Consider the following 117,091-nt stretch of genomic DNA (forward strand, 5'->3'; position numbering starts at 1 on the left):
ATAATAATGATAATGATAATAATAATGTGACTTAAAAGTATTAATTCATTACTGTTTCCTTTTCCTATTTACGAAAGTATAATTTTGTATTATTTAGTTTGTTAGTTTTCACTGCCACGATTATATATGTGTATGTAGTTCAATAAAAAAACTTTCACTATCTGCTTTTCTTTTCTGCCCATTATCCTTATTATTCATTTTATTTAGGATTATTCATGTTGGTAGTTATGCTGCTTAGAGGAGGGGAGGGAGGGAATAGCTGCTGCACGCAGGCTCTGTGCCAGGTTGTACTCAGCCCTGACCTCCCCCGAAACTTGATGCTGACCCTAGGAGATGGGCTTTTGTAGTCCATTTTACAGGTGAGGCCACCAAGGCTCAGCAACAAGGAAAATGAACCCAGGCTTACACAGTTAATAAGTGGTAGAAGGAGGATTCAAACCGAAGGTCAGCTGGACTCCAAAGTGCATGTTTGAAATGCCAGTGAACACTGGGATGCTGCAAGGAGCAAGGCACGGGGGCATGGGCCGTAGCGGTCAGGGAGAGCTTCTCGGAGGAGGGGGTGCTGGGATAGATGCCCACAGGGGAGGGCAGTGAAGCAGAAGGATATGTGAGGCGTCGGGGAAAGGTGAGTTTCCAGCCTGAGCTCTGTCACTCCCTGGCTGTATGGCCTTGGACAAGTCCCATCTCTGCTGAGGCCATGGTGTTGTCTCTCTCTAGAGTTTTCTTTCTTTCTTTCTTTCTTTTTTTAAAGATTTTATTTATTTATTTGAGAGAGCAAGAGAGCACAGAGGGAGAGTGAGAGGAAGAAGCAGACTCCCCGCTGACAGAGAGCCCTCCGCGGGGCTCGATCCCAGGACCCTGAGATCATGACCTGAGCTGAAGGCAGATGCTTAACCGACTGAGCCACCCAGGTGCCCCTCTCTCTGGAATTTTCAAAGGCCTAGGGTTCCACATATCGGGATGAAGACAGTGGTCTGGGCAGTGAGCTTGGCTGGTGAGTGAGTCTGACTTTCTCAGCTCCATGTCTAAGAACTGGACCTCAAGGTCCCCTGGCCCACCCCAGCTACACCCTTGGAGGTCCATGTGGCATGATGGTTAAGAACATAGGCCTGGGTACTGGACAGGCCTGGCTTTGAGTCCCAGATCCACCATCTCCTTTCCCAATGAGTGACCTGGGACAAGTCCCTTCTTGTCTCTGATCTCAGGGTCCTAAACCACAAAGTAGGATCATCCTATTGACCTCCAAGGGTAGTTGTGAGAATTAAAACAGCAATAACTGATATGTATTGGCTATCCTTATATGCCAATGCTGTCCTAAGAGTATTATACTGATTTGTTCATTAAAGCTTCCCAACACCTCCGTGAAGCTATTCTTTTCATTTGCAGATGGGGTAACACAGAAACAGAGTGCTGATGTTACGTGCCCAAGGTCCTAACTCTGTTCTGCTTAGCTTGGCGCCTGTCCTGCAGGAAATGGTAACTCCTCCCGATCTAATTCTGACACACTGCCCCACGCGGGTATCTTACCATTTCTGGAATGAGGATGTGCCCCAATTGATGTCCAAGAAACATGCCAGTCAGCGGGCAGAGGGTGATTAGGTGTCCTCACTGTCTACTATCCGGTTTCTCAGGTGGCTGCAGTCGAGCCTGATGGAATTTTACCAGACCGGATCCCTAATTATCACTTAGAAAGACTTCTAAAATGACGCCACATGGAAACATAAGGCTAAGTGTACAGAAGGCCATTGCCAGCCAGGCAATGCAATTAGAAGTACAAATTGCCAAATTCATCCAAAGAAAGTTTAGACTCTGAATGTGAAGAACTTTGATCAAATTCCCAAAGGAGACAATTTTATATATAAAAACATACTATTGTCAGTCTTTTAAAGGCATACCTGATCTGCTTCTTTTTTTCATCAAAAAAGCTGTTATTTAACTGGATATAATATTTTCCTTTAAAAAATTATTTTACTATCGATGGTGTCGTAGAAACAAGTAAATCAGTCACTATTCTTCCTGTTGTAAGCAACAGAAAACCCACTTCAAACCGGCTATAAGTGACAAAGGTGTGTATTGGCTCCTGGACCTGAAAAGCCGAGGGTGGTTGGCTTCAGGCACAGCTCCACTGGAGGGATTGAGCTACATCAGCAGGCGGATCTCCCCGCCCCCAAGCTCTGCCTTCTCTGTCACAGCTCCATTCCCAACGGAGGCAGGATGGCTGCCAGTAAGTCCAGCCGCCAACCCTCCCGCGTTTTATGCTTCCAGATTTCTCAGCATTTGAGACAGATCCTGAACCTGACTGCTGTGGACTGGAGTTGGGTCACATGACTACCCTGGTCAGCTCAGGGAATGGAATGCAGGCATTTCCCTGTCTGGTCACCTTCCTCCCCATGGAGTCAAGGATGGAGTCAGTTCCATTCACTGCACCTGGCTGAGGTGGAGGAGGGAGGTTCCACCCAAGGAAACTAAGGGGAACCCCAAGTAGCAGCCATACTTGGAAGACTAATTGCTGGTGATTGGAAGTTTCAGAGAGGTGACTCCTACTGGATCATCCACCTGACAGGTCAGGGGATCCCAGAGAGAAAAAGCACCACTGCTGGACCACCTGTCAGAGTGAGAAGAGTCCTTGGAGGTCCCTGGTGTGGCAGGAATGGGAAGCTAGAGGCCCATAGAGGGGGAATGACTGGTTCAACCTATAGGTGGGAATGAAACCAGAACACGAATCTCCTGTATCTTGGTTCTCCATCCAGTGCTCCCAACTGGCCTGTGAGGGCCAAAGTGGGCTCTGGAAGGGGGCCTCCAGCTGCTTCATTACTCTTGAATGAGAAGCCCCTCCACTTCTCCTGGGACTTTCTCCCAGCAGCCTTGGTGGAGTGTCTTTGACAAGTCTCCTGACACCTGCTCTCTGGTCCCCACTGCACTGGGGTCTCCCCGTCTGCCTCAGAGGGAAGGGAGACGGGTGAGAAGTGCCCTAGATTCCCACAGGCATTCCCAGTCGTGGATGGCATCCATCTAAGGCCTTGATCTTACATAAAATGCAGTAAGCGCAGCCCCAGGTTGGTCCCTCTACCAGCTCCAGCTGCCCCATCCTTTCTGGAGATTCCGGAGCCACCACCATCCAGCCAGGCTGGGCCTGTCCGGTTTTTCCATGGCCCTGGGCTCCAAATCTTCACTGGATCCGATTCTAAGAAACGTGCAGTGTCTTCACATCTTGTGTTCAAAGCAGGAAACCTGTAGAGCCTGAACCTACCAGCCAGGCTGTCTGCGAACTTCTCTGTGGGAGGGGCTTGGGGGCTGCAATCTGATTGGATGCAGGAGGGGGCCTGTCTTTAAGCTCCGTGTGCATAAGCACGTTTTATCTAGAGAGTGCGATTTGGCTAGGAGAAGGGCCTCTGATCGAGATTAGGAGGGGTTTAAGCACCCATCGGCCCACCGGATTGTCATCATCAATTTAAATTAGAGGAAGCCGACTTAACTCAATGACCGGGCTCCAGGGTCGGGATCCAGGCCCCTGAGCTGGTGGGGAAGACCGGGTGGGGCGGGGCGCACGGACATGATCTTCCCAGCATGGCAGGACTTTACACGGGGATAACCGTGGGCTGTATTTATGACGTAGAAAGCTGTCAAGGATATAAGTGAAAAGGAAAAAAATATGAGAAAGTATATACAGCGTGCGTGTGTGTGTGCCTGTGTGTGTATGCGCGGGTGTGTGTGTGTGTGTGTGTGTGTGCAACAATGGTGGTTAAGAGCTCAGGATCTGGAGCCAGATTGCCTAGGATCAAATCTCGCTTTCACTTCTTCCTTACCTTGGGCATTTTACTTAAGCTCTCTGCCTCCATTGCTTCATCTGTAAAAAGGGCTAAATAATAGGGTGAGGTGAGGATCCTAGGAGATAAGCCACGGAAGGCGGTGAGGCAGGTCCCGGCAGACAGTAAGGGCCCCAACGGTGGCAGCCGTTAATCTCGTTGGTCCCCGGCGCAGGGGCCTCGTTCGCACGGTGTTGGTGGCGGGGCGGGCCGCACCCTGCCTCCGGAACCCGGGTCCCCGCTGCTGCCGGCTGCCCATTGTTGCGCCTTCCTGCTCTGGCCCGCCTGGGAATCCGCCGGGGCAGCTCCGGCCCAGGCGGGGAGGGCATCCGGGCCGCGGGCGCCCTCCCCCACCGTTCTGGGCGCCCCGCCACGCCCCTCCCGCCGCGAGGGCCCGCCCCGGGACGTGAGCACTGGACTGCGAGTCCCGGGACCTCAGTCCTACTCGGCCCAGTGTCCTCTCTGGCCACACGGAAGCCAGCGGAGAAGCCCACCCCCCTATGGGCCGCATAAGGGTTAAGTGAGATCACGTGCGCACCAGGCCGAGCTCCGCACCTTGAGCCCGTCTGTCCTCAGGTCCTGTCTTGCTCAGGTGGGCTTTCAGAATGCTGCTCGCCGCCGGGGGCCCAAGGGGTCCCATGCATCCCCTGGTGTCTGGGCCTGGTTGGATTTCTCAGATCGTGCCGCCTCCGCTACCCCGCGCAATGTTTCCCCAGCACAAGGCAAAAAGTGGGTGAAAGGGCTGGGCAGCTTTCCCAGGCTGGCAGCCGCCAGAGCCAGGATCTAGAGTGCTTGCATCCCGGCTCTGCTGCTGAACTGCTGTGTGACCTTGAGCAAGGCCTTCCTCCTCTGAGCCCCCAGCCTCCCTCCTCCAGTGGCAGGGAAGGCAGCTGTGGTCCCTCGCTCTGGCTGCCCCCTGGCTGGCTGGCTGGGGTACCATGAAAGGTGTTTGATCCCCTGGGCTCAGTTTATCTTATCTGCAAAACTGTTCCGCGGGCATAGATTCAGCAGATAACGCCTGGTCTTGGGAGGCTTCTTTCTTGTCTTTCTGCCACCTCTGCCCTATTTCTCTGCTCCGAAGGGGAAGTATGCCACCGGGGCTGGCTACTTGAGTCTTCCAAGGAGGAATTCAGCCTCAGCATTGTCCCTCCACACTGGGCAGGACCAGGACCCGCTTTTGATACTGGTTCTCCCCACCTCCACCCCGGGAAAGAGAGAGACCTTTGCAGCCGTAGGTTGGCTTTGAGTGGCCCTGGTGCAGGAGGGAGCCTCCTGCCAACAGAGGGAGTTTACTCAAGATTTAAGGAGTGGAAAGGAATTGGATCTTACAAAACCTAGCCCTATTCTTAGAATCCCGCGCTCTGCCCTCCAGGCATGTGGCGGGATGACACTTTTCTGTCGCTTTGAGATTGGGCGGGGTCATGTGACCAGCCATGGCCAAGGAAGTGTGCGAAGTGACATCCGTCACCTCAGGTGGGAGCACTATTACCGGGTGGAGACCCTCTCCCTCCTCCGTGAAGTGGCTGCCGCTCCACGGCCCTGGGCCCTGGAGGGAGAAGGGGTAGAGAGCCCTCCAGCCCTGTAGGGATGGGCCACCTGCCTGAGAAATGACTTTGTGTCAGTAGCCGCCAGGATTGGGCGTTGTTTGTTACCGCAGCGTGACCCAGCCACCCTTTGACTAGCACACACCTCCAGAAAGCAAAACCGGGCTGGAGGTGAGCGACGGCATGCACGACGTCTGTCTCTGAAGACCTGTTTCGTGTTCTTTCATGAGATGGTCAGTCTGGGGCAGCCACAGAGGAGCGTGGATTTAAGTCATCTCTACACCCAGGGTGAACCTCGAAGTCACCACCCTGAGATCAAGAGTCGCATGGTCTACTGACTGAGCCGGCCAGGCGCCCAGAGGGGAGTTTCTTATACTCAAGGCTCCTAGAGACCCTTTCCTCATGGAAAAGCACTGGGGTAGTCGGGAGGCAGAAGATGGGGGGGTGCTTGGGCCATGCCTTTATTGGGGTTTCCATGGGAAAGTCAAGACAGGGTAAGGTGGGCAGTTTGGGATTGCCTAGTTTGAATGATTTCAGTGGGCTCTGGGCTCTACGGGTGGTCTCTAGTTGCCTGATAGCTGGCCGTGGGTTGATTAAGGAGAGGAATATTGCTTCCTGGGCCTCATGGGCCTGATAGAGGAGGTCTGGCCCTGGATCTAGAATACCAAATGCCCAAACCAACAGTCTGTGGTGCCTCGGGACCAGCACGGCCCTGGACGACGCTGGGTTGGCCCTTTGTTGGATCTTAGCACGTTTGACCTGAGCGGCTGAGACTGCTTGTTGCCCACCCAATATCTACGTTCCCTTGGTTCCTTCATAACAGAACCCCAATATTACCTGGCAGCCCAGTCAACAGACTGCATTTCCCGGATCCCCATGCAGCTGTGTGGCTATGCAATTAAGTCTTTGCCACCTGACTAAGTAGGTGGGCTTCCTGTAGGAGGCCAACGCAGCTGGAGATATGGTGTGTGTTCTGCTCCCTCCTTCCTGCTGCCTGGACGGTAGCTGGCATATCTGCAGGGCCGACAGCCATCTTGGGTGGTACAGGGAGTACACAGTGAGTGTGAAAACTCTGAGCAGTGGGAGGATGTCGCATATAATGAATGCCTCATAAAGTATCCTGTAATAAATGGACTCTCCATCAAGGATGTGCCATGGGTCTCATGTGGTTTTGTGCCTGGCCAGAGAAGCCCCGCAGTATCAGCTAAGTCACAGGGACCCTGAAAGAGGGTGTCTCTGGGTAGGTTGAGGGGACTGGAGACATTTTCTCCAGCCACAAAGGAGAGCAACTAGGCACATGGGGAAGTGGGGCTCTGAACATACATTCTAGGGCTTTCTTCACCTTCATTCTGCCCCAGTCCCGTGGAACCCACGTACCCCCACCCTACAGCCTTCGCTGGGGCTACCTCTCTGCCAGGCAAATGTAATTAGAGGGAGGGGTTTTCCCACCTGGCTTTCCATTCAGCCTTCGAAAGGGTGGCCAGGATGTGGGGCAGAGAGGGAGAGAAGCCCAGTGGGGAGAGACCCCCGACTGCACTGTGAGCCAGACAGGCACCCCAACCACACTAGGGTTTCCCATCTATAAAATGGGGCAATAACACCAGCCCTACTCCCCTCTCAGGGTGCCGAGGGCTTATCCTCCTCTGAGCGAGGAGGCCTGCAGGAGGCAGGGGACAGACAAGCTTGCAATCTGGCTTTGTGGGCTTGTCTCAGTCACCGGAAGCACAAAGCAATGACAGAGGTCCTGGCGATCAGGAGGCCTGGCTCACGTGTCTGATGGACTTGGGCTCAATGGTGCAGCCCCCGCACTCAAAGGAGCCTGAGCTTTTTCATTTGTAAACTGTAGATAGGGATTGAAGCTGAAGGATGTGAACCACTTAATGCTGAGCTCTCAAGAACCGCTGGGTCTTCCCCGTCCCTGGTCTGCGTGGGCCTCTGCCATTTTCATTGGCTGCCCTGTGTTCAAACCCCTTTCCCATGTCAGGTGAACCTCTCCACCTAATGGGATGCTTCCAGTAGAGGAGCCCCAATGTACCAGCATGCTTTGCAGTGAGGCTCTCCCAGTCACAAACCCCTCACAGACCTTTGAAGGAATCCATGACCCAAGGAGGCGGGGGCACCCAGCCCCATTCTGGTGGTGCCTACCTCCAGTTTTGGGAGTCATCAGGGACAGAGAGGTCTGCAGGGACTGACCAAGTGTCAGCAGGACAGGTTGCCATGTCAGTTTCCCACGCAGAAGCTGAAGCCAAGAGAACTCCCAGCTGGGTTCTCTGACTCATAGAGCCCATCGGCTCCCCAGGGGTGTTCAGTAAGTTCCTCTCCTGCTTGCGTAACCCACAGTCAGTTTCTGTTGACTGCAACCACAAACCCCAGCTGACTCCCCTCCCCAGGCCCAAATGCTGACCCTCCCTTTCAGGCTATTCTCTGAACCACTAACCTCCCTTTCGGGCTATTCTCTGAACCGCTACCCCAAGTTGCTTGTGTGTTTAGTTGCTTTTTCTGTGCCCTTGGACAAAAAGCAGGGCTTGAGTGACCAGCTTTTGCTAGGAAATTACAAAATTAGACCCAGGCCCAGACGCAGGGTGGTACATTTACGAGAGTACACATTTGCAAGGGGAAAGCAAGGAGTTCTGGGTTCAAATCCCTGTCCTATGACTTACCGCATGTGTGACCTTGGGCCCACAGCATACCTCTGGGCCTCAGTTTCCTTTTCTATTACAACACTGCAGCAGTTGTTTTTTGATATGTTTTGGGGTTTCAGGGAGATCAGGGATGGGAAGCCCCATGATGTGTGCCCCATACCTAGCACATTGTTGGCATTGGATTGAGAAGAAACTGGGTCAAGAAGAAGGACCAAAGCAGTAATGCTCATGTAGTTTATGTCAGAATCGCCTGAGACGTACATCAAATGCAGATCCCCGGGCCCCTCTCCTAAAGTTGGATGTACCAAGGCTGAAGGGTCCCTGGGATCTGTATTTTTTAATATTTTATTTTATTTTTTAAGATTTTTTTTATTTATTTGACAGAGAGACAGCGAGAGAGGGAACACAAGTAGTGGGAGAGGGAGAAGCAGGCTTCCCACGGAGCAGGGAGCCCGATGCGGGGCTCGCCTGAGCCAAAGGCAGACGCTTAATGACTGAGCCACCCAAGTGCCCCTATATTTTATTTTTTAAAGTAATCTTTATACCCAACGTGGGGCTCAAACTCACGACGCCAAGATTAAGAGCTGCCCCCTCCACTGACTGAGCCAGCCAGGTGACCCTCTGATTTGTATTTTTAACACGCATGCCCACTAGAGGTCTGTGCTGTAGATGGCTGGGACCACCACTCTCGGAAAAATATAGGATCCAATGGGGAGCAGAATGGAGGTGGTGAGGGCCCAGATGGCTGGGCCGACACAGTAGTGGGGTGTGGGGTCCCTGACATTAGCTTCACTCTCACTAGAAGCTTCTACAGTAACCATGTCGGGGATAGTCCAACCTGGATTTATGTTCCAGAAAGGATGCAGCTAATTTATGTATGTTTGATCTTTGACCACATTTACAACAATAATGGATACATTTTTTCTCACTTGGATAAGGCAATAATCCAGTAACGTGGATATTGTAAGTCCAAATTTAGTTAGCACTTCCCATGAATCAGGCATTATGCAAGTACTTTTGTCTGTGCTAATAAATACAAAGTGAAATTATTTTCCCAGCTCTCAGGTGGGAAACTGAAGCCCAGAGAGATAAAGTCACTTTGCACGAGGCCACACGGCCCAAGTAGGGATTTGAGGGCAGGCAGGCTGGGATTCCACAGCCCATACAAGAAGCGGTGCCCCTTCAAGATATCACCATGGGGTATTGTGAGGGAGTTAGTGGCTGGGGCCTCAGGCAGGTGCTGAGCTCCCAGGAATGGGGCTGAAGTGTTGAGTGGGACCGAGTGGGGGTGTGAGGAGTGTGGGACGTCAGCCGCCCAGATCTCTGACTCACTAGGGCCACTGGCTACTACCTGGAAGATCTCTGACTCAGCTGCTCGGGGATGGCAATGACTCTGAGCCCAGGCAGCTTTGTTCAGTTCACGGCCAAGGCCTGGCCTTATCACTCAGGCTGTGTGGCCTTGGGCAAGGTGCTTCGCTCTCTAAACCTGGGGCCCGCTGGGAAGAATGTGAGATCGGATTATGCCCTGCGCCCAGCATGCAGAGAGAGCTCGGCGAACAGCCCAGCGGTCCTCATACAGTGAGTGGTAGGGGTGCAGCCGTGGCCACCTCACCTGGCTTGCACTGCACCCCCGGGGTCCATGCCGAGTATGAGCACACAGCTGGTGCTTCTTTCTGCCTGGCAACCATTCCCCCCTTCTTCCAGAAAGAGTGCTTGTGTTTTCGCTTGAACCAGATGACTTGTGTTTCTGTAACTTGCAGCCAGACGGACTCCATGAGGAAGTCAGAACCCGGCATTTGCTGCATGTGAGCTGTGTCCTGGGCTCTGTCCATGCTTCCTTCATCTTACCCTCAGGACAAGCCTGCAAAGCGGGTACCACGACTCCCACCTGTGGGTGGGGAAACGGAAGCTCAGAGAGGTGTACAACTCGTGCTATGTCACAGACCTAGGCCCCGGATCCGATGCCCCAGAGCAGCCCATCTTTTATTTATTTATTTTTTTAAAAGATTTTATTTATTTGACAGAGAGCACACACAAGCAGGGGGAGTGGAAGAGGGAGAAGCAGGCTTCCCAATGCAGGGCCCAATCCCAGGACCCTGGGATCATGACCTGAGCCAAAGGCAGACACCTAACCGACTGAGCCACCCAGGCGCCCTGAGCAGCCCATCTTTTAAATAAGACTGAGCCACTACGTTTGTAAATGACCCACTTTACTAGGAGGGGCATTCATTCATTAAGCAAGCACGGCATCCTACTGTGGGCCAGACATGGTGCTAGGCCCTAGGGATAAAGACCCTGCAGCCGAGCCCCTGCCCTCAGGGAGTGTCCATTCCAGATGGCACAGAGGTGTCCCCCCACGGGCCAAATCCAGGTGGCAGTAGCTGTCGGCGACATTATCATGAGAGGATCCTGAGCCATCTGTGGGTTCACCAGGAAGTGTGGTAGTGGCTGACTACTCAGGGCCACTGGGGCGCTCCTAGGGAGTTTGAGTGTGCACTGCCTGGTGGACACCTGTGTCTTAAGACTTCTGAAGATTCATATGAACGTAGAACACAGCGGAATATAACCTGGTCCGAGCTCAAGCTCCAATTTTTATTTTGAAAACAGCTGCTGTCCATCTAAAAACTAGGCCTTGTCCTCTTGGAGCTTCAGGTCTAACCAGGAGCCTGACCTACACAGGACAGTCCGATCCGGAAGTCAGAGGCGGGGGAAGCCAGACGGATGGGGATGACCAGGGGGCCTTCCTGGAAGAGGAGCTCAGGGGTCTGGCAGGGGCAAGGGAGGCATTCCAGAAGTAGCGGGCAGGCATGGGGATGGAAGGGTGACCCAGGTGTGAGGTGGGGATAGAGCCTCTGCCTGAAAAGGCAGTAATGGGGGTGGCCCCTTGTCGGGCCTGGAAGCTTAGTCGTGAGCCTTCCGTAGGGAGCCACTGAGGACTGTGAGCAGGGGCATGCCCACGAAGACCCTCCTGGGTGGCCGGGATGCAGGGGGGAAAGTGAGAGAGGGGAGGTGCCGGAACACCATGGAACGGAAGGAAGCCCCTGCATGTAGATGGGGGCTCGGGGCCCGGACCTTGAGCCCCAGCTCTGTGCTGACATGCCGTGTGACCACAGCCAGGTCCCTTACCCTCCTGAGCCTGTCTGCTCCTCCACCTCCTCTCAAAGGCCCTTTCAGACCAAGTGAACTGAGGTGTGTGTGACTGTGTGTGTAGCGGAGGGGGGGGGGGGGGTGTCACGTGGTTCCATTAGCATCACTATTTTCTACTTTTCTCTGGCCTTGAAGACCTGGCCTAGGATGGGTCTGTCACCCATGGCTTACCTCCTGCTTCAGGCCCGTATGGCTCAGCCCTCCGGTGTATCTATACCTCAGCTTCCAGTGGCATTTGTCTCATGGCCTTGGAGCTGCTTTCCAGCTGTGACTTGAGCACTTAGCAGGGAGGATATGGACCACTGAGATGAGGCGTTGAAAGCACAATTGGTGGCCACTGCCTTCCTCGCTGTTGGTCCTGTGAGGTTTCCTGGGTAGGACTCCTGGGGAGGCTGGTGGTGTCTCCTCCGTGGGGCTGCAGTCAGGATGGGATGCCCAAGGCTGGTGCAGCTCTGCCCGGGCTTGTCACGGGGACCGTGACAGCGACCTGCCTGGCCCGTGAGCAGTCCTGATACTCACCCCGCCCTGGGTGGGTGCCCTGCGTCACTCCTCCTGGGACTGCCTGGCACACAGGTCCCCAGTCCCACCTCAGGCACCAAGTGTGACAGGCACCTCTGCCCAACCAAACCCACGGGACCTAAACGAAATCCCCCTCACCTTTTCTGTTTACTTTTGATTATTTTGGGGGAGAGGTAATACATTCAAAATTTAAGAGGTACCAAAAACTGTACTTTAACCAAATCCCCTCCGGCCCAGAACCACAGCCCCTTATTCCTCTTCCTGGAGACAACCAACCTGAACTTTTTTAAAACAAACTTAATTTGCTCCCCCCTTAGAACAACTGTAAGCACTCAAAGCAAAAACTAACTTCAAACCGAACCCAACCCAGCCCCCACCACCGTGGAACACACATCCAGACTTTCAGCATTTTATTTATTTTTTTGAGGGGGGGAGGGGCAGAGGGAGAGAGAATCTTGAGGTTGCACGCCCACTGCGGAGCCCAACACGGGGCTCAATCTCATGACCCTGAGATGACAACCTGAGCCAAAATCAAGTAGGACACTTAGCTGACGGAGCCACCCAGGCGCCCCCAGACTTCCAGTGCTTTAGTAGATGTCCTCAGACTTTGCAACACATATCCACTTTCCAAAAAATGAAAGCCAAACAGAAGATCAGAATCACAATATTGATTTTTCAATCTTTTTTTGTTTTAAAGATTTTATTTCTTTATTTGACAGAGAGAGACAGCACAAGAGAGGGAACACAAGCAGGGGGAGTGGGAGAGGGAGAAGCAGGCTCCCCGCTGAGCAGGGAGCCCGATGCAGGACTTGATCCCAGGACCCTGGGATCATGACCTGAGCCAAAGGCAGACTCTTAATGACTGAGCCACCCAGGCGCCCTGATTTTTCAGTATCTTGCCAACGTCTTGGGAAGTTGTCCTCGTGATTTTTCCTTCAACGACATTAATAGCTTTGTGATCTTCCACAAATATGGATTTGTTTAGCCAGACCCCAGAGATGGGCACTGGGGATTTCTAAGTTCCCTATTATGGGCTCTGGGACTTCAATGTCTATTTGTTTACCGTAATAAATTACTAGAAGGGAAATGCTAGGTCACAAGTTATGGCCATTTTTTAAGGCCCTGGATGCCCCTCAAACTGTCCTCAAGTTCAGCAGGACTGGATGTCCAATCCAAATCCTCAAGGTCAAGAAATCTTGGTTCCCACCCCTCTCACCAGCGGCTGCAAGCCCCTAACCCCACCTCCACATCTTGACTAAGGCCTGAGGCCTCCTCTGGGCCCAGTGACTTGCTTTGTTTATACACTCACAGGGCACTTACCTAGGTCCATCCGGGTGAGTCAGCTGACTGGGGAGCGGGCACCACCCTTCCCAGAGCAGGAACCTGGCTGGGACAAGGGCCACCCACTTCCAGACTCTCTCGGCAGTGACTGGTGGAGGACGCTCGGCAGCACCCAGCTGGCAGGTAAGAGCTGGGGCCCACATTACCCGAAATCAGGTTAGTGAGGCTGGGTCTTATGCCGTCTGGCCGGTCCTGACCCTTCTGGGGCCTCCCAGGCAGTTTTCTTTCAAGGTGCCTCCCTCTAGGGGCACAGTGTGAACAGGGGTCTCCTTCTCTGACCCCTGCCCTGGGTCAGGTTTGAGGGCTGAGCGATCTTTATCCAGACATCATGGGGGCCGCAGGCTCCTTGTTACCTCCTGTGGCAGCGCTCAAGAGATGCGGCCCACACCCTGCTCCTTGAAGGGGACCTTTGGAAGGCCATGCAGAGTGGATTTCCACAGGGAATGGAGAGTATATGCCTCAGTTTCTGTTACGTCTCTGCCCGCAGCGGTTTCCACCCACTACCCTAAGTACACGAGAAAAAAAATCTGCTGGGGAATGTGGCCGGTGGCTTGACCTCTCTCAGAACCGGTTGCCTCGTGTGGACACTGGAAACATCCCACACAGTCGGGAGCGCTGACTGAGCCAATGGAACTAAGGGGGACAGTCTGTGCCCCTGCACACTGCAGAAAATGGAGCTTCAGGCGAAGCTGCTCTGCGGGGGAAGATGCTGGACTGGCTAGTTACGTAGGGGGCGCCGAACTAACGAAAACAATTGTTTTTGTTTTTAAAGAGTTTTTCTTTGTTTTACATTTCCGATTTCCAAACTAATAACAATTCTCATACCACCATCACCATCACTGCTCCCCGGGGCTCCCTGTGTCCACCCTTGCCCCTCTGGTCTGTTCTCCCAGTGTTAGCCAAAGGGGAGGGGCTGTTAAAATGTAAGCTGGACCATGTCACTCTGCTGCTCAACGTTCTCCAGTAGCTCCCATCTCGGCAGAGTAAATGCCGAATGCTGGCCATGGCCCCCTGGAGACCTGGCCCCCACACATCCTATCCCACCTCCTCACCACTACTCCCCCTCTGAACAAGACTCCAGTCTCATCAGCCAGATGGTCTCTAAACAAGAGGCAGCCCCACCTCAGGGCCGCCGCAGTGGCCATGCCCTCAGCCCTGATGCTCTTCTCTACCCCTCTAGGCTTTTACACAAGCCACTCGTCACTCCTGACCCGCAGTGAGGCCCTTCTGGACCTCTCAACACTCTACCCTCCTTCCTGCTTTATCTTTCTCCCGATGACTTCCTACCACCTAACACAGCAAACACACTTCTCTAACCAGCTAGAAAGAAACCCTCACGGACAGACTTTCCTCTTGCTCACTGCCTCAGTACCTAGAACAGCACAGGGGCTTAGGCGCTCAGTAAATGTCCTGAATGAACAGCTAACGATGACTGCAGGCTCTTTAAGTGGTAGGTACTGTGCTAAGTGAGCTCCATATATATCTTCTCTCTTTTTAAGGATCTTTAAATCTTCATGATAACTCTGGGATGCAAGTACTGTTACCCATATCACAAAGGAAGAGATGACACTCAAAAGGGACTTGTCCATGCTTGCTTTCACAAATTAGAGGCAGCAGTCTGAACCCAGTCCTGCCTGCCTACCAAGTTTTGCTCCTACTTTGCCCCTCTAGGGGCCTGCATTCGGGAGCATCTGCATTCCCCACAGAAGCTCCCAGCTTTTCTCCAGCAGGCAGTACAGCCCTGAAGAGAAGGGGGTATATGCTGGTGGCCTAGCAACAGCCTCTTCCTTTCTAACTCACCACATCACATCCCTGGGCTAATCTGGCCTTCCAGGAGCTATTCCTCTGACACTCTAACCCACGCTTCCCTCCCGCACACACTGTCTTCTGAAGGATGGATGAGTTGTCCACAGGAACAAGTAGGAGTCCCACAGTTTCAGCTCTTTGGAACAAGGTGTTCCAAAGGAGTGTTCTCATTCCAAAACCCACAGATGGGAGCTGATGACCCCTTTCAGCCCTGCTGATCTCCAAGGACCTGACTGCTGGATTGCTGTGGGTGGTGTTACTGCTTTTATCAAAAAATACAGAGAAGTTCAGAGATGGAAATTCTGTAAAGTGCAGGGGAAAGGAAAATTCCTTTGAGAGAGATGGGTTATTTTCCTTTCACAGGAGCCAATTAATTGCAGGAAGCCAGCACTGAGCTGAGGGAACTCTTTCATTGTCAGATTGTAGGAAGCAGCCTTTTAATCTACCTCATTAGGGCAGTGGGGGTTTTTCCCCCTTTCTAGGCCCAGAGTTTCTCTTCAAAGGACTTTTTTTGGGGCTTTCTCTTCCTTCTGTGTCTTGCTTTCCCATTCCTTTAAGAAAGAGTAACTGGATTCCTGCCCTGTGCCAGACACTGGCCTCAGCACTGGGGAGGGAAACAGGCAAACAAAAACACAGAGGAAATTCAATCCTAGGGAATGCAGAAGACCTGGCTCACAAAAAGTGTATAATAAACATGAGTGGAATGAAGGATGAATAGGTGAATATGAGGTTCTGGGGTCTAGAGAAGGGAGGTCAGCCTAATTCTGTGAGTGTGTGTGAGTGTGGGGATTTGGGGGAAAGCTCAGAATTGGGGGAACAGGAGTTCACCAGATGAATGAGAGGGAGGGAGAAGGCGTGAATGTCATTCAAGACAGAGGGACAGGCACCTGAAAAGGCAGGGAGGCATGAACTAGGAGTGTTGAGTTCTAGTGTCAGCAGGCAGTCTGGAATGAATGAAATGTAGGGTGAGTGTGGAAAAGTGAGGTGTTGACTGCAGATGGTGCCAGGAATCGGGTCAGGGAGATCTGAATGCCAAGCTGAAGTTTAGAGATTTATCCTGAGGGCAAGAGCTGGGCAGGGCTTCAAGAGCAGAAGCTGAGGTTAACTCCTAGATTTCTGGCTCAGACCAGGGGGTGGGCTTGGTAGGGCAGCTGTAGAGGGGCAGCAATGCTAGGAAAAAAGGAGTTCAGTATGAATAACCTGGGAGGTGTTAAAGATCCGGAAGACAGCTGGACTCTTGGGTCCGGGCCTCCCTATCCCTGTAGTAGCACATTCCACACCCACTCTCCTGAACCCTCCTTCCTCCCTTCCTCCCTTCCTCCCTCCCTCCCTCCCTTCCTCCCTTCCTTCCAGAAGGCTTTCCTGGTCACCCTAGCCTTTTGTCCTGCACTCCGTAAGCCTAACTGCCTGAATCCCCCATAAAGAGCAGTGGGTCCAATTCTGTTTTGGGAAGTGATCTGCCTGGCCAGGCACAAAACCCCTACTCTGGGTAGCGGGGCTCAATCACTCAGCTACTCTCGGGTGGGATCCCCGGGTGAACCCGCGTAGAGTGGGGGCGGGGCACTTGCAGCTAAGCACCTGGTCAGAAGTCGGGGCCAGACAAAAAGAAAACAAACAAACAAACAAACAAAAACAAAACCTAGTGGGAGGGTCAGTGATGTCACAATGGGTAGGAACTGAAAGCGCTCCGGAAAGCTTACCGGGCGAAGGGGCTTCTATTCCAGCAACAGGCATTGGGGAGCGCAGGCGTGTCTATACCCTCCTTCCCTCCCACGGCTGCCTTAGAAACAGAATCTTATCAGCCAGCAGGGAGCGGATCACCCGTACCCTCCCTCCTCTGGAAGCCGTAAATGGTCCTCTAGGGTCGGGGGCGTGGGGGGATACTCGCCGCTTTAAAGCTCGATTTGTTCCGCGCGGCCTCCAGTCCAGTAAAGAGGGGACAAGGGGCCCGATCGAGCCTTCCTATCCCTTACTCTGCTGCTTTACCTGACTTCTTTTTGTGGGTGACAGCGCCAGCCAGGGGCACCTGGAGAAAGCGAGAGGCCTGGTGGAGTCTAGCAATCCAGCCAGCTACCAACCCGCCCGACGAGAAGGTCGCCATGTTTCACCCTGCTGCCGCGGAGCAACCTGGGAACCATCCGTAGCGGCGCGCAGGCCTGGGTGGGTGGGACGCATGCGTTTTAGACGCCGCAGCGCGCCCTAGCGGCCTGGCGGGGACTCTGCGCAGGTGCTGTAGCCCGGAGCGACCGGGAGACGTCACTTCCGGCCGAGTTCCGAGCGAAGGGTGTGTCGGAGTGGGAGTAGTTTGGCGATTTTTGAGCGGTGCGACAGGAAGGGAAACTGAGTCCTGGGGTGAAGAACAGGCTCTACGACCCGTGGGGCATTCCGCGGTCCCCGCATTCATGGACTTTGTGCCTGGTTGCGCAAAGCGAGAAAACAGACTGAGGGAGGGGGCGGGTTCGTCCCGAACGTTGGTGTCGGGTGGGTGAACCAACATGATGCCCTGTCGTTATTATACAGGCAAAACACGGGCAAGGAAAGTAATTTATAGTAGAAGAATATGCCTTTCACTTTGCAAAAGCTGAAAGAGGATTACACCAGATCGTGTTTGTACCTAACTCAAACCGAGTAAGTTTGGATTTAAGAGAAGACGGTATTCAACTGAATTTTGCCACAGTTTGTATTTGACGTTTCCAATCAAAGGCTAAGTATTTGTGTACAGGTGTGGAATTAGTACGACAGCCACAGTGCAGGCACAGATGGGCGTGTTCTGGTGACTCACCTGTGGTGAGAAGGATTGACACTGATTTTCCAAAATGGTGAACAAAACAAAGTATAACCTCCCTTGATTAACCTGATATATGCGTGTTTGGATAACATATTGCATATTAAAACCAGGAAGTACTGTATTTGTATATGAAACAGGTTACAAGCAGACTTTATGCCCACGTGAAGGTTTGGGAGGACAGTTTGTTGTGGTGAACGTTCTGCGTGTTCCAAGAAGTACAGATATCTGTTCGCTGCTTCCTAAATGTTAGTAATGTCCCCTCAGTCTTATGACACCCAGAAATGTCCGCAGAAATTTCCAGTCTGTTCTTGGAAAACTACTGTTTATTCAAATAACAATTTTTGCCACCGTGCACGTTTGCCGTTGCTGTGGTGGGGAGGTGTAGTGTGTGGTCAACGGGATACGGCCCCTGCCTGCCCTTGTGAGGCGGGGTCCGGTGTGAGAAAATACCCAGATGTCAATCATGTAATATGATAAATAGCTTGACAGTAGAGAGCACAAGTCAGGGTTAGGAACACAAGAAGACCCAACCAACTAGCAGGGGGTCCTACAGCCTGAAAAAGGCAACCCAAGAAATAGATTTTGAGCTAAACCTTCAAAGAGCACCACGCAGGGAAGGGTGGTGTGCCAAGCAGATGGCCCAGGATGACTAAAATAGGTCCAGGGTCCCTCGTGCACGGTACATACTCATGCTGAGTGGATAGACAGGTGATTGAATGAGGCACAGCCTATTTGCTGGCTGGGAGCCATTCTCCGCTAGACCATACATGTTAAAAGGCAGGGGAATACCTGTTTCCTCATTCCGCCCAGAGCCCGAAACTGAGTTGGGACTCACCGAAGGTGGAGGTGGTGAAGGTCCCAGATACAGAGGAAGTGTTGTGTGGTCCTGGCCTGGGAGTGATTTCTAGGAAGTGGATCTCTGGTTCTGCTCTCCCAGGGGGCAGCCACTAAAAATATAACTGCTGTGCTGCTTCAGTGTTAGAAAAAGCAGGGCAGGGGTGGCCTCTCATTTTCACATAAGCTCTTCATGCATGATCCTGGTAACAGGGCTTGTTCTTGGTGAATGGTACCTGCTGAGGACTGTCCCAAGAGAAAAATCTCCCAGAGTGTGTGCACAGTGGGGGAGGCCACAGGCAAAGGGGTTTATTACCCCAGCTGGTCTAAAGGAGGTCAGAACCAGTCTTCCTCTCCTCCATGGGACAATCTCTGTCCTCTTTGGATGATCATTTCTGCCGCAAAGACCAGACTAGGGCAAGGATCTGGAGCTGCCTGCCTCCAGGGCCAAGCAGGGGATGTAAATCGCTGGCCAGGTACTTTGGGAACCAAGAAAGCACAGGCGGCCTCATCTAAGAGGCTGGCTGCAACTCAGCCTGGACTGGGTGTTGCTGTGCATGACTCCTGGTCTTGCATTGCCAAATATTTTGACTTTTTTAAATACAAATTAGAAGAGAAGAATTTTTTTTATTCCCAGACTTTAAAATCTTGACACTAATTCAAATTTGAAAAAATAAGAAACAAGACTGAGAGGTGAATGAAATACATTCGGGACCTCTGGTGCTCGTTTCCATCCTAGGAAGGTGGGAGGCTATCACAGCAGGGGTACACAATAAAGGGGTGCCTGGAGTGGTCACAGGGAACTGAGTGGGCTGCGCCAGGGGTGATGGGACTTCAGCCCTGCCCAGGTCCAGATCCTCTGGGCATCTCCCCTGAGTGACCCACAGGTGCTAAGGTCATCCTCATCCATCATTGCTCCTTCTCCTTCCTCTGCACCTGCTGCCTTCACATCCCTCCCCCACCACATACACACCATTCCTTCTAACTTGCCATCAAATCCCTTCTCTCTCACATCCCACCCGTAACCCCCAAGCTGTGTGCAGACCGCCATCATCTTCCAGCCCCTCCGCAGGTGCCACAAAATCCTCCAATGGTTCTTGCCTCCTCTTGTGTTCTCCAGATGGCAGGCAGTAGGCCCTTCTGCATGAGCCTGGGATGTCTTCCCCCTGCTTAGAGCCCCCTAGTGGCTCCCCACTGCTCTCAGTATCTAGCCCACATTCCCTAAAGTGGGCCACACAGACCTCTGATTCCTCCAGAGATTGGAACTGGTGGCTCGCAGGCCAGATGCAAACAGGTTTAATTTGACCTTGCAGAGTACTTCATACATTCAAACTAGTGGCCTAAATGCAAAACCTAAGACACATTTTTTTAAATTTTTTATTGTTATGTTAATCACCATATATTACATCATTTTTTTTGATGTAGTGTTCCATGATTCATTGTTTATTCATAACACCCAGTGCTCCATGCAGAATGTGCCCTCTTTAATACCCATCACCAGGCTAACCCATCCCCCTACCCTCCTCCCCTCCAGAACCCTTTTCAGAGTCCATCATCTCTCATGGTTCGTCTCCCCCTCTGACTTACTTCCCTTCATTCTTCCTCTTCTGCTATCTTCTACTTTTTCTTTTTTCTGAAAATATGTTGCATTATTTGTTTCAGAAGTACAGATGTGTGATTCAATTGTCTTGCACAATTCACAGCGCTCACCATAGCACATACCCTCCCCACTGTTTATCACCCAGCCACCCCATCCCTCCCACCCCCAACCACTCCAGTAACACTCAGTTTGTTCCTGAGATTAAGAATTCCTCATATCAGTGAGATAATATGACACATGTCTTTCTCTGATTGACTTATTTCACTCAGCATAACACCCTCCAGTTCCATCCAAGTCCTTGCAAATGGCAAGATCTCATTCCTTTTGATGGCTGCATAATATTCCATTGTGTATATATACCACATCTTCTTTATCCATTCATCTGTCGATGGGCATCTTGGCTCTTTCCACAGTTTGGCTGTTGTGGACATTGCTGCTATAAACATTGGGGTGCACGTACCCCTTCGGGTCCCTCCATTTGTATCTTTGGGGTAAATACCCAGTAGTGCAATTGCTGGATCGAATGGGAGCTCTAATTGCAACTGTTTGAGGAACCTCCGTACTGTTTTCCAGAGTGGTTGCACCAGCTTGCATTCCCACCAACAGTGTAGGAGGGTTCCCCTTTCTCCACATCCCCGCCAACATCTGTCATTCCCTGACTTGTTAATTTTAGCCATTCTGACGGGTGTGAGGTGGTATCTCATTGAGGTTTGGGTTTGGATTTCCCTGATGCCGAGCGATGTTGAGCACTTTTTCATGTGTCTGTTGGCCATTTGGATGTCTTCTTTGGAGAAATGTCTGTTCATGTCTTCTGCCCATTTCTTGATTGGATTATTTGTTCTTTGGGTGTTGAGTTTGATAAGTTCTTTTTTTTTTTTTTTAAGATTTTATTTATTTATTTGACAGAGAGAGACAGCGAGAGCAGGAACACAAGCAGGGGGAGTGGGAGAGGGAGAAGCAGGCTTCCCGCTGAGCAGGGAGCCCGACGTGGGGCTCGATCCTAGGACCCTGGGATCATGACCTGAGCCGAAGGCAGACGCTTAACGACTGAGCCACCCAGGCGCCCGAGTTTGATAAGTTCTTTATAGATTTTGGATACTAGCCCTTTATCTGATATGTCATTTGCAAATATTTTCTCCCATTCTGTCAGTTGTCTTTTGGTTTTGTGGACTGTTTCTTTTGCTGTGCAAAAGCTTTTTATCTTGATGAAATCCCAATAGTTCATTTTTGCCCTGGCTTCCCGTGCCTTTGGCGATGTTTCTAGGAAGAAGTTGCTGCGGCTGAGGTCGAAGAGGTCGCTACCTGTGCTCTCCTTTAGGATTTTGATGGACTCCTGTCTCACGTTTAGGTCTTTCAACCATTTGGAGTCTATTTTTGTGTGTGGTGTAAGGAAATGGTCCAGTTTCATTCTTCTGCAGGTGGCTGTCCAATTTTCCCAACACCATTTGTTGAAGAGACTGTCTTTTTTCCATTGGACATTCTTTCCTGCTTTGTCAAAGATGAGTTGACCATAGAGTTGAGGGTCCATTTCTGGGCTCTCGATTCTGTTCCATGGATCTATGTGTCTGTTTTTGTGCCAGGACCATACTGTCTTGATGATGACAGCTTTGTCATAGAGCTGGAAGTCCAGAATTGTGATGCCGCCAGCTTTGCTTTTCTTTCTCAATATTCCTCTGGCTATTCGGGGTCTCTTCTGGTTCCATACAAATTTTAGGATTATTTGTTCCATTTCTTTGAAAAAGGTGGATGGTATTTTGATGGGGATTGCATTGAATGTGTAGATTGCTCTAGGTAGCATTGACATCTTCACAATGTTGGTTCTCCCAATCCATGAGCATGGAACGTTTTTCCATTTCTTTGTGTCTTCTTCAATTTCTTTCATGAGTATTTTATAGTTTTCTGAGTACAGATCCTTTGCCTCTTTGGTTAAATTTATTCCTAGGTATCTTATGGTTTTGGGTGCAATTGTGAATGGGATCGACTCCTTGATTTGTCTCTCTTCTGTCTTGTTGTTGGTGTATAGGAATGCCACTGATTTCTGTGCATTGATTTTATAGCCTGCTACTTGACTGGATTCCTGTATGAGTTCTAGCAGTTTTGGGGTGGAGTCTTTTGGGTTTTCCACATACAGTATCATATCATCTGCAAAGAGTGAGAGTTTGACTTCCTCTTTGCCGATTTGGATGCCTTTGATTTCTTTTTGTTGTCTGATTGCTGTGGCTAGGACTTCTAATACTATGTTGAATAGCAGTGGTGAGAGTGGACATCCCTGCCGCATTCCTGACCTTAGGGGAAAAGCTCTCAGCTTTTCCCCATTGAGAATGATATTTGCTGTAGGTTTTTCGTAGATGGCTTTTATGATATTGAGGTATGTACCCTCTATCCCTATACTCTGAAGGGTTTTGATCAAGAAAGGATGTGTACTTTGTCAAATGCTTTTTCTGCATCTATTGAGAGGATCATATGATTCTTGTTCTTTCTTTTGTTAATGTATTGTATCACATTGATTGATTTGCGGATGTCGAACCAGCCTTGCAGCCCAGGGATAAATCCCACTTGGTCGTGGTGAATAATCCTTTTAATGTACTGTTGGATCCTATTGGCTAGTATTTTGGTGAGAATTTTTGCATCCATGTTCATCAAGGATATTGGTCTGTAATTCTCCTTTTTGATGGGATCTTTGTCTGGTTTTGGGATCAAGGTAATGCTGGCCTCATAAAATGAGTTCGGAAGTTTTCCTTCCATTTCTATTTTTTGGAACAGTTTCAGGAGAATAGGTATTAATTCTTCTTTAAATGTCTGATAGAATTCCCCTGGGAAGCCATCTGGCCCTGGGCTTTTGTTTCTTGGGAGATTTTTGATGACTGCTTCAATTGCCTTAGTGGTTATAGGTCTGTTCAGGTTTTCTATTTCTTCCTGGTTCAATTTTGGTAGTTGATACATCTCTAGGAATGCACCCATTTCTTCCAGGTTATCTAATTTGCTGGCAGAGAGTTGCTCATAATATGTTCTTAGAATTGTTTGTATTTCTTTGGTGTTGGTTGTGATCTCTCCTCTTTCATTCATGATTTTGTTGATTTGGGTCATTTCTCTTTTCTTTTTGATCAGTCTGGCCAGGGGTTTATCAATCTTGTTAATTCTTTCAAAGAACCAGCTCCTAGTTTCATTGATCTGTTCTACTGTTAAACCTAAGACACATTTAATAAGATCAGAACTTTACAAGGAGAAGAGTGGAAGCCTAGGCTAAGATCAAGGCTGGAAATGGGTGGTATACAGTAGGAGCTCAAATACCCAGAGGTGAACAGGGGTGTGAGGGGTTGGGGAGAGATTCTAAATGCCCTGCTGCCTTTCTGTTGTAATTAAAACCCCACCTACTTAACACTGGACGGAATTCTGTGTAGTTGGGGGATGATGCTGTACACACCCCTAACAATACCTTCCTGATTTCTTTCTCATCCTGAGAGTCCTGAGTGGCACACATGAACGGGAGGTAGACATCCATGCTTCCTCTCACCCCTCACCCCTCCTCACCCTCTGTGCCTGTAGGGTGTTCCAAGGAGCAGCTATGTCCACCCTATACCCATCCCTGGAGGACCTGAAGATGGACCAAGCCATTCAGGTAAGCCGCTAGGCATGTGTTAGCCTAGGCCACCTCGAAGGGCCTTTGTGATTGCCCCCGGGTAAGTAAGGGAGGCTTGTCTTGGAAGGTGATGGGTGTTGGATCCCTGGGCATGCAGGTCACTACTGCAGGACCTGCTAGTGGACAGGTGTCCAGAGGTTAAGGCAGTGGAGTTACAGCAGGAATGGAAAAGCCCAAACAGCAGACAGGCCTCTCTTGTGCCTCCTAGCACTTCTATCCCAGTTCAGGTAGACTCCACTGTAGACAGGCTTCCAGAGTAAACCCCATGGGCATGGCCTTTGGCCTGCTCATCCGCAGAAGCCCCCTTTTCCTTCCATTCATCTGTGGTTCCAGTGGGTTTTGAGAATTTGGGACTTCTCGACTGAGAATTTCACTGGGAGGTGGGCCTCAATGTTCTGGCTGCCTCAGGTAGTAAGCAGGTCATGACGTTTGGCGGGTTGCAGGCTACGGGGAGAACCTTCCCCAGAAACATGGACATGTGCAGAGGACACATTTACACACCTCCAAGGTTCATGGATACCCCACCTTAGGCCCGCCAGCATAACTAATGCCCTGATCCCCAGGGAGCCCCAGGCTCCAAGGGTTCTGGGGGTCCTGGCGGTCCTGGCCACAGCTGACCAGTGCTCCTCACCTCTCCCAGGCCCAGGCCAGAGCTGCACCCAGAATGCCTGCCCTGCCAGTCTCCCAGTCTTCAGGTGAGTGAGCCAGTCAGGGTGGGGTGCTCCTGACTGACAGTGACCTCTTGTGGCCACTTCCAGCACAGCCTCTTTCCTGCCCCTGTGCTGTGGGCTTCCTGAACATTTTATCCCCACCAGAGCTCTTTGACGGGGACCCCGAGGAAACTGTGGCTTAGTGAGAGCATTAACTCCCTGATTTGGGGCTACCTTCTGTGGCTGAGTGAGGAGACCAAGGTGTTTGTGGTGGCCCCTTGAGTTGTTGGTGGCAGTCTTGATTCAGGTCCTGTGGCAGCTAACTTGACCTCAGGCCCACTCTTTCCCTGCAGTTTCCTGGGAGCTGCCCTGGGGTCAGATGCCTGCCTCCTACAGCCCCTGCAGCTCCTGCAGCCCCTGTGTCCCAGGCTGCTCCTGGGGAGACCCCTGCCCCTCAGCCCTTCTGAGGAGAGAACCCACATCACCAGCGAGTGTTCCCTTGCATTCTCGGGGATAAACAACATCCCCAGGCCCTGTTTCTTAATACAAATGAGTGACCACGGGAGCCAGGCAGGTGTGGCCAAGTTCACGCCCCTGAGTAACACATTTCCTCTTCCTTCCGTTCCCTTCCCGTCAGTTTTGTACCCAAGCCTGGCAGAATTGGAAAATTATATGGGTCTTTCCCTCTCCAGCCAAGAAGTCCAGCAGAACCTGCTTCAGATTCCGGAAGGTGCTAGTGTAGGTATTTGTCTCTTGCCTACTGTGGGCACAGAATGTGCCAACTCTCCCTCCTTCTTGGTCTTGCCATTCGAACAGACTGGAATCTCCTCTTCCTTGGCAGGCCTGGGCTCTGTTTCTTCATGGTACTTTTCATTCTGAGCCATTGTTAAAAGTGCTGTGGGGTTTCCTGCAGACCTGGACACTGGAGGACCATTGCCTGCCCTTGGACCCCTGGCTTCAGGCTGCTGGATGAGAAGGGAAGGCATTAAACCCAGCCTGAGCCTGGAGGCTTCTTTTTTTTTTTTTTTTGACTATTTTATTTTTTTATTATGTTATGTTAATCACCATACATTACATCATTAGTTTTTGATGTAGTGTTCCATGATTCATTGTTTGCGTATAACACCCGGTGCTCCATGCAGAGCATGCCCTCTTTAATACCCACCACCAGGCTAACCCGTCCCCCCACCCCCCTCCCCTCTAGAACCCTCAGTTTGTTTCTCAGAGTCCATCGTCTCTCATGGTTCCTCTCCCCCTACGACTTACTCCCCTTCATTCTTCCCCTCCTGCTATCTTCTTCTTTTTCTTTTTTTTTTTTAACATATAATGTATTATGTGTTTCAGAGGTACAGGTCTGTGATTCAACAGTCTTGCACAATTCACAGCGCTCACCATAGCACATACCCTCCCCAGTGTCTATCACCCAGCCACCCCATCCCTCCCACCCCCCACCACTCCAGCAACCCTCAGTTTGTTTCCTGAGATTAAGAATTCCTCATATCAGTGAGGTCATATGATACTTGTCTTTCTCTGATTGACTTATTTTGCTCAGCATAACACCCTCCAGTTCCATCCACGTCGTTGCAAATGGCAAGATTTTATTCCTTTTGATGGCTGCATAATATTCCGTTGTGTGTGTGTGTGTGTGTGTGTGTGTGTGTGTGTGTGTGTGTGTATGACATCTTCTTTATCCATTCATCTGCTGATGGACATTTGAGCCTGGAGGCCTCTAATGAAGGAGCTGCCTGTGCCTTGAGAGCTTTGCATGGATGGCAGAGCCGAGACAGGGAGCAGCTTGTCACCCAGCTCTGGTCCCCAGATGAAGCGGCAATGCTTGCTTGATTCCTGTTTTCCATGGTTTTGGGGTGCAAGGGAAATCATGACACAGAAATGTTCCATCCTCAAAATATTTTCATTTAGAGACCAGTCCCCACTCAAACCCCCCGCCAGTGGGCTCCAGCATCCCTGTGGGCCGTTGGTCGGGGGCTTGTCTGCCATCCTGTCCCCACGTGGGTGAAAATTGGTGGCAGGGCCCAGCTGCAGGTCTTGCTGAGGCTGCAGGGTCTTGTGAAGTGAGGGGGGTGAGGATGAGAACTGCCTTAGCCACTGGCAAATGAGGGTCTCACAGGAGAAAGTTGGCCAGGATGGGGATGCGTGGGGCCCTGGGGTGCTGTTCCACATTGCCCCCCGCCATAGTCATGCTGTGAAATACAAACAAGAAGCCAAGAAAGGCATGTGGTATGTACCTCACTTGTAAGCCCTTGACTGAATTCCTCTTTGTTCCAATAGTGAGGACATGAGTGCATTTCACCTCAACATTGATAAAAATATGACAGATGAATTCATTTTTATAATTAAAAATTTTTATGTTTAGCTTTTTATTTTTAAATGATCATAGATTGCTGGGAAGTCCCAAAGATAGTACAGAGAAGGGTACAGAAGATTGTACCCTCCACCCAGTTTTCCCAGTTGTTCTATGGGCGGTGGCTGCATAACTGTAGGGTAAGGAAAGCAAGCATTTTGCCTTGGTCCGGTGAGCGTCTGTAGTTCCGTGTCACTTTGTCACCTGTATAGATAGACCCATGTAGGTACCAGTGTAACCAAGGCACGGACGAGTTCATCACCACAGAGGTCTCCCTCAGGCTGGCCCTTCGCCATCATGCCCACCCTCTCCCCCTGACCTTCCCTAACCCCCTGGCCACCACTAGTCTGTTTTCTGCCTCGATAATTTTGTTTCAGAATGTTATCTACGTGTTTTCAGATTGGCTTTTTCCACTCAGCATAATGCCCTTGAAATTTTTCCAGGTTGTTCACTCTATTAATAGCTCGTCCCATTTTATTTATTTATTTGTTTGTTTGTTTTTATTTCATTTTATTTTAATTCCACTATAGTTAACCTACAGTGTTGTATCAGTTCAGTACAATATAGTGATTCAGCAGTTCTATACATCACCTGGTGCTCGTCGCAACAAGTGTATGCTTAATCCCCACCCCATTACCCCCACCTCCCCCCCCCCAGTTCATGCCGTTGTGTTGCTGTGCAGTATTCCACGGTACGGATGTACCGAGGTTTGTTCAACCCACTGAGGGTCGTTTTCGTTGTTTCCCGTTTGGGGCTATTACAGACTAAGTTATTATGGATATTTGTGCACAGTTTTTTGTACAGACATAAGTTTTCATTTCTCTGGGATAAATGTCCAGGAGTGCAGTTGCTAGGTTGTATGATAAATGCATGTTTAAATTTTTAAAAGATACTGCCAAACTATTTTAACAGTGGCTCTACCATTTTATTTTCCTGCCGGCAACACGTGCCGCTCCAGTTTCTTCCCATCTTCACCAGCTTCTCACTGATGTTAGCCGTCATGATAAGTGTGTAGTCATGTCTCTTCACAGTCTCAGTTTGCATTTCCCCACTGGCTAGTGATGTTCAGTGTCTTGTCATGTGTTATTTACCAGCTGTAAATTCTTTTCAGTAAAATGCTCTTCATATGTTTTGTTCATTTTCTCAATGGATAGTTTGTTTTTTTAAGTCAAGTTTTGAGAGTTCTTTATGCTAGAGTCCTTTGTCAGGTCTTTTGTAAAAATTTTCTCCCAAGTGTAGCTTCTTTTTTCAACTTATTAAAAGGATCTCTGGCAGAGCAAAAGTTTTTAATTTTGATGAGGTTCCAATTTATGGATCTTTTTTCTTTTTCTTTTTTTTCTATTTTTTGTGGATCAGGCTTGGCTGGCCTGTCTGAAGACATTTACACCAAGCCCGAAATCCTGAAGGTTTTCTCCCTTATTTTTATCTAAAACCTATGTTTTACATTTTTAAAAAAGATTGTATTTATTTATTTGAGAGAGAGAGCATGCGCAGGCAGGGGGAGGAGCCTAGGGAGAGGGAGATAATTTCCAGCTGTGAGCGCGGAGCCCATTGTGGGGCTCGATCCCAGGACCCTAAGATCATGACATGAGCTGAAACCAAGAGTCAGATACTTAACTGACTGAGCCACCTAGGCGCCCCATGTTTTACATTTAAATTATGATGAAATTTGAGTTAATTTTTGTATAAGGTGTGAAACTTAGGTCAAAGTTCATATTTTTGTCTATGGTTGTTCAACTGCTCCTTTCGCCTTTGTTGAAAAGACTATTTCTCGTCCATTGAACTGCTCTGGCACCTCTGTTAAAAAGCAGTTGGCCCTACTTATGTGAGGCTATTTTTCAAGTCTTTGTCCTGTTTCATTGATCCATGTGTCTGTCTCTCCACTGTTACCAAACTGTAGCTAAATAATAAGTCTTGACATTTGGTGGAGTGATTCCTCCTGCTTTATTCTTTTTGTCAAAATAGGTTTAGCTACCCTACTTCCTTTGTCTTTTCATATAGAGTTTAGTTTAACCTTGCCTATATCTACAAAACATCTTGTAAAGATTTTGATAGAAATTGCATTAAATCTTTATATCAATTTGGGGACAATTGACAGCTTTACTATGTTCTTCTAATCCATGAATAGAAAATACCTTTCCATTTTTTTAAAAAAAGATTTTATTTATTTATTTGACAAAGAGAGACACAGCGAGAGAGGGAACACAAGTAGGGGGAGTGGGAGAGGAAGAAGCAGGCTTCCCGCTGAGCAGGGAGCCCAATGCGGGGCTAGATCCCAGGACCCTGGGATCATGACCTGAGCCGAAGGCAGACGTGTAACGACTGAGCCACCCAGGCGCCCCTCTTTCCATTTATTTAGATCTCCTTTGATACCTTTTTATCAGTCATTTTTTGTTTTTGTTTTCAGTATATAATTCCTGCATATGTTTTGTTAGCTCTACTCCTATTTCTTATTTTTGAGTGATGATAGTTGGTAGTGTACTTTTAATTTCAGTTTCCAGGTGCATGTTGTTCATGTATAAAAAGTACAGTTGATTTTTGTGTGTTGATCCTGTATCCTGTGACCTTGCTGAACTCCCTTATAGTTTTAGGAGTTTATTTGTAGATTCCCGGGAATTTCCTAGTAGATCATCATATCATTGGCAAATATTTCTTTTCCAGTCTGTATGCCTCTTCTTTTCTCTTCTCCCCTCCCCTCCCCTCCCCTCCCCTCTCTCCTCTCCTCTTTTCTTGCCTTATTGCTCTGGCTAGTTATTCCAGTACCATATTTAATAGTAGTGGTGAGAGTGACATCCTAACTTGTTCTGGGCTTTAGGGGGAAAGCATTCATTTTTATACTTTTTGCTTACATTCTTTTCAAGACAAAAATTAAATCAAGTCCTTTTCCCCCCTAATTGCTCCCTATTTGCTGCAAAATTTTATTTTTAGTTGGATTTCAAAGGGTCTTCTCCCGATACCAATGTGCCTTGCAAAATGAGGGTCCCTTTTCTGTATACCCATACTCTCTCTTGTCTCTCCTCATACTCTTAGCTGTTTTTCAGGGACGTAGACTTTGATGCCCCCCCAGTGGCTTCAGGGAGCCATGTCCCCTAGCAGCCCCTGCAGAGAAGAGTGTGGTCTGTGGATGGGATAGGGCCCAGGGACCACTGCATCCTTCTTTCTTCATCCTTACGAGGCCCCAGGGGCCAGCTGACCCCACCCTGGTGTCTGCAGATGGTGGGCTCTGGCTCCTCGCCAGGCCAGCTGGTGGCACCACTGTCTGGGAACAGCCTTGGCACACGGCGTGCGGAGATCAAGCCTGGGGTGCGTGAGATCCACCTGTGCAAGGATGAGCATGGCAAGACTGGGCTGCAGCTAAAGGCCATTGACCAGGTAGGGCTGGGGGCTGGGCAGGAGAGTAGGGGGCATTTCCCACACACATCTCCCACCAGCCTGGGAGGGGGCAGTGCAGGCCCTGTCCACAGTAAGGAAGGTGCAGAGCAGGCAGGTGAGCCAAGGCCTACCCCATCTCAAGCCCAGGCTCTTCCTCTCAATCTCCCTCCCCCAGGTCCTCAGGGCTGGTGCTGGGTTCCAGCAATAGGGACCATCCACTTACCCTTCCCGGGCTCCAACTACTCAGAGCCTCCCTTCCCTCCTCCCCTCCATCAGAGGGATCTGGCTTCCAGGCAGCTGTCTGTAGACAGTGGAAGCCAGGGGCGCCAATGCCATTGTAAGAAGCCAGGCAGTCTGGAGGCTGGGGTGCAGCCTCCAGCCAGGGTTGAAAGCCTGACTCAGCTGCCCCCGGCTATGTGGCCTGGAGTGTTTCCTCCCCAGGAAAATGGGGTAACCGCTGTCCTGCCCACACAGAGCTATAGCTCCTAGATGATCAGGAGCACAGCCACAGGAGGGACCTGGGCTCAGAGTGGGCTGTGGAGCTGATGGCAGGGCCCTTCCTTCTCCAGGGGCTCTTCGTGCAGCTGGTGAAGGCCAACAGCCCTGCGTCTCTCGTGGGGCTGCGCTTCGGGGATCAGATCCTGCAGATTGACGGGCGTGACTGTGCCGGGTGGAGCACAGACAGAGCCCACCGGGTGCTGAAGAGAGCATCGGTGGAGAAGATCGTCATGGTCGCTCGGGACAGGTGGGTAGCCAGGCCCCCAGAGCCTCCCTGTCTGGCCCCAGCCACGTCCCAGGCCCAGCTCACTGTCTTTCCCCGCCAGGCCCTTCCAGCGGACCGTCACCATGCACAAGGACAGCATGGGCCACATTGGCTTTGTCATCAAGAAGGGGAAGGTTATCTCTGTGGTCAAAGGGAGTTCTGCGGCCCGCAACGGGCTCCTCACCAACCACGCCGTGTGCGAGGTGAACGGGCAGAACGTCATCGGGCTGAAGGTAGGCCAGCAGCTGTGCCCTGGCCCCAGGGGCTGCAGCGGCTGAGAGCTGGCTGGGTGGACAGAAGGTTCATGTCTGCGGGCGAGCTACTGTCCCCACCCAAGCCTCAGGTCCCTCATCCTCCAGTTGCTGTGGGGGCGCAATAAGATGAGGTAGGTAGAGCTCTGAGCACAGTGCCAAAGCCCGTGGTAAGTGCTCAGTAAATATGAGCTACTGTCACCAACGTGTGGAAGCCAGACGAGAGGCAAGGAGGGGGTGAGGGTGGGCGGCAGGACAGAGCGCCAGGGAAGGGGCAGCTGACTGCGTGGACGCCTCCCTCCTCAGCACGGCGCTTCTGTCTGCATGGTGGCTCACAGTCCGTAATGGAGTATTTTGGAAAATTCCTGCTCAGAAACACACTTCTGACCTCTGTTCATCTTCTGAGGGTGTGTGTGTGTGTGTGTGTGAGTGTGTGTGTGTGTGTGTGTGTGTGTGTGTGTGGCGTTTTATTTTTAAAAAGCAAGAGAGGGGCGCCTGGGTGGCTCAGTTGGTTAAGCGACTGCCTTCGGCTCAGGTCACGATCCTGGAGTCCCAGGATCGAGTCCCGCATCGGGCTCCCTGCTCAGCGGGGAGTCTGCTTCTCCCTCTGACCTTCTTCCCTCTCATGCTCTCTCTCTACCATTCTCTCTCTCTCTCAATAAATAAATAAAAATCTTTAAAAAAAAAAAAAAAACAAGAGAGAACAAGGGGTCCAGGAGTATTTTGGAAAATTCCTGCTCAGAAACACACTTCTGACCTCTGTTCATCTTCTGAGGGTGTGTGTGTGTGTGTGTGTGTGTGTGTGTGTGTGTGTGTGTGTGTGGCGTTTTATTTTTAAAAAGCAAGAGAGAACAAGGGGTCCAGGGTCTAGTGGACGCTGACCGAGGGGTGGGCGCTTTCAGGCACCAGGGATGATGAGTCATGTGGCTTTTGGTCCCTGAACAGGTGAAAGTGGTTTGATCCTGACTTGCTGCCGCCAGGACTGAGAACAGGGCTCCCCTGACCGACGCGGCCTGGTCAGTGGCATCTCGAAGCCAGCACAGGCTTCGAAGCCACTTCTCCACCCCTCTTGAGGGCCATCACCAGGCCATTCCTGCCCCGTATCTGCTTCCCGTGCTCAGCAGTCTCCCCACCTTCGTTGGAAGCTTGCTCTGGGGGCTCATGAGCATTGTGATCAGGAAGTTCTTCCTGATGGGTGTCTAAGGTCCCTCCCACGGGTGTTTCTCCCCCGATCCAGGGCTCAGGCATGACCAGCCAAAGGGAGCCCTTTATCCCTAAACAGTTGACTCCGCCAGTACGGATTCTGAGTCACTGTCTCTCTCTGGATACTAGCAAATCCACTCCTTTCAAAGCATTCCAGTTCTTTGATCTTAACTCTTCCAGAGAGCAGTTGTGCTACAATGTGCTGCAGATTCTCTCTTCCTCCCCGAAGGCTTGGGGCCTCGTGATGAACTTGTCCGTTATCCTGGCAAACCGTGGTGCTCCGAGGCTCTGAGGACAGGGGCTCTCCCTTTCCTGAATGGCCCCGCGTAGCTGTGCTTTTTGAGATGGTCTGTCTCCTGAAAGCGGACCCGTTTCCACCCTGCGGCTGTCACTAGGCCCATCTAGCATGTCTTTGCCGCTTGTCCTGCAACAACTGAGTGCTTAAGCAGGTTAGATATACGTGACCAGTCCTAGTCTCTGAGTAAGGGCCAGAAGCTCTTGTGTGGCCATGCCTCAGAGTTTGGTCTATTTGGCCCAGTTTGCGTAGAGCCTTGACCTTTCTTGTTCTCCCCCTGGTCTGAGTGGCGTCCACAGACCTTCCTTTCTTTACTGGGCAGCAAGGTGTAAGAGGAAGAGGGCCCAGGAGGGCCCTGCTGGGCTGGCGGCCAGCAGGAGCACAGTGGGTGGGTGGCTGCACCTCATGGCCCCCACTGCATGGTAATTTTCCCTGTGCTTTGGGGCCAGAGCCTGAGGGTGACTGACTCCCACAGACAGGCCTTCAGGGGTAGGGTGGGGAGGGGCGTGCTCGCTTTTACTGCAGAGATCCTCAGGTCAGGGGACTTATGCTCTTGCTCAAGCAAGGCTGCACCCGGGTTTCTGCCTGAGACCCCCACCTGATGGCAGCAGGGTCCTCTAGCAGGGGGCCATGCTGAGCGCCGCCCCCCCCGCAAAGGTGCCTCAGAGTCGCCCCTGGCCCCAGGGTGACCCCTCACTCACCTCCTCTCCAGGACAAAGAAGTCACAGAGATTCTGGCCATGGCCGGGAACGTTGTCACCTTGACCGTCATCCCCACTGTGATCTACGAGCACATGGTCAAAAAGTAAGGCTGCCCCTCTCCTGCCTTCCCCCTCACCTCCCCGCCTCCCACCACACCAGCCTCCTCCCTCCCCTGCCCTCCCTTCCCAGGGCCCAGTGGCTGGTGGCTCCCAGTGGGGGCCCTGAAAGTCTTAGAAGTGGACATGAAGGCCCCCTGGGGCTGTGCCGGCTGGTAGGGAGGAGAACCTGCTGCCAGTTTTGGCGACTGTCCTGGTTCCTGTATCTAGGTTGTCCTCGACCCTGCTCCACCACGCCATGGACCACTCGATCCCAGATGTATGAAGCCAGAGGAGGGCCGCTCAGCCGGCCCACTCTCCCACCCTCCTGCAGGAAAGGGCAGAGTCATCGGAGGACAGGTGTGGGGGGAGGCCGGCTGCCTGGGGCGGGGCTGTCCTGAGGGGCGCACGCAGACCTCCTCGGAGCCTCAGACTCGGAGATGCGCTAGGGCCCACAGGCAGTGACTCTCTGTGCGGTTGAAATGGGTTGAAATGCGGGGCACGTAGGCAAGCCGGCCAAATGCTTCTTAAAGTTGCAGCTGGGTCCCTTGCAAGATTTTTGCTGCCTCTACCAGAAAAACAGTTTCACGTTTTGAAAGAACACGACCTCGTTCTTTGTGAGAATTTTTTCTTTTCCCCTTGCGGGCTGTGTGTCACAAACTGTACATAGTTACAATCCTTCACTTCTTTTGAATAAAGATTTGCTTTTAAATACAAGCCCTTCTTCAAAAGTAATTGAAAATTCCAGAATCCTTGGTCCCATGACATGCCAGTCCTGGTTTTCTTCTAAGCAGTGGTGACACATGGTCTCTGAGAGCAGAGATTTGGCTCTGCCACCATCACGTGCTGCCTGCCGGGGTGACTGGAGAGGGGGAGCCGTGAGGGACTCTGGAGGAGGGACACTGGTTTCAGAGCACCCCTGCTTAACCTGCTTCTGCATCTGCAGAGCAGATATGAGGTCCACTTTAGGGGTGCCGGAGGGGATGCGGTGCGCTTACAGGCCCCAGCAGGGCTAACCCTCGGTGGGGGGCTGGGGCAGGCCCTTCTAGATCCTAGATCCTTTGTGTGACCCAGGAGGGGAGTGACCCTCAGCTGCTGGGACAGGCACATGGCAGCACTGAGCCAGCATGCGGCTCTCTGGTTCCCGCAACCTCAGAAAGGATCTCTCCCCTCAGCCCTTCTCTGTGTGTTCACTGTGCCTCCCAGCTTGGCAGGGATGGTTTGAGCCCCCTGCCTCACTCCTCGGGGTGGAGGGGAAACACGATATAAAGAAAACAGGCCGAGGGTCTTGCTGTGTTTTCATGCTTTAATTCAGAGCTGTCTGCTGTGGGTACAACTCTGTCTGAACAGAAGGACAAAGGAGACAAAATGGAGACCCTCCCCACCTTCCCCCTTCCCGTATCCCCTGAATTCTCCATTGAGGGGATGGCCCAATGGGAGAGTATGCTGTGACTTCTTGGTACTGGCCCTCTAGGTCAGAGAAGGAGGTCCTGAGTTCCCTGGGCTCAGGCCCTCGGTAGACCCTTGTCCCAGAACTTCGTGGATGCCCACCCCTCCCCAAACGCTGTCAGATACCCTGGTGCTAGCGATGCCTGGGAAGGCTGTTCAGTGAAAAGCTAAGTTATCCCCTTGGGAGATGCCCGGAATAAACTCCGCTGGAGGCCAGCTCTCGGTGCAGAGTTCCAGCCCCGGCTCTGATTCCTGCCTGAGCCCGGAGCAGAGGAGCAGCAGGGAGGCCCAGACCCAGGCCCTCCAACTAACAGCAGCCACTTCTGGCCGCTGGGCTCCAAGGGACCAGCAGTTCAGTAGGTGGTTCTTGGGGAAATGTCCTTTAGGACTGAATCAGCTCCAGCCGGAGGCCAGGGGGGCAAGGGCCCCCTCCCCCGAGGATTTCTGCGTTAGGAGCCGAGGGCAGAAGGGCAAGGCCATGGCCCAGCAGGAGGAGGTATTAAAGAAGGTAAAGGGGGAGCTTTGGAGGAAGAGCACTGTGCGGGTGGCCCCCTCCCCCGCCCCCTGCCCCGGCCCTGGCCTCGGCCTCCTGCCCCCGGCCTCCTGCCCCCGGCCTCCTGCCCCACACTCTGTGCCCCGCGGTGCCAGGGCCGGCCAGCAGGCCGCGGTGCCCCCAGCGTTCGGAGCTGCGCGCGCAGCGCTGCCCCCCCCCCCCCCCCCCCTTGCATAGATGCGGCTACTGAGCACGCACGCGCGTGCGCACCAGGGCCCGGGCCAGGGCCGCCTGCCCGCGTGCTCTCGGGGTGTGTCCCCGGGCCGGGCGCAGAGCCACGGCCTCCACTGACCCGAGGAGGAAAAGCCCGTTGAAGGCCCCAAGAGAGAAGACCCTCGACGCTGTGGGCGAGGGCCCCTCAACCCAGAGCGGCGGCCCCACTCACCTCGGGCGCGGCCCTTCAGCAGGGCGTCCTCCGGCGGGACGGAGCGGCTACGGCCCCGACCACGTCCACCGAAACACAAGACGCGACAGGAAGGCCACAGATAGCAAGACACAGGAGCAGAGGGGCTGCGCGGCTCGACTGAATTCCAGTGTGAAAAATACATAGATTTCATGTTGTCAAATAGAGTCATACATTTATTTTCTCGGCAAAGCTTGGGCTACTTCTAAGGAGACACTACGCGCAGCTTCGCGAGTACACGGCACAGGAGGCTGGGTCCACGGCCAGGCCCGGCTTTGTTCACTGCCCCTCCGTGTCACGACCCCAGCGTCTGTGGGGCAGCCCCAGCCAGGCCCCAGGAGTTTGGGTGTGGTTCGGCGAGGGGGGGGTGGTGCTCCACAAAGGACGGCTGGTCTGTCTGAGGCCCCAACCGGTGGGGGGAGCTTTGGAGGCACAAAGCGTGTGGCAGAGGGGGCTGTCGCCCCCATGGCTGAGCTGGCTGCCCACTCCCAGTGCATGCAGGTGCCCCCCCCTTGAGTGGAGGACGCAGAGAGGAAAGGCCGGGCCCCTAAGTGAGGCAGCAGCTGGCTGTCGGAGCAACGGGGGTGGGCGAGCAACCTGGGCAGAGAACCAGAGTGGCCCCGGGGCCAGAGGGATGAGTGAAACACGGGGTCCCACCCCCCCCAGATGTGGGGCCTAACCTCTGAAGAGTGGGAGGGGCCGCCAGACAGGTGTAAGCCCCTCAAGGGAGAAGGAGTGCGTTCATTTTGTCAAATAATAGTGGTGGTAAAACGTCAGCAGCTTTGCTGGAGGACCACATGGGGTCCCAGGGAAGGAGGGGGGACAGTGAAGGTCCCAGGCCGCCTGGCCTCAGGCTGTGAGCAGGGAGGCCGCAGGGCTCCCACCTGCCCTGCCCCGTCCCTGCCTGAGACAACCCGGGGCACCCTGCTTTGGTCGGGAGAAACATCATGGCTTCAGTATCCCATCGTGCCATCCGTCCTGCTGGGAGTCCCTCCAGGGGCAGGTAGGTCTAAGTCTAGGAGCCCTCACCCTAGAATGCAAGCAGCCCCTCAGTGGAGATGCTGGGGTGCATGAGAGCCAAGCCCCAAAGTGAACATAGTGCAAAGCAGAAGTTGGGCCCGAGGCCCCCCAGAGAAACTTGGGGTGAGCTCCAGGGGCAGTCGTCTGGCTTCTCAAAGCAGCTGAGGATTGCCGAGTCCAGCCCCGCCTCCCCGACTTCAGGACCTTGTCTCAGAAGGGCTGGAGGAGGTCCCCCCCCCCACACACACAGCTGCCAGCCGCCGCCGCCGCCTCCTCCGGGGCCCGCAGAGGCTCCAGCCCCAGCACTAGCCTGTCCGGCTCAGCTCTCATGGGAAGAACGATCTGACACAGCCAGACGCGCCGAGAGGGAAGCGGAGCCTGGGGAAAGGTCCAGGACGAACAGACACAGAAGCCACGCTGCGCTCTGCCGCCTCGTGCCCAACATCGCCCCGTCTTTCCTCCGGCCCGCGCCTATCGCCAGACTAGGCTTCCGAATCCCACAGCCGGGAGCAGCCTGAAGACGCTGGAACTGCAGCCGGGGCCCAGGGGTTGCAGACCCCGGCTCCGAGTCCTGGGCCGGTGGCCTGTGCTCTGGGCGAGGAGGTAATACTGGCCCAGAAGGCTGGACTGAGGGCAGGGGGTGGCTGGAGAGGAGGGGTGGGCGGGCCGGATCGGGACACGGGGGTGGGGGCGCGCGGGAGGCTCCCGCGGGCACCTCAGGCCCCGCCTCCCCACATCGACAGACCGGAGACTTTGGGGAGGGGGCGGTGGGCGGGCGGCCCCGTGCGGAGGTCCAGGTGGACAGGGCCGGGTGGGGGAACCTCCCCACCTCCCCTCTCTGCAGTGCGTCCCTTCGGCGTGCCTCCCTGCCTTTGGTCTCTCTCCCCTTGTCCTCTGTCACGGTTTGGGGGTGCCTTCTCCCAACCCCGACTCCCAGCCCCCTGACACCGTTCACGTCCCGAAAAAGCCACTCCCAAACCCCAAACTGAAGTAAGATGAGGCCCCCGGGGCACGAGCGGGAGGGAGAGCGGTCAGGCCGCGCTCACAGCTGGGAGCTGCCTGCCGCGGCGCTCGGGCCGTGTGGGCTCAGCGAGCGGCAGCTGGCCCTGCGGATGGAGTGCAGGGCCACAGTGCAGCAGCCCCTTAGCAGCGAGCTGATGTTGTAAACCGGCTGGCCCTGGCGCCGCTGCGAGCGGCAGAGCCAGGCCACCGTGGGCACGGCCGGCACCACCACGGCCAGCAGATCCACGATGTAGTGGCGGCTCCAGTAGCTCTTGGGCTCCTTCTCGGCGGCGGCCGCCTCCTCCTCTTCCAGCGGGCACGCCACGCTCACCGACGGGCCGGGGCTGCGGTTGGCACCCGGCCGGTGCGCGCTGGGCCCTCGGGTGATGGGCTCCGGCGCCTCCAGCTCGTCACCCACCGTCACCACCACGGCGGAGGTGGGGTCTTTGGGCCCCGGGGGATGGGGCTCCAGCTCTGGATCCCCGACCCCCAATTCAGGGACTGCCCCGCAGACCTGGGCCTGGGTCACTTTCTCCAGGATGGCGTCCAGGTCCGGCTGGTACTGCGCGAAGTCCGTCTGGATGGCGCGCTCCTGCATGCAGCTGGCCTGCACCCCGGCCTCCAGGCCGCACAGCAGCTTCTCGTAGGTGTTGCTGGCGGGGAAGCGGGGGCCCAGGCCAAAGCTGCTGTGCAGCGAGCCCTCCTCGGGGCCGCAGTCCACCCCCGACGACAGCAGGCTGCTGGCCTCCAGCGCGTCCGTCCGGCTCAGCGTGTCCTCGGTCAGCCCCGCGAAGCCACTGTCAGCCCCGTCCTCGGCAGAGGCCCCAGGGTGGTCGCTGGGGGGGCGGTCGCCGCAGACGGCGGGGTCACTCAGCTTGGTGTAGGTGGAGCTGCGGGTGAGGGAGCGGGCAGGGGACCCGCCGGCCGACTCCCCGGTGCCGTCCTCCTTGGCCGTGCCGTTCTGGGCCACTTCCATGCTGTGTAGCAGCGTCTCCAGCTTCTTGTTCTGGATGTTGATGTCCACGAAGTACTTCTGCAGCCCCTTGTCCTTATCAATCAGGTTGTTCTTGACCGTGTCGATGACCTGCTTGAGCTGCTTGATCTCCTTGCGCGCCTCCTTCAGGGCCAGCTGGGCCTCCACGCGGTGGCACTCCTCCTCGATCCAGTCCTCCTGCATGCGCGACAGCTGTGTCTTCAGGTCATCGATCTCGGTGTCCCTGGGAGCAGAGAAGACACACATGCTCGCTGCCCGGCCTGTCACCACCACCAAGGACAAGCAGGGGGAGGGGCTGTCACCCAGGACAGAGGGCCTGTGTGCTTCCCGGCCCAGAGCCAGACAAAAAAGCCCTGACTCAGTGCCTCCTTCTCACTCCAGAGGGGGTGAGGGGGCAGCCAAGGGGCCTCCTTCCCCCAGCCCCCGGGGTCAGGGTGGGGGGAGAAGAAATGTCTAGGCCCCTTTGCATCCTCAGCCCTGTAGGCTGAAATGCAGACGACTGTCCCCACTTAAATCCATTACCTACAGGAGACGTTAGACAAGAAAGATGCTCAGTGTATAAATAAATGTCTACTGCTATAAAAACCAAACACATCTATTTTAAAATCTTAACCGAAGACAATAAGAACTAAACGTAAAATATCTGCCCCTATGAAAGCCGGTGGTGCAGACTGTCCTCGGGGGTCCCCCGCCGGAGCCCCCGGGGGAGAGGCAGCGGGCTGCCCTGTTTTGCTGTGGAACTTACTGCCACTATGTGGGGTGGGGGGAGGCTGCCGGCCTCACGCCTCCCCTCAGTGCGGGGGATGAAACGTGGTGGGTGCGACAGAGGAAAACGGTGACCACAGGTGGCTCTGTTTTATCCACACTGGTCATCTCTGCTTTGTATCTACTGTGAAGGGGATGGGCCCAAAGGATGGACAAGAAGGCACAGGCCGTTCCCGAGAGAAGAGGCCAGCGCCAGGCAAAGCAGACACAGGCACCTCAAGTCACAGACGAATCCGGGGTGCAGCGGAGGGAGGCAAGTTAGAAGAACATCCTATCAAGTCTGGTAGAAAAGGCAGCATGAGGTGGGGCAGGATGCGGTGAAGGCCATGAGGGTGGAGGAAAGCCACTCCTGAGCCAGCAGGTCTTGCGGGGGGTGGGGGGCAGGGCGCATCCACCCAGGCACCCCCCTCCCCCCAGCCACGCGGCCCACGTGCCCCACGTTCACGGAAACGCAATGCACGCAGGGCTGACCGTCACTCAGGGTGAGGAGCCCAGCAGAGGGACCATCCCCGATCAAGCACCGTGTGCTCTGCGGAGTCAGATGGGAGGGTCAGTTCAGGAAATGAGGCCAGGAAGTGTGCTCTGCAGAACGTCGAGGGGTCCGGGCTGAGGGGCTGCGGTGGCTGGCAAGGTCAGCAATGCCATTATCTGGGAAGGGGCGGACTGGCCCGCCCACCCGGACACAGCCCTGTGATGGCAGCGGGGAACCAGAGTCGCTCAGAGTGGCCATGACGGACGGACCACTGGGCATGGGGGCCCTTACTGGGGTTCATTCTAGGGAAACCTGCCACACTGACGCCGAGTGCCGGGAGGGAAGACCTGCTTGGAGGAAGGGGTTGGGCATGCTCCGTGGGGCTGGGCCCTGCCCCTCTCTCCTTGGAGCTGGTGGGACCCCAGGCCAGGGAGCTCTAGCTTCCCCACCCTGTCTAGGACATTACAGTTGAACTGAGCCTTGAAGGATGAGTTTGCCCAGGGAGCAGGATAGGGGCAAGGCCATCTCAGGAAGTGGGGACACAGCAAACAAAAGCACAGGGTGTAGAAGCTTCTTTATGGAGAAGGTAGGTTACGGCAGGAGATGGGTATCAAAGTGAACACACGGAGCACGTGTGGCAAAGAGCTGTCACGGGTCCCTGTGGGACTAACAGGCAGCGGCCGGGGATTTAAGGTGGGGCGCGTCCACGCCAGGGGAGCGTGCCCAAACCACGCGGGGCAGATGGTCCGCCCGAGCCGCTGGGCCAGCCCCAGAAGGGAAGCCAGGAGACGGGCTGTCTGCTTCCCGAGCCCATGAGTGCAAGTGGCCAGGCAGACCCAGGGCATCACCTAGAAGATGATGGGAAGTAAAAATAGAAATGCCAACTCGACAGAGGAGGCCACAGAATGCCACCTGTAACTTCCCATAGTTCAGAACCACAGCAGAGCCAAACCGCATCGGCTGCTTGGCAAAGCTCTGGCCACGGAAGCCGTGCTCATGCATATTACATGCTTCCGTTTATATGCGGTGTCCAGAACAGATGAATCCAGAAAGACAGAAAGACGAGTGGTTACCAGGGGCCTGGGCCATGACTGCTACCAGGAATGGCCTTCCTTTCTGGGGTGCTGAGAATGTTCTGGGACCGGATACCGGTGAGGGTTGCGTGATTCGGTGCCTATATGAAACATCGCTGAGTGGTACGCTCGAGAGAGGGGAACTGTACGGGGTGTGAGCGACATGTGCATCACCCTGCATAGTTTTACAAAAAGAGCAAAGAGGAAAGCAGCCATGATCGTGTCGGCCTGCCCCGGCCCCCAGTGCCCGGGGCAACTCAGTCGGCTGCGTGTTGGAACGGACACCATGCAGAGGAGATGGTGAGGAGTCAGAGGGCAGCGCTGAAGCTGCGGTCATAAAGATGAAGCCGGCGGCCCAGACAGGTAGCAGCCGAGAGGGTCGGGATTGCCCCTCAGGTCCGGAGAGTGAGCTCAGAGGGGGTCGCGGGGGCTCCCGGGGGGACCCCTGGGCTGAGTAGGAGCTCGAGAAAGGTTTCTCATGATCTCCCATTGTCTGTAAGTACATGAGCAGAAAGGCCTCTGCGGCCTGAACCGGTGGGCCAAGAGCCCCCTGGTGACTCGTTGGGCGGAAGCAAAGGGGCCGGGGGGTTGTTTCTTGCCCCGCAGGGAAGGTGAGCCAGGAAGAATGCCCGGGGCTCCTGCTCTCCAGCTGGAAAGGAGCCAGGGGACAAGAAGTGGCCCAAAGGGGCCGCCAGGCTCAAACTGAGAGAGCACTGCCATGGGTGTGGGGAGGACCAGCAGGCCGGCCGGGAGAGCAGCGGAGGGGAGGAGGTGGATGGCTGGGGGCTCTAGAAAGGGGCTCCTACGGGCCTTTGCCGGAAGGGAAAGGGCAGGCTGGGTGCCGGGAAGCCCTCAGCCACTCCTTCCTCCCAGAAGTACCCCGAGGCCCTGGGGCCTCTGAGCGTGGAGAGGGCAACGTGTCTCCAGGGCTGCCTCTGATGGCAGCTCACCGGTCCTGCAGCCGGTCCTGGGTGTCCTTCAGCCGGGCCTTCAGGTGCCGGATGCACACCTCCTTCTGCTGCAGGGGGGTCAGGTACTGCTCCGGGGTGGGGGGCTTGACGCCGTGGTTGTCGCTGCACAGCGTGTACTTCATGGAGCGCCTGCAAGGGGACACGTGTCAGCCGGGAAGACGTCCCTCACCATCCTGGTCCCACGGCCACCAGATGGCTCCGGGCTAGGCCTCCCCTAGCGGCCCGTGTGGGCCTGAGAGCATCCAGGCCTTCAGGAAGGCGGGCTTTATTAAAGCTCTTCTGAGTGAAGACCACAGTGGGGAGCCCGGGGCTCCCCTAGTTATGGGTGGGGATGCATGACAGAGCAAGCGCATGGCCTGGCACCATGTGGGGCATTCCACTGATGCTGCCATCTCAGTCCTGGGCGGGGGTGGGGGGGTCCCAGAACTCCGGTGTCCGGTCTCTGAACCCAGAGAACGAGGTGGGGGCCAGAGGCTGGGGGGGGGGGGGTGCTGCGCCTTCCCTGTGTAATTCTCCCAGGGCCTGCGGCAGCGGGGTAAGGACTCAGCCCTGTGTAGGAGGGCGCACCCCCAGAGCTGAGAGCCTTTACTGCCCGGCCTGCTGGGCCCTGGGGGGGACCGGGAGCGCAGACACACGTGTGGGTGCAGCTGTCTGCAAACGCACTCTGGTGCCCTCCTCACTGTGCTCACGTACACACGGGCTCCCACGAGCATGCACATGCCTGGTCCATGTGTGTCTGCCCACCTCCGTGTGTACACGCCCGTGCCCGTGCCTCCCCACCGCCCTGCGGCCACCCTCAGGGACATTCACAAGGACCAGCACAGCAGCCCAACACACGGGTTCACACAAATGCAGGTGCTTTCCACCCTGCCCCCGCACACACGCGTGCTCTGAGGGCACACACACACACACGTGTGAACACCCACCGGCTCCGGGCATCCCCTCGTTCACAGCTGTGCCCTCAGGTGGCAGCAAGCCGGCTCCACATGCTGCCCAGCCTGGGGGGGGGCACAGACATGTGTGTGTGTGTGTGTGTGGTGAGCACACCCTGGTCTCAGCACTGCACAGTGGAGGACCTCTGGCCCAGTGGAGGAGTGGGGAGGGCCAGGCCTTGCACCCAGCGAAGGACAGCACCCAGTTCCAGCGTGCTACGGCCCAGGTGCCTCAGCCCACAGCTTCCTGCTGCTGCGTGTGCCAGGAAGCCTGCCTGGGTCTCGGCCTAACAGTTCGGGCAGGCTCTCACACAGCCCGCCAGAGGCCCTGTGGCCACCCAACGCTGCTCCTTCAGGGGACGCGGAGCCCCGGGGTTTAGGGAGGGGCAATGACACCCACAGGTCTGAAGACAGGCCAGGTTTGCTGAAGCAGCGCGGTGAAGGCAGTTTGAAAGGTTCCGCGGGAGCTGCCTAATGTTTACGGAGGGAAAGTATTCATAAACCATCAGCCACTGCAGAGAGCGTGGGGCTAGAGGTGGAGAGAAAGGGGCGGATTCTCTTCTACTGACTCACCCCGTGGTCCCTAGGTTTAACTCAAGGCCTATCACACGCCAGCCTGTTTTCCGCGTGACAAGGGGCAGAAGGGTGGCGCAGGTCGGAGCTGGGGACGCCCCGTCTGTGGGCCGCTGTGCCAGGACTCGGGCTAGTGGGGCGCGGAGCTGCGGTGAGTGAGAAGGGGCTCCTCCCCGGGCCCCGGACAAACCAGTTAAACTAGTACAGGTGAGAATTAGAGAAGAAGCTGTTCTCACTCTTCCCATTTGCTTTCATGAGTGGTTTTTTCTAATATAACATTTCACACTCATACATTTTTAGTCATTAGCTCTATCTTTGTGGAAAAAATATATAAATAACTGAGAAGAAAATACTATAATCCGTGGGTCTCCGCTGTTCCTGCCTCAGAACACCTGTTTGCACTGAGGCCACAGCCGAGGCCCCGCTGCTCGCCCATAATGGCCACCATCCACATGGGCAAGAAGACCCTCCCATGGGGGCAGTGCCCAACCTCAGGGCTGGGACAGTTCCTTGTGCTGCAGTTATGATGTGCACTGCAAAAATCTGCTACTAATGAGAAAGTGTTCAAGTTGCCAGTCGTATACTTTGCAAAATGTGAGCGCATCATCCTGCTCACACCCCTTGCACTCAGGATGGGGTCCCAGCCAGGAGGCTGGGGCATGGGTCCTGCACGTGTGTGTCACCCATCATGTGTGTCGAGGTGGAAAACTCTGAGAACGGCTGCCTCAGCGTGATCTGAACATCACTTCACACCAATGACACCCTCTCCACTGGAAGGGCAAGACTAGCCTTCCCACGAGGTGCTCTGGCCGTGGGAGCCGCAAGCCAGCCTTGGTGGCCCAGGACGCTCATGTGGGACCCAAGTCCTCATGATGGCAGCTACCAGTTCGGGCCACCTGCAGACATCAACTCACCGAAGCCTGCGGGATGTTAGCCCCACTTGACGGATAAGGGAAAGACTCAAGGACTGGAAGTATGAATGCCCAGCCTGCGCTCCCCAAGCTCTGGGCTCCTCTGGGGAATCAGGATGGAGTGCTCACCTTCCCTTCACCTGCCTCCCCAGCCTGCTCTTCCGGTTCCATCCCGCCTCTCCGGAGCACACAACATAGCATGTGCCACATTGCAACACACTCCGCCTCCCAAATCTGCTGTACTTCCGCCACCGCGCAGGTGGCCCCCCAAGGAGAGCAGGATGGCAGACGCCCGAGTGGCCTGCCACTCTCCATTCTTGCCTTTCCCCCCAAGAGAACCCCAATTCTGTGCACGGTGGCAGGGTACCAGGGACAATGCTGGTGGTCCCCGCACCACCTGGCTGGCAGTCATCACCCAGTCCCATGTCTCAGTGCCAGCCGGCAAGGTGTAGACAGAATTCCTGGGGAAGTGTCCCTTCTCAGAAAACATGAGCTTCTTGTCGGGGGGGTGGGGGGTGGCCCTTCTACCTTCTTCCTTCCTGGCCCCGATGCTGACCTGATGCCTGGAGGTGTAGGAGCCTCTGGTAAGGGCGAGGACAAAAGCTGTACCCCAAGGACGGTAGAGCAGGAAGATGGGACAGGGTCCCGGAACCTTCAGGGAGCTGCCTGCCGCTGGGCCCCGGTTCTGAAAGCATCACCCCCAGCTTGTGCAAGGCCCTGTCTTTGGGACAGGGAGTCCCAAAGTGTACAGCTGGGCATCACCCTTCCCTCTCTCAGGCAGGAGCTGAGGCTCTGGGGGGAATGGGCTGCTGGAGGTCACACAGCCAGAGCTGGCCGGTCCCCACCTGCGCAGCCGGGGTGCGGGGTGCAGGTGCATCGCCGGCCGGGCACGGGGAGTGGTTACCTGGGTGTGGGGCTGCTGTCGCTGCCCTTGCAGGAGCCCGAGTTGCTGCTGCTGCTGAGAGAGGAGGTGCCGTAGGCGTCCCGCACGCTCACGGGGGGAGAGGTGCGCCTGGAGGCAGGAAGAAGAGGCAGGTGCTCGTTCGGGCTGGCGGGCAGCTGCGGACACTGGGCGAACACCGCCAGGCCGCTGCGGCCCAAAGGGCCCCCGCTGCAGGGTCACGGGCCGGGGAGAGAAGCAGAGGGGAGAGGGGGACGCACAGACAGGGGTGACAGAACAGACAGCGGAAATCAAGATGGAAAACCAGGAGGAGGCTGGTCCTCCCGGCTCCCCAGGACAGGAATGGAGGCTGGGCAGGGCCGAGGGTGGGGTCCCATCAACCCTCGCCCAGGGGTCCTCCACTTCCAGGGTCCCCCCGAGCCTGGGGGCTGATGCAGGTGGGGCAGAGGGGGCAGGCAGGGGTAGGGACAGGAGGAGGGGCACGCACAGGTCAAAGGGGGGGCCAAGCGAGCCAGAGTGGAGGACGGCACCGGTCCCCCCTGGTCACTGCGAAGCTCAACAGCAATACTGAGGATGGTATGGGTCCAGTGGTTTACTGCTTCGGAGAACTTTATATCCACTGTGTCCCTTGAGCCCTTCAGTAGTTCCCGGAGGAGGTGAGTGATAGCAAGCCCATTCTAAAGCCGGGAAAACTGGGGAAATGACTTGCTCAAGGATACACTGTAAGTTCGGTGGCAGTGGGGGGTGGGGCAGAGACCCTCCCTCCTCCCGCCCTCCGAAGCCAAGGGGACACTCACCTGCGGGATCCAGCAGAGGCCCGTCTACTGCCCGGCAGGGACATGGCCATGAGGCTGCGGGTCCGGGTGAGGGGCAGGATGGGTGGTGTCCCCGGGGCTGAGGAGAGAGGGCGCGTTGGGGGTGCCGCGGGGAGGGCCGGCCCAGGCCATGTCATCCTCTCGTTAGGGCCGCTGCCTGGCATGGCTCGTCCTCTTACCCTTTAGCAGGACACCCCAGGACCGAGCGAGGGCCCGGTAGGCCAGGCGTTAGCCACAGCTGCCTCCGCCAACGAAGTTAGCACACTCCTGCCCCCTGACTTAAAATCTCGATCGTCAGGGCTTCAAGGGCAGCCAGAAATCATAGATCCAACCCCGCGTTCTCCAGATGATTGAACGTGGAGAGAGAGCTTGAAGGCCTTGACCAAGGTCACAAGGGCATCGGGGCAGGGCCTCCTGACCCCCAGCGCAGCACCAAGTCCTCTACGCTATAAGCCAGGCCCCCCGATCCCTGACTCGGACCCCAACCCGCGCTGGACAATCCTCCCTCCTCGGTGGGGGCTGCAGGCTGGAGGACTCCTGGAGCAGGACCAGGAACCCCAAATTAGGCTGGGCTAGTCTCGACGTCACCTTCCCAGAGCGCCCGTTGGCATGTGGCTTGGGCCTTCCTGTCTATAGGGGAGACAAGACAGACCAACATACCAGCACATGTGTAGAAAGACATATGGATACACACGAATGTGAAAAGGTACTACGTCCCTGCCATTCCAAGACAGGCCGCACCCGTCTCAGGGAGCATGCTCGGGATCTGCCCACGATGCAGGACATGCAGCCGGGCCCTCCCGCATGCATGCGGCACACAGGCATGCCTGCACCCATCCATGCAAACATGCATGCTGACTTCGGCATGTGTCAGGACCTCAGAGCACAGGCTCAAAGAAGATAAGGAAGGGGGCAAATGGGTACAGAAGCCCTCCTCTGGGGGTGGGGTTGGTGGGCTGGAAGGAGTAGGAAGTGACCAGGCCTGTAGAGACCCATCCTTGTCAGTCTTGACAAGCAGGTAGAGGCTTAGGCTCCAAGGGCAGCCCTACAGGGGTTGAAGGAGGGGAGAAGGCCCCTGTTGGGCTGGGCGTTGGCTGTTATAGGAAGGAGTCCTATCCTGGGCATCATCCCAGAGACGGAGGGGCCTGGGCTCTTTGCAGCCACGAGTCCTGTGCCAGCCCCAGAGACCCCTGTTCCCTCCTTCCATGCTCAGAGCAGGGACTAAGGACAGAAGCCTGGGTTAGTGGAGACATGGCCAAGGACACCGTGCCCCGACCTTTCCCCATGCTGGAGAGAAGCGGTCACCGAGCCCCGCTGCGCACAGACCCCGGGCCAAGCACATTACGTACAGTGCACCATTGGTTCCTCCCAAAAACCCTATAAGGAAGTGCTGTGATTAGTCCCCTTACAGATGAGGAACCTGAGCCTCTGAGAGGGAGGCACGCACCCCAGTCACACCCCCAGCGTGTGGTTGGGCCAACAGGGGAACCAGACCAACACCAGGTGCCCAGGGGCTGGGCCTCAAACTCTGGAGTCCCCTGGCTGAGCGCCACCCCTTCCCATGTCAGGGCCTCCGGGGAGCCTGCTCATCTTGCCCAGTGGTGGGGCTGCCTCCTGGGGGGACAAAGGTACCGCTCAGGTGGCCTGTTTCCTGGCTGTGACACCAAGCGGAGCCTGTGCCCCTGGAGGGCCCGGACACAGCCGGCATTGTCTGCCCAGAGGTATTGGGTGCCGGGCCCAAGAGCTGCCGACACCAGGCCTGTGACCTGAGTTGCTCGCCCCAGCTCGGGGAGGTGTCCCACCCATCGTGCCCCGGTCACTCAGGCACAATCGGGCCAGCCCCTGGAGGAGGAACCATAGGACCACAGTGCTCCCCGCACTTGTCAGGAAGGCCACCAGGGGCTCCACGCCTCCTGGCATGGCTTGGGGGGCCCAGAGGGGCGATGTGTTATCACATTTATCACATTTGGGCCCGAGGTGGCTGAGCTGCAGGGCCAGACAGACCCTGGCTTCTAGTCCCAGGCAGCCTGGCTTCCCTGGCAGCCTCCTCCCTTCCCTTCTTGTTTTTGGGAGGTTGCACTGAGGGGGTGGTGCCTGCAGGAGGACAGCCTGGCAGAGGCAGGACTCAGGTCGGAGGACCGGCCTCACTCTTCTGAGCCAGCTTGGGCCAGGGTTGCTACGGAGCCTGGAAACTCCAGGTGGAGTCCCAGGCCTCTGTACGGGGAGGCAGGCAACATGCCCGGTTTGCCTTGGAGCCGAGTGTGGCCTCAGTACAATGAGGGCTTTGTCTCAGCTGTCCCTGCTCCTACCTCGCTTGACAACCCCACACCTCCCTCCTCTTGTGCTCCCTCTTCCTTCCTCCCTGGCCCGGGGGGTGGTGGTAGGGGGACAGGGGATAGCGTTTGTACCTGGATGGACCCAATGGTCTCCTGGGAGGCCAGACTGGCCATTCCTCCGGGACAGAGACTAGAGTGGCACTTCCCGTGCTGGGATGGGACTTTGCAGGCAGGGGTCCCTCATGGGAGGGCAGAAGCCACCCAGGCCCAAAGGGAGCCACCTCTCCAGGATCCTACTCAGAAGGCCGCACGTGCTCTCTCCAGTCCTTCCTCCACTTCTGGGCCCCAGAGAGGAGGCAGGTTGCCATGGCATATGTCGCCAGGCCGCCTGCCTGCTCCCCTGGATCCCGCAGCCCTGTGCCCAGGCCGCCAGAGGCTGCTGCTTGGAAGGGAAAGGAAGGCGTACCTTGGGGAGCTGGGCTCAGAGTCTCTTATCACCTCAACACCAGAGTAAAGCCAGCCCCTTCCTCCAGCCTCCCTCCACTTCCCCATCCTGCCCGCACCATGACAACGCTGCTGCACGCCCCCTTTGATCAGCCCCTCACACACGCAGCAGGTTCCCGAAGGCCTACAGTGGGGGTCCAGGGGATACAGCGGGATCCGGGGAACGGGAGACAGAAGGATGCAGAAATAGAGTCACACAGATCTGGGCTCAAATCCCAGCTCTGTCACCCTCCAGGTGCATGCCTTGGGCAGGTCACGCCACTTCTCTGCATCTCAGCTTACTCATCTGTGACAGAATGCACCTCGTGGGCTACTGTGGCAGGATAATGCACGTCTGGGGCTCAGCCCAGCACACAACAAAACACACACTCAAAAGCAGGAATCGCCAGTATCTTGGAAGTAGATCATTGCAACACGATGTGAGCTTCAAAACAGAAACACATTCAAGGCATCATGTGACCTCTCAGGGGTCAGAGAAAGCTTCTCCAAAAAGAAATTTACACTGGGTCTTGAAGGATGAATAGGAGTTCGTCAGTCAGAGAAAACAAGTGGGAAGGAAGGAGAAGCTGGGCAAAGGCAGTGAGTAGTTCAACGGCATGACAGCCGAGGAAACCAGGGTGCCTGGTGCGATCAGAGGCACGGTGGAGGTGAGGCTGCAGGACGAGGCAGCACCAAGCCACACAGCGCCACCTAAGGCAGGATCCTGTTGTCCTGTGGGCAACAAGAAGCCAGGAAGGGCCTTGGAAGGGGGGGAGCGGCGGGGAACATGATCAGACTTGTAGTTCAGAAAGCCCCTGGGTAGGGGGCCTTTGTGGAGTGTGGCTGGGCAGAGTACGGGCAGGGAGACCAGGTAGGTTATGGAGACCTCCCAGGTGAGACACGAGAAGAGTCTGGGTCAGGGCGGCAGCAGAAGCAGCGGAAGCCATGGAACCTCCAGATGCAACAGGGGCCCCCGATTATATAAAAATTGGGCACAATGCTTGATTCTGGCATTCAAGGCCCGCTCCTCTATACCCCTGCCCCCGTGCTCTCAGCGGCCCCCCAGAAAGGCCCCGTCAGTCACTCCCGCAGCTCCACACGGGCTGTCGGTCCAGCCTGCAGCCCGCTCCCTGCCCTGTCCTCATGCACACATCACACGCCTTCTGCAAGCCTCTGCCCCACGTGTCTTCTCCCCTGGACTTCTCCCATCACTCACGGTCGTGACCACTCAGCATGCCATGCCTTGGTTCGAATCTCAGGGAACACCACCCTCTGGGAGAGTTCATAAAAATAAACACAATCAACACACAACTGTTACTGACACAATGGTCTAAGCAGGCACGTCTGGGAGGCCAGGAGTTGGATTAGATGGTCTCTAGGACACTTCTGGATCCAACCTTCTCTGATTCTGGGCTGTTAATGAAATGATGGACTTCCAACGAATGCTTTCTTCTCCTTCCGTTACTAGGGCTCCTGGGTTTCAGCTTCCCCCCCTGCAACATGAGAAAGCTGAATTCTTCAAAGACTCAGTGGCCTTTTACTCAATCAGCATGTCATGGGGGAGAAACCAGGCACTTGCGTTAATCTAATATTCTAGCTAAGTGAAAGTCCCCGTATGTACTAGAAATGATTTTTTTGCAAAGACTCGGCCATCAGTAAAAGAAGAAAGCTATCCTGAAATCCAAGGGAACAGAACAATCTGTGTCTCATGACTCAAGCCTCTGACAGCTGTGGAAAGCAGAGCCTTGCGATCCACAGAACAGAACTTGGGGGGGGGGGGTCCTCTCTCTGCCAAGGCAACATGAGAAGGCAGAACATTCCTCCCGGCAAACAGCAGCGCGCCTGGTGCCCCTCGAATGTCAAAGCTGGGAGAAGCAGGAGGTGGAAGGCTGGCCTGGGTCAGTGCCAGGAGCCGTGCTCTGTGTCTCAGAGGATTAGTGCTCCTGGGGCTCTCCACAGCCGAGGAGCTCAGTAAACCCTCCACTGGCTTCGTGACCTCACCGGCCCCCACGGTTGGCCGCACCCTCAGAGAAACGGAGGACCTTTCTTCCCGAACTTGGGAAGGGGGCGGCGGTGGCACTTCTCCAGCTCGCTGCCTGTGCCCTGCACAAGGTGCCCTCGGCGCTGGACCAGGAGCTGGGAGCAGGACAGACAGCCGCCGGGGGGCTGACCGAGGCCAGCTGGACCCGGCTGAGGGCTGCGAAGGCCACTCCACAGGAGGCCTTCAGGGATTAGACTCGGATTCCCGTCCTTGGAGAGCATGGAGCCCCAAGCCCCGGGGGCTGCAAACCACCCAGAGAATTTGCCTCTGGGGCTGTGGGGGTGGGGGGGGGGATGGGCTCAGGGCTCCTTCCCCTCTTTGCCTGCAGGGACCCCCTCCCGCATCCGTTCCACACAGGCGAGATCTGCAGTCAGATTGCTGCTCTAGCTAAAAAGGTTTCGCAGCTAAAATCTCTGTACTGTGTATTTTCCACAGTGAGCCACTTCACATCTAGAAGGATGGCTATTATCAAAAAGACGGACAATAACCAGTGTGGGGGCGGGAGGGGAGAAGCTGGAGCTCTCATGCCCTGCTGGTGGGAAGGCGGGGCGGCCTAGGGAAACAGTGGCAGTTCCCCAAAATGTTAGCCGTAGAGTTACTGCATGGCCAAGCAATTTCCCTGGTAGGTAGACACCCCGAAGAACAGAAAACAGGAGCTCACACAAACACTTGTTTAGGAATAGCAGCACTCTTCACAGTAGCCGAAAGGAGAAGATCAACCCAGGAGTCCGCCAGCGTCCAGGGAATGGATGAACCAAATGTGGTACGTACAGCGGATGGGGTATCAGTCCTAAAAATGCCCGGAGGGACACCTGCCACAACACGGGTGACCGTGAAATATGCCAAATGAAAGAAGCTAGACACAAAAGACCACACATTGTCTGATTCCATTTATATGAAAGGTCCCTAACAGGCAAATTGGTGGAGACCCAAAGTGGATCGTGGGTGTCAAGGGCTGGGAGGAGGAGGAAGAGGGCATGATGGCTAGCGGCAATCTCTTTTGGGGAAGAGGAAAATGTCCGGGAATTAGATAGCGGTGATGGATCACAACTCTGTGAATATATTAAACCCCCCTGAATTGTACATTTTTTTGGGGGGGGCACTCCTTTTTTAATTAATTTAAATTAATTAATATATAGTGTATTAGTTTCAGAGGTAGAATTTAGTGATTAATCAGTTGCATATAACACCCAGTGCTCATTCCATCACGTGCCTCCTTAATGCCCATCACCCAGTTACCCCAGCCCCCCACCCACCTCCCCTCCAGCAACCCTCGGTTTGTTTCCTAGAGTTAAGAGTCTCTTATGGTTTGTCTCCATCTCTGATTTCTTCTTGTTTCATTTTTTCCTCTCTTCCCCTATGATCCTCTGTTTTGTTTCTTAAACTCCTCATATCAGTGAGATCATATGCTCATTGTCTTTCTCTGATTTACTTATTTCGCTTAGCACAATACCCTCTAGTTCCATCCACACTGTTGCAAATGACAAGATTTCATTTTTTGATGGCTGAGTAATATTCCATTGTCTGAACTGTACATTTTAAAAGGGTGGATTTTATGATGTATGAACTTTTATCATAATAAAAAACACATTTTTTAAACCTACATAATATATATATTTTAAATGAACAGTTGTAAAAGGACAGGCCTGGTCCAAAAAGGGGAAGGGAATTGCCTAGGGTGGCCCGGCCAGGTGCCACGGGGTGAGCACAAAAGAAGCAGCCCCTCCAACCCTCCGCCTGACTTCATGCAGCCGGCCCTGGGAGCTTTCCTGGCACTCCTGACTCTGGGTCAGCCCGGAGGAGACAGGAGATGGAGGATGCCCCTTTTGAAGTTCTGTGTCTCCACCAGCCCATCTGATCCTCGCCTGTCCCCTGTGCAGGGAGGCTGGGTGGACGCTGTTCCATCTGACACGTGGGAAACCTGAAGCCACAGAGGTGGCAAGACTGCCCAAGGTCACACCTTGGACTTCCAGGCTGTTGGCACCCGCATTTCTACTGCATCAGAAGGTCTCATAATACAATGGAAGTGGGACACATAGCATTATGCTGCACAAGAGAGGAGAAATCTGCTTTCCCAGAAGATTCTAAGAGTGTGGTGGAAGAGAGGGGGTGATAGGGTGCTTCTACAAGGTAGGACACCACCAAAACAGGAGGTAAGCAGAGCAAGGACCAGCGTTAAAAAAGAAATTTCTCATGTGCCTCTCCCCTAGCCAGTGTCTCTCCCTGCACCCCCTGGTACCCAGGCAGAGGGCAAAGGAGAAGCCCTCACCATGAAGACCACCGTTCTCACCTCCTCAGCAGAAGCAGCATCCTGCCTCTTAGCCCAGGAGGGCTCAGTGAGCCCTCCTCCACTGAGAGACCCTCAGCATCTTCCGGCCACCTCGCCTGGATCCTCTCGGTGACCTTGAGTCTCAGCCACCGTGCATTTGGTGGGAGTCACCCTTCTGACCCCACCTATCTCTTCAGGCAAGGGAGCGGACTGAGGGATGGCTGGGGAAGTCCTGGGCCATCGGAGGCCTGAGTGTTTCCAGCTATTTCTGTCATGGCCTCCCTCCTGAAGGGGGATCTCTCTTTGCCCTTCTACAGAGAGAGTCTTTGCTTTACCACCACCTCGGGCTCATCAGAGCAGGCCCAGAAATGACTCTGAAATTCCTAGCACCTTCTCCCAGGCCAGCTGCCCCGGGGTGGCCTCCTATATTGGAAGGGGGCGGCAGGGAACAATGGCTTCCATCCCGCCCCCCCCCCCCCACCAGCTGCTCCAGTGCTGCCTGTCTATAGACACCCACGGGGAGGTAGGGGAGCCGGGGGGCTCTGGTGCTGGCCCCAGCTCAGTGGCTTCCTGGCAAGTGACTCTGGCAGACGGAGGTCCTCAGCGACCTTGGCCGCAGCATATGCTCTCCTGGGCTTCCTGGCTGATAGAGCTGTCAAACCTGAGCCTGGCTCCTCTCCCTACCCTCTCCTCCCGAACTTCCAGCTCTAAAGCATCAGAGGAAGGGGAAGATGGCGGGGCCTCCACGTCTAGGGACTCCCCCATTGGTCCAGGTCTCCGCCTGGCCCCCTTCTCCACTCCCACATTTACCCCCAAGTACCAACAGGGCAAACACGCTCTCAGAAGTCCAGAATGGAAGGGATCCTGGGTAGACTTTGTCATGACCTATCATCGTACAGCGAGAAAACAAAACCCAGAGAGGAGCCTGAGATCTGTCTGAGGTTTGTGTCCAGCACCAGGCTGGGAGCCCCACTCCTGACGCCAGTGACGAGCCCCCACCCCTTGCCCTCATTTGAATCCAGGCAGAAGTTCTATGAAGTAAGAACAAAAGGTAGCTTTTTGGATAAAAAAAAAATCATGGAAGAGAGGCCTAGAGGTAAGACAATGTATGTCCCACCCACTTTAGGGCAGTTCATGATGGCACATGATAAAGCATACACTGAAACCGGGGAGGGCAGAGGGGGTGCCACAGCATGATGACGACGCACCGTGGATGAGGTTCAGACGCAGCTCTGAGCTTCCTGGCCACCAATGCAAAAACAAGAAATTATGCCCAGTCTTCTTGTTCTCGTGGTTATGGGAGAGCAAGAAGCAGACCAGTTCTCCAGGAGACATAAGGATCTTAAAGTGAATGCTACAAGAGACACTTCGGCATGGGATTTGCGGTGGGGAAGGACTGCCCCTGGGGAACCTGCAAGTTCAAGGAGAGACAGTGCCCTCAGAGCCTACCCAGGGTGCCCTGTGTGTGCTGTGCTCCACCTATGGGAGGCTGCAGGACACATAAACACGTGGGACACAAGAATCGAAGGGATGTGAGCCTCTCATCCCCTCTGCCTGGGACCACAGCCCCTTTCCATGGAGACAGCCCTTCTCAATCCGAGATCAGAGGGCTTCCATCTTCCCGGGACCCACATCACCTCCAGCTGCCTCTGGCTCGCCCTCCCTCCCTCCCTCCCTCCCTCTCTCTGGGCATTGCCTCACAATCTAGTCCAACTGCCACACTTTCTTAGCAGAAAACCGCAGACTTGCCAAAGGCCACGGTGTGAGCTGCGGGACGGGGACATGAGACTGAAGGTGGGTCAGCTGATTCCCATCCCACCAACCATCCTGGGCACGCCGCTCCTGTTGGGAGCCAAGTCTCATCCAGATCCTTGAAGCTCCCGGGGGCTGCATGCGGGGATAATAGTCCTGCTTGCCCAACCGTTCCTGTTTGAGCCCAGGAGCCATGGCCCCCTGCACCCCCTTGTCAGCACGCTTCATGTCTCCTCCCAGGGCCCCTTTCCTTCCCAGCTGCCGGCTTCCCTGCCATCCTCAGCAGCTGATCACTGTCTGGCTCATTTCCAGCGGGCATTTCCCGTGTCAGGCCCAATTCTTTCACCTTCGCTAAGGTCTGGAGCCTTTGGTGGGGCCCGGTATGGCTCACACTTGCTATAGGAGGGTGGGTAACTATAAACCCTTCTCTCAAGAAGTCTTCCCTCTCTGGAGGGGCTGCCCCACCCCTTCATTTACCAAAAATGAGCATTTAAAAATGCTTTAAAAGGGAGATTCTGCAAACATCTATGTTCTATTTTGAAAGTCCTCTGAATGAGGTTAAGAGACTTAATAATCTAAAAGAAAGGAACCATGGTTTTGGCCTCAAGTATAGCTGGATTTGAATTCCAAACTCCACCACCCATTATCTCTATGACAGTGGGACTTGACTTCTCTGAGCCTTTGTCTCTTTATCTGTAAAATGGGGCTACTTCTAGTTGTTGCGCATGAGCACTGTCATGGTTAGCGAGAAGGTCACTAAATGCCTAGCAGGAGCCCAGTTTACGGAGAGCATTCCACAAACAGTAGTAACTGTTTATTAACCTAAATCTAGTCTTCTTTTAATGTTATTCATATATATTACATCTTTACCCCAGTCCAGAGTCTAATCTGAAATATCATAATAGCTTGTATCTCAGGGGCTCCTGACTACAGAATCATTTATATACACTTAGGTCCAAGGGCGAAAAGAAAGAAAAAGTCACAAACCAATCATTGTCTACCAAATGGCAGAATTTCAGGACATTGCCACTTCGATCTAACAGAAGGTCTTAAAAATGAACGTGTCCACAATTCACAGTGGTGATGGGTATTAAAGAGGGCACGTACTGCATGGAGCACTGGGTGCTATACGCAAACAATGAATCATGGAACACTACATCAAAAACTAATGATGTAATGTATGGTGACTAACATAACATAATAAGATAAAATTAAAAAAAAAAATGAATGTGTCCAAAATACAAAGTGCTGCTCTGGATGTGAGGCCTCCCTGCTCCGTCTTTGGCCCAAGCCACCAGCTCCCTCCAGGTGATGCATCAGTCTCAGCCTTACAAGCTCCGCAGAGTAGCCAGAGGGATCCTTTTAGAGTATGAATCTGGTCATGTCGCTCCTCTGCCCAAAACCTTTCCCAGTGGTCCCTTGTTGGAATGCATGCCAAAGTCCTTACACTGGCTGATGTTGAGCCCTGCATCCTGTCCCCCCTCCTTCTCCCTCTGACCTCACCTCCTGCTCCCCTCATGCATGCTGCTCCAGCCACACTCCCACTCAGGGCCTTTGCACAGGCTGTTCCCTCTGCCTGGAATGTTCTCTCCGATCTCTGCCCCGTGTATTCTCTCCTTCCCTGCGGGTCTTTACTCCAAGGCCACCTCGGTGAACCTGCCTCAACCACTTTGTTTAAAATACAACCCTCCCTCCCCAGCACTCCTTCTTTCTGCTCATGCATTTTCTCCACAGCCCTCAGCAACAGATATTTCTGCATTCACTTTGTTTCTAGGATACAAGTTCCAGGAAGGTAAGGATGTCTGTGCATTTTGTTCTTTATCTAATTCTCACACCTAGACCAGTGCCTGGCACAACACAGGCCCTCAATAAATATTTGCTGAATAAGTGGGTGTGTATGCACTTGGGTTGATGTCACCACCCACGTACGTGCAGGCTTCTTAGCAAATCGAAATGGGGCAAAAAAACAAAACAAAACAAAAACCCTCTATGGCACTTGGTTAATATTATTACAGTCTTTTGTACACATGGTATCTTATCTGGGGGCTTGTTTCTCCTGCTAGACCATGAACCAGAGGTCATGCGAATCATCAGGATGTGGCAGGGACTGGAACACAAAACCTTTAATAACCACACCTGAGGGAAAAGGATAAAAGCAGTCACTTAGCACCTCACCAGGCCCCTGGGAGTCCTGCGGGCTCCACATCTACGCTCTCAATTCACACTTACGTCCCCCCATAGGCTAGGGAGTGTCCTCTCCATTTTACTACCAAGGAAGCTGGGGCTCGGGGGACCCACTGGTACATACAGGGTGGCAGTGCCGGGGGGGGCCCAGGACCGGTGCAGCTGTCCCTCCAAATTACATCTCCACACCGGAAAGTCCAAGTAGTTATGCCGACAACTCCTAATCCTGGTAGCAGCCCCCAGAGAAAGATGAAGGAGACACAATTAGAGTGGATGGAGCCTCATTATCCGCGGATTCTGTATTTGCGAATTCACCTACTCACTAAAAATGATCTGTATCTTCCAAACCAACACCCATGGTTCTTGCACGGACATGCACAGTGGGGTGAAGAATGGGAGCTCCTGATGTGCACGCTCCCAGCTGGGGGTAAAGGCAACCTCATTTCACTTCTTATAGTGCTCAGAGGTCCTTTCTGCAGCCTATTTAGTGCCACATTTTTAAAACATTTTTGTGCTTCTTGTTGGTGATTTTGCCGTGTAAAACGACCCGCAGTGTAGCGTGGAGGCTAGTGTTCCCATGCACAAGAAGCGGTGATGTGCCTTCCAGAGAAAATCCGTGTGTCAGGTGACGTTGTGCAGTAGGAATTACAGTGCTGTCCGTGTGAGTTCCATGTGAATGACATCAACAAGTTATATTAAAGAAGGTGTCTTTAGACAGAAACACCCTAAAACAAGGCGACGCACTGGCCCGTTGATGGGAACGGTGTGACTGGGGGCTCGCAGGAACCCAGCACCGTGTTCTCCCTCAGGAGCTTTGGTCACTAATTCCAGGTCTGCAGCCGCTTCACAGAACATACCAGTGCAAAGAACAAGCATCGCCTATACTAAGTCCAGCTCTCCAGGACACAGATCTGCACACACAGCGTGCATACGTACTCCCACTCCACATGTGCTAGGCTCCAGGTACCAAACACCACCGTTAGCACCAGCACCTGCCAGGTCCCCTCCAAGGGGTGTAATGACCACATGCAGGAGCTCAGGGGATGGAGGCAGACACTCCTGGATTCAACTTCCAGCACAGCTGGGGTTGTATGCCTTCAGGCGGGTCACACTCAGGGCCAACTTCCTTGTGGGCATTTGAGGTTCATCATGGTCACAATGATAAAGCGAGGCTGTGCAGGACAACTGCCAAGCACCGTGCCCAGCACACAAGCCACAGCTGGGATTGAATTTCTGGCAGGCAGCAGGGCAGAGCCTTTTAAAGCCCATGCATTTGCCTAGGGCGTGTAAGGGGGCCCAGGGGAGCCACTTAGGGCCACCTCCTCCTTAGCAGACTGGCCTTCCTCCTCTGACAGGCCTGGGCCTCCTTCTGCCTAGCACCGTCTCCATTTGTAGACTAGGAGTCCAGGAACCAGATGGCCAAAGCCAGAAGGTGCCAGAGACAGGCGACTCCAGAGGTCCGAGATGGGGCCCACAGGCCGTATCATCATGCCTGTAGACCACTTTCCCTCGGCTTGCATATGTACATATTTTCATCTGAGTCGACATTAATAAATTGCGACATTTTGTATTTTAAAAAAATCCAGATTTCTGGGGGCGCCTGGGTGGCTCAGTTGTCAAGCAGCTGCCTTCAGCTCAGGTCATGATCCCAGGGTCCTGGGATGGAGTCCCGCATTGGGCTCCTTGCTCAGTGGAGAGCCTGCTTCTCCCTCTGCCTGCTGCTCCCCCTGCTTGTGCTCTCACTCACTCTGCCTTGCCTATGCTCTGTCTCTCTAGCAAATAAATAAATAAAATCTTAAAAAAAAAATCCAGATTTCTGGCTTGTCTTAAACACCCCAAAAGATCTTGCCTCTCTGCGTCTGCATTCCTGCATGGCACTGACCCCCTGAGGCTGGAAGGCGGCTCCTTTTTGCTAGTGTTCTTATGGGGCGCTCTTGCTCTCACACCTCGGCTATTTTGCTTGTTACTGCCTCGTGTTGGAGTTTGGAACCTCTGGTCTCATCCAATCTCACTTTACAGGTAAGTGGGCGGTGGGGGGTGCTCGCCTGAGGCCCCAGGTAAAGCAGTGGTGGAGCCGGGACTCAAACCCTAGACCTGCAGCTCTGCATCCCGGGCGCTGAGAGGCACAAGGAGGCTGGGAACCTGCAGAACGGGGACGTGGGCTGAGGGGGAGATCCTGTTGGGCAAAAGGCCGCTGGGGCCGGGCGGAGAGCTAAAGCGCACCTGCTCTGGTTGCAGTCAGCAGAACTCTTCTCCCCACCTGCTGGTGAGCTGACCTTCCCCACCCTGCAAGATAAACTCTTGCACAGGCTCTGCTGACACTGCTCTCAGGTGTCCCTCTCATCTGTGCTGCCCCACCCCCACTCCCTCCCACCTCCCCGGCACCCCCCCCACAAGGTGAAGATCTTCATAATCATAAGGGGTCCCTGTGGGGGGTGGCATGCCAAGCAGCGGCTTTGTCCTGGGGCAAAACCTAGTTCTTAGCAGAGGATTGACTGCAAGCTTTAGCTTCCTCATCTGCAAAATGGGGTATCCGCTGGCAAGACTGAATTAGACAATGCATGTGAAGAGCCTGGCGCACACCCCCCCCCCCCCCCCCCCCAGTGAACACTAGTTTCTTTCCCTTATTTTATAAACCAAGGGCCTGGAGACAAGTGAATGATTCATTCCAAGAAGTTCAAGGAATTGAAAGGGACTCCCTTAGCTCCCACTGGATAATTTTAAAAGGTTAAATATAGTTATATTTGCGAAGGTATTTATTATATTTATAAAAGCAGCACACTTTAAAAAAAAAACCTACACTTTTGCTACTCAAAGATAAACCACTGATTAAATTCATTGCTGCTTCCTCTAGTTTTTTTCTAAGCACAGAAAAAAATGTTTTTGAGGGGAGGTGGGGAATTACTTTTACATAGTTATAACCATGGTATATATGCACCTTTATATCTTTTAAAAATTTAACATAGTTTAATAATTGCCTATGCCATGGCATATTCTTTATAAAAAATATGTTTTCTAAAGATTCTATTTTTTTAAAGTAACCTCCACACCCAACGTGGGGCTCGAACTTACAACCCTGAGATCAAGTCGGACACTCTATCGACTGAGCCAGCCGGGCGCCCCTATAAAAAGTATTTTATGGGCTGCATAATTTTCCATTTCATGGGTCCATCATGGTTAAGTTAACTTTCTCCCTTGTTGAATATTTAGCGTTTCTCACTATCAAAAAGAATGCTACCATACAGACCTTTGTGCATAATTGTTTTCCTGTATTTAGAACTACTGCCTCAGGATAGATCCCCAGGGGTGGTTTTATAGCATCAACGAATATGCTGCCAAACTGCTTTCCTAAAGGGTTGAGTTACCAGAAGATTCCCCCACCCATAACATATGCACATCAGCTGTGTTTCCCATTGGACGGAACCACTGCCACTTAGCTCTGCCTCTTAAAAGGCAAGAAGTTCAAGTTCAAACACAGAATTATCCGAGATGATCTTTCTGGGTTTCTTCAGCTTTGGGACAAGTGTCTTCACCTGCATGGGGCAAGCAGGGAAACTCCTGGAGACACCTAGCTCAAGAGTGGCCTAGCTCCAAGCAGGACTGAAAGCAAGTCCCCCGGAGTCTCTCCTCTCTCCTAATGATGGCACTCCTTCCCCGTGTGGCAAATTGCTTCAGTCGTATTCACCCAGCCTCTGCTGTGTGCGGAGTCTTCCCTAACAGTCCTGGGACTCACAGTTCTTGCCAGGGAAGGGCTGCGCACGGGAGGGAGAGAGTCCCTCTACAGAACTCACGAGGAGGTACCCAGAAGCGGGGCTCTGAAGGTTGGGTGCAGAGCTGCCCAGGGAGGAGCATTCCAGATACAGGGCGAGGTGAAGGCCAGCAGGAGGCGGAGAAGGAGGAGAGCTCCAGGGGTAGCTCGAGGCACAGGGGAGTGGAGAGGGAGGCTGGGCGCAGGGGGAGGGCCTTTGGAGCCTATGAGTTCTGAGCAGAGGAATGACAAGATTGGGTTTATCTTATAGAAGCTGATGCTGTCCCAGTTGTGCTGGGGATGGGCTGGAGAGGGATGGGGAGGGGCACCAGGAGACCCTAGAGGGGAGCAGAGGAGAGGGAGTGAGAGAAGCAAAGATGGCTTCAAGAGAAACTGAGGACGGAGGCTCCTGAGGGCCCAGAAGAGAGGGGCGATGGGGAATGAGGACAGGGGGAGAAATGTGGTGAAGCCCAGGCATCTGGGTAGGTTCAGGGTGGTGGACACCACTCACTGCCTGCCCAGTGTTTACTCTCCCCCTTAGTCACAGGACCCTAGTGTGGGTCAAGGGTGGTGATCGATACACCTGACCTGACCCACACAAGCCTGCAGAGCAGCCTCGGCAGTGCCGGCCTTGCGCTGTGAGCAGCGGCACCCCGCCTGGGTCCGCGAATGGGGCCACGTGTCGTTTAGCCTGCAAGGGCCCAGAGGAGTGGGCATCACGCCCCTGGCAGTTCAGGTCTCCCAGGGGCTGGGGACATGTTAGATTCCAAATCAATGCCTAGCAGACACCTGCTGACGGAAGTCAGGCAGCCAAACAGAATGATCCGGGAGTTCCTGAGAACCCCACGAGCTCAAACCAGGTACCAAAAAAGCGGCCCTGAGAGGGTTCCACCCTCCACCTCTCCTGGGACACAGCCTGGCAGGGCATCAGGAGCCAGGACACTCAGCTCTGCCAGTGACTGACTCACGAGCCTCAGGGCACAACTCCCTTGACCTCTTGGTACCTCAGTCTCCCCATCTGTAAAATGGAGAGAACACCTTGATGGCACAGTTGTGCTAAGCCGGTGTCTGCCTTGTCATTCTGTTTTCCAACACGTCTGCTTCCCAGCCATCTCACTGAGCTCACCCTGTGGACTCATGCTTTTGCCGATGCAGTGCCCTCTGCCCAGAAAGCCCTTCCAAGCTCTGCTCTTCCTCGTCTTCTAAGCTCAATTCAAGCACAGATGCCTGTGTGTAGCTTCACAGGAGACGGAGCTCACACTTCCTCCTGGGAGGCCCCTTGCACACGCTCCCTTCAGAGCACTTCTTACACCAACAGGACACAGGTTGTTTGCACACAGGCTCACCTGTGGACCACAATCTTCCATCTTTTGAGGGTTTCTAACCCGCCCCCCCTCCCCCTGGCATCTGGCGTAAGCAGCATGCGTGCTGCAGGCTAGTGGTCGGAGGGCTCTGGCAGAAGAGGCGATGAGCCTTCAAGCCGGCACCGCCCAGTCCAGAGCAAAGCAGGAAAGGTCGCCCAGCATTGCTCCAGCCTGCACAGCCCCCACACCTGGCTCAGGGTGGAATCCAACAAACCTTCCTCAGTGAGTACAGAGCTCCTCCTCCTCCTCTGCCTCTCAAAGGTCTTTTGATGGCAACAGATAGCACCAACACATACTCCACGTCCTTGGAGCTGGATGGCCAGCTAGAGAGCTCCACTGGCCTCTCACTCATGAGCTGTGTCCCCCTTACAGACCAGGTAAGGGTGGCTCAGAAAGGTTACCTAACTCGCCTCGGGTCAAGGAACAAAAGGCATCAAGGACCCCACCATGGGCCCTCTTCCTCTCGAGATCAGAGGTCTGTGTGGGCTCTGAGATCCCATGGGATCTCAGGGACAGAGAAGCTGTTGAGATGTGTGACCTTTAAGAACCTCCAGGAGCTGTCCTTCTGTCTTCTACCTGTGGTAGAGAAGACATGAATCCAGAAGCAGGAGTCCCTCAGGAAGCCAGTCTTCCTCTAAGCCTTTCTCTCTCTCTCTCTCTCTCGTACCCGCATGTGCACGTGCACATTGGGTCTGTAACTCCCACTGGGCCCTCTAGGGCAAGACACACGTTGGGAGAAAATACTTGCAAAATACATATTTGACAAAGAACTTGCATCCAGAATGTATGAAGAACTCTTACAGCTCAATAAGAAGACCAACAACCAAATGACTAAATATTAAAAGTGGGCAAAATGTTTAAACAGAAATTTCAAAGAAGATATATGGATGGCAAATAAGCATACAAAGAGATGTTCAACATCATCATTACGAAAATGCCAACTAAAGCCATAAAGAGATACCACTGCACACCTGTTAGAACACGTAACACTGAAAAGACTGACCATACCAAGTGCTGGTGAGGATGTGGAGCAACTGGAACTTTCAGACACTGAAGATGGGGTTGTAGAATGGTACAGCCACTCTGGAAACCCTTGGGAGGTTTCTTAAAAAGCTAAATATAGGGCGCCTGGGTAGCTCAGTCAGTTAAGCGACTGCCTTCAGCTCAGGTCATGAGCCTGAGGTCCTGGGATCGAGTCCCACATCGGGCTCCCTGCTCAGCAGGGAGTCTGCTTCTCCCTCTGACCCTCCCCCCTCTCATGCGCTCTCTCTCTGTCTCTCATTCTCTCTCTCAAATAAATAAATAAAATCTTTAAAAAAAAAAGCTAAATATATATTTGCCAAATGATCCAGCCTTTCTACTTCACTCCTAGGTATTCACCCAAGAGAACAGGGAAGTGTCATCCATACAAAGGCTTACACACATGCTCACAGCAGCTTTATTTCTAATAGCAAAAAACTGGAAAAAAACCAACTGTCCATTAGCAGTTGTCCATTAGTGATAAACTAATCATGCTTTTTCTTTATCCACACAATGGAATACTACTCAGCAATAAAAAGGAATATATTGATATACAAAACAACATGAATCCCAAAATAATTATGCTGAGTGAAAGAAGCCAGACCCCCCCCCAAGAAAAAACAAAAAAAGCACACACTGTATGATTCCATCTATATAAAATTCTAGAAAACGCACAGTCATGGACAGTGATAGAAAGCACATCAGAGGCTGCCTGGGGATGGGGGAGGTGTGAGAGGGAGGAATTACAAAGGGGCAAGAGGAAACTTTTGGGGATGATGGATTTGTTCGTTATCTTAACTGGGGTGATGATTTACACCATGTCAAAACTTACCAAACTGTACACTTTAAATGTGTGCAGCTTGTTGCCTGTTGACTACGCTTCAATAAAACTGGGAGAGGGAGAAAGAGGAGAAGGGGAGGGGGAAAGAGAAGGAGAAGCAACCCCAGCAAGCAGGAGTCTTTCTCAGGAAGCCGGGCACACACACACACACACACGGACACAAACGGACACACAGACGCTGAGGATGAAATTACCACTTGGTCTCTAAGAGTCTCTCAATCCAGGATTCCAACTAAAAGGGGCACCAAGCTACTTGTCATTTGCTCATGACTTTTCCAGAGTCCCCTGCCCCATGTGCATGGCTCGAGCTGGGCCCTGGAGATGAAGCACGTGCAGGCCTGGCCCTGGGAAGTTCCTTCTGTCAGCCGTAGTGTGGCCACCCCAGAATCCGGCCTTGACACTGAGCTGCATGCCTCAGACACCCCAGCCAGGTTCCCTTCACACCCCGTCTGAGGTCCTTCTCTGCTCTAGGCTTCCTCCCCAAGCAGAGGCCAGCTTCCCCTCTGTGCGGGCCAGGCGGCAGGGCTGTATGTGGGGAGTGCGCTCGCGGCCGGACCTCAGCATGACCCGATCAGACAGCGGCAGACCTCGGCCGCAGGGCCTGCGTGACTTCCAAAGAATGGGACCTGTCCCCCATCTCACGCACTGAGGAGTGGCCAGAAGCCTCTCCTCACACCTGTCTCTCAAGGGTGGTTTCTGTGCCGGGCCTCCCAGGCTGCCAGCCAAGTCCCCTCTTCAGAGGCTGCTGACCCAGCTTCCAGAATGCCTGTGGTAGGGAGGCCTGGCCAGCGCCAGCTTCAAGAGGGGCAGCGAGGTGTCTGGAGGCCTCAGTCCCCGGAGACCTGATCCTGACAGTGCTGCTGAAAAGGGCACAGGGAGGGCCTTTGGAGCCATGGGCCCAGAAGCAGGAGATCACAAAGTGCCTAAGTCATGCGGCCTTGCGGACGCCGGACGCTCTGGCCCAGGCCTGCGGTTCCGGCCTCCTTGCCCTTCTCTGCCATCACTCTAGCCCGGCAACTACGAAGCCCAGGTGCCTGGTATCTAGAACTTTACACAGGAGGACGCTGACGGATGGCCTGCCACAGATGCATTTTAATAGGCGCACTTAAAAATGTTGCCTAGTTGGCCACATTTTAGAAACAAGAGATGTCACGAACATCTCTGTTCTGTCTTATAAATCAGAAGATCTGCAAAACACTGGCCCTACACGCTGGCCTGGCAAGAGAGGCGAGAGCTGGCCAGCAGCTGCCTCTTGCAAGCAAGCACTCTGCAGTGTGCTCTAATCCCTAAACAGCCCAACAGACCCGTTCTGCCTCTGTCAACAACAGAGCTTGAGGTCCCCTGCTTGCCATGTTTTATTCTGGCACCTAGACCTCCTAGTGACCTTAGGAGGTAGATAGCCTCATGTCTCCATTTTACAGAATAGGAAACAGAGCAGCGTGACTCCAGAGCCAAACACAAGAACACGTCTGTGATGAATGGAGCAAAACATGGACAGTGGAGTTTTTAATAAAGCAAAATGCATTTAATTTGGAGTACTTTTTTTTTTTTAACTGATATTTTATAGTCTTTTTGCTTTGGGAATAGAGGTGTTAAAATGCTCTTTCTCTTACTGTATGGCAGTGGTAGTAAACAGAAATCTGTTTAAGTGTCACTTGAATGTCCATCTGGCAAAATATAAAGTTGGCAAAGCTAGGACAGATTCCCAAATGTACTGATCTTTGAAATCTAAGTCTGAGAACCACTGTTCTGCTATATAGCCTTCCAGTCCCAGAATGATAGCATGCTTTTGTTATTTCTCCTGATTCAAAAAACAAAAAGAAAAAGAAAAACAACCCAATCCTAAATCACCTCTATCCGCACCTCATCATGCCTTTGAAGAGGTGGCTTTTGGACTGAGCGTTCTCCAAGCGCCCTCCCTCCAGCAAGCCTGCAGAGTATTTGCTCATGCTTCTTGTTATATTTATCTCATTCCTCCTCGGGTTACAGTTATCTGTATCCTACCCACTCTTGCACCCCCTGAAGAGCTTATAGAACAGAAGAAAGAATTGGCCAGTCAGCACTTGAAGGGCCCTCAGAGACCCCCCCCCCCCCCCCCCCCCCGCCTCTGCCTCTCAGTTTGTAGGTGTGGAAAAGCCAAGGGCCTGGCCTCAGGCCACCCAGGGAGTTGAGGGCAGAGCAGAGCTGAGATGAGGACCTGAGTCTCCTGATGCCTTGGTGCTGGCTCTTTCCACTTCCCAGGCTGCTCCCCAGACACTCCCTTCTGGTTGGCTTTGCACCTCGATTCAGAGGACAGTGAACATGTAACTAATGCTGCATGAATATCTGTCCATTAGGAGGGGCACAGCAGCCTGGGGAACACAGGTCTCCTCTTCCCTAAGGGCCCTCTGCTCTAGCTACATATCACCGGCATTAAGCCTTCACTCAGCGTGAGCTGCCCATCAAATGAAGAAATGGCCCTCCAGCCCCTGGTGACCTGGATGCAGAAAGACCCCATATGGCTCAGGAATACAATCCCAATTAGGCCAGAGTTATGATCCCAGCCTTGCTGAGTAATCTTGGGTAAATGCCTTCACCTCTCCAGGTGTCAGGTGCTCGACAGGTGGCATGCTGAGAATAGAGATGAAGAATTCCCCAAGCCTACTGGCTTAGTTATCCAGCACTAGACAGGCTTTCCAAGAGGAATTTCAGAGTCTTGCCTCTAGAAGCCTCTAAAGACAGGAAAGATTCTCGTCCGCCTGGGACAGATGGATTATTCCACTAGAGCTGTGCCAGAGTGAGCGTGAATGGTCCCTCAGAGTCTGTGGCCACTTTTTGTGTTCCTGGGGTCAAAAGCCAACAGATCTTTAGAACGGTTTGGAAATGTCCTAAGCTGGGCGGATGATGAGGGTGATGGTGATTCATAAACTCAATTCAGAGAACAAGGACATGACAATGGCATCATCTCTCTAGAGCCTTCCTGACCCCTTGGAGTAGGAAAGATCATCTCCCCTCTCTGACCCACCATTACACACTGTTACCAGTATGCATCACAGCTCCTAGACGGTTTATCATACCTGCATGTTTAGATGTTTGTCTCCTGCTTAGGTATCAGTTTCTTGAAACTAGGGATCACCTCTTACTTTATCCTGTATCCCATGCACTTAGCCCAGGGCCTGGCTAAGAAGTAATAAGTAAATGCTGATCAATGTTTAGCTAGACAAGGAATCCCTCCCCCGCTCCCCGTTCTGGGACAAGGTGGCAGTTAGGTCATTTAGAGCCAGTAGATGCATCTATTCCATCTGTAGGATGGAAACACCAACTTTCGGTGGGAGACTGGCTTACCCAAAATTACTCAGTTAACGCGAGGGCCCAGACTAGAAGCAACCCTGTTGACTCCCAGTACAGTGTGCCCCCAGCTAAACCTTCTCAGCTAGCCACACATTCGCTGTATAACTCTGGGCAAGGCTCTATGTCTCTCCACCCTGGCTTTCTCTCTTGTGAAATGGGTAAAAGTCATAATGGGATTGTCTCAGGAATAAATAAAACAGAGCCCAACACATAAGGAGCACTTAAACAGTGTGTCTGTTGTGACTATCGTTCAGGTCCAGCAGTGAAAAGGGCACCCACCACCCATCAGCAAAGCAGGGCTCATGGTGACAGGAGGGCTTCCCAGCCCTGACGTACACGCTCTTCAACCCAGCAAGTCCCCTGCAGTCATCACTTTGGGGAAGCCCCTGATCTCTGGTCACGAACCCTTATCTGCTTTCCCTTCTCCAAACCCCGAGGCAGGTGCACAAGGGCACACACAATTCCCAGCCATGACAGCAAGGTACCTACAGGGTGGGGGAGCGAAACCTTCAGAAGGGCATGCTCTTCCGGGTCAGACAGACCTGGTGTCAGGTAACATGCTGCCCTTCCTAGCCATGCAACTGCAGCCAAGTCACTCTCTCTCAACCTCGGGCTCCCCATCTTTCAAATAGATATAATTTGTGATGAGGATCACCTGAGGTAGGTAACGGCCTGGTATTCCACAGATGATACTAAGAGTAATAATACTTGTCCCATTTTCATTTAACAAAATGCACATGACAAAATGTCAGAACCAAAAGGAGCCTTAGGGATCAAGTAGTCCAGTCCTGTCATCTGATAGCTGGGGACCCGGAGGTCCTGATTGGCCCAAGGTCACACAATGGGGCAGGGGTGGAGTGAGACCTGGGGCCTGGGTCTCTGGATTTTCTACTGCGTGTCCACTTTGGCCCACTTGATTCTCCTCACCTGCCCCCCCACCCCCCATACCTCCAAGCACAGTGACGGGCTGGAATCACGTTCTTCCCAACCCTCTTCCCTTCATGCTCCTCTTAAACCAGGTGGCACCATCGGTTTGCCAACATCACCCTCTGCCAGGCACACTGAGCCCCTTCCAGCCTGCCTCGAGGAGAAGGTGAACCACCTGCTGGCTACTGGCATTAGCACTAATGATACTATTAGTAATAGTGATTAATGGCAACCAGCAACCTGCACAGTGCCCTGTGCTTAGCAGCGCTTTTCCGACAACCGTCAACACATTCCCGCAGTTTCTCCCTAACCTAGTAGGCTTAGGGACATAACTTCCTCAAACTTACTCAATACTTACTGAGCACCATTTTGTGCCTAGCCATGGGCTAGAGGTTGGAGACACAGAGAGGAAAAAGATGGGGCCTCTGTTGGGAGGAGCTCACAATCTAATGGGGATTTAGGGCAGGTGGGGACATAACTTCATTTGGCCCAAATGATGCAGCAGCAAAATGCCCTGCCCCAGCCTACGGGGAGCCTTGTCTATCATGCTGTCAAGAGGCAGAGTGTTTCTGTGGAATAAATTGGAGAAAGAAAGGGTGAGTGCTAGGCTGAAAGGACAGCAGGAGGGAAGATAAAGAATAGGAAATACACCAAACACTCGACTGCCTGTCTCAGGGAGATTCTAGTGGGAGACCGCAGGGCGGGCAAGGGAGGAGCAGCGGGCCCCATATGGGATCGGGAGGCCCTGGCCCCGACCCCTGCCAGCACACAAGATTCTGATGCTTCTCTTCCCTTAGGGACTTTGCCCTCGGATGCCAAGATTTTCCAAACCCAGTGCTGGGCTGTATATGCCTCCTTGGGTCTATCGTTAGCTAGAATGATGTCATGGTCCTTGCAGTGGAAGTGTTTGTACCTCCTGGTTGCTTCCTAGGCCCTCAGCCCAACACACTCCAGCATTCATTATGCCCTGGCAGGGAAGCCATCCGCAGGGACGTGGAAGAGACGGGTGGGGTGGGGGGAGGGGGAGAAGAGGCTAAAAGCAGTCACCCCTCTTCTCTTCCCCCAGTCTATCTCTCAAGTCCTTCCACCCTGAACACCTACTATGTGCCGGGCACAGGCACGGTTTTAGGTACTTCCCTATATGTCTCATTTAATCATCACTCAACCCTCTGAGGCATGCCTGTCTCTTCCCAGATTTACAGATGAGGAAATTGAAGCCTGGGGATGGAAAGTAACCCCACAAAGGTCACCCCACTATAGGACTGTCTGATGCCTCCTGTTCCATGAGGCTCACAAGGTCATGTTTCACTAGAGAAGTCCAGAGTTGAAAGAGACCAACTGAGGAAACCCCAATTATTTCATAAACCCAAGCTTAAATTCTGGGTTGCTTTAGAGGGGCCCCATTGACATGTAAGAGCTACTTGAGTGGCATATCACAACTATACAGACCATCGAATCCAACTCCTGCATTTAACAGATGAATAGACAGACACCCACGCCTAAAGGATTTTAAGATGGCTACTGGTGGCCTACTAGCAGGTTAAGGGAATCGAAGCCCAATCTCTGGCACTTCCCCTACACCAGTTGCTTGCAGAGACCACCTTTTCCTGATAAGCTCCTCTAGCCCATCCCACACCTCCAGATGGGCAGAGAGGGCAGAGGAAACAGGAAGCCGTGTGACCAGGCCTCTCCTCAGTCTGCAGGGTTGAGGAAGGGAATATGGGGCTTCCCAGGCTAGTAGGTGTTCTGCTGAGGAGCGGAGGGAGAAACCATCCTATCCCGAGGGAGCTCCAGGGAGACTGAGGCTCAGATCTCCCCTGTAGCGGTCATGGGCACGTTTTCCAGTGCCCTGAGGCTTCGCCAGGGGGAATGTGGTAAAGAAGCAGTCACTGGCACTTGACCTTGGGCTGGGTGTGGGGGGGGTCCACCCCTAGGTACCCTTGCTCCTCCTCAAAAAAGGAAAGGGGCTTAAATATTTGCTAAATGCCCGAAGAGGAAGACATTTAGGAACGGGGTGGTCCCTAAACCTCTCCTAATCGCCCACCTTGGGCATCTTCCCTGCAGCAATCAGCATCCTGTAATTAGTGATTTTCAGGGTTTGGGGGCGGGATGGTGGGGGGGAATGAAGGGAGGGTAAGAATGAGTCACAGTTAACCCCTCCTCGGCCGGCGCCCTCTGAGGGATTCTACTGCAGCGGGCGGTCGCCAGCGGCCCCCGCCCGCCCGCCCGCCGGGTGCAGCTCAGGGCCCCCTCCGGGCTTGGCCGCGGCCTCCTCACCTGAGTCCACTGGCGCTCCGCAGCCCGCCGGCTCGCACCGTTCCGGCCCCGCTTGGCGCAGCGCCTCTGCAGTCGCGGCTGCAGCTGTCTGGCCCTGATCAGCAACCTGCGGCGGTGGGGGAAAACACACAGACAGGGGCGGGTGAACGCGGGCGGGGACACCGGGCAGCCGAGCCCCCCGCAGCTGACAGCTGGGCCCCTGAAGCCAGAAAGCCTGGGGGGCAGGCTGCCTGCCGGGCGCTCCGTCCTGTCTGCTCCCCGGCGCGGCCCGCGCCTCCCCTCCCCCCACCCGCACGCGGCACTGGGCGCTTTGGTGGATGCAGCTGGGCGGGGGGCCCCCCGAGGTCCCCAGGGTCCCTGTCATCACCTGCAGAGGCTTCCATGGCTTCGGCTGCCCTGCCCAGGCCGCCGACCTGCTCTCCGGAGCCCCTGCTGGAGGCGGCTCGCCAGGGCTGGGGCTGCCGGGAGGGAGGGAAGGGGAGGGTGAGGTGGATGGAAGGGACCAGCCAGTGGGCGGCTCTCTGGCAGCTGCGTAAGCGGCCCGTCTTCACTTTCCTTCTTAAAGAGATAGTTGGCATCTTGCTCCACAGGACGCGGGAGCCGGGGCCCGAGCACGCATGGGGTGGGGTCCTCTGGCACCTACATGCCACCCTGTGCTTAGAGCTGGGCCGTGAGGCACGGAGGAAAGTGCATTGTCCACTGACGGTCTGTGGGATCCCGGGCAAGTCCCTTCACCTCCCTGGGCCTCAGCTTTCTCATCTGTAACATGGGTTGATGACACCAATCTCACTTCCTGGCACACTGCAGGCTTATGTTAAATAGTAATGTCATCTGAATTCCGTGAGGAACACTTTTCACTTCTGAGTACCAGGGTTACTTATTTAATGTGAACAGCATTTGGACTACTAAGAAAAATGATGGCAAGAATCTTAAATATCTGAAAACGAAAATGTTTGTCTTTGAAGTATTAAGATGGTGAATCTTTGAAAACATGGAGAGATAATCACAACCTAAACTAAATGTTCGTTATACACCTTTTCCCTCTGTCTTCCATCTGCTAATGCTGGGGAGATAAGGGGACCAAAGAATCCAGAGAAGTGGCTTCTCTGCCTAGCCCTTCCACTTCTAGCCATGCAACTTTAGATAAGTTAACTAGCTCTCTGGACCTGTTTATCTGCTCCATGTGTGAGAAGCGGGGTGCAGCAGGAAGGGGCTCTTCTGAAGCAGCCTCTCTGGCCAGTCATTCCTTGCCTCAAAACCATCCCTCACTTTTCCAGATCTCTGCTCAAATGTCACTGACTCAGGGAGGCCCTCCTTGGCCACCGTACATAACATAGTAATTTCCTCCTCCCCTACCCCTTTTGCCCTAGTTTTGCTGTATTTCCAGCTGACATGCTGTATAGATATACTATTTGTCGGTCATTGTCACCCCTACTAGAATGTACACTCTTTGAGGGAAGGAACTTGGTACTTTCCCCTGCTATATTCCCAGTGCCTAGAATAGTGCCTGACACTTATCAGGTGCTCAGTAAATATTGACTAAGTGAATGAGAGAGCAAGCATACACTGTATGCTTCCAGTCTTCCATACAAACATTAGGCCAGATGCCATCCTTGTCTCCTAAGACTCTCATGTCAAGTCTCTGCCTACTCTTGGCAAGGCTGAACTTGGTACCCTCTACCCTCCACCAAAGCTGAGAGAGAATTTGTAAAGTGATTTTACCCATTTTATATCATGATTCTGCAGTACAGGCCTGGTGAGAAATAGTACTTATAAAGTACAGGGGAAAAAAAACCAGTTACTTTAAATTTACTGTTACTTTTCAAAGTTAAGTCTTTTTCTGTGGCTGGAATTTGTGATAAATCCACCACTCTGTAATGATGCCTATAATTTTGAAACTTATGCCTATAAATTTTTTTGGTGTTGCTTATATTTTTCCTTCTATTCTATTAAATTAAATTTTCCTATCAGATGGCCATCATTACATTATGCTTTGTGGAGAAACATGGCAGGCAATTGTAGCAGGAATAGGAAACTGCTGAAAAAGCCATGTGAAATAAGGTCTGCTGTCTAAAAAAAAAAACCCAAAACTAATGCTGTATTAGCAAGTTAATCAATAATATGTTCTATCTGCCCTAAAGCCCACTTAAATTATGTAAGTGACTTCTTTGCACCTGAAGCAAAACCAAAGGAAGCCATACAATTTGTTTTCTTATCAGGAGATAATTTCTAAGATCCTCATTAAAATAAATTTTGTCTGTCCCCATGGGTTTTTTTGGGGGGTTTTTTTTTTTTTTTTTGCTTGGTACTTAGAAGACTACATTTCCCAGAAATCTCCACAAGGAACTTCCCCCAATCAAGAGAGCACCTCCACCCGCATTACTTCCATCTGGGATGGTGTTAGCTAGTAAAGAATTCTCTCCTCAGCATCATAAGGCATGTGAAGAGAGCCAGTGTTTAGTTATAATGTAAATTACAACAAATGAGGATTTTAAGCATAAATCAAATTATTCTAAAGAAATTAGTAGTTTTGGAGTACCTGGGTGGCTCAGTCAGTTAAGTGGCTGCCTTTGGCTCAGTTCATGATCTCAGGGTTGCAGGATTGAGCCCCCCCACTTCTGCGGGTAGTCTGCTTCTCCTTCTGTCCCTCCCCCCCACTCGTGTGGGCGTGCTCAAGCTCTCTCTCTCAAATAAATAAATAAAATCTTTTAAAAAGTTAGTTTTGTATACTAATTGGGAGATACTTTTTTTTTTTTTTTTAACAGAGAGACACAGCAAAAGAGGGAACACAAGCAGGGTGAGTGGGAGAGGAAGAAACAGGCTTTCCGCCGAGCAGGGAGCCCGATGCGGGGCTCCATCCCAGGACCCTGGGATCATGACCCGAGCTGAAGGCAGACGCTCAACGACTGAGCCACCCAGGCGCCCCTAATTGGGAGATACTTAAATTTGCTTAGTTTCAAAAGCAATTTTGGTTCCAGTTCTGGGTAAACACTCCTCCCACTGAATGCAGCAATAAAACCTGAACAAGTAGCAGCTAGTGAGGAGTCTGAAGAGAAAATACTAGCAGGCAAATTGGGGAAGAAGGCCAGAATTTTCTGGCCTAGTGAACTAGCAAATTTACCATTTTGGTTTCCTCTGGTATCCCTTGGCCTAGTCTCAAGGCAGCCCAAACCTGGAATTGGGGAATCAACATAGAGAGAGCTCCCAAAGCAGTTCTCTAGTTCTGACCTGCAGTTCAGGAAAGGAGACCCCCTTATGTTCAGTGTGAGTGGGGGAAAATAATTTTTCTTTTTTAATCTTTTCTCCATTGTCTCATGACCCAGCCCCCAGGCAATCCTGCAGTGGTGGCTAGGACAACAGGGAGGATGTCCTGCAGGGACATGTCTCAAACTCGGAGGAAGGAGAGACTTCTCCAATCAGAGTAACTGTGGTCCTGAGAGATGGTGAGCCTCTGATGTTTTTTGTCTCCTTCGTTCTCCCATCATTTGGCTCCAGATGCAGGTGCAATTGTGGGAAGAAGCCAACAAAAGAGAAGAGTAAATAAATCTCCACACTCCAGCTTTCTGGTGAACCCCAAAGAGAGAAACCGAATCATAATAATAGAAAAATAATAATTTTCAGTTACTACTGAAAACAAGGAAAAAAATCTTGAAAGCAATCAGAGAAAAATGATGTATTAATTATATAGGAAGAGTGATTTGAGTAACTGTGGATTTCTCAACCAAAACCATAGATGACAAGAAAATATGGAACAAAATTTTTAAATTGCTGAAAAAAAAGATCAGTCAACCAGGATTCCATATCCAGCAAAATTATACTTCAGGAATAAAGGTGATATGAAGACATTCTCAGATAAAGGAAAACTAAAAGAATTCATTGTCAGCAGAAAATTCTTCAGACAGAAGAGAAATATTAGAAGGAAACATGGAATATAAGGGATGAAAGGACAATAAAAATGGTAAATATCTAGGTAAATTTAATAGACTATTTTTCTCTTCTTGAATTCTTTGAAGTAAGTCTGACAGTTGAAAGCAGAAATCATAACAGTCTGATGTTGTTTCAATATAGGTAGGTAAATTACAATATAAAGGAGGGAGTGTAAAGGAAACTTCTATGATGTAAGGTTTCTACACTCCACTTTAAGTGGTAAAATACTGATTCTAAGTAGGGTGCGAAAAGTTAAGCATATATACTGTAATTCTTAGAGATCCTTAAAAATATAGTAAAAAAACCCAGGTAAATTAAAATGGAATTCTAAAAATATGTTAAAATATTCCAAAATAAGGCAAGAAAGGGGGAACAGAGAGACAAACAATAGGGGGAACAAATAGTAAACAAATAATAAAATGGTAGATCGATGTCCAAACATATGAATATTTATATTAAAAATAAATGGTTTAGATACATCAATTAAAGAGATAATCAGAATGGATAAAAAATGACTTAAACAGATGTTGTCTATAAAAAAACTCACTTTAAATATAATGATATAGGCAGTTTAAAAGTAAGACATAGAAAAATACATACCATGCAATCACAAATCAAGAGAAAGCTGGAATGGCTTAAGATGGGAAAAAGTAGACTTCAGAGCAAAGAAAATTACCAGGGATAAAGAGAATTATTATACAAAAATAAAAGTGTCACTTACCAGGAAGACATAATTGTAAATGTGTATGCACCTAATAAAAGAGCTTCTATATACATTAGGCAAAAGCCATCAGAACTGAAAGGAGAAATAGAGAGTCACAATTACAGCTGCAGAGATGAACACTCTTTTTCTCAATAATTGGTAGAATGAGTAGAGAGAAAATAAGTAAGGATAAGGAGAAGTGAAGAGCACTTGTCAATCAACTAGGTCCAATTGACATTGATAGAACACTTCACCTAACAACTGCAGAATATATGCTTTTCAAGAGCCATGGAACATCTGCCAAGACAAACCCTATACTGGGTCATAAAACAAACCTTAACAAATTTAAAAGAATCAAACTCATTTAAAGTATGTTCCCTGATCATCATGATTTAGACTAGAAATGAATTACAGAAAGATAACAGGAAAATCTCCCTTGGAAATTAAATAATATCCTTCTAAATAATCTACAGGTCAAAAAGGAAGTCTCAAAAGAAATTAGAAAAAAGGGGTGCCTGGGTTGGCTCAGTTGGTTAAGCACCTGCCTTTGGCTCAGGTTGTGATTCCTGGGGCCCTGGGATCAAGCCCCGCATCAGGCTCCCTGCTCAGCGGGGAGTCTGCTTCTCCCTCTCTCTCTGCCTCTCCCCCCACTCAGGCTCTTTTTGTCTCTAATAAATAAATAAAATCTTAAAAAAAAAAGAAATTAGAAAATATTTTGAACTGAACAAAAGTGAAAATACAACATATCAAAATTTGTGCAATGCAGCTAAAGCAGTACTTGAAGGGAAATACATAACATTAAGAGTTTAAATTAGAAAAGAAGAAAGGTTTCGGGGCACCTGGGTGGCTCAGACGGTTAAGCATCTGCCTTCGGCTCAGGTCATGATCCCAGGGTCCTGGGATCGAGCCCCACATTGGGCTCCCAGTCTGCTTCTCCCTCTGCCTCTCCCCCTGCTTGTGCTCTGTCAAATAAATAAATAAAATCTTAAAAAAAAAAAAAGAAGGCCTCAAATCAATTAAACTTCCATTTTAGCAAAATAAACTCCAAGCAAGCCAAAGGAAAGAAATAATAAATATCAAAGCAAAAATTAATGCAAGTGAAAAAAGAAAAAGGAGAAAATCCATGAAACCAAAAGCTGGTTCTTTGAAAAGACCAATAAAATTAATAAATCTCTAGTATGACTGAAAAGAGAAAGAGAGAAGACACAGATTAACAGTAACTGGAATGAAAGAGGGGTTATTACTATTGACCTTGCAGACCTTAAAAGGATAATAAGGGAATATTCCAAACGACTCTACACACAGTCAGCAATTTAGATGAAATGGAACAATTCCCTCGAAAACTGGAAACTACCAAAAGTCACTCAAAATGAAAAAGATACCTGAATAGCCCTACAACTATTTTAAAAATGGAATTCATAGTTTTAAAACCTTCCTAAATATAAATCCTCAGATCCAGATTGTTTCATGTGTAAATTCTACCAAACATTTAAATAAGAAATAACAGTAATTCTACATAGTCTCTTCCAGAAAAATAAGAGGAGGAAACACATTCCAAGTTATTTTATGAAGTCAGTATTATCTTGATACCAAAACCAGAAGAAAATAATATAGGAAAAGACAAATACCCTCATGAACTAATATCCCTCATGAACACACATGCAAAAATCCTAAACAAAAACAAAACACCAAATCCATATGAAAACAGGTTCAACATCATTAGTTATTAGGAAAATGCAAATCAAAACTATGAGGTATTTCACATTCACTAAGATAGCTATAATTTTAAAAAGGAACAATAACAAGCACTGACAAGGATGTAAAAAAATTAGAACTCTCAGGGTGTCTGGGTGGCTCAGTTGGTTAAGCGACTGCCTTCGGCTCAGGTCATGATCCTGGGGTCCTGAGATTGAGCCCGTCTGGCTCCCTGCTCAGCAGAGAGCCTGCTTCTCCCTTTCCCTCTGCCTGCCACTCTGCCTACTTGTGCTCTCTCTCTGTCAAATAAATAAATAAAATCTTTAAAAAAAAAAAGAAATTGGAACTCTCATACATTGCTGATAGAAATGTAAAATGGCACACCTACTTTGGAAGACATCTTGACAGTTCCTCAAAAAGTTAAACGTGGAGTTATCATAGGACCCAGCAATTCCACTCCTAGGTATATATCCAAGAAAGGTGAAAACATGCATACACAAAAACTTAAATACTAATGTTCACAGCAGCATTATTCATAATAATCAAAAAGTTGGAGCAACTACATGTCTACCAACTGATGAATGGATAAACAAAGTGTATATCCATATAATGGGATATTAATTTGGCCATTAAACAGAATGAAGTACAGATACATTGTACAATGTGGGTAAACCTTGAAAATGTTACGCTAAGTGAAGAAAGTCAGACACAAGACATATACTGTATGAGAGTCAAAAGGTGCATTAGTGGTTGCCTGGAGCTGTGGGGAAAATGGAGTTGGGAGTGACTGTAATAAGTATGGGGTTTCTTTTTGAGTGATAAAAATATTCTAAAATTAGATAATGGGACTAGTTGCATAATACTGTGAATATACTAAAAACATGAAGTGAACACTTTAAAAGGGATGAATTCTATGGTATGTAAATTATGCCTCAATAAACCTGTTAAAATAAATTAGCAAATTGAATCTGGAGATCAAATAGAGTTTATCCTGGAAATGTATCATAGCCAAGTAGAGTTTATCCTGGAAAGGCAAAACTGATTAAAAAATTCAAAAATCAATTGGTGAAATCCACCATATTAACAGGGTAAAGAAAAACCTCATGAAACAATCAATTCAGAAAGTGTTTAACAAAATTAACACCCATTCACACACACACACAAAACCAACTCTCAGCAAACTAAGAATAAAAGGAATATCCTCAACCTGACAAAAATTATTCCTCCCCCCCAAACAAGTTATAGCTAATATCATACAGAATAGTGAAGGTGAATGCTTTCCTTCTCACACTGGGAACAGACTGACAAGGAAGAAATGAAACTGTCCTTTCTTGTAGACAACGTGATTGTCTATGTAGAAAATCCCAAGGACTCTACAAAAAAAACAAACTCCTGGAACTAATTTTTAAGTTTAGCAAGGTCACAGAATACAAAATTCATCCACAAAAGTCAATTGCATGAATGACAAAATTATAGAGATGGAGAACAGATTAGTGGTTGTCAGGAAGTAGGGAGGAGGGTACAGAGGGAGGTAGCTGTGGATTCAAAAGGGTACGACAAGTGATCCTTGTGATGGAGCTCTTGTTTCTTGACTGTGGTGGTCACATGAAGCTACATATGTAATAAAATTGCACAGAACTAAATACACACAAATGAGTGCATGTAGAACTGGTGAAATATAAATAAGGTGAATAGACTGTATCAATGTCAATTTCCTGTGCTATTGTACTATAATTATGTAAAACATTACCATCGGGGGAACTGGGGGAAGGGTATACAGGATCTTTCTGTGTTATTTTTTGCAATGGCATGGAGTCCTACAATTATTTCAAAATAAAAAGTAACAAAAGGTCAGTTGTAACTCTCATACTGTTAGTGTGAGTGCAAAAGGTACATCCACTCTGGGAAATGATCTGATAATTTCTTATCAAGTTAAACATGCACTTACCATATGAGCTAGCAATCCCACTGCTAGATATTTACCCTAGAGAAATAAACTGTTATTCACACAAAAACTGCACATGAGTGTATGCAGCAGCTCCATTTATAACTGTCCAAAACTGGAAACAACTTCAATGTCCTCCAGGGGGTAAATGGATAAATAAACTGTGGTATATCCAGACTACAGAATACTATTCAGCAATTAATAGTATCAAACCACTGATAAGTGCAACCACTTGGACAAATCTCAAAGGCATACTGAGTGAAAGAAGCCATATTATTTGATTCCGTGTATATGACATTCTTAAAAAAAGAAAAGTATAGTCATGTAAAAGAGTGGTTGCTAGGAGGTAGGGTGGGGAAGGCAGTGATTACAAAGTGATAACACAGGGGAGTTTTTTGGGTGATGTTACTGTTGGTATCCCAAATGTAGTGGTGGTCAAAGGAATCTAGATGTGTGTTAAAATTCACAGAACTGTGTGCCAAAATGAAAAAGTCAATTTTTCTGTATGTTAATTTAAAAAAAAAAAGACTTTTTTGGAGACTCTAAATCATGTATCTTTCAAAAAATAAAAGACATTTTTAAAAAGACAATTTTGACATTTCGATCTTATATAATTAATAAATTCAAAGAGGCCGGGTGCCTGGGTGGCTCAGATGGTTAAGCGTCTGCCTTCGGCTCAGGTCATGATCCCAGGGTCCTGGGATCGAGTCCCACCATCGGGCTCCCTGCTCCTTGGGAGCCCGCTTCTCCCTCTGCTTCTCTCTCTCTCTCTGTCTCTCATGAATAAATAAATAAAATCTTTAAAAAATAAATAAATTCAAAGAGGCCATTTAGAATTTCACTTCCAGCATAATTCCAGATCCAAGGGGGTTGAAGAGAGTACTATAGGCTTCACTTTATAGTATACTATGGAGCTCACAGAGCATTATATGAAAATTTCCTAACTCAAACTTCAACTGAGAAAAAAGAAAAACAATAGTTTTAATGTCAAAAATGCTCGGTAAACACCAAGTAAAAGAACATTTATTTTAATGACCTTTACTTGAATTGTAGCTGCAGACAACATGCTGAATAAGTGTCTGCTAATTTTTTAACATAAGCAGATTAAATTTTGTTGACATATGAATGGTAGTTATAATAATCATTAAATAATAAATAAAAATGTTAAATGACCTATAAATAGGCTAAAAGACACTCAGATAATTTAAAACAAAGATGCATTTTAGAACCTTTAAATTAAGATATTAGATTAAAAACCATAGTGTTAGGTCCAATCAAGGAGGATCCGCATTAGAATCAAATTAATTATTGTCTGTGGGGAAGTAAGGAAGTATTAATTATTAATTACTCCCAAGAAATTTAAGTAAATAATCCAATGTAAAATGGCTTTTAAAAAATATCCTTAAATGTTTCTTGAAGGCACATAGTATTTTAAAAATGTATTCTAAATGCAACATTCAAGTCAGGGAAGTGGTAAATACTATACATTCAAGTTAAATAAGTTAAAAATATTACTTAGCTACAATTAAGTATTTCTGTAAGCATACAGGTTTCCAATTTGGCTATGATTATTCTGAATTTACAAAGAGGAAATAGGAGTAGACTATATATGAAATGGATCAGACCTTTAGCTGCTTCCAGACAGCTTCTGCATTAGACTGAACAATCTATACAGAAATTCCAATGATTACATAAATCTGTATGTTCTGGATTTCCTTCACATTTTATAGAACATTGGTCCCACTGTAGCTATAATATCCGCATAGGGAACACTCTGGCTCAGCTCAATAGCCTGATGTTTTTTTAGGACAAGAAAGCTATAAAATTTGGCAGCAGCTTGTTTTCGGTCACTATTTCTGCAGAGCTTCATCAGACTAAAGTACTGCATTCCCATCTTGTTGGATTCCTGGGAAAATAATTAGGAAAGAAGAAAGGAAAGAGAAACATCATTAAAAGTACAGCAGGCTGTGGATGCATAATGAATAAAATATTGATATTTTTGGTAAGTGAGCGTGAAATCCTAAAATGGAGAAATGCAAATGACTCATTAGTAAACTTAAAAAACATTATAGGTCATTGAGTATAAGCTTGGTTCACTGAGAAAATGCATGCAAAAGAACTCTTAAAGTGTTATACAAATTTCTGATGTGTTATACAAATGTTAGACCTTTTAAAAATTTGATGTTGGGGTGCCTGGGTGGCTCAGTTGTTAAGCGTCTGCCTTCGGCTCAGGTCATGATCCCAGAGTCCTGGGATCGAGCCCCGCATCGGGCTCCCTGCTCTGCGGGAAGCCTGCTTCTCCCTCTCCCACTCCCCCTGCTTGTGTTCCCTCTCTTGCTGTCTCTCTCTGTCAAATAAATAAATAAAATATTAAAAAAAAATTTGATGTTAACATAAATGGGCTCTTGTGGAAAGTGAGGTCAGTTTAGACTTGCAGGCAGAAAACAATCCATAGGACTTTGGGAGGCTTCAAATACAATGAAAATTATCAGCCCTATCAGGTCTCCTTTCCTTAAAGGTACTGGGAGGTGGGGGTGACTATAAACAACTATAATGATAAATGTAAAATTATATTTATATCTTAGTGGCAGAGGAATATGACTATATAAACATCTCCCAGTTTCTTGGCACAGATTAAAAAGATGTTAGATTCACCATAGGGCACCTATGAACCTACTAGAAAAAATTGAGATACAATAAAGTATTTAATTATGGATAAAGATAACTCATTTTATGAAGACTAGTACTTGGAATCAGAGTTCTAAAATACAAGTACAGTATAGTTTTTTTAGTTAGAAATACTGGTCAGTATCCCTTGAGCTTCTTATTCCTTTGATAGCTGTGAAGTATTTTTAGAAATATCATATACAGTTGTTGTTTTTTTTTTGCTAGTCCACAACATTTAGCAAACTAATAAATTAAATACTTTATCATACTTTATCTCAACAAAAGGAGTGGACAGGTATCAGCCGCCTTTCAGAGATGGCATGCCAAAACTTTGCTTATTTGCTCTTGAGGAGACAAGATGTGGATTGACTGACTTTTTCCCCTGGGAGAGAAGAGGGACACCCTTTTCAATTTCAATAATCCTTTTGAAAAATACCCCAATATGCAAGCTGAACACACATGCTTATTTATTCTGTTCCCTCCAGAAACCTCTCTAAAACGAAGGTAAAAGAATAAAAGGTGACAAAGGAAGGAGATAAAGACAAAGTGAAAGACTGACTGACTTAGCAGAGTAGAGAAAGTTAAAACCTAAGTGCCAGCAGGGAGGAAAGCCAACAGAAAACAAGCCAGTGTGAGCTATAGAATCTTGGAAAAGCTCAGGAATTGCAGGCAACGGTATAAGAGGGAGATAAAAATTCCTCAGAAGTCTACTTGGGAGTAGTCAGACCCTCAGGTCCATTCAACCACTTCACTGAACCAGGAGACCATGACTCCAATACCCTGCCAGGAGGCAGGAAGTTGCTTTTCTAGAGATTCCAACCGCTGAGGCTCTAGAGTTGGGATACCAAGCACTGTGGATGGTGGAGAAGTGTCATACCACAAGCTAGGGGTTAAGTGAAATTCTACAAGTTAAACAATGAGACAGTCATTGTCTCATTGCTGGTTCCTGAACCAGCAGCATCATGCTTTATCTCCTGGCCAGTAGATTTGAAGATTTAGCTCGGAAAACTGACCAGGGGGGCCTGGGGGTTAGGAGGACTACAGATAATGGCGCCTGTGTGTGTGCAAGTGTGTGTGTGTGCAAGTGTGTGTGTGTGTGTGTGTGTGTGTGTGTGTGGCACTGCCCAATTATCTCACTATTAAGACCATAAGTCTACAAGCCCCACCCTTGTTTATATAACTTCCAATCTAATTTTTGCTGGCTTACTCTTTTTTTTTTTAAGATTTACTTATTTATTTTAGAGAGAGAAAGAGAGAGAGCATGAGCAGGAAGGGCAGAGAGGGAGAGAGAATCTCAAGCCTTCTGGCTGAGCACAAAGCCGAGGTTGGCATTGATCTCACAACCCTGAGATTACAACCTGAGCCGAAACCAAGAGTCTGATGCTCAACCAGCTTCGCCACTGAGGCACCCCTCTGCTGTCTCACTTTTAAATAAGAACAGATAACCAAAGATCTACCAGACATTTGAGTTTAATTTCTAACATTCAAGAGCATCACTAACATTCAAGAGAATCACTAAGCAAACACAGACAATGTAGGGACCAGAAGAAAACTATAACCTATGAAAGAGAAGACTCTGTATCCAAAAAACATGAGGATGATTATTGAAAGAAAGCAGATTAGTTGTTGCTTGAGGAGGGGGGAGGGGGACCAGTGGGAGAGATGGGACAAAGGATTATCAAGAGGCACAGGAAACTTTCTGGGGTTGTAGATATATATATGTTCACTATCTTGATTGTGCTGATGGTTTCACAGATACACACATAATGCCAAAACTTATCTACTGTATACTTTAAATAGGTATGGTTTATTGTATGTTAATAATACCTCAATAAAGCTGTTAAAAAACTAAATAAATAAATGAAAAGGTTAGGATGCTACAAAACAAAAGAATAATTAATAACTAAGAAAAAAACTCCTGGAAAACAAAAAAAGTGAAAGTAGAAATAAAATTCAATAAAAACTGGAAGATAAAGTTGAAGACATTTTCTAGAGGGTAGAAAAAAATAAAAAGACAAGGGGAATTAATATAAGGGGATAAAAGATTTTTTAAAAATTAAAGGTGTAACTCAGGGGATCCAACATCTGACCTGTAGGCAATCCAGAAAGATAGAACAGATTAATAACACGAAGGAAATCTAAGAAATACAATAAAATTTCCTAGAATTCAAGGACATGAACTTTCCGAATAAAGAACCCATTACCTGCTCAGCACAATAAATGAAAAAAGACCCATATCAAAACACATCATCATGAAATTTCAGACCACTAGGAGTAAAGAAAAGACCTAAACATTCCAGAGAGAAAATAAAGGTCACCTACACGAGGATTGCCAACCAAGCAGCATCTAACTTCTCAGTAACAACACAAGAAGCCTAGATATGTTCAAAGTCTTCAACATCTGAAAGATATTATTTTCAAACTATATTTAGAGACACCAAATCAAGTTAAAGGTAAAAGAAATAAATTTTCAGACTTGTACATAGGGTGTCTACCTCCTATGCACTCTTTATCTCAGGAAATTACGAAAGGATGTTAACCACCAAAAAATTCAAGGTAAAAGAAGATCAAAGCATTGAGAAATAGAGAAACTAATATAGGAAAGAGACAAAGGAATTCCCGTATTATGATTAAGGAATGTCCCAAGATAAAAACTGGGGAAAAGACCTAGAGAGCAGCTAGTCCAATTAGAACAAGAGGATGATAAGCTCTGGAAGGAATATCTTCAAGAAAACATACTGGAACTGATGAATCAATTGACACATTTGAGCATATTAAAAGGGGTTTCATTATATTGTCAGAGAGTTTGAGAAAAGAATTAAGGATGAGTATATAGACACTAAGCAAATGGGAAAAATGAGGCAATGATTAACTCCAAAAAAACCACTATAAAGTTGACAAGAAAAGAAATGTAATTACACAAATTTTCACATAGTCTTTGTAGCAGTGACTGCTGATTGTCCCTTAACATCCATTCTTGTCTTCTTTCATACCAATAGAATAATTAGCTGGGCCCAAGGTTGCCACATAAGGACTACATTTCCCAGAGAGATGTGGCAAGGTGACCAAGTGCTGGGCAATGAAATGTGAAAAGTGATACACACGATTTCTTGTTGTACCCTTAAAGGAAATTTTGCTGCTGAACGGAATGCAGACATGGTGGGTACTTAGCCATTTTTGATTCTGAGAATAAAGAAAATGAAATAAAGGTAACCTGGGTCTCTGACAACTTGGTGAGCATAGCGGCTATACCAGATTATACTTTATCTTTTTAAACCACTGATATTTTGGCTCTTTGTCAAAATCAAACCTACATGATAACTATTACAATTATAACACTGTAAACACTGAATACTGTGCTAAAAACAGACTGCGGTGAGAAAGCTATAACTACGCTAAATTTTCATTTTACATTGAAAGAAGTCAACAGATAAAATTTAAAGCTGAAATATCAAGAAAGAACAGTAAGAATATGTAATTAGAAATATAAATACTAAATGAAACAGCTTAATATAGTTGCCTCTGGTGAGTAGGACTTAGGAAATAAGGAAGGTAGGACAAAAAACTTCTGTTTCCTTCTTAGCCTTATAGCATAGAACTATTGAACTTTACAAATTATATACATGTATTATTTTGATTAAAATATGTTAATTTTTTTTGAGAGAGTGAGAGCAGGGAAGGAGGTGGGAGGGGCAGAGGGAGAGGGAGAATTTCAAGCAGGCTCCATGCCCAGCACAGAGCCCAACTCGGGGCTCTATCTCATGACCCTGAGATCATGACCTGAGCCAAAATCGAGAGTCAGATACTGAACTTACTGAGTCACCCAGGTGCCCCAAAATATAAGTTAAATTTTAAAATGATCTGTTTTAAACTGTTATAAACTTAGTTTCATAGAGAGAAATAGCTGGTAGCCTGCTAGGCACAAGAATGGGACATACACTAGATGTCTTAGGAGCATGAGTATAGGGAAGAAATTGGTTAGAATATGCAGGCACCAAAAGCAAACTCCCACAGCTGGCCCTGGGTATACTGCTCAAAATCATTTCATTCTAGTGGAATTTGGTCTCAACAAAAAAATAATGAAGACGAATTCATTTTTATTATATCTAGAAGATTGACATCAACATTTTATTTTTAAAAACAAAAATAGGATTGACAAACCCTACCATCTTACCTGCAAACTATTTAACATCTGAAGAATTCTTCGATTCCATCTCTCTGTCTCAATATTTTGTTCATTCCCTGATGACTCCTGTTGGAATGATTGATAAAATATTTCATTTAAACAAATTTTACCGCATGTTTTCTATTTGCCAAGCATAGTGTTAGCTGCTACAAGAAACCCAACTATAACACTGGGTCCTGCTAAATAGTTTATAGTCTGATGATAAAGAGAATAGGAAACATACAAATATATATCAATCTTTGCAGGATTATATCTACGCTACCTAGGCAACGAGAGGCTCCAGAGTAGGAGATTCTGCAGCCTGTATTGGTAATGCATCCAAGAGGACTATGTCCTTACTTTCAAAAGTAAAATCAGCAGTGACTTTTGGTTAGGACTATCCCAACTCTGGTCAATTTGAACTGAGTTGACAGGAATAAACATAAAGCTATAGAAAAACTGCCTTGTAAAGGCCTTTATGTGAACTTACCTGGTGATATAGACAGTCTAATTAATAAGTGATATTTAGCAATCTGTGTACAATTGGATTAGAACCTTTTTGATTTCAAGGGTAACTTGTCCAAAAAAGATCAACCCACTTCCTGTCATATTATCTGAATATATTCACTCTTTTCAGTCTTTAAAATTTAGCCACCTTCAGAAACACCTCAATATTTAACAATTGTCAGGTTGAAATCCCTTCACAGGAACTCACTCTAAGTTCTTATCAATTAACACTTTATGAGCTAAGAACAGAACTGGACATAGGAAAGGTGCTGATGAATCTGACAAAAGAGCAAGTCTACAAAGTGCAGGGGGTGGGGGGCTGGGGGGGGAGAAAGGTGGCACAGAACTGACCTACTTTATAATTTTTCCTAGGCTAGCTCTGACCAAGCAATCATCCTTACCACAGGTGCACTGTTTGTCAAGTGTCACTTCATGGGTACCTTTGGAGCCCAGACACTTCCTATCTGTTTTCAATTTCACAGACTCCAAAATGATTTCAGAAAGTTCCAGAATATTCTGGATGCTATTTTGAATCACTTGAAATTAAGGGCACTGCAGAGTCCTCATTCCTACCAGTTATACTGCCTTCCTGGTCCTGCCTATATAGCTTCCTTTCTTACATTCCAGTGGGAATGACCTGAAAATATGGTCACTTTATCCTGAAGAGTTTTCCAAATCCCTCCAGGTACAGTTTACTTTTATTTCTTTCTGGTCTGCCCTGGGATAAATGAGTTCACCCAATTACTGGTGTTTATTATATAGTTAAATACACAAATGTCGTTTTTCAAATATAAAAAGCAGTGGACCAACTCTTTGTTAAAGATCCATGAGACTGCAGCTTCACCTATAACTGCACAACTAAACTAACCAGGAAAATGCTCAGAAAAAATAGTCTGCGCTTTGCTGAAGCCTGTCTACTTGATCTATCTGGACACCTTACTGCTGAATCCACTGTGTGGAAAGCCCAGTGGATTATTAAAACAGCTGAACTTGTGCTGTGTTGTGGTTTGCTTGACCATGTATGAAAATAACCTGTGTCTACAGAAGCAAAGAGAAAGGTGAAAATGAATCAACCCACTTCTGGCCGAGCTGTTTGGATGTTTCTGGTAAAAAGTTCAGGTATCACAAAGATACAAATGCAGGGATCTGAAGAGGTACGTGCACCCCGATGTTTATAGCAGCAATGTCCACAATAGCCAAACTGTGGAAAGAGCCAAGATGTCCATCGACAGATGAATGGATAAAGAAGATGTGGTATATATACACAATGGAATATTATGCAGCCATCAAAAGGAATGAGATCTTGCCATTTGCAATGACGTGGATGGAACTGGAGGGTGTTATGCTGAGTGAAATAAGTCAATCAGAGAAAGACATGTATCATATGACCTCACTGATATGAGGAATTCTTAATCTCAGGAAACAAACTGAGGGTTGCTGGAGTGGCAGGGGGTGGGAGGGAGGGGGTGGCTGGGTGATAGACATTGGGGAGGGTATGGGCTATGGTGAGCGCTGTGAATTGTGCAAGACTGTTGAATCACAGATCTGTGCCTCTGAAACAAATAATGTAATATAGTTAAGAAAAAAAAAAAAGAAGAAGAAGATAGCAGGAGGGGAAGAATGAAGGGGAGTAAGTTGGAGGGGGAGACGAACCATGAGAGATGATGGACTCTGAGAAACAAACTGAGGGTTCTAGAGGGGAGGGGGTGGGGGGATGGGTTAGCCTGGTGATGGGTATTAAAGAGGGCACGTTCTGCGTGGAGCACTGGGTGTTATGCACAAACAATGAATCATGGAACACTACATCCAAAACGAATGATGTAATGTATGGTGATTAACGTAACAATAAAAAAATTTAAAGAATGAAAAAAAATTTACAAAAAAAAAAAGTTCAGGTATCTATCCTGTCCTAGATTATCTAGAGAATTCAGTCTGTTTTCCATATATGAAAAAGCAATCTAGTAGTCTTGGAACTCATTATAAAGATAATTTATTTAAGAACAAACTAGCATCTGGCACTAATAGCTATTTTGATATTATTCAGTAAGAAACTTTTCCTAAAATTCATTACAATCTTAAAAATGCTTCAGCACTGTGGTACAAAGACTGCAGAAATAAGAACGATACGTACGGAGCCAGGTGAGTCAGATATTACTTCTGGCTTTGCTATTGAATTGTGGCCCTTTGAGCAGACCACTTTCTTTTTTTGACTTCTAGAAATCTTGGACAGATATAGGCCTTGACCCGTATAATGTTTTGGGAAAAAAAATGCCATGCTTGTTTGTTTTTTAATTTTTCATTTATAAATAAAGTAAAATTTCAAATGCCCTAAGATGTACCTCTATTATAGCTCTGCTTCTTTAAAACTGTTTTAAGTTAAAACAGTGATTCTCAATATTTTTAACCTATGACTACCTTTGATAACATAAAAATCTCACAATTTTCTTTAAAATTATTTGAAATTTCAAAGTAAGTTAAAGAGGGGCACCTGGGTGGCTCAGTTGGTTAAGCGGCTGCCTTCGGCTCAGGTCATGATCCTGGAGTCCTGGGATCGAGTCCCGCATCGGGCTCCCTGCTCGGCGAGGGGCCTGCTTCTCCCTCTGACCCTCCCCGCTCTCATGTACTCTCTCTCTCTCTCATTCTCACTCTCTCAAAATAAATAAATAAATCTTTAAAAAAAATACGTTAAAGAAAGGAAAAAGGTCAAAGCAATTCTGAGTATGTTTTATCAAACTACTGACATACCTCTTTGTTGAGATGACTAAATAATAATTCTAGACAGTAACATGACAGCTCTAAAACCAATTTTCAGGCCAATAAGGTGGTAACTATTTAGGAACAAAGTTTTTTGTTTTTGTTTTTTTGAAGATTTTATTTATTCATTAGAGAGAGAGAGCGCGCAAGCAAGGGAAGCAGCAGGCAGAGGGAGAAGGAGAAGCAGGGCTTGATCCAGGACCCTGGGATCATGACCTTAGCCGACGGCACAGGGTTAACTGACTGAGCCACCCAGGCGCCCCAGGAACAAAGTTTTTAAGAATATTCTCAAGACTATGCATATATTTACCAACTCCACTGTACAATTCTCAATTTCTTGTGCTAAGACGGCATTCATTAAAGAGGATTCCTCAGTAGCTGAAGTTACCATTCCAACAATATCCTGCTAAAGCAAATTAGGGAAAGACAGGTAAGTCGCCACAGTAGTAGTAATCACAGGAACAATTTTATTTTGTTAATGAATGCTCATTTCTAAAACTAATTTAAAATACTACCTGCATTCACAAAATATTATTTCTGAAATATCCTAGATAGGCTGCCCAGTTTTCCATATGCCTCCACAAATGAAAAACTGGCACATCCCTGCCCTCTGTGTTGCCCATCCTTTCCACTCCTACTTCCTTCACCACTGCACACCTCATATCAAACACCTTCATAGCTGTGTGGCTGAGACCACTTTCCTTTGAAGCATTTTGTCTAGCCCCAGCCCCTACCTCTATCCTCATGCCAGTACCAGGTGGCAGAGGAAGGAGAACTATAAACAGAGGGCTGAAAATGGGGGAAGGGATATTAATATCCCCACCTAGGGCCATGGCAAGATTCTTGCCACCGCTGCTGGAGCTGTCATTGGCAAAAGGGAAGAAAAACTGTGTCCTCTGGAAGGGGAACAAAGGCATAAAGGAAGAAGGAACAAGAGAAAGCCAGAAATTCTCCATTCCTTATCATCTCCTCTTTTCACTGCTATAGAAACAGGCGGCACCTTTTTCATCTTTAACCAGTCTTCAAGTTAGGAGCCTCCTACAACAAAGGGTACTTGATTTTTCATTCCAGCTTTTAAAAATTTTAGTGAATATAAGGAGTTGCATTTTATTTTTTAATCTACATGTTTGTGGGGACTTATTTTTTTTCTCTTTTAATTTCTATGAATATTCTACATTTTAGGTACTCTCAATTTTGTACTTACTTTACATAAAAATGTTCTATGAAAATTTGAAAATGATTAATCAGAATCAATATTTTTCTGTTCTGTCGATGTGTTCCCATTCCTGATTATATTTCACATCTGTTCACTATTTTTAGAAGCAGAATAAGAATGGAATTGAAAATTAAAGCATAAGTGTAGAGTAAAGGAGTTAAGAAGGTCAAGAGAACTCGTATATCAATCTCTTCAAGCACTTGGGAAAATCTGTTTTGTTACTATGTTAAAAAATCATGAACTAAACAAACTTGCCTGATCATAATTTTCAGTAGGTGCACTCGAAGAAATGCCTGAGCCCAAATAAGGAAGACAGTACTACTGGCAACCCAGTATCTCAATATCTAGTATACTATCAAATCTTTAGTAAAATACATTGCTTTAATGCATTACAAAATTGTCTTTCCTTGCAAGGGCATTCAGTTCCAATGTGGATTGACTTTGAATTCCCTGAGTGGTTATCAAAATACAGTGATGATGAAACAAACCAGAAAAGCACTAGTTTTATTTTTATCTGGTTTGGCTATAATATTTATATTTGTACAACCACTAAAGTGACAATGGGGAATATATTTTAAAGCACATCGTTTCCAATGATGCTTTTAAATAACTACTTTTTTGAATAAAAATTACATCTTCAAATAAAATTTTTAAAAAATTTTGTTTGGTCATGGATTTTAGATAGCCTTTTGGATTCAAGGTTAAGGTAATTATAGGTCTAAAACATAGTCTTAGAGGTGAGAAGAGAGAATTTATGATCAGAAACAAAACATAGGTGCACTGTCTAGAGTCCTAAAAAATTCCATGATATTGAATGTGGGGCCCAGTAGCATTCTCAGGATATAACTGGATTCAAGTACACTCATCTATTTGATGTACCATGCAAAATGTTACAGTATGAAACTACTTATCTTGTAATTTACTACCCAAGCTTCAGAAAATTCTGTTCTGTAGATGAAAATCATGCTTTACATACTACTGCCACTTATGAAACAAATTACAGAATAAGATGAAATATAAACTATAAATGTAAGAAGACATATCAGAGTCTCAAGTTTCCTTCACTCCGTGTCAGAAAAATAATATTTTTATGATTTTCTTTGATTAACTTACCTCAGAATTAATATTTTTATTGATATCCTCATGAGAGCTACACTTAGATCCATCAATCACGTCCTTCCAAGTTTTGGATTGATTTAAGTCTTGCTGGGAATTTTGTTCTTCCATCATGGAGGTCTCTGAATTATGAGAGTAAAGATTTCACCAAAATATCTTTCAAACTTAAATTGGAATATGGTTGTTAAAAAAGAAAGCTTCTAACAGAAAACCTGGAATCCAAGAATTTAAGCAAAGGGTGTACAAATTTTCTTATAGTTTCCCAAGTCTCATGTATATTTATCTTCTCTTTCCCCTTGTCTGCTTCTTACCACCTCCACTCCCCATCCTCCATCAACTATCTCCTCCACACTCACTCCAACACATGCACTCACAAGACAACATGGATAGTTCAAGCCCATCTTGGTGTATGGTTCAGTAGATTTTATGCCTTCAGGACAGGTGATCAGGAGCAGAGATTCATTCACTACCAAAGCTGGTTTTATTATTCCTTTATAATAGTCACAATAATAATCAGTAATTATTAATACTCCATGTATCCTCTAGGTGGATGGAAGTATCTATGTCTCAGGTTAATTGTATGGTGTAAATGCTATTCTTATCACGAGGTGACTTTTCATGTTAGTTGTCTTAAAGTGAAACATTACCGTCCTAGATAAAAATAGTTTTATCTGTTGAAGGTTTAGAGTACTGCCTGTAGGGATGGGGGAGACAGGGAGGAGTGGGATTAGGAAGAATCCACATAGTATATATACCTCATCTTTTTAATGTAGCTTGTTGGGCAAAAATTAATCTGCAGGCAATGCTGATATAACAATTTCTTTTAAGTTGAAATACTCTTCTAAAGAGATAGCATTTATACATGGGAATATGGAACTGGATCCCATTTTCATTTGAAATGTAAAATGACATTTTTGTTTCTATAACATTCCCTTCAACACAACAGTTAGGATGTCTCACCTATCATGTTTTTGCTTTCCACTTCTTCCCTTACTGATTCCTTCTGTACCAATTTTCTTCCAAGTTTAAAGCCAGAGGACAGAAAGCATTTTGTAAACAACTGTAAAAACATATATTTTTATTTCTTGTTTTTGAACAAGTAAAACAATTCAATAAAATACAAGCACATGTGCTAAAAAATGAAAACTATAACTCAAGCACACACATCAAGCAAATTAACTCAAAAGTAAGGGGTATTTTTTACAAGTTTATATTCTGTTGTATACATGAATGTAAATATGCATTTATTTATTTATAACCAAACACTGCACCTACATAAAAAGATGAAAACTATTACCATTTTCAGTTCAACATGAGTCAAATCCTGGGCAGCAGTTGACAGAAGTGTGTCCACTCCTCCCTTCTTCTTCCACATCATTAATCTTTGGGTAGGAGGTGCAAGTTCCAAAACCATAAGTGTGTCCGTAAAGGAAGTAAGTTGTTTATGCATAATTTTGTTACTGATCTCCTTGATTGGATCTATGAGCAATTTCCTCTTTCTGCCTTTTCTCTTCTCAGCAATGTCTAAATATAAGAAATAGGCACAAATGTGATTGGTTGTACAGCTTTGTAAAATGATATTCTAGGCACTGCATATCTAAGAAACATCTACCACAGTGCAACCTACAGAGTTGCCATGGGAAGAAAATCCCTTTCTCTCTACTGAAAAATTACGCTTCACAAGGTTTCTGCACAGCTAAAGTACCTGAGTAGCCAACAGTTGATGCATTTTGTAAAGTGTTCCTTCAAAGTGCTTAGGAGGGACTCTCTTGATCTAGCAGGAAGACAACTGAGGAAATTTGGAGCAGAGGATATAATGAGGGAAGTTGCTCAATTTTGAAATTCCCTAAAATATCCATATAATAGGATATTTTGAAACATTAATTTGTATTTGTCCAGTATATTTTTCCCTCCTCCATTGAAATTCATACACAAATTCCAAGTAGTTAGCTAGGCCCATGGGATTTCACTCCTTTAGATAATTTTACCAGGTAGAAAGAAAGCAGAAGTTACACTTTTCCTTAGTAAAGATGCAAAAAGGGAAGATTAGATTTCCCAGAATGGGTGAAGATCTGAGATCAGAAGGAGCCAGATGGAAAAGTAACCTGCCTGCTAACGTGCCTTAGTAAAATCCTGGGAACGCGACAAGTTCCCAGAAGGGCTGCTGTGTGATGACCCCAGAGGCTATATAGACTGGGACAGTGGGTACCACAAATTGTTGTGGCTGATGACCTGAGTTTCCTTTCCACCTGCCACACCCCTCCCCCAAATTTTGACACTACATGGCTTAGGGCACACAGGGGAACTGTACAGATTGAAATTTTTGCCAACCCAGTGAGATAGAAGCTCAGAGTTGCATACAGCAAGGAAAAAAACTTGAGTGCTTTATTCCTTGCATGCCTGAGTTTATAACTGAAATTCATATCAATTATACTACTTAAACCCATGATGTCCTTTCAAGGTCAAGTTATATATTAGATTAATATTTATCTTTTATTTCTAAAAATATGCATGAGGTTAAATGTTAGAGGGCATAGGCCTCTCTTCTGATCCTTTTATTCTGCCTTATTTTATATTTATTTTCATGTTTATCTATCTTCCCAATCAGATTGTAAGCCTTTTAAAAGCACGTACTATGTCTTCTTCATTTCTCCGCCCAACAGAGAGTAATGGTTCTGTAACTACTGGCATTGAACTCAGTTTTAGATTTTCCAATTTCCCTAACTGGGTATATGGCTTGACCACGACTGAAATAATGAAAGGATCACCTCAAATTTCCTCCACACTCTTTCCCTATCATATTGCAAATGTTATTACTGGGTTGACTACCTCCAATATTTCACAGATTATCTCACAGTAAATAAGATAGTGTATCAAAAAAACAAAGGGGGGCCTGGGCAGCTTAGTCGATTAAGCAGCCAACTCTCTTGATTTCGGCTCAGGTCATGATCTCAGCGTAGTGATGATCGAGCCCTGTATCAGGCTCCACACTCAGTGGGGAGTCTGCTTGTGGATTCTCTCTCTCCCTCTCCCTTTGCCCCTCCCCCCTCAAATAAATAAATCTTTAAAAAAATTTTAAAAATAAAAAATAAAAACAAAAACATGAATGAGTCTGACCTGCAGCATCAATTGGGTCAAGGGTAAATCCTTGTTCTTCATTTGATAATGTTTCATCCATTTTTCCATTCTCAGGTAGACATATATACTCTGGATTATCTGGTTCCACTAATAACATCACCATAAAAGGAATTATTAAAAAAATAATGGTTATAAGTTAGATGCTTGTATGAGAATGAAAGCAAAAGATAATGATAATTGAAGATTTATATTGCTAACTGGAACCAAACCTGATTTTTAGAATCATGTACTTAATTGAGTTGAAGAGACACAGAGATTATATGGTCTGGGGCCCAATGTCTAGGTGAGTCAAGTATCATCACCTTCTTCTGCACATGTAACATCTAAGGTTAGACTTAGTAGAAACAGTGGTAGCAACCACAGTAAATGACCGACATAAATTTGATTATATGTCCGCTAAAAAACTTGTATTCTGTTAAATCACTTATTAGTTGACCCATAAAGAACCATAAGTAAACTTATATCGCCTCTCTTTTTACATTTTAAATTTCTATTATGTGTTAGGAGGGAAATGTAACATCAAAAAGAGTGAAGAATCAAAATGGGGTTATTTATGGTTTTAATTCTCAGGAAAAATCAGACAGAAAGACTTTAAATAATCTGAGTTACCTTCACATGAATTTCAAGTAGAAAATATCCCCACATCTGTAATTTTTCTCAAATTGTATATAGATTGTCCAATTATATTAATGCCAATATGGTATTAATATTAATAATTAACAATATTAATAATTAACAACCACATTAATGTCAAACATTAATGATGTTTTGAACATGTAGCACATATTATTTTAATGATTCAAAAGCACAGTATTTTGGCAGAGTGTTTAAATGTGCTCTCATACCAAAAAAACCCAATCCTGGTTAAATAACATTGTTGTATATTTCTCGGAGCCTAGTTTCCTATTCCATATTGTCTAGGGTCAGACTCAAGAGAGTTTGAGGGACAACATTCTTTACTATCATTCACTATACTATATTGCTACTTAAACTGTGTAGTTATAAGGCTTAATCTAAATATTAGTATCTGTTCACTTTCTACACAAAGGATAATTTCATCATACCCACTATAGTATCAGGAGGCTCAGGAGGCAGAGAAATTTCTCTGCTCAAATGCATATCTTCTAACAGGACATTTTGATCATCTTGCAGTAGGTTGTCTTAAAAAACACAATAAATACTTTTGTCATACAGAGTTGACTGTCATTTGGTCACTAAACATTTATTGACATTATTGTATACAGGATTATAAAGTACAACCCTACTTAAGTAGGTTTGATTTGTTACAAAGACTATCATATTTCAAGCAGGATAATATAAAAATTTATATATATCATTTCCTTTCCTTTATTAAATAGATGTTTAATTTCAGAAGATATTTACTAAACTAATACCAAGATAGTAACCTTATTACACAGCCATGTTTGGTTTTAATCAAGAAGTAAAAGCTTTCAAAATTCTTTGGTAGAGATTTAAGGTACAACCACTGTTTTTTCATAATTTTGAAATTTCAAAAAATTTGCCATAACCAGCCCTTTAAAGTAAACTAGAGAATTAAAAAAAACATTTATTTAGCCATCAATACCTTTAAAATATGTGTATTTAGATTTCCCAGTTTTTGTTTACCCTATTTCTATGATTATTTTATAATAACATCATAATATATATAAAATTATAAAATGTTGGACAGATCCTTTAGAATAGCTGTTTCACAATTTCTATCAAGGAAAACAATGTTTTCTAATATATGATCTAATATATTTTGTGAGGAATATATTACCTCCACTCCTTCCCCTTTAAAAATTAGGAATTTGTAAAAAATAGAAACAAGTAGTATTTTATAACCTATATGAAAAATGTGTTTAAATAGGTGGCTATACACTGAGACCTAGCCCAAATGTTTAAATACACCATAGATTTTGAAAACTTGTGTAAAAAACATATTGATTTATATGACACAGGGGCATACCTGAAATTTTAGTTTGATCTAGTAAGTCTATTAATACATTCTAGTATGACTGAAATATCCAATTTCTATATAACCAGATAGCATACCAATCATCTCTCCTGCAGCCCCTTCATCTCCAAATCCATCTGCACTGTCATAGAACAGAGATTTTTCTCCGGCAAGGCTTCCAGAACTATGTTCAACTAAAGGACCACTGGAATTCAGCAATATGTTGTCATCAAAGAGGCTATGTCTTCTGAGAATTTCTGATTCCTCCCCTAAATAAATATATATCATTAATACTGAGTTAGCCATAGAAAGATAGAGTTTTAGGGTTAGATGGAAATTCAGATATCTTCTTGTATAGCCCCTCCCATTTTACAGATAAGAAAAATGAGAGCTAAAAAACTTATTTGAATTGTTCAACTAATGTCACTCAGTTAATCAGTGGAGAGTGGATTTCTAAAGCAATAGGAAAATACATTCGGATAGAGTTTTTAGTTGTAGTTCAGTTTAATAATTTCCCAGAGGATTATTTTTGGCAGTGGAATGATTTCTTCTACATTAGATAGGTCATGTCCTGCTTGATAAGCATTATTTCATATTATTCCAAGTACAATTGCTTGTGTTGTTTATCCATAATGGAGGTTTGGAAAATAAGAAGCATATCTCTCTTCTTAGGAATGGAAAGGTAGGTAAAATATTAAAGAATGGGCTTATAACACTCATTCAATAAACATTTATTGAAGGACTGGGTATTAGGCAATCTGCTAGGTGTTGGGAGATATGGCAGTCAAAAAGACAAAACCCGGTCAGCTAACATTAAACGAGGCTAACATCAACTGAGTATTTATTATGTGTATTATATTATGTAACAGAAGATACTATTATAATCCTATTGTACAGACAAGGAAACATGTCCATAGAAAGGTTTTATAATTTGCATACAGGCATACCCTAACAAATGACAAAGCCAGGATCTGAACCTAGTAGAGACAGGACCATATCTGTTAGAATTTCACTGGTAAAATATTTTGTAAAATAGCAACTTATGAGAGCAAACTCCTAAGACTCCACAGCAGCAGATAAAATGAATGCTTTGCTTCAAACTGACTTGCTTCCAGACTGGCCATCGGCACATGTATATTTTTCCCTTTCTTGGGTTTCAGTCTCTAGGTCCAGGAGTCTGAAACCAGCGGTCAGACAGAGGTTGGTCTTCTCTTCCCTCTCTTTAATAACCCATGTTAATTAGTGTTAGTCAGTTGAGAAAATAATGAAGTATCACTTATATTAAGATTCTTCTATAGGCCTACATCTCCTAGAAAGGAAGAGTTGAAAAAGGCCTTCAGCTCAGGTCATGATCCCGGGGTCCTGGGGGATCGAGTCCCACATCGGGCTCCCTGCTCAGCGGGGAGCCTGCTTCTCCCTCTGCTTCTCTCTGTGTCTCTCATGAATAAATACATAAAATCTTTAAAAAAAAAAAAGAAAAAGGCAGCCTTCATTGCACTGGATTAAAGATGTGCTCAATAGAAGACTGACTTAAAAACAAACAAACCAAACCCCCCTCCCCAAACCAAAAATATGCTCATATCTTCCAGAAGCAGCTTGAAAGCTCCCAAAAGAAAAACCAGACTTGGTTAATAAGATAATAACATTTATGAACAGACACTATATTCTGAACACTAGCATCACGATACCAAGGTTACTTAAAAAAATTAAAAAAATAATCATTGTTTTCAATCTTATATTGTAGTTCAGAATAGTATGGATTAATATTAAACATTTCTCAGAAAACATTATGTTTGAGCTAGTTTTTGAAGGAGAGAAAAATCACTTATTGGTGAAAAGGACTGAAAGGGAAATAACACTCTGATGATGCTAGTAGTATCTCAATTTTACAAAAAGGTTAGTAAGGCTCAGAGAAGCTAGGTAATTTGCCCAATATCACACAGCAAGGCAATAGAGAAAGCTGATTCAAACTCAGGTCTGTTGCTGTACTAAGACATGTTCTTCCCCTTTTTTGAATTGTAGGAGACACAGACTGAGAACAGTTAAATTGTATTGGTTGGCTGGTAAGACATTTAGAGCAAAAATTCTGTAGTGAGAATAAAACAAAGTTGATAAAACAAAGAAGATGATAAACTGGTATAGGGCCTTGAAGATAGGCAGGGGTGTCTAAAGTAAGTCATAGGAATCCAAAATACTTAAGTAGAGGAATGTGATATAAAAAAAAAAAGGAATTTAAGGACAATTGTTCTTGCAGAGATATATAAAATGTGGGAAGAGACTGGGAAATGTGTAGGAGGGTATTATAGTACTCCAGGCCTTTAGTACTTTTGAACTATATGTATATATACACACACACTATATATACATATAGTATACACACACACACACACACACACACACACACACACACACACACACACACACACTTTTTTTTTTAAGTAGACTCCATGCCCAGCATGGAGCCCAATGTGGGACTTGAACTCATGACCCTGAGATCAACCTGAGCTGAGGTCAAGAGTCAGACACTTAATCAACTGAGCCATATAGGCACCCCACTACTGGTGAACTATATAGGTGGCTAGGGAAATAGAAAGAAGACCTAAAAGGCATTTCCAATTTTTTGTTGTTGTTGTAAATCAGCACTGGTATGAAGCTTACAGAAAGTGTAGATAAAAGTGATCCTAGTGGGGCACCTGGGTGGCTCAGTCGGTTAAGCATCCGACTCTTGGTTTTGGTCACGATCTCGGGGTTGTGGGATCAAGCCCCACATGGGGCTCCACGTTGAGCGCAGAGTCTGCTTGAGATTCTTTCCACCTCCCCCTTCCTCCCTCTCTGCTCCTCACCTCCCCACCTCCCCACCTATAAGACAGTCAAAGATGAATATGACACAGATCTTATCATCTTGGAATTCTCAGACCAACACAGGATGTATATAATATCATGGTGCAAGACAGAGGTAAATGCCATAAAAAGAACAAATACTATATGGCTTCAATTCTAAAATACACTCAACAGTTTCTGTTTCACAATCAATGAGTATGTATTTAGCATGTGTATTTCCTCCTCAGTCCCAAGCCATGTTAAAATCTATTTTTTTTTACAATTGATATCATCATATACTGGAGGAATTATCATATTTGAAGGTACACTATATGCAGCACACAACCTTATATATATGTTACTACAGCAAATGTTTATTTTCATGTCTCTCTCACAGCCTGAAGCTCCTTCAGGAAATGCTTCTGCAAACTTTGTACTGCCTATGCCTATGATGGTACCTACGTATAGTAAGTATTCAATAAATGCTTGTACACTAAGAAGGGAAGTTTATAGCCTAAGACTGAGTCTTGGCATTGACACCTCTTTAGAAAAAGGTAAGGGCAAACTTACTGACAGTTGCATTTACACAACAAGAGATTCATTCTAAAGATATTTCTACTGGCGTAGAGATAGCTATTTCTATTGACATTGTTTCAGTACAAAAATGCAAGTACAATTGATTATAGCTTGTAATTTTAATTTCTCAAATATTCTTACCAAAGCTTCCAGCTTGGAAAAGTAGATCATTACCATAATCTTCTGTAAGTGTGATTTCCTCTGGTCTGCTTTGGTTCTGAGTAAAGTGTTCTGAAACATCAATAGCACTATGGAGAAACAGAAGATTGAGAAAAACATGGGAACAGAACCCAAGGATTTTGCAGTATCCTGAAAAAAAAAACCAAAACCCCTAAAACAAAAAACAAGTTTTATTATAAAAATACTTTTATTTCCTCAATAGTATTATTTACAAACACTAGTTTATTATACATGCATATATACAAATGATCTCTAGGTTGCCAAATCCAGTGGTCGATTCTCAGTCATTATCTTACTTACCCTAACCAACTGCATTTGAAACAGATGTTCACTCCCTCATGGAACAGTCTTCTCTTGGCCTACTTTCTCCTGATCTTTTTCCTACCTCATTGGCTGCTCTTTTTCCATCTCCTTTATTAGTTCTACCTCATCAGACTATTAGCTACTAGGAATGACCCAACACTCTGTTCTCAGATCTCTCTTTAAAAAATTACACACATTCCCTGGAGGTCTCTTATGACTCATGGGTGAAGCGCCAACTATATACTCACAACTTTCAAATTTATATATCCCAATCCAGACCTCTTTCCTGAATTTCAGACAAAGATATTCGACTACCTGCCTACTCCCTTTGGATGTGCAACAATCATCTCAAAATTTATAAAATTTATAAAGCCTAATTTAGCCTTTACCCTGCCCCTCTTAAGCCTGCCATTCCCTAGTTATCCTCATCTCATTAGGTGGTTAACTCCATTCTCATGCCCAAATCATATAGGCCTCTCTCCTTCCCTTAAAGCCATATCCAATTCTTCAGGAAATCCTGTTGGCTCTGTTGGCACCTTGATAACATGAAGATTGAGAAGTGAAGTGATCACAGACACTATCATTTCTCCCTCAGACTTCTTTTTTTTTTTTTTTTGGTGGGGATAGTACTGTTTATTAAGGAAGAACAAGACAAAGACCACAGGAAGGACCCTTCTAGGACACAGAGGCCAGGCATCCTGACCCCACATTTGTGGGGAGGGCACGTACCCCAGTTGGGCTCTCAGGCTCCCACAGACAGGGTGGGGTTGTCATGTCCCCTTCCTGCCCATCCCAGTCATGAGCTCTGGCATCCCCCCCCCAAGGCACGAACTCTTTTCAACCACCAATCCCCTCCTCCCCCCATGTCCCCTGGGCCTTCACTTTCAGATCAATGGGGGGTGAGGATATGGCCTGGTGTGGGTGAGACCCTCTCAGTGCTAGGATCTACTCAGCTCCCGGTTAAGAGGTGGGGTGGAGTTTCCCTTGCAGCCCCTGATGGCAGGGGCCCCGGGCTAGGTGTTGGGGTGGGGAGGGTCATCTGGACTTTTTACTGAAATAATCTTCTCATAAGCTCTCTGCTTCCTCCCTTTCCCCCTTATAATAAGTAGCCTGAGGAGGCATGTTGAAATCAAGTCAGATCCACTCTCCTATGCTTCCTATCAGAGTAAAATAAAAGTCCTTAATGTGGCCCACAACACCCTACATCATTTACACCCCCAGCTACCTCTCTGACCTCACGTCCTACCACTCAGATGCTCATTTATAGCACTCCCATCTCACTTGCCTCCCTGCTGTTCCCTGAAAATGTCCAATATGTTCTGCCTTAGGGCCTTCCCACTTGCTCTACCTGGACCATTCTTCCCCACATTACTGAATGATTTGTTTCTACACCTCCTTCAGGTTTCAGTTCTGACCTTAAAAAAAAAAGCCTTTCCTCACCATCCTGTCATTTATTTACGTTATTTTCTATTTCTTTTCATATTGCTGATCATTTCCTAGCATACTGTATATTTATTTATTTGTTTATTGTTTGTCTAAAATGTAAGATTCATGCAGACAGGAGCTGTTGTTTACTGCTATCTCCTTAGTGCTTAGAGCAGTGCCTGGCATATGGAAGGCACCCGTTAAATATTTACTGAATGAATGGATGAACATACTGTCAATATTGCAAACTACATTCAGCAAATAAAATGATACATTTTTGGCATTGTATTTCAAAATTTCACACTGAATTCAAGTCTTAGTCAACTGCATGTGTATTTTAGTTGTTAACTAGATTCCACTTGTGTTCATGAAATATGAAGGTGAAAAAAACAAAATATCAAGAAAATCAAACTGAAGGGAAATAAATAAAAAAATTTACTTCACATTCTGGGTGTCAAAATCATGAAATTCTTCTGGCAATGTGATAGCACTGTAAGCAGCTTCAAAATTCTCTTTTGGAAGGTCAACCAGTCCTGAAAAGAATCAAAAACCACATTCAGTGAGCAATAATGCTATATAAGAAACTCCCAACCCCTGCCCTTCTTCAGTCCCTTCTCAACAAACAGCCAGAGTGATATTAAAAATATTTAAAAAGCAACCAGATCAGCTCACTCCTGTGCTTAAAATGATTTAGTGACTTTCCCAGTGCATTTAAATAAAACCCAAATTTCTAATCAGGGCCTCTGCAGCCCTACAAACCTATCAGCATCATCTTTCCCTCATTCACTAGACTCCAACCATACTGGCCTTTTTGTTCCTCCAGACCTTTGCTCTCACAGCTCCCTCTGCCTGGAATGCTATTCCCTCAGGGATTTTTTTACATGGCTGGGTACTTCTCATTCTTCAAGTTTGACCTTAAATTCTATCCTCTCTGAAAGACTTTTCCCAATCAGCCTAACTCAAGTAAAGTTTTCTGTTATTTTTTGTTGTAATACCCTGTTTATATTCCTGCATAGTACAATCACAATCTATAATTATTGTAGTAATTTAAAAAAACTTTTTCATTATCTGATTTCCTCACCAAACTGAAAGGGACCTTATTTGCCTTGTTTGTCCTTGTATCCCAGAGCCTAAAATAGTGTTTGGCACAAAATATGGGATCAATAAATATCTGTGGATTATATGAATGAAATAATGAACAAATTAACCATATTTGATTGAGTATAAACTTATGTAGAGATTCTACAAATATTTTATTTTAAATAAAGACAAAAAACCCTGTCAACCCCAATTCGACAATATTAATTGAGGGAATAGTATGTTCAAGGCACTAAGACAAGTACTATAACAGATTCAGAAAATAAATATGACAAAGATGTTGCCTTCAAAGATCTTGCAAACTAGTGTGAGAGGCAAGGTCTGTACCTAAATAGCCATAATAAAAGGTAGAATTGATGAATGTCTTTATATTAAATTTAAAGGCTATATTTATGATGCATGTAAACCTCTAGCACTTTGGAATGCCTAGACATTTTCTATAATATTTCATAATAGCATGCTGCTTAGAGTCCTGAGAATTCTGAAAACAATGACAATTATGATATCCGGGTTTTGTCAATTATACTATTTCTAACACATCGCATAAAGGCAAAAACAGATACAGCAAGCTAAGCAATCCATTAAAACTGATATCAGAATTTCTTACATAAGTGTGGTAGCTTTACGTATATTTTTTACGTAAATATGCAGGAACCCTTACAAGTTTTTCAAAGTATAACCTTTTCCTGCAAACACAGGAAAAGAGCAAGGGAAAGAATATAATTTGTCCTTAACCATGGAAACTTAGAATCAGTGAAAAGGAAGTTTATATTCACTATACACCCTGGAAATTACAGAGCACCACCAATTAAAAGAGGCCACCCAAAATAAAAATGCAAAAGGGGACCAAGATAAGTGAGACAAATCAACACTGCAAGTATACCTGGGCGAAATGTCATCTTCATTTTAAGCAATGCTTCACTGCAATCTGCCAAAAGATATTTTGCCTTCCTGTTATAGATTCGTACAACTCCCAAAAGAAGGTGTCCTGAAGTTCGAAGTGCAATTTTCACCTTTCAATAATTTTTAAAGTATTAGAATGTTAAGAATCAGACTCATAAACCCTATTTGAAAAATATAAAATCATAGAATTTCTTCTCTTTATAAAGCAAACATTTTGCTTATTCTTACTTAAAGTAAATTACTTAACTTTTACCTCATCTTGTAAAATGATGAACTTTTGTACTTATTCAATGAAGATAATCTCATGCACCATTTAAGTAAAATATGTTAATATTGATTTCATGAGAAGAATATAAACTCTGCAGTCAGGCAGACTCGGGTTCAAGTCTTGGCTCAGTTACTGAGGCTGTCATTCAACCATCTTGAACTTCAGTTTATTAATAATGGCTATAACTTATTATACACTTATTTTGTGCCAGGCATTGTCTTAAGAGCTCATTTATTAATTTTGAAAACATCCTCTTTTTACAGAAAAACAAACAAACAAACCTGAGACTCAGAAATGTTAGGTAGCATGCCTGACGTAACACAACTATTAATGGAGTAGGAATTAAACTTAAATTCGACTAACCCAAAAGTTCGTGCTCTTAACTACCACACTTCACTGAGGCTAAAAGAAACCCATTTCATAGGGTTGTTGTGAAGATTAAATAATCTAATGAACATAAAGCCTAGCCCAGTGCCTGACACATACGTTTTCAATTATCATTCATCCTTCTTTTAAGCAGAAAAATACTTAACCTAAAAAAATACAAAAACAATATTTTAATGCAAATTCTAATGTATTATTATAGTGTTTTATAATGAACATAGTACTTTATGAAGTATTTTCATATATATTTTGATTTATACTCAATCCTTTTTTTCTACTCTCCATATTCATTCGCTCACTATTTTTCTAAGAAGTACTTATTTGGTTCATATGACTTACACGGTATTTTGTTAAGGGAATAAGAAAGGATTACAAAACATGTGTAAAACATGACCGTTCTCTTTCAGAGCCCAATCTGTTCATGATAAACACATGAAAATAGTAATTACCAACAAAAACTGACATATGTTTAAGCTCAGGTAATAAATGTTATAGGAATTAAAAGAGAGAAGACCATTTCAGAAGTAAAACTTCCTTGGAAGTTTTATAATTTTAATTTAATTTTATTTATTTATAATTTTAATCTATAATTTTAATCAACAACATACCTTAGGTGAAAGAATTTTTTCAATGGTTATCTCTAGATTACATTCAAATACATGAGCCTTTGTAAGTTTCTTCTCCCAGTGAGCTGCAAGCCAGATTTTGGCCAATGGCCCTCGCTTACTCATAAGCACATGTGTGTAGAACATGTTGTCTGTATTCCTTAGCTGTATTTAACAAACTATAAGGAACATTAAAAGATTTAAAATTTGATTACAAAAACATTTCAGTGCTATTTTATAGCAAAAACACTTTTTATTAGTTCTATAAAATAACACTGATTATCTTCCAATTCAAGGCATTATTCAAATTATTTTCTTTAAAGAAGAAACCGTTACTTAAAATACAAAATTATAAACTAACAAGAGCTCTGTTAGACTGTGACCCACACCTGGTTTAACTGTATTCTGATCACTGATGGCTTCTTACATTCTGCTTATTTTATCTTGCAAAGGATTTGAGTTCTCTTATTAATATGGTCAAATAAAAAGAGGGGAAAGCTTGGGAAAAATAGGAGATGGAAATAGGGAAAAAACAACAGGAAAGGTGGACAAAACTAAGAAAAGTGAACACATGTCACCTCTTTTCTAAAACTTAGGAATTTGAGAACTGTTGGATCACTGGCTTGTAACCAGGTGTTGAATTTCTTTGTTTTCTGCAAGATACTCTGGTTTATTCAACAATGTATTAACCTTTGAAGTTAAAATAATGGAACTCCAAAGGATTATAAAGTGGAAAAATGAAGAAAACAAGAAATCACAGGAAAAGAATCACAAAGCAAGAAAGGAAACAAGAATCAAATTTAAATGTTTCCAAACAAGAATGGTGAACGAAAACCTTAACTCAGAACAAAAACAATTTATGCACATTTCTACCTACTGTACTATCCTTGAGAATATCATATCAATAAGGCTCCACTTTAAGCAAAGGGATATTATACTTTCACTTCTAGAGAAGAATCAAGTTATTGCTCACATATAAGTAGTATTTTAAGCTGCCACTATAAAAGCTTTTTTGCTTCTTTTCTACTTAAAGTTCTGATCAAAAGGGAAAAGCCAAAATGAACACAAAAACAAAATCAGCCACAGGATTCAAAATTTAGGTGAACTTTGATCAATGCCTATTTCCACCCCCAAAATCAAATCACTGTGCCCCAAATTAAAACTTAGGCAATCTACCAAACCACATTCCCCAGTAAGAGAGCAGGAGATTTTAATGTTTATGGCCTGTGCCTGCCCTGGTTCCACTTTCTTCTTTTCTGTTTCGTGTTTGGTATCTTGGAATAAATTCCAATTTATCTTACAAAATTGCTCCCAGGTATATGGTTATTGATTGTATTTTAAGGAAAAACAACAACTCTGTGATTTAATTTTCCTGAGACACTGATTTTCCCGAGCATATATTCCACCCTCCCCCACCCCCCCCAAGCCCCCCTCCCCCACCCCCCCAAGCCCCCCCTCCCCCACCCCACCCCCCCAAGGCCCCCCCATCCCCCAAGTCCCTCCGGGTATTTCTAGATTGGACTGGCTTCGCGCAAAGCGGAGAGGACGAGAACCGGGAGCCGGGAGTCAAGGAGGGGCCGCTGCTGGGAGAGGGCCCCCGGCAAGGGGGGCGGGGGGTTTGGGGGAGGGAGGAGGGGGAGGGGGAGGCCGGCCGCCGGCAGCGGGGAGTGAGGGGCGCACAGCCGAGCGGGCGGGCCGCTCCGGGGCAGGGGCGTGGGGCGAGCCAGAGGGCTCCTTCAGGAGGGCAAAACCGGGTGAGGGGCGAGAAGGAACAGGCGCGGGAGGCGGGGTGGGGGGGTCCGCGGCTGTGAGGGAAAGACGGCGAACGCAGGGCAAGGACGCCAGGGGCTTCCTCCACAAACGATTGCTCAGACTTCAAGGCCGCCTGTTCAGAGAGGGTAACTAAAGCCAGAGACGTGACCGCAGGCGCCCGTTCCTCCCCGAGAAGGGAAAGTGCGCCGGGTCGCGCCTCCAGCCTCGGAGGGCTGAGGGCGGCTGCATTCCTCCCTCAGGCGTGGTCCGCCGGGCTCGCGCCGCTGAGAAGCTGGCGGGGCGAGTGTGGGGATGTGAGTGGCCTCCGCCCCCATCTCTTAGGCCGCCTTCAGCCCCCGGGTCCCGCCCAGCCCCTCAGGCTGCGCCCTACTTTCGGCGCCGGGTGTGAGGAGAGGTGTGCCGGAGCAGGGGCTGGAAGACTAGTCGCCGGGGTCCACGCGTGGAGTCAGACGCGCCTCGCTCCCGGGGCTGCCAGGCGTCAGGGGTGCGTGGCGGAGCGATGGGCGGGGCTGCAGGGGACGGGGCGGGGCAGTTGACCGGGGATGGGGTGGGGCGATGGGCGGGGCGGCAGGGATGGGGCGGAGAGAGGGGCGGGGCAGTAGGGCGGAGGCGGGGCGTCCTGGCTTGCAGTCTCGGCGTGGTGCTTGCGCCGTCAGAGCTCTAACCCAGGACTTAAGCAGTGAGTGGTGCGGGGGTGGGGGCGAACCGGGCCTAAAAAGAGTATGACAGGGGCAGGTCCCGGTCCTGCAGAACAATTGTGAAAGGTAATCTGACCCCCCTGCGATTCTCTCTTCCGCTAACTACCTAAGGGGTCCCTGGAGAAGTTATTTAATCACTTGAACCTCAGGTTTTCTCATCTGTGAAATGGAAATGATTCTAATAAAAGTACCTGTGCCATAGGTATTGTAAGAGAGAAATGAGACAAAGCATGTAAAGAACCTGGCAATAATAAATGCTCAAGAAACATTAGCTCTTATTACTGTCAGTATTAAAAAGATCAATCACATTGAATCAACCTTTGGGGACAGCAATTATTTTCCTGCCTGGGAACATCACAGCTTTGAATAGCCAAAGACAATTGCTAGAACCTAAGAAAAATCCTTCCACAGAATAAGGATCCAAGGCTGGTTTCCCCCCTTGAGATTCACAGTAAATACTAATAAACCCTGGAAGAACAATGGCATCCAATATGTAGGTTATTGATAAGGTCCCAGGCTCCTCATTTACTCATGTTAAATAACACATATTCAACCAGGTATATTTTAAAGATCTAATTGTCTTTATTAAAGGATTAGTGAATCAGGCGGTACCCCATCTAGGAAGTAGAGGGAAAAGTACAAAGTAGGTTTTTATGGAAGAGCAGCGTGGCATGAGAGTTAGTAAAAGAAAAGGATTGTTTCAGGCAAGCTTGCTTTCACTTAGGGGCAAGAGCAAGGGGTCTTACTGTGCAGATTAACTCATCTTTTGGGGGGATTAGAGAGGGCCCCTGTGGCTGACTCATTGGTGCCCATCAGAAAATTCCTGACTGACCAGTTAAGACTACATTTCTGGGGGACGTTGAACTGCACTTAGCTTATGTATTAAGCCCCAATTTGGGGACTCGGCCTAAGTGACATCATTTTGGGCCTGTGGTTTTCTTTTTAATACTCTCTCTCTTTAAACAACCTCACAAGGTAGTTGTTAGTTTTCCCCAGTTTGCAATAAGAAGATGACCCAAAGAGAACAAGTGACCTGTCCTGGGTCACAGAGCTGGGAATAGTAGAGACAGTATTCAAACTCAGGACTAGCTCCCATTTTCCCACCTCAGGGTGGTGTCACTGCCAGCACTCAAGAGAATATCTGGGAGACAGCCTTGATGCCCACCTCACCTCTGCTTAATGTCAGTCCATCAGCAAGCCCACCACTCACTCACCTTCACACTACCACTTCTCACCACCTCCCCAACCCACCCTAGTCTAAGCCACCTCCCTCCTGGAGAAGGCCCCCCCCCGGCTTCCTCAGCAGTGTCCCTCATGTCACTTGCCTCCCTTAAGCCCACTGTCCACACCGAAGCCAGATCAGTCTTTGAAAAATATAAATCAAATCACATTACACCCTGTCTTCCTCCCTTAAAGCCCTTTAGTTTTCCTGTTGCTCTTAAAATAAAATCCAAACTCCCTCCTAACAACTGCAGGGTCCTGCATAGTCTCCCCCTTACTTATTATTCTCGCTTCATTTCATGCAGGTGGATTTATCTTGACAAGAGTGAATCTTCAGGTTCATGGCCCTTGTGCTTGCATGGGTCCCCCCAAGGGCCTGGATGAAACATAGCAATGTGTTCATCTGGGTGTATGTTTTTGAAAACATTGCACAAGTAAGACATGTAATCCTTTTAAGGTTGATGTCTCCTTCCACCCCAGCTCCTTATCCATCACAGCATGGTGGTGGCAGTGGAGTACCTGAAGAATGTAGCTCTTAACCTTAAAAATAAAAACTGCCAGTAATTTTACCCGCCAAAGATGGGTTTATTGGGGAATAAAAGAAAATTGCAATCCAGAATGAATAAGCTGCAGCAGAACTGTAGGTGTGCCAGGGAACAGGTGAGGGGCACGCTTTTTTAAGGAGAAAGGGGTTAAGTTGGGAAGGCTGTTATGAACTAAAAGTCCATTGGAGTAAACTGGGAGTTTGAAGTATGGTGGCTTTTTATTGGCTGAGCCGTTGCTGGGGAGATAAGGGGAAAAAAAACATCATCTCTTCCTCCCGCTGGAAGAGTAGATTAGTATCCACGTCCAAGGTCAAGTTCGTGAAAGGTCAAGTCTGGCTTTTCCTGCTGGGTCTGCAATTGACTATGAATAGTAGGGTGTGAGAGCTCCTGCCAAAACCTACCCACTCCATTTTAGTGAGGTTCCCTGTTATTAATTTTCACACAACTAAGGCAGAGTTGAGTTGGGCGTACATCTAATTTTGGTTCAGAGATGTTTTGGACTGAATGTTTGTGTCCCCCCCAAATTCATAGGTTGAAATCTTAACCCCCAGTGTGATGGTATTAGGAGGTGGGGCTTTGGGAGTTGATTAGGTCATGAGGGTGGAGTCCTCATGAATGAGATTAGTGTCCTTATAAAAGAGACCCTGCTGAGCTCCCTCACCCCTTCCACCAAGTGGGGACACATCAAGAAGAGGTGTCTATGAAGCAGGGTCTCACCAGATGTGGAATGTGTTAGCACCTGAATCTTGGACTTCCCAGCCTCTAGAAGTGTGAGAAACAAATGTTTGTTGATTAAGCCACCCAGTCTGTGGTAGTTTGTTATAACAACTCCAAAAGACTAAGGCAAGAGGGATCCATTTATATGGTTCACAGTTGTTTTCCTCTATAGGAAGGTCACTGCTGTCCATGTGAGTGTGGGAATTCTCCCAGGAATATTCCTACTGCCCACTGCTGACTCATCCTGCTCTTTGACATGAAGGTGCAAGCCATCCGTCATATTTAGGGCCCAGCATCAAGAGTAAGTACATAGTGGGTGGGAAATAAGATTTGAAACATACAGAGCCAGAAGCCAGTCTACAAATAATGCTCGCAATCATCAGACATATTAAACTATAAGCAGAAGATTTGGTTCTCAGCCCAAAGCTTAGTTAAAGCAGACGTTCTTGCCCGGCAGAAATATATTGGGCAGTGCAGCATATGCAATTAAAAATGCACTGCATGTTTTTTCTTCCTTTCTAATAGGACTTGCACAAACTAGAAATATTGGAGTCCTGGGTTTATAGGCCATGTGGCAAACACTTGGCAGGATTACAAACAGCTAGTACATTTGTCTGGGAAGTCGCATGTTTCATGACCTCATTGTATCATGTCATGTCTTTCTTAGCATTTCTGTCCTAGCAATGTCTGGCGCTTACTGATAAAATGGCCTGCAGATCATCACAAAAGCAGTGATTCATTAAGAATAGCAGGTACATTATTTCAAATCAAAGTAATAAATAGACTTGGATTGTTTAATAGTCTAGTTAATTTAAAGGAGTGAATTAGAAAATTCATTGGGAAAAGATTAAAATTTCTCCCTTATTTGACATGAAATACTGACATGGATAAAGATTTCATCTTTTGGGGGTTGATTCCGACCAAATGGTTAAGGTGCTGTCAACTTAACATTAATTAGTCCCTACTGTACATAAGAAGACTCACAGCTCATACATAAAAGAAATTTAGAAGTTTTCCCAAATTTGACAATATTCTGAAAATTTTACATGACATTAAGCTTTACAACTTAAAGAAAATTGTTCAAACTAGCCACAAAAATGTTAATCAATCTTATAAAACTGAATTATTTTCCTTATCTTTATAGAAAGATAAAAAAAATCATTGTTCTATGACTGGATGATCAAAGAATACACAGCAAAAAATGTAGAGAAAAATTATTATAGAGCTATATCGTGGAGCTGATTTTTAAAAATAATATTCAATGTCTCTAGAATGTATGATGTTTGTGATGGTTGTCAGCTTTATAAACTGTAATTTGTTATTTCTTCTGTCATTCTTTTAAAAATTCCCTTTCTAAACTAGTTCTGTATTTATGGCTTGTATTCTGTTTAAGAAAAGAGTACCCTAGATTTTAAAAGCTTCAGGCCCCACAAAACCTGGTCCTGTCCCTGTTCAACCCCATTCCCCTTGCTGCTTGTCCTTAGCCATATTGGATTCCCTCTATGCCCACTGCTTAGGAGAGTGTCTGGCACATAGTAATATCCGAAAAATATCTGTAGATGAATGAATGACTCAGAAACTGGGATGCTAGAATGTTAAGTACATGAAAACATACATTTTGTCTATTGAGTCATTGCTACATTCCCAAATCCAGAATATTGCCTGGCGTATAGCAAGTGCACAATTCATATTTTTAAAAACTGAATCCAGGCCTATCGACTGCAGATAATGCTTCTTTCCAATGCCTCCAATTATTCCCAGTTTACAAAGCACTTTCTCAAGACCCTCTCCACAGCTCGGTGCGGTGTCATTTTCATTTCAGAGTTAAAGATCAAAGGCAATGTGACTTGCCCTAGGTCACTCAGTCAGTGGCAGAGCTGAAATTCAAACCCAGAGCTCGAGGACCAGAAAGCCTCCCAGTAAACTGTTGCACAAGAAAGCAGATGGTGAAGGAGCCAGTCCTACAACCCAGAGCAGGCAGCTTCCGGAGGAATTACTCTGCATGGACACCAGGTGGCGCCCGTGCACAGAGTAGTTCCCCCAGTCTAACAGTCCTTGGGAAGGAACGCAAAAAAACGTTTGTCAAAAATCAAACTTTGAATCGCCCCTTTAATTTGCTCTCAACTGTCCTGCATTTGCTTCCTTGGCTATGCTCTTTGGTCCTGGATAGAAAAACGTGGTCTTTTCCTCCCGAGTGGGGAAAAACCCAGTTCTCCACACCTGTGTGTTTCTCCTTTATTTATACATAGAACTTCTGGCACTTCTGGTCACCAAAGGTGTGGTTTTTTCCCCCCACTCCAAGCAATTATCCGTGATACTAGCTGGGTGTCCTACAATTTAACTCAGTATTGACACTATCTACTTGGAGATCCCACCGGTGAAGGGCTCAGTCCCATAGACTTCTCTTCCCCATTTCAGATGCCCTTAGAACTTCCGTCTGGTTTGGCTACAAATCGAAGGTTCCCATTACCCCCTCCCTGGTTCAATTAATTTGGTAGCATGGCTCACAGAAGTCAGGAAACACTTACTTACCTTTACCAGTTTATTAAAGGATGCAGATGAACAGCCAGAGGAAGAGATACACTGGATGAGGTCTGGGAGGGTCCCGAGCACAGGAGCTTCTGTGCCTGTGGAGTTGGGGTATGTCACCCTCTGGTACATGGTTGTGTTCACCAATCTGGAAGACCCTCAACCCCCTAATACTGGGATTTCATGGAGGTTTCCTCACGTAGGCACCATCAATTTTGAGCTCCATTTCCAGCCCCTCTCCCCACTCTGGAGGATGGGAGAAGGGCACTGAAAATTCTGAGCTTTATTCATGGCTTAGTCTTTCTGGTGACCAATCTCCACCCAGGAGCCGACCGGAAGTCGTCTCATTAGAACAAAAGATGCCTTTAGTGCTCTTATCACTTAGGAATTTACAAGGGGTTTTAGGTGCTCTGTGTCAGGGACAGGGTCAAAGATAAATATTAGAGCAAGAGATGCTCCTAGTGCTCTTATCACTGAAGAGATTACAAGGGACTGAAGCTCTCTACCAGGAACCAAGGGCAGAGATCAATATATATTTTCTATTATCTCACAGAGCCTCAGTTTTCTCCTCTGTCAAATTGGAATATTAGTATGTGGTCCCTAGCCAGGTGATATGTTTTGGTGCCTGTGCATAGTAGATATTCAATAAGCATGTGTCCTCCTTCTGACAGGGCCCAAGGCACTCCCCAGCTATACAGAATTCTTCTCAGTCCTGCACATTGGCCAGAGTATGATTTCCAGAAGGAATGAGGGGAAATTCCCTTCTGTTGATTACCTATGGTGGTAGCTGAAAAGCGACCCCCACACCCTAATCCCTGGCATTTGTGAATGTTACTTTACATGGAAACAAGAAAAGGGAGCGTGACTTCAGAGATGTGCCTGAGTTAAGGGTCTTGAGATAAGATTATCCTGGATTATCCAGGTGGGCCCTAGAGGCACTCACATGTATCCTCTGTCAGAGGAAGGCGGGAGGAGAGTTCTCACACAGAGGAGAGGACAATGTGGAGACCGAGGAGAGACGGGAGTGATGCGGCCTCAAGCCAAGGAGTGCTTGATGGCGGCCGCCAGGAGCTGGGAGAGGCCGGGAGCGCACTCCCCCCTAGGGCCCCCGGAGGGAGTGCAGGCCTGGCCCACACCTTGATTTTGGCCCGCTGACACTTGCTGGGGCCCACGGGGCAGAGGCAGGACAGGCAGAGGAAGGGCAGAACTCCACCTAAGAGCCGGGGCTCAAGAGACGCTGGGGACAGAGAACAGGTACCTGACTGGGAACACCAGATTCTGCGTCAGCTTACTAACCGCGGCGACTGCACTGGGGCGGGGCTTGTCCTAGGGATGCGGCTGAGTTCCCCTCCCCCACACAGACCCTCTCGCCCAGCCCTTGCGGGAGGAAGATGGGGCACATGAGCCCAACGCTTTTGCCTCCTCTCTCCCAGGGCAGCCCTCCTGCAACTGTTGCTGATCAGAAGAGCGCATCATCCGACCGGTAAGAGCTCTGCTCCGGCAGGAGACACGTCTGCCTAAATATTCAATGCCACTGCTGACCTTGACTCATTGTGTTGTTTGGGTCAACTTAGCTCCACTAAACCTCAGTTCCTTCATCCATAAAATGGAGATGTAACATCACTTTGCAGGGCCATCGAGTGGGTTCAGTGCAATAAAATCTTGACAGTGTTTCACATGGTGCTGGTAGTTAGGGTGAGTGATGAACAATGAAAATGAATAGCTTTCGTGGCTCATTCACAGCCCTTATTAGATGACAGACATTGTAAACGTTTGGCGCTATTAACTCATTTGTTCCTCACCACAACCTCAGGAGGTAGGAAATATTATTGTTCCCATTCTACAGATGGTGAAACTGAGGCACAGAGAGTCTAATGACTGGCCCAAGGGCACATAATTAGTGACTGGGATTTGAACAGAGGCAGTGAGGCTCCAGGCTGTTCTTACAACCGCTACACTGTGCTGCCTTTAAAAATGGTAACTGTTACTTTTCTTTTTAAGGTTATTTATTTACGAGAGAGAGAGCGTTTGCACACGAGGGCAGGGGGAGTGGCAGAGGGAGAGAAAGAATCTCAAGCAGGCTTCAACCTAGCGCAGAGCCCGAGGTGTGGGGCTCAATCTCACGACTCTAAAATCTTGACCTGTGCTGAAATGAAGAGTCAGGTGCTTAACCGACTGAGCCACCCAGGTGCTCCATATGGTAGCTATTATGAAAAAATTTATGTGCCAAGATCATGTTGACTCATTTCATTTGCTCAGTAGTCCTATGAGGTAACTTCTGTTATTACCCCACTTGATGTTGGAGCAAACTGAGGCAAGAAAAGTGATTTGCCTCAAGTCACAGAGCTAGTGAGGAGCAGACCCGGGATTCAAACCCAGGCAGCCTGGAGTCAGAGCCCTCACTCTTAATCTCTACATCATATTACCTGTGTATTTGATGATGAATGAGAAGGAGAGGAGGGAGGAGGAGCCAGAGGAGGAGGGGGATGAGGGGAGAATAAACCTACCTTACGCTAACAACCTACAGTGTGTCCAGGTGTCAAAATTTGAGCGGATCCATCAGGTTCCTTCTGTACAGACTTTGATGTAGAGAGATAGCAGGAGGGCAAAACCTTTTGCCACAGGAGTGGAGACTGAAAAGATGCAGAAAGAAGACCAGAACGTAAAGCCCAGGAGGCATAGTCACCAGAAGCAGAAGCCGCAGGGTAGGGCAGACTCTGCGGAACAGGCTGCAGCCCTGGTTCTCAGACTTCCCCTTGCAGGGGGTGGGGGGGGGTGGGTAGGGTAGGGTCATGCAGACTTGGTCCCCAGGCCCTCACCCAGCAGCTCGGATTCAGCAGGCCTGGGTGGTACCCAGGTGCCAGCATTTCTAATGTGTGCCCGAGGAGCTTCTGATGAGAGACTGATGAGGACCCGCTCTCACAGGGTGGACAGCTGATCTGCGCAGAGAGAAGGGACATGTGTCTGGGGTGAGGGTGCTCCCCATTCACTCCCCACCCGTCCCAGCCTTTTGCTGGCACAGACCACATGACTAAGTCTAGCCAAAGGGCTGGGGGCAGAAGGGACATACATCCCTTCTTGGCTGACATGTCAAAGAGCCAGCGAGTGACTCTCCAGATGTATCTTCCCTGCTGTGGCATCTGGTGACATTCTGGATGGTGACTGGGTCCCTGAGCAAGAGCATATTCCCCAACCAACCTGCACACATGGTGTGAGCAAGAAGTGGACCTTGGTTGTGTCAAGGCACTGAGATGCCAGGGTTTGTTTGTCACAGCAGCAGAGCTGAGCCCACCTATCGGTACCACGTTGTGACACTGGAAAGCTGGGACAGCAGAGTAAACTCTTGTAGATCCAGACGTGTCCTTCACCACTAAGAGTTTCTGCTCCTGGATGGTGATGACATTCTACCTCTCTTATCAAGCTGCCTGTCTGCAGCAAGCCCTGCTTGAGTTAGCGCCTATTCCTCGCAGCCCATGTGCCCCACCAGAAAGATCTCTGGCCCTTCTGGTGTGCTGGCCTTATAACATGCCTGTAAACTCTTTACATCCTCCCTCAAGAGGTGGAGTCTAATTCTCTTCCTCTTGAATATGAGCTGTCTTGGTGCCTGACTTCTACTGCACGGAATGCAGTGTAGTGACACCGTGTGACTTCCAAAGCTACATTCTTGGCACCAGCCACCACTCTATGAGGCCACACAGAGGGGGCATCTGTAAGCATTGCAGCTGACAGCCTCAGCTGAGGCCCCCAGCAACAGCCAGCATCCGCTGCCAGACACGAATAAGCCACACACACAGCCACCACATGACTGCAGCACCTCAGGGACCTGCAGCAAGAGCCGCCAGCTGAGCCCCGCCAATCCCCAGAAATGTGGGAAATATGATCTACTACAATAATGATGGGTTGTTGCAATAGTAAAATGATTGTCGTTTTAAGTTTGGGGACAGTCTGTGACACACTAGACAGCCAGAACAGGGGGCCCTGCAAGGTGTCCCGCCTGGCCCAGGCCTAGAAGCTGGCGCCATGCAAAAGTGAGCCTCTGATCATTTCTCATTAGTCACAGTCTAAGTCCTGAGCTGCCTACCCTAACCCACTCTGGCTATTACATCTTGAATGGCTCTTCTTCCTGCTCCTCATTTTTTAGCTTCCAACCTCATCTTCCTTTTTCACATCTCTGTCCCATCCTCTCCTCACCCTTGGATGCAAGGCTTGGGTGTATAGTCTTGTTTTGCTGCTTTAGCAGAGAAAACACTGGATTTTCCTTTCTGAGACCACGACCGCTTGCTCCCTCTGGTGCGTACCGTCTGTTCTGGACATAGTGATTTCCAGCCCAGCCCTCTAGGAGCCCATGTTGAAGATGCCACTTATACTCCAAGTCCCCATGCCCCAGCCTCTAGGCTTGGGCTGAGTTTGCTCTGACCGGGGATCAGGAACTGAACCTTGGTTCCAGATGTGGGGTCTTGGAGAACAACAAATACCCCAGCAGAGAAGACAGGCCAGGGGTCTATCTTCCTAGATTGGTAGAGGGACACTTGGCAGGGGTTTTTGGTCTTG

General features: G+C 48.2%; 3 protein-coding genes across 18 annotated transcripts; 1 reads left to right on the forward strand and 2 right to left on the reverse strand.

Moving 5' to 3' along the window:
* The first annotated feature begins 4,123 nt into the window (after nucleotides 1–4,123).
* On the forward strand, nucleotides 4,124–34,069 carry SDCBP2 (syndecan binding protein 2). Of its 4 annotated transcripts, XM_035728910.1 has the most exons (10): nucleotides 4,126–4,398; nucleotides 12,970–13,122; nucleotides 23,574–23,646; nucleotides 24,308–24,362; nucleotides 24,955–25,055; nucleotides 29,893–30,051; nucleotides 30,621–30,796; nucleotides 30,876–31,047; nucleotides 33,276–33,367; nucleotides 33,591–34,069. In XM_035728910.1, the coding sequence occupies exons 3-10, from the start codon at nucleotides 23,593–23,595 to the stop codon at nucleotides 33,643–33,645; spliced, it is 864 nt and encodes a 287-aa protein (XP_035584803.1). In that variant the 5' UTR covers nucleotides 4,126–4,398; nucleotides 12,970–13,122; nucleotides 23,574–23,592; the 3' UTR covers nucleotides 33,646–34,069. The 4 variants fall into 4 exon arrangements, with proteins under 4 accessions (XP_035584804.1, XP_035584803.1, XP_035584802.1 ...); XM_035728909.1 differs by lacking the exons at nucleotides 4,126–4,398; nucleotides 12,970–13,122 and adding an exon at nucleotides 17,090–17,433; XM_035728911.1 differs by lacking the exons at nucleotides 24,308–24,362; nucleotides 24,955–25,055 and having other exon boundaries at nucleotides 4,124–4,398.
* SNPH (syntaphilin) lies at nucleotides 29,869–71,193 on the reverse strand. Of its 10 annotated transcripts, none has more exons than XM_027623656.2 (10): nucleotides 71,073–71,193; nucleotides 70,706–70,811; nucleotides 47,543–47,570; nucleotides 46,373–46,823; nucleotides 46,176–46,272; nucleotides 45,382–45,489; nucleotides 42,041–42,190; nucleotides 35,747–39,003; nucleotides 33,265–33,346; nucleotides 29,869–29,997 (listed from the first exon to the last, which is right to left on the reverse strand). In XM_027623656.2, the coding sequence occupies exons 5-8, from the start codon at nucleotides 46,223–46,225 to the stop codon at nucleotides 37,827–37,829; spliced, it is 1,485 nt and encodes a 494-aa protein (XP_027479457.2). In that variant the 5' UTR covers nucleotides 46,226–46,272; nucleotides 46,373–46,823; nucleotides 47,543–47,570; nucleotides 70,706–70,811; nucleotides 71,073–71,193; the 3' UTR covers nucleotides 29,869–29,997; nucleotides 33,265–33,346; nucleotides 35,747–37,826. The 10 variants fall into 10 exon arrangements, with proteins under 10 accessions (XP_027479457.2, XP_027479451.2, XP_027479453.2 ...); XM_027623650.2 differs by having other exon boundaries at nucleotides 45,382–45,588; XM_027623652.2 differs by lacking the exon at nucleotides 47,543–47,570 and adding an exon at nucleotides 50,169–50,224 and having other exon boundaries at nucleotides 45,382–45,588.
* Nucleotides 71,194–79,997: 8,804 nt separating this feature from the next.
* RAD21L1 (RAD21 cohesin complex component like 1) lies at nucleotides 79,998–107,339 on the reverse strand. 4 transcript variants are annotated; one of them, XM_027622354.2, is made up of 14 exons: nucleotides 107,201–107,339; nucleotides 105,061–105,236; nucleotides 103,781–103,910; nucleotides 102,239–102,332; nucleotides 100,033–100,139; nucleotides 96,594–96,764; nucleotides 95,603–95,698; nucleotides 94,518–94,625; nucleotides 92,698–92,924; nucleotides 92,361–92,460; nucleotides 91,398–91,522; nucleotides 89,379–89,471; nucleotides 85,817–85,894; nucleotides 79,998–80,881 (listed from the first exon to the last, which is right to left on the reverse strand). In XM_027622354.2, exons 2-14 carry the CDS (start codon nucleotides 105,202–105,204, stop codon nucleotides 80,693–80,695), a joined length of 1,662 nt encoding a protein of 553 aa, XP_027478155.1. In that variant the 5' UTR covers nucleotides 105,205–105,236; nucleotides 107,201–107,339; the 3' UTR covers nucleotides 79,998–80,692. The 4 variants fall into 4 exon arrangements, with proteins under 4 accessions (XP_027478155.1, XP_027478154.1, XP_027478156.1 ...); XM_027622353.2 differs by having other exon boundaries at nucleotides 89,379–89,474; XM_027622355.2 differs by lacking the exon at nucleotides 105,061–105,236 and having other exon boundaries at nucleotides 89,379–89,474; nucleotides 107,201–107,332.
* Between the last annotated feature and the right edge of the window lie 9,752 nt (nucleotides 107,340–117,091).

This window comes from Zalophus californianus, chromosome 8, assembly GCF_009762305.2.
Source record: "Zalophus californianus isolate mZalCal1 chromosome 8, mZalCal1.pri.v2, whole genome shotgun sequence".
Lineage (NCBI taxonomy): Eukaryota > Metazoa > Chordata > Mammalia > Carnivora > Otariidae > Zalophus > Zalophus californianus.

Bases quoted from the DNA above. Each gene is read 5' to 3' on its own strand.
- SDCBP2 (XM_035728909.1), top strand. From the start codon at position 17,366: ATGCCTTTCACTTTGCAAAAGCTGAAAGAGGATTACACCAGATCGTGT. The intron at 17,434-23,573 runs GTAAGTTTGGAT...CTGTGCCTGTAG, and splicing joins TTGTACCTAACTCAAACCGA to GGTGTTCCAAGGAGCAGCTA. The intron at 30,052-30,620 runs GTAGGGCTGGGG...TTCCTTCTCCAG, and splicing joins AGCTAAAGGCCATTGACCAG to GGGCTCTTCGTGCAGCTGGT.
- SNPH (XM_027623646.2), bottom strand. The intron at 42,191-45,381 runs GTAACCACTCCC...GTCCCCTTGCAG, and splicing joins GACAGCAGCCCCACACCCAG to GCGCTCCATGAAGTACACGC. The intron at 39,004-42,040 runs GTGAGCTGCCAT...CTCTGCTCCCAG, and splicing joins CAGGACCGGCTGCAGGACCG to GGACACCGAGATCGATGACC.
- RAD21L1 (XM_027622353.2), bottom strand. From the start codon at position 105,204: ATGTTCTACACACATGTGCTTATGAGTAAGCGAGGGCCATTGGCCAAA. The intron at 102,333-103,780 runs GTATACTTGCAG...GATTCTTTTCAG, and splicing joins GAAGATGACATTTCGCCCAG to GACTGGTTGACCTTCCAAAA. The intron at 95,699-96,593 runs GTATGCTATCTG...GTGTTTTTTAAG, and splicing joins GGCTGCAGGAGAGATGATTG to ACAACCTACTGCAAGATGAT.